Source organism: Gopherus evgoodei, chromosome 10 (assembly GCF_007399415.2).
Source record: "Gopherus evgoodei ecotype Sinaloan lineage chromosome 10, rGopEvg1_v1.p, whole genome shotgun sequence".
In the NCBI taxonomy this organism is placed as follows: Eukaryota; Metazoa; Chordata; order Testudines; family Testudinidae; genus Gopherus; species Gopherus evgoodei.
The window spans coordinates 45,798,468-45,941,972 of record NC_044331.1 but is presented as its reverse complement, the minus strand read 5'-3'; the positions used below and the strand labels follow the sequence as shown (position 1 = coordinate 45,941,972).

Below are 143,505 nucleotides of genomic sequence, written 5' to 3'. Positions count from 1 at the left end.
CCTGGTCCCCTACTTTGAAGGAACGCTCTCTGGTATGTTTATCATACCAGGCCTTTTGCTCTTTCTGAGCATTTTTTTGGTTTTCTCTAGCAAGGGCTAAAAAGTTTCGGAGGGTGTTTTGTAGGTTGTTTACAAAGTCCAGAATATTAGTTTCTGGAGAAGGCGTAAACCTCTCCCATTGCTGCTTCATCAACTGTAATGGCCCCTTAACCTCGTGGCCATACACAAATTCAAATGGTGAAAAGCCCAAACTGGGATGTGGTACAGCCAATAGGCAAAGAAAAGCTGCTGCAACACAAGGTCCCAGTCAATGGAGTTCTCATTTATGAATTTACATATCATGGCCCCCAAAGTTCCATTAAACATTTGTTTGATGGTGGTAAGGGGTGGCAACCAAGTGGTTCACCCCATGAGCTTTCCACGGGCTTTTCATGGTCCCTGCAAGGATGTAGAAGGGCCAACCTACCCTGGCAAAAATGTCTGTTAGTGCCTGGCACACACTTTTAGCTCTGGTGTTGCTTAGAGCTACTGCTTCTAGCCATCAGGTGGCAAAATCCATGAAAGTCAGTGTGTACTGCTTTCCTCTGGGTTTCTTTTTCAGGAAAGGACCCAGAATATCCACAGCTACTCGCTGAAATGGAACTTCAATTATGAGGAGTGGCTGGAGAGGGGCTTTCCTGATCTTTGGCACACCTCACAAGACCAGACATAGGTAGAAACGTCCTTGCCCGTTCCCTCCCAGTGGAATGACCTCCTCAAACGGTCTTTGGTCCTGTTCACCCCAGCATGGCCACTAGGATGATCGTGGGCTAAGCTTAAGAGCTTTACCTGCTATTTAGTTGGAACTACCCACTGTCTCTGAGGATGCCAGTCTTCCTTGTGCCCACCAGAAAGAGTTTCCTTGTATAAAAGTCCTCTTTCTACAACAAACCGGGATCAATTAGAAGAGCTGAGAGGCGGTGGGTTGCTCCATGCTGCCGTCCAAGCTCCCTGGAGGCTTTCATCTGCTTCCTGCTTGGCCTGGAACTGTTCCCTTGATGCTGGACACATCAGTTCCTCATTGGATTGTGGACTTGGGCTTGGAAGCAATGTAGGTGATGGGGCTATTTCTGTTGACTGTGAACCACTCTCCACTGGTGCATTATGTTGTATTTCAGGCTCCAGCTGAGCCTCTTGTCCAGGTTTAGCTGCTGCTGCCAGTGCAGGCTCAGTGGTGCCCTCTGGTGTTGGAGTTGTAGACGGGGTTACAAGCGCTGGATTCAGTGCTGGCAGTGGTTCTGGTGCTGGTTGCTCTGCCCATTCCGGTTTTGGGACTGGTTCTCATTGGGTCTCTGGGACTGGATTCACTACTGCTGTTGCAGTCATTGGCATGGGGACTGGTTCTACCACCTCAGTCTGGGTCTCTGGTAACACAGATGGGGCCCTTGTAGAAAGCTCAGGAACAGGGATAGGTGTGGAAGCTTGCTTAGCCTGGCTGCAGGTGACCATTCCCATCCTCTTGGCTAGCTTCACATGGTTGACCAAGTCTTCCCCCAGCAGCATGGGAATGGGATAATCATCATAGACTGCAAAAGTCCGCCTTCCTGACCAGCCCTTGTACTGGACAGGCAACTTGGCTGTAGAGAGGGTTGTAGAGAATCCGAGCGCCATCCTTTGCCTGGGCACATCTGCCTGTCCTGGAGGCCAAGAGTGGTAATTGTTTAAGAGCCACTGTGACAGCTCTAGTCGCTCTGAGGATTCCCCATGGCCAGAGGGTGGGGTGGAGAGGGGACAAGGATGGGGAGTTACAGGAGTAATCCCTGATTTTCATTCAGCACTAGCAACTGAAGACCTCCCCAGAACAAAGACAGTGAGGAACATAAGCCCAGATCCCCAAAGGTATTTGGGCTTCTAATTTACATTGATTTCAATGAGTGTCAGGAGCCTAACTACATCTGGGCTTTAAAAAGGAAAGGCAAGGTTTGCCCTTACACCTTAAGGGTTATTTGCCCATCCCCACACCCAGTTCTCCATCTCAAGCAGCTGCTCACATGGAACCTGCAACCTTCAGTCTCTCTTGATTTTTAGACCCAATTTATTCAAATCTGCCCCCAGCACTACTTCTCCAGGAGGGTTACACACAAGGAGCAGTGGGAACACATAAAATAGAGTTTCATGCTCCTCTCCCATACACTGGCTTTACACTAGGATTATCCCCTTGCCTTCAGTAGCGTTACTGCAGATTTATGCCAGGGTGAGAGGAGGATCAGATCCCAATTTGTTTCTTAGCTCTGGCTTCCCAAAGAAAGTATGAGGTGCTACATTTTAAGGGGACTTGAACTCAAAGCAGCTCAGCCAATTTGCCTTAAGCTTTCCAGATAACTCTATTGTGGCCTGAAAGAAGCATAACCATTTCCAGGCCAAAAGTAACTGGTATTTGTTTTTGTGGGTTGTTGTTTTTTTTTGGGGGGGGGGAGGGGGGGGCGGTGGAAAAAAAAGATAGAGTCTGATCCTGCTCCCACTGAACTCCACAGCAGATCTCCTCATGGGAGCAGGCCCTTACAGAAAAGAAAACAAAAAAAGAACTTATATTGGAAGCCTGCTTGCAACTATGGGATTGCAACTGTAGCTTCATAATTCCAGGGACTTTATTTCTAAATTCTGCAGCACCAACTATTGTTGGATCAAACCTTGGGGGCTAGAGCCCCCGCTGCCTCCATAGCCTGCAGCAGGCCTTCTGAGTTCTCAGCAACTCTTTGCATTTGGCCTGGCTACACCAAGTGTGAGGACTCTGACATGCAGTTCTGTAGCCACTGTCTTACGGTAGGTCAAGTCTGTCCGTGAAGCTGGGCCAGTGCATTTGGACAATGCCTCTTTCCATTGCTTTCGCAGGAGTTCTCAAGGATAGGCAGTAAGTACTTGAACTCCTTTAAGGATGTATCTGATCTAGGGATTATCAATGGGCCAATAGCAATGGTATCCACAGAACAAAGACTAACCCATCTGTACCTCCCACTACAGGTCGCAGCTTGGTGGCCTGTGCAACAGTCTGCCAAGTTCTCCAATCCCTGGCGGGTCAGAGACCCTCTTTCACGGTTATCCTGCTTGCAGTGTCAGCAGGGAGTGCACCAGTCTGCCTCAGTCAGTTACGTATTAATTCAGAAATAGGGTCTGTGAACCTCGTGAGTGTCTGTCTGTCTTTCTCCTCATTACAGCCGCAATTTGGCAGCCAGCCTCTAAAAAAAGACCTGTCAGTGGAGGAGAGTGTGCCAGGCTGTGCTAACGAGGAGAGTGTCCTGCTTCAGCACTGAGCAGCCATGTGCCTCTTGTGGTTTCTAATGGACCTGGCCAATGGATCAGCAAAGACCCAATGTGTGAACCCCACCTCACGTGAAGGTAGCTTTAATTGCCAAGGTCACTAGGAGGCTCCTAAATCCTAAGACCTCAGTAGGTCTCTTCCTTATATGAAGAGCCAATCACATGCTTTGAGTCTGACGGGCTGTTGTTTTGGATGAAGGAAAATAACAACTACAAGAAAGTACAAAAGCAAAGGTTCCATGAGCGAGCACAGCATATGTGTTCCTTTGTAGCAGGCTACAGCAACCATGACACCTAAATGGCAACTGTCTGTGGAGAAAGGCAATTTGTAGAAATATTTAAAGGTGCAACACAAGGAACATTAGAACAGCCATACTGGCTCAGAGCAATGATTCATCTAGCCCAGGATCATGTCTCCATCAGTAGCCAGTACCTGAGCTTCCGGGGGAGTATATCTAACAGAGCAAGTTTGGGGAGATCCACCTCGGTCTTCCCCTCCTGGCTGTCAGAGGTTTAGGATCACCCTGAGCATGGGTTTACATCCCTGACCATCTTCTCTGATAGTCAATGACCATATCTAGTTCTTTTTTTAACCCAGTTATACTTTTGGCCATCACAACATCCCATGGCAATGAGTTCCACGGGTTAATTGTGCATTGTGTGAAAAGGTACTTCCTCTTGTGTGTAATAAACCTGATGCCTATTCTTTTCATTGGGTGACCTCTGGTTTTTGTGTTGTGGGAAAGGGTAAATAACACTTCTCTATTCACTTGTCCATAGCATTCATGATTTTATAACCTTTATCCTATCACTCCACCCCCACAATAGTTTCTTTCCTAAGCTGAACAGCCCTAACCTTTCAGTCTCTCCTCATATGGCATAGTATGTTCCATACCTTGATCATCTTTGTTACCCTTCTCTGAACCTTTTCCAGTCCCACTGTATCCTTTCTGAGATGGGGCAACCAGAATAGGACACAGTATCCAAGGTGTGGCTGTACCATGAATTTATTTCAGTCTTATTTTCTAACCCTTTCCCAATGGGTCCTAACATTCTGTTACCCTTTTTTGACCATTGCTGAGCCCTGAGCTGAAGTATTCATACTGGCTCCAAGATCTCTTTCCTGGGTGGTAATGGCTAATTTAGACCCCATCATTAGAAATGTGTAGTTGGGATTATTTTTTTCCAATGTGCATTACTTTGCACTTAACAATGTTGCATTTCATCTGCCATTTTGTTATCCAGTTTTGTGAGACAAAGGAGTTAGCATTTCAAAGTTGCTTACACCACTGCCTTGAGAGTGAGGTGGGTAAGCAATTAGCATTATTGAGCCTGTCAGCGCTGTGTGAGCATTCACACAGCTATGACTAAATTCCCAAAGTCCACTCCCAACATGCATTCATAGGGCCAGTGTAAGAAAACCCAGGATGGCAGCCTCTTTGGTCTCTGCAGAGTCCCATTCAGCACTCTAGAGGGGATGCAGCCGGGCTATTACAGCATCTGGAGATTTTGAAAACATGAATGAACTTGATTTGACCTCCACCAAGAACCTGTGCACAGCTGAAGGCCATGCAGTATGTCACTGGGATGGTTATTTCCCCCCCACTCTCATATGAAGTCTAGAATTGTGACCTGTTCACTCAAGGCTGTGGATAGCTGGACATTGTTGGTTTACCCAGTACTCAAACTTCACTCATGCAGAGACCCTGATTTCTACATGTGTGCTGGAGGCTTCCTCATCCCATTCACCAAATCACACTGTGCCTCCTTCTGGATTAACTGTGGTAAATCATAGCCGAGAAAGCAGCAGGATGATTGACACCTTTTAGCCCACATCAGCCAATTAAGAAAAGGCTTTGCACTCCATAGGAGAGCCACAGCCACTCCTCATTGGGTGGGAGGAAGGTGACTGTGAATTGGGATACCATGATGAAGACACTAGGGGTGTTAAAGTCTAGATAATACAAGAGGGACTGTGTAGCACATCCCTTGTGTCTGGATATACTGATGCAGCAACTCTACCTCAGTTTCACCACTGTCCTTTCACCTACTCTTGCTATAGGAGTTACTTGGCCCTCCAGCCAGACAACTTGACAGAATCTAGCTCCTTACAGGGTCACAGAGTTCTTTACCGAAGTTCAAGAGAAACGAATAAACACTCAAACCTTCCCCTTGCTCAGCTGGCCACCACTTTGTTACAGGCATGCTTCCACTGCTCCAGGCTGTTCTCCTGCCTAACCACAGACTCCTGTGCCTCTTTCACCTCTGTCCCCTTCATCTGGCCACACCCTTCCAGCCCCCAGGGGCAGTCATGCTCCCTTAGACCTGGGTGGGGTTCACACCATCACAGAGTGCCATAGGGGTTGTGGTACACCCCAGGGGAAACAAACCAGCCCTATCTTATGCCTGTGTGTCTCTGGAACCCACTGCACAGTGTGCTACAGGCCCCCTCTGTGCCCACAGCACACAGAGCATGAGTCTATTAGAGCCCGGCCTTGGCACTTTCACTCATGCTTTTCGCTTTGGAGGACCCCAGTACAATCCCCAGGGTGTGAGCCAAGATGGCTGCACTCACCAGTTTGTGTATTACATCTCAGTGCTGCAGCGTAGGTGGTGTCCAATGGCACCATCTCCTCTGGCCCCCTAGCAGGTGCAAAGCACAGACAGCAGATCAGTACTAGTCAGAGCTGGGATTGCACCCCTAGCTGAGCCTTTTCTCTCACGACCCCATAATCTTGTGCAGCAGATGGTTGGTGGTGGAGCTTGTGGTGCTGACCTGATCTCATAAAGGGCATGGGTGGAACGCGGTGAACTATTCACCAGCCTGTGGGATAAACACAGGAGCAAGGTTACCACCGCAGTCTATGTTCAGCATGCCTTTTTTCAAAAGGGTCTGGGGGGTGATTAGGAAGTATGTGGAAGCTCTGTTTAGTAACCACAGATAAAGAGCTCTCTGATCTCCACTGGAATCTCTCTCCTTCCCCTCCCCCCCCCTTCACCATCTGTTCCTCATACCTTGCTAGCAATAACAGATCAGACTAGCACCATTACATTAATCCAAATTAAACCTGCTGGTTTCCAGGCTGCAAGATGGGTGGAGAATGGAATGGGAGGGCACAGAGTTAAATATGAGCAGTGTCTCCACTTTCTTCCCCTCCGTAATTAGGTCAATAGAAGAACCGGGTGACCTTTATTTCTTATTAATGGAGGGAGTCAAGCCTCCATTGATCTGAGCCGGAGAGCATAGCCCTGGTGCTTTCAGAACTAACGCTGCAAATGAGATGTTTGTTTTGAAGAAATGAGGCTGTTTGGGTAAACTCTCAGCCTCACCTGCCCCTCCAGAGTCTGCATCAGAAAGGGAAGAACACACACAAGTGAACTCTACCAGCTGAACTGCAGCCAAGATTTCTGGGGGCTTACCCTTCACTCCGTGCTCATGAATAGCATTAGCCTCTCCGCTGCTATCTCCATAGCAGCCATGAGAACCTGTGCTGGACTCTCCTGCTAAAAGGGGTGGCACTGAATGCAAGAGCTGAGCTGAGCTGAGCAGCTGCTGTGGGTGTCCCTGCACCAGCTGTGGCACATGCTGCTGACTACCTAATAAATAGCAGGGTCTTCTTTTCCTTGATAGCCCACCCACTTGTTCCTCCTGTATTGCCTCACCCAAAGAGACACACACCCTAGCCAAATGCTCCCCCCATGGCACAAGCATGTATGGTACCTGTTATTACAGGTGCACACTGCCAATGGTAGTTAGGGAATTGTACTAGTGGGAGTGTTGCATTTGGGTCTAACGGGTCGCATGTTCCTTTTCCCCATCAGTAGATAGAAGGAAGGGGTGCTCCAGACTCTCTGAGCTAATGCCACAACTCTCTCCCTCTACTTGTCTGGGTTTGGATCAGATCAGCTGGGCATGCAGTGGAGCACCTGAATCAGACAGAGAGCCAATGAAGAACTGTGTGACCCTGGCCTTTCCCTGCAGAAGGCCATCCCCTCTGGCTGTGTTTCTGGGCTCCTCTCTATAGCAGCATAGGTCTCTTTGGATCTGTTATTGCCCCTGCACCACCTACCTTCAGGCCTGCACCCCCCACCTCCAAGCCTTCACCCCATCCTTCCTTGTGAAAAGCAATACTGGGAGCAGAGAGGAACCTGCCTCTGAATTCCTCGACTGTGCAAACCTGGGCGGGTATCTCAGGAGAGCAGCTTTCTGACTCTGCCAGACCAGGATAGGCCCAGGAAGGGCAGATGTTCATTAGAAAGAAATAATGGTGAAAAATTATCCCAATAATGCTGAAAGATGGAGAAAAGTTGTTCTCTTGTGCCAAAGAGGGCAAGACAAGAGACAATGGGTTCAAACTACAGCATAGCAGATTTAGATTAAATCTCAAGAAAAACTTCCGAGCTGTAAGCACAGTAGGACAATGAAACAGATGCCTAAGGGGGTTGTGGAAGCTCCAACACTGGAGGTTTTCAAAAGGAGACTGGGTAGCCATCTGTCTTGGAAGTTTGTACACAACAAATCCTGCATCTTGGCAGGGATTAGACTAGATAATCTTTGTGGTCCCTTCTATCCCTATGGGTCTATAATATGTTTCCTCAAACAGTTTGTGTTTTGGCAAATGGGTGTTTTTCAATGAAAAAATGTTTCATCTAAAAATTCGCAACCAGCTCCTCTTATTTCTTCTGCACCTGCTATTAATGGCTGAAAGAAAGAACATTCAGCATTGTATATTTATAGATTACCTTTCCATCCCCTATTATGTCTCAGAGATCATGTCACCTGCCAGTGAGAGGCAGCCACCTCTGGGATGGGGGAAGGCAGCAGACTTTTGGCAGTGTGCAATAATGTTAAACAAGTGAGGAGGAAGACTATGTCCAATCAAAACGGCAGGGGGACGTCAGGGATACTGTATGGTGTTACCCAATGTTGAATTTGCTGTGACAGTGGGCCTAATGCCCATAGTTCTGGTGGAAAGTGTCAGGGGATCTTTAATGATGAATTCCTGAGACTGTATCTCAGCCAGCAGTCCAGGGATCATAGTCACATGAGCATTAATCCATAACAACTGAGAGCAGGATGTGCACAAACCCAACCCCGCCTTACACAGAGCTGGGTTATCAGTCTGAGAAGCTGGAAGAAAAGCACCCCCTGCTGAACCACTTCCTACATCCCACTAGGTTTTCTTCACTGGGCTTCCATCGTGGTACTGGCCGGGCCCACCCCCCTCTGCTTGCTTAGCTCATGAGAGCCAGTGGGATCGCTGGCTGGCTGAACATGAGGCATTGGTGAAGCCCAGATCAGAATGGCCAGTATTTGCTGGGGGTATCACACAATCCTGACCTCTGGAGACTCTTGGGAGCATCTCTATTTTCTTGCCCTGACTGAAAGAGTTAGCGTCCCTTCCTGGCTTATTTCCTAGTGAAGTCCCTGCCTGCAGCCATGCCATTAAAAGCAATGAAATCAGCTGCAGCTGGGCAAGTGCTCCACCTGCCAAAGAGCTCTGGGAGGCACAGAGGGGAGGGGAGGCCCCTTGAAGGGCAGGGCAGGATGAGGTTCCTGGTGCCCATGATAGCCAGGAAGTGGGGATAAGGATGAATGAGTTGGGGTAAAGCTGGTGGGTCCACGGCTACCATTCACTTCTCTGAAGAGAGGTGTGGGGAAGTGACTATACTGCCACTCCCTGCCCTGAGGCCGAGGATTCCTTCCCACTCATGCCCCCTGCAGCTCTCCCCAGCCTGCCGCACAGGCCCTGGTTCTACTGGAGCTTTTACCTTTCTGTCACTCAGGCGGCACTGGAGGCAAGACTGTGCCCGTGGGAACGGGCATCTCTCTGGGAAGGGGATAGCAGTCCCAGCAGCTGTGGGCTCTCTCTGTCCCCAGCCCAGTCTACCCACTAGTTTGAATCCAGGCCCTTATTCCAGAGCAGGGGTAGGCAAACTACGGCCCGCGGGCCAGATCTGGCCCCTCAGGCCTTTGTATCCAGCCCACGGGATTGCCCCCCATGGCGCCGCATGCCCTGCGCCACTTTCAGAAGCAGCCCCTGGCGGGGGGGTAGAGGGCTCCATGTGTTGCCCTTGCCTCCAGGCACCACCCCCCACAGTTCCCATTTGCCAGGAATGGAGAACCGCAGCCAATGGGAGCTTCAGGAGAGGTACCTGGAGGTACAGCAAGGGCAACACACGCAGAGCCTTCCGTCCCTCCTCCCCCAAGGGCCACAGCGCTTCCTAGAGTGGCACGGGGCTGGAGACAGGACAGGCATGCAGGGAGGTAAACAGCGCTGGGCCGGAAGCCCGAACCCCTCCTGCACCCCACCCCCCAACTCGCTGCCCTAAGCCCCCGGCTTGCACCTTGCACACACACCCCTGCCCTGAGCTCCCTGCTGCACCCTGAACCCCTGTGCACCCCAACCCCTGCCCTGAGCCCCCTCCTGCAGTCCGCACTCTTCCTCTGTCCCAATCCCTTGCCTTGAGCCCCTTTCTGCACAACCCACACCCCTCCTACACCCCACACTCCCTCCCGCACCCCCTGCCCTGCATACAACTTCCCCACCCAGATGTAGCCCATGGCCCAAAAAGTTTGCCCACCCTGGTCCAGAGGCTAATCAGCAACCAGACTGATTGTCAACCTCTCATGGCTGTGATGACAGCACACACCTGGCTAGCAGGCGCTAGGCCACATCTCACTTCATCCCAGACCTGGGGCCAGCCTGAACTGGTGCAATTACACCAAGATATCCTGTCCCTAGGGACTTGCAGGAAAGAGATGGGAACTGATCTGGGCTCATCTCCTGCCTTGACAAGACCTTTAAAAGAGAGGGAATGCTGTGGAAACCCCAAGGAAAGGTGTCCTGTTGGAGGCAAGTGCAAGCAGCATGGGTGCCAGCAAACCTCCCTTTTCCTGCCTCTCTGAGCCTGACAATTCATGCTAATTAGTAGCTCTGGGCTGTGGCTGTCTGACTTGGTAACCAATAAAGTCATGCCAAGGAAGTCTGTTCAAACCCGCTGCTTGGAACTGGACTAACCCCACCCCTTCCCATCACATCTGGACTACTAAACAGCTATCAGATACTAATAACTTTGGGTTGCTACCAGCCAGGGTGGACTTAAACCAGTGACCTACATGTACAAAGATCCTGGAGGCCCCCTTTATTCCATTCCCCAGTTTCCTGAGTCCCCCCCATTCTCCCTTTACCTCAGCCCCCCATCCATTGTGACCCCCTGCACTGCACTGCACCGCACCACTAGAATTATTCACAAAGCAACAGGAAGCAGAGCAGACACTCGCAGCCCCACACAGAAGCTGCCCATCTGTCTGCCTCACCCACTGAGCCAAGGGTAGGGAACAGCAGTGGGGCGTTCTGCTGGCTCGATTCCCTCATCCGTGGAATTGCACCTGGGTTGTAAATTATATTAATAGCACTTCAGACCCCTTTAAAAATGGAGGAGGTGCACCACAGCTTGAGTCAGGCCATATATCAAGCCCCACATCTGAAATAACCATCCATTCCCTCTTTAAGATAACTTTGATACCTGCAGGCTTTAACTTGCCTCACTTTCAGAAATATTTTTCTATTAAAATGCAGAGCCTGGCTTTGTGCCCAGGAAGGATGGCTAAAAATAATACTCTCCCAGCCACAGTATCGGCAGGTAATTGAGAATTGTCTCATCTCTCCAAAGGCTGTCCTACCACAGCCCCCACCCCCTTTCCTTTCCTTTCCTCACCCTCCCCACCTTGACATCCAAGTCAGAGTGCCAGTCTGAGTTCAAGGGTGAAGCACGTGCCTGACTCTGCAGTCTCCTGAGCTGGGATTTACAAGCCTCTGCCTCACAGCTGGAAGGGGTGTGAAAGGCTGGCTGTGTTAGACAGATTCTCCAATGGGGCACACACATAGGTCACACTGCCGTTATGTTTAGGTCAATAATGTCGGGACATGGTTTTGCTGCAGCAGCATGTCACACACAGCTTAGCACACTGTCACTGAGCATTATGTTACGTTGGTTACATAGGTTCTGCAGTAATGTCAGGGCAAGGGGTGCTGGTAGGACTCGGGTGGCCTCTTCGAAATCAGGGTGTTCTGCTCAGAATCTTACACTGCTCCCATCTCCATGGTATCTGAGCACCTCTAGAATAACCGAGTGGCTAGTCTGGGACTACTAGGACAGGTTGCCATTGCTAGGAAATCAGGCAGATTCTAAAAAATGGGTCAGTTCAAACCAAATTTGGAATTTTTGGTGAATTGAAAGACCATTTCTGGATCTGTTCCAGAGTAGGGATTTGAACCAGTATTGCTTCTGCCTCCAAGCTAAGTGCCCTAACCACTCAGCTAAGAAGATGGTTACTCACCTTTGTAACTGTTGTTCTTCGAGATGTATTGCTCATATCCATTCCAATTAGGTGTGCACGCGCTGCGTGCACGCTCGTCTAAAGATTTTTACCCTAGCAACACTTGGTGGGTTGGCTGGGTCGCCCCCTGGAGTGGCGCCGCTATAGCGCTGGATATATACCCTTGCCGGCTACTCCAACAGTGGGGAAGGAGGGCAGGTTTGGAATGGATATGAGCAACACAGCTCGAAGAACAACAGTTACAAAGGTGAGTAACTCTCTTTTCTTCTTCAAGTGCTTGCTCATATCGATTCCAATTAGGTGATTCCCAAGCCTTACCTAGGTGGTGGGGTCGGAGTGAGACATTCCAGAATGCAAAACTGCTGAGCCAAAGGCTGCATCATCTCTGGACTGCTGAACCAATGCGTAATGTGAGGCAAAGGTGTGAATCAATGACCAGATAGCAGCGTGACATATTTCCTGGATGGGGACATGGGCCAGGAAAGCAGCAGTTGAGGCTTGCGCCCGAGTAGAATGGGCAGTGAGATGGCCAGCCGGAATGTGAGCCAATTCATAGCATGTTCGGATGCAGGATGTCACCCAAGATGAAATTCTTTGGGAAGAGACCGGCATGCCTTTCATCTGGTCTGACACCGCTACAAAGAGCTGAGGTGAACGTCGGAAGGGTCTGGTCCTCTCGATATAAAAGGCGAGAGCCCTGCGGACATCCAAGGTATGCAGTTGTTGTTCCTGATGCGATGAGTGAGGCTTCGGGAAAAAGATTGGGAGAAAGATGTCTTGATTGACATGAAAGGCAGACACCACCTTAGGGAGGAAATAGGGGTGTGGTTGCAGCTGTACCTTGTCCTTGTGGAATACCGTATACAGGGGATCCGCTGTCAAAGCCCGAAGCTCCGATGCTCGTCTTGTCGAGATGATAGCGACAAGGAAGGCTGTCTTCCAGGAGAGGTACAGCAGCGAGCAGGTGGCCAGAGGCTCAAAAGGGGCACCTATAAGCTTGGCTAGCACCAGGTTTAGATCCCAGGTAGTGGTCGGGCTCTGACTTGAGGGTACAGCCGCTCCAATCCCTTAAGGAACCTGCAAACTATAGGGTGAGAAAAGATTGAACTGCCACTTTCCCCCGGGTGGAAGGTGGAAGTAGCTGCCAAATGCACCTTTATAGTAGAGACCGCCAGGCCCTGCTCTTTCAGGGACCATAGATAATCCAGGACAGTGGGAACAGATACCTGTCCGGGGACTAAGTTACTCTGAGCGCACCAATAGGACAAACGCTTCCACTTGGCGAGATATGTCATCCTCGTGGAAGGCTTCCTACTGCCCAAGAGCACCTGTTGTATTGAGACAGAGCAACGCAACTCAGACTGGCTCAACCACACAGCAGCCATGCCGTGAGATGAAGGGATTGCAGATCTGGATGGTGAAGCCTGCCAAAGTCCTGTGTTATGAGGTCTGGCCAGAGTGGCAGGGGGATCAGGTCTGTCACTGAGAGGTCAAACAACAGGGTGTACCAATGCTGCCTCGGCCATGCTAGAGCAACGAGGATCAGGTTGGCTCTGTCCCTGCAGAGCTTGAGTAGGACTCTGTGGACGAGCGGAAATGGTGGGAAGGCATAAAGTAGATGCCTCTTCCATGGGATCAGGAATGCGTCTGAGAGGGAGCCCAGGGAGCGTCCTTGGAAGGAGCAGAACATCTGGCATTTCCTGTTCTCTCGAGAGGCAAAGAGGTCTATGTGGGGAAAGCCCCACCTCCGGAAAACAGAATGGATAACATCCGGGCGTATCGACCACTCGTGAGACAGGAAGGACCTGCTGAGGTGATCTACCAGAGTGTTCTGGACACCTGGGAGAAAAGACGCTAACAAATCGATAGAGTGGGCTATGCAAAAGTCCCAGAGGCGAATGTCTTCTTGACAAAGGAGGGAGGAGTGGTGCCAGGGGTTGAGGACATATCGGCTCCGTCATAGCAATGAGCTCCCTTGCCGTAGAGAAGGTCTCCGGCGTAGAAGGGAGAACAAGCTCAACCACAGCCGGAGCCGGGGAGCTGTCTGGCACCGGACTCAACGGCCCTTGTGGGACTGGAATCGATGGTGCTGCGCCAGGTGGAGCTGCAATCTGCGGTGCCAGCTTCAACAGTGCCGCAGCAGATGACGGTGCTCGACGAACCATCTTAGACGAGTGCTCCTTCTGCGAGGCTGGAGTCGGAGCACTATGTCGTTTCCCAGTTGGGGAAAGGGAGCAGTGCCGAGGAGTCGGTGCCAGTAGAGGTCAGTGCCAGGACTCCTTCTCGGTACCAGAGTGATCCGGTGCCGAAGGGGTGCTCCTTACTGAGGCAGTCTGTTGGGCGCTCGGTACCTATGTTGCAGGACTAAGTGCCGACTCCATGAGGAGCTGCTTCAATCGAAAGTCCCGCTCCTTCTTCGTCCTTGGTTTAAATGACTTGCAAATGCGGCACTTGTCAACGAGGTGGGATTCCTCTAGGCACCTGAGGCAGGAGTCGTGGGGATCCCCTATTGGCATCGGCTTCTGGCACACCAAGCACGGTTTGAATCCCGGTGCCTTGGGCATGAGCCCGTACCGGGGTGGAGGAAAGGGGCTAATCCCTGATCCCACCTTCAACTATATACACTAACTATGAATAGAAGTACTAACACTAACACTAACTATAAACACAGTAAACAGCAAAGAACTATGAGTAGTTAGGGATGTGGAGATCAGCAAAGCCACACTCCACAGTTCCAACGACCATCACGGGTGGTAAGAAGGAACTGAAGGGCTGTTGGGTCGGCAGGGATATATATCTGGAGCTATAGCGGCGCCACTCCAGGGTGCGACCCAGCTGACCCACCGAGTGTTGGTAGGGTAAAAATCTTCTGACGAGCATGCACGCGGCACACGCACACCTAATTGGAATCGATATGAACTCGAAGAAGGTTATTTTGGGGGGAAAACACTGGGGTCACTAGTGGCAGCAGCTCCATCTCCTCCTCTGGCTGTTTCATGAATGGACAAAATTATTCTAGTAAATTCACCCATAGTTTCAATGGAAACTGCTTTTTTTGTTGTTGTTGAATAAACTATTTGCCCACAAAATTTTCCCCAGCTCTGCTCATGACACGTTAGATGTTTCAACCAGTAGGTGATTTTCTTTTCATTGCTGCACAGTGTTGGTCTGGTTCTTGTGCCCTCCACTGTTTGCAATATCTACAGCAAATGAGCTATTTTTCCCTTGGGAGATGTTCATGGATTGAGAAATGATGCGTTCATTAGGACTCGGATATTCAATAGAGCTGTCTAAACAGCAAAACTGTGCCAGGCTCTGACTCAAATTGAGAAAATATCCAACAGCCCCAGTCTATCAGCTCCACAAATCTCCACCAATTGGTAATGTGCAAGGACTTTGTTCCCTGCCCTCTGGATGACCATGAATTCTGTGAGCTGGAATTCCATGGTAGCACAATGGAGAAGCCTTTGTCAATTAAACACTGGCAAAGCCACAATATCTCCTTGCACTGGCTCTCCACGGTGAGGTGCTAGCAAGCCCAGTGGCTAGGGCCCAAGGCAGGGACCCGGGGACCTGGATTCTACTCCCAGCTTTGCCACTGACCTGGTGTGTGACCGGGGCCAGGTCATACCCCCAAAGCAGAGAATCACATTGTCACGTGATGAGTTTCCTCCAGTCTCAGAAAGGGGATGAATGCCCAACAGTGGGAGCAATCACTCTGGCAATCAGCATTTAGCAGAGCTGAGAGAGACTTTGGTTCCCAGGGAGAGGGCAGATCCTCATTGACTTGCAGAGAGGTCCTAGCTAAAACAGAAACAGAAGGAGGAGGTAGCAAGAATCTCCTAGAGTGCAGTGACTGGGAGAGAGGCTGGATGTGAATGGAGGAGAGAGAGAGCCCGGCCTGAGCTGCCTGTAATAAAATCTCTCTTAGGCATGAAAATACAACCTCCCTTCAGGAACTGGGTCTAGATGCTGCTGGTCTAGTTATTAAAATAAAAAGATGTTACCAGGCCAGGATCTCGTGCCTGCCTCGGCCACAGGGATTTTCTCTCCGTACCTGATGCTGGCTGATGGATGAGGCTGTCAAGGTATCAGGTGCAGCAGCACTGGCAAGGATGGAAGGCGAGCAAGAGACTTATCTGGGAATGGGTTGAGGTTGATCCTCCTCACTTATGAGTCCTTATCTGCAGACTCATAACATGTGCTAAGGAGCATGGTACTGGAGCTACAGGATCTGTGCACTGAGTCTGAAATGCTCCCTGGGCTCAACTCGGGTTCCACTGCCCTTGGGAAGCTGGAGCACAGGAGTGCTCGAGGCTTCCTGCAGAATCAATACACACAATTTCCTCTCCTCCCACGCATGAATCCATACCTCTCCATTCACTAACCTCTTACCAGCGTCAGCCTTGCCATAGGCTAGAGCTGAGCAAACTTCCAACCCAGAGCTCAGTCATTGCACCTTGATCCTGATCTGCAGCATGCCCTGCTGGGCCAGACCTGACTAATGACAAAACTTGATCAAAGCATCTTAGACCTGACTCAGAGTCTGCGGTTCTAGTCTAAAATCATCACCGGGGGCCTGCAGCACCCTCTTGTCATCCAGCACTGACATTTCCCGCATCTAGATCTGCAGCCCTCCTGTTCTTCTGGTCCTGGGCCCTGCACAGCTCTCTGAATGCCCCTCAGTCCAGATCTGCAGCCCCCTCCCACTCCCTTCCCTGCTATTCTTGTCCTGAACCCCTATCTGGCTCTGTCAATGCCTCTTGCATTGCTCCTGCTGGTCTAATCCTGGAGTCGCCTGAGCAATGCTTGCCAGTGCCCCTTGTCATAAAATGCTGTGTGCTGGCATCACTCTACAGATGATTTTCATTATTAGTAGCTTATATAAAATTAATAAGAATTCATCATGGTAGTCGGTTGGGGATATGGACAAATATCCATAGGATGCTATTGACCAAGGTCACTACATTGGTGGCCAAACTTTCCTATTTTAAGTCAGCTCCCAAAAGTGCTAGTAAGTCACTGTGACACACTGGACCTCAAAGTAACAACCTGTAACCCCCATATTCATCATTTGTATATTGTTGTGATATTTCCATACAAAGCATGCCTGGTAAGGTACCATATGAAAGGCCACCATCTGCTGAAACTCCTTGTTATATATATATATCTATATATATTGTTACTGTGGATGAAGTTATGAGATTTGCTGTGTGGCTGTTACTGAAATATGTTGTGAGTTTGGGAGATGCCCACGGCTAGCTCTCCAGTGACTAAAAGGGAGGTGACCTAGGGAGGTGTTAAATGATCATTGATCAGCAGGGGAATTGTAAAAAAGGGATTTACAATTTTGTAAGAGACAGTTGCACAAGCACCACACAATGAGGATTGCTCATCTCTGACTCAGTAAGGCCCACCCGAACATGCCTGGGTCAGTATCTTCCCTTGGACATGGACTGAGGATATAAAATAAAGAACAGGGACATCATGAGACCACCTCTCCCCTTCCCCACATACACTGAAGGCAACAAGAACGCTGGGAAGACAAAGACTTTGAACTGGGAAGATTAGTCCCAGGTTGAGAAGGAAATTCAGCCTGTGTACTAAGAATTATAACCTACCTGTAACATCCGGTAGGGTGAGAAAAGCTGTTTGATTCCGATCTTGCTTAGTCTGATAAAGTTCAGAATTTAGACTATGATTTTACTTTTATTTCTTTTGTAACCCACTTTGTCCTGTATGCTTGCACGTACAATCACTTAAAATCTATCTTTAATCAAATCAATTTATGTTAATATTTTATCTTAACCAAGTCAGCTTGTCTAAATTGCTTGGGGGAATCTGCTCAGATTACAAAGGCTGGTGCAGGTCCACTCTCCTTTGATGAAGTGGAGAACTAATTAATGCTCCTGCATTGCTCAAGACCTCAGATAGTACATGTCTAGGGTGCAAGGCTGGGGCTCAGGTGGATTTGCTGGTGTTTCCCATTTCTTGTTCATGAGCGTCTTGGAGAACATCAGTTCAACAGAGCTGGGTGTGTCTCTCCATGCTGGTGGCTGAGTGATGATAGTTCCCAGAGGGGGTTGCTGCTTGTCGCTAGCAAAGCATCATGAGAGACAACCCAGGCTGGAGAACTAAAGAGGCAGTTCCAGGCTGTACCCCGGAGATCTCACCACAGTCACATCTCTCCAACCCCCTGCACCATGGCCCAGAGATTCCTGTGTTAGAACACGTTCACATCGCACTTACTGAGCAGTGGCCTAGCAATGATACAACCTGCCCACAAACTCACATCTGACTCCTTTGGGTAGATAAATTATGGTCTAATCATAGAATATCAGGGTTGGAAGGGACCTCAGGAGGTCATCTAGTCCAGCTCCCTGATCAAAGCAGGACCAATTCCCAACTAAATCATCCCAGCCAGGGCTTTGTCAAGCCTGATCTTAAAAACTTCTAAGGAAGGAGATTCCACCACTTCTCTAGGTAACCCATTCCAGTGCTTCACCACTCTCTGAGTGAAGAAGTTTTTCCTAATATCCAACCTAAACCTCCCCCACTGAAATTTGAGACCATTATTCCTTGTTCTGTCAATAATACAAATACCTTTTCCTACTAATGATATTTGGGACCTCCTCCCATCCTGAAGTCAGATTAATAGAGTGCTATATTTACCCCTTTGATAAAGGTATCTAAAAGGGTGTCATCAGGAGGAAGAAAACTTGTTCACCTTAGCCTCTAAGGATAGAACAAGCAATGGGCTTAAACTGCAGCAAGGGAGGTTTAGGTTGGACATTAGGAAAAAGTTCCTAACTGTCAGGGTGGTTAAACACTGGAATAAATTGCCTAGGGTTGTTGTGGAATCTCCATCTCTGGAGACATTTAAGAGTAGGTTAGACAAATGTCTATCAGGGACGGTCTAGACAGTATTTGGTCCTGCCATGAGGGCAGGGGACTGGACTCGATGACCTATCGAGGTCCCTTCCAGTCCTAGTCTATGAATCTATATGGACAGATCAATAGAACGCATACAGGTGTATGGAGGGGGTGCGGTTTCTATTTCATTCTGCCCCATCCACCACAGTTAGATGCTGTCTCATGAACTCAACCCAGAAATTCCCAGGGGCTATCTAGGAGCTCCACAGAAGGAACCTCATTTATTGGAAGACCTCAAATATATCTTGTGTTACACACAGACTTACCTGCCATTGTCCGGCTGCTTATTGCTGTGATGGATTGTGCAAATACCAAGCCAGAGCGTAACAGGGATTAGAAGACAGTTAATACATGATAAAAAATAGGACTCACAGTTCATTCCCAGCAACATTCCACCCTCCTCCTCCTTCCACTATTCCTTGTCCGTCAGGAACAATTTGTGTCACACATTTTAAAAGGCAATAACTCCCACCTTTGGTAACCTCTGGATACAAGAAGCAGAGCTGGTTGGGGGAAAATGGGTTTTGTTTCCATGACAAATTTTCACTTTTTTCTTCAAAGTTTTCAGAAACCCCCAAAATTTCAGTTCAAACCAACATTTTCAATTTTCAGCAAATTCTTTCCATTTTCAGCCAATATTTTTCAGCTTTTGACTACCAACATGTGAAAAAAATTCTTTCAGTTTTTTGATAAAAGCCCCAATCATCAAAAATGGAAACTGTCATTTTGACCAAAAAAAGCCATTCTTAGGGAAAAAATGTTTTGAATGAACTATTTTAGTCAGCTCTCGTAAAAAGAGATGCTTACACCCACCAAGCAAATTCTGATCTCACTTACACTGCTGTTAATCTGGTGTAACCCTGTTGATTTCAGTGGCATCTCGCTACAGTGGTGTAGATCTGGAGCAACTCCATTGACCTAACTAGTGGGTGAACCTTGTAAACTCCAGAACTGGGGAAGCAGTGGAGATGGACTTTTTGCATGGATCTATGCCCCAGTGCTTTTAGCAAGTGCACCAAGGCTCCCATGCTGCTTCATGGCCATTGCATGTCAGATATCCTTAAACCATGCACTCTCCCCACCCCCCATGACCTCAGCACTTGAAAAGTTGGCTTCATGGCCAGAGTACAAACCCTTCAGTGACACATCCCAGCACTTTCCCATGGGCAAGACATCACTACAGGAGAATCCGAGAAAGCTTTTGCAGTCCGGGTACCCAGGGTCTGGTTAGCATTTGTGTGTGCTGCCCTTGAGTACTCCTTGTATGCTGGGACAATGACTGGGGAGAGTGGCTTGAGATTGAAAGCAGGATAGAAACAACCCCACATGGCTCCAGCCTTGAGTACTGACAGAGAACTGTGCAATGCAGTAATGCCTAAGACCTCTCTCTACACCCAGCTCCAGAAAGCAGGAAGTGCTTCTCTGACCTGGCTCCCTCCTTTGCAGGAGCCCCTGCCTCTAATATGGGAACCCCTCACAGCAGGTTTGAACTGAAGTGGTTTTACCCTTTCCAATACCCACCGGAACTGGAGAGCTGGAGTGCCCCCAACAGCTGGGACGGGGCAGCTGAAGATCCCTGACAGTGGATATGGGTTGAGGCTGCATCTAAAGGGCTGAGAAGTCTGCATGCCGTTCACATCTGCCAATGAGTCCTGCCACGGGATGAGGGCATCAGAGACTCCTCTTGGTCTGGCCAGAGACCTAGACCTGCACCCCTCTTCTTAACATAGGGCTGACAGAGGAGAACCAGGGTGGGGAAGTCCACAAGCTTTGACAGGGCCCTAGCAGGCAGATAGGTTCTCCTAGAACCCCCAGTAGATCATAGAAAAGTACATCTCCTCCAGCTACTGAGTCACAACTCAGGTCTTTCTACGGCTGATGATGTTCTCTCCTCATGCCAATGAGGACTGCTGGGCTTGTACACTAAACCATAGTACAAACTACACCAGGCCCCAGGAACTTTGTCAAAAAGAACCAAGCGTTTATTTTCCCCCAAAATTAAGTGTCAAGGCACAAAATACTCCAGATTCTGGAATTTAAATAATTAAAAAATACCAAACCAGACCTTGATTCTAGCCCAATGGTATCTCCCTGCCTGAGTGGGGCCAGAGATGAGTGCCGAGGATGTCGGAATGCAGCACAATGGGGCTTGAGTATGAGAAGCAGGGATGGAGGGTGAAGAAGGCAGCCAGGGATCAGAAACTGTGCATAAGGCAGGCTGGCCGGACAATGCTGGCACCTCCCTGACTTTGGTCTGCCCCTTTATGTTTCTGCTGGTGCTGTGAGCACAGCTTAAATGGCTTTGCTCCTTTTATGGGCCGGAACATTCTGTCTTGGGCCCCTTAACTCAAACATTTAGTGGCCTGCACAGGTCTTTGTTACACACAAAAGCTACATTAAAATGAAGCTATTTAGATTGCAAAGTCAAGCCATCAAAAGTTAGGAAATGCCAAAACTAAGGCTGCCCTGGCAATCTAAATTTGGTCCCTGGTGCGTATGCATTATGACACAGTCTTTAATTATACAGTCTCATATTGTCTTTCCCATTAAAGCACAGGGTGGACAGCATTCCCTTAATGAGCAGCTAGTCAATATTTTGTTCCGTGTGAGGCCCCACGCCCCACCTACTGCCCATATTCAAACTCTACTCTGAGACAGAGTTATTCATTTCCCCTGCACTCATCATTAGAATAGCGAAGTGAATCTCCCATCCCCAGCACCAGAGATGAGGAGGTATTATCCACATTTTACAGGTAGACAGCTGAGGCACAGAGAGATTAAGGTCAAAAGTATCTAATTTTGATGCCCAATACGAGGCACCTAGGGCCTGATAAGCATTATACAGCACTTTCTTTATTCAGTCAGAGCTCTCACTGACCAGCTGCAGCAGGGCAGGCTCAGCACTTCCCTTTTCCCCTACCACCACCAAGCTATTCCTGTCTCTGTCGCTTCCCCAGCCATGGCTCCTTGTTCCAGTCTCATTCTCCTGGCCTACCCAGTCACCTCTACTGCTCAGGTTTCTTATCCCAGCCCATATCCTTGCCCAGCCTGCACTAGTATCCCCTCACCCCCCTGCGCTCTCCAAATACCAAACTCTCCCCCAACCCCCAGTCTCACTCACATCCAGCCACAATTCTCCCCATCTTGCCCCAACTCCTCTCCCAGCTCCACATCTGAGCTCCCTCTGCTCCCCATCCCCATAGGCTCCCACTCCTAATCTCCCTCCTGGGGCTGCTCATTTAAATTCAGTCTCCCCTTCCCACCCTTCTTGCCCCAATCTCCCCTCTCTGTCTTCTTGCCCAGTCTCTTTGCCCAAGTAGTCCCAATTCTCCCACAGCCCAGCTCCTTTTCAGCTGTTGTCCTCCCCCTGCTCCCTTTGCCCTTCCCTCACTGGTCCCTAATCCCAGCCTTATTGTCCAGCCAGTACCAGTAATCCCCCCGCCCCCTGCCAACTGGCTCCCAGTCCTGTCCCATTTATCTCCCTGGTCCCCAGTCCCTCCCCCAGTTGCTAGTCCCAGCCTCCTAGGGTGACCAGACAGCAAATGTGAAAAATCGGGACGAGGTGGGAGGTAATAGGACCCTATATAAGAAAAAGACCCCAAAATCAGGGCTGTCCCTATAAAATCGGGACATCTGGTCACCCTACAGCCTCCTTGTCCAGCTGGTCCCAGCATCCCCAGGCTTGCTAGATTCCATGTCACCGATTTACTCCTTCCCATGGCCCGATCCAGCTTTTGTCCCCTCTGCACTCACATCAGACAGCTTCCTCTGCCAAAGTGCCTGGATCCTGAGAGCACAAGAGAGAGCCTCTCTGCCCTCAGCTCTAGTGCCCAGCCACACCTGGCCTACAGCAGCAATCACAGGGCAAGTCCAGCTTTGTCCCAGCAGCCCTAGTCTAGCAGCAGCATGCAGAGCTGCTCTTTGGGGATGGCACATGCACAATCTGGTCAGCATGCTCAGTGAGGATGGAATCAGAGATTTTAGCTGGCAAAACTGAAGTCTCTGGGCACATGCAAACTGCAATTTTAAAAAGAAACTTGACCAAATGTGGGCAGATTTTCACCAGGGTGGCAACAGGCACATCCCTGACACAGAGGCCATGCCCCCACCAAATTTCAAGTCCCCATTCCCAAGCATGGGGGCTAAAGCTGCTCAAAGAAAAGGGTGCCCAAATTGTTTTTAACATGGACTAAACAATGTACTTTCCCTTAGCCTCATTCTCAGAAACAGCCAAGCCATTCTGGCTGAAATTTGCCAAATGCATTCAGCCTGAGGCACATCTCTGGCATGGAAAATATCTACCCAAATGGTTAAAGCTTGGCAAAGTTATAAAGCAACTGAAAGCAGGGTCTTATATAGGGAGGTGTCAGCAAATTTTAATGATAGGAGGTGCTCCCCACTCCCACCACCTATACTAGCCCCTCAGCTCTTCAGCTGGGATACATGAGTGCATCCCCAGTGAAGTTAATCACACACACACACACACACACACACACCCATTGACACAGCTGAGAAGCCCAGTGATTCCAATGAACCATGGGTGGGACTGAGAAGGCATGTGGGCCTCCATGGCCCATTAGATTCTCACAGACTAGCTTCCTCTTGCCTCTAGCTTTCTGACAGGAAAAGCTTAGGGTCACAGGGAGGTTCCATGCTGCTCAGTCAGGTATTTTCCATTCACCTCAGAGTTGCTGACCTCAAACACAAACTTTAGAGGCATCAGCTCACGGGAAACCTTGGCTTCAAAATGGCCACCAGATGCCCAGGAACAGACTGGCCAGTGTGTGAGAGCTACAATCATGGGGGGAGGGGGAACTTCCTTTTAACTTCACAGTGCTCCTCGCAGGCAGCTGAGGTGGAGCCGTTGGCCTGACTAGCCCTGGAACCAGGCTGCAGGGGAGGCTTTCCGATGGACAGAGCAGGATATGGGGATAGCTTTGCTGCAGAAAATTGTGGATCATTCCTCCCAACCAGGGATGTAAAAAATGATGAGAGAATTCATCTCTGCCTCCACTCACACCCATCCCCTTCTCCAGCAGGGATGCAAGCAGCTTGGGAGTTAGTGGCTGAGGGTTACATCTGACCTGCAAGTTTCCCTCCTCACTCTTGGCCCAGGCAGGCACAACATCCAGTTACAGATACTTCCTGACTCCTGGGCAAGGGGGTGAGATCTATGAAGTTTCCTCTCCTCCTCCTGCCTCAACAAAATCTTCTGGGCCAAACCAACCCCTGGGATAACTCCACCAACCTCAATGGAATTAAGCCAGGGACAGATCTGGATCCAGGGGCTTATGGCAAAAGACACATGCTGGTGACAGTGGTACAACATTAAAGATAACAACAAGATGCCGTCTGGAGCTGTGCCTCCACTATAGCCAGGACCAGAACCAAGGACCACTTCCACTCAAGTCTATGAGCTCCATCCCCACAGAGCCTCTACAACAGCACTAGCCCATTCTCCATCTCTACAGTCACCTGGACCCACTGTCCATCTCCAAGGAGCTTCAAAGACCTTCTTGGGCCCATTGTCTACCTCCACAGGCCTGCTGCTTGGAGGCTGTTGAACCTTGTCCACGAAGGCATTTTGTGGGGAGGACAGTCCAATGATCAGCAGGCTCCCCTTGGTTGAGTGGAGGAAAGTGGTTGAGGTTGAGCCTCAGGCACCAGGTGCAGGAGAGGAAAGGCAGACAGGAGGGCACAAGGACACTCAGAGCCTCTGCCTTTAGGATCTTCTGAAAGACATAGACACCTGGTTCCATCCCCTCCCCTGCCCGCCCCCTTTAGAAGCTGAATTTAGGGTTTGGGAATAAGCTGGAGCCTGATCTGTGGTGAGAGTGGGGGAAGGATGGCTGGGAGTGGGGAGGAGGGACATCCATGAAGCCGTAGAGCTGGCTGTTGTGTTAGTTATATGCTATAAGGGCCAAGACACTAAGAGCTGGTGCTGTAATGGGACACTGATAACCAAACTCCCTTAACCATCGATAAAAAAAATTGGGGGGGGGGGGGTTGGGGGGGAGCTCATCACCCACCTCACCTGACCACACACTTGTTTGGCATAGGACAAGAGTCTCCACTGCATCCCTCCTGGCTGCTCAGATCCTGCTGGCTGCACCTTCTGTGCAGGGAGAGTTCAATCTCACAAGGGACCGAGCCTTCCAACCCATCCAGCAGAGCACTTTAGCACCTACTTAACTTTAAATGCAAGAGTAAACCCATTGATCTCTAAGTTAATCACCTTACAGGAAGGAGCCCTTCACATACTGGGTCCAGCTCTCCACTGCCCTGCATCTTGTGCAGTCATTTCCACCGGGGCAGCGTGAGTGCAAATGGTCACCATTGGGAGCACTATGCACCCACTTTGCACTGGTGGAAGTGAGCACCCAAGGTGCAGAACAATGGAGAATCAGGCCCCTTTGGGCTGCACGGGCCAGGAAGACAAGAACTCCTGGGAATAAAGTATATCCAGCCCTGTGAGGAAGCGAGCACTACATAGCGACACAATCGCATCTACCCTGTATATGTGTTGAGGGGGAGGGGGGAAGATGGTTACAGTGAAGCAAACAGAGCAAACAGGCTGAAACTGATGTTCTTCATGGCCAGGGTATGCAGCAATGGTGACACAGGGGATGGGATGTTCGGTGTCTCCTACAGGACATCTCCCAGAAGGCTACAATGGTCCGAGAGGACAGTCTGCTAGTCTGTGGCATGGGGCATCGTTTGTGTGTCTCCTCCACTTCCTGTCAGTCAATTTCTTGTTCGTTACCTGAAAGTGAAAGAAAAGAAGTGGTGAATAATCAATCCACTGACCTTATGCGGGGGGTGGGGTGGGGAGGGGGATATAAGGTGAGAGAAACAGAGACACTGAGAATGGCCCCCAGGCGGGTAAAAGGTCACAATCCACACTAGGGGCCTATTGGGTGAATGTTAGGTGATGAGTAGGACTAGTGGGAAATTATATGTTGAAAATTTTTTGATGCAAAATTGGGATTTCAACATAGTGAAAGTTTTCACATAAAGTGTCTATTTTCCATACAAAAGTTCAAAATTTTCATTTAAAAAAAATGAATGCCAGAAAACCAAAATATTTTAATTGTGAAATGCCATCATACTCTTTCATGGGAGTGGTAGTTTGGGTGCCTTGGTTCCCATTCTCTTCTATGGACCAGGCTCTCCAGCTGGACTTCATCTCCCATGATGCCCCGTGACTACGCTACTGCCATGATGGATCACCTCCCCTCCCCTCATCAGGTAGTTCAATCGGGGATTCCAACCTAGAGAGGAGAATGGGGACATGAGGTACCTGAACTACAATTCCCATGTGCCACTAGGTCAGCATTTTAGAATCCCAGTATTTCAGCTTTTGGACAAAACAATTCAGATATTGATTTTTTCCACCAAAAATAAACAAAAAAACCAGTCCTGCGCCAGCCACTAGCCCACACTCCTGCCCCCATCCCAGTTAAGAAAAATTGTCAAGAAAACCTCGACCCAACCAACACAGCAAAATGGTGCATGTTTAAAGTAAAAGATAAATAAATCCATCAATTCACCCATGTCAATAAATGATCATTCAAAGTTACAGCAGCTCAACCAGTGCCCTGGGGCTCATGCTTATGTCACTCATGCTCTGCCAAGATTGGCACCAGATGAATTTTTTGTGGAGAAAATGCTTTACGAGTCTCCATGAGGATACAGACAACTGACTTAGCATTCCCAGCCAGGAGCTGGGCCCTGCAGGCATGGGAAGGGACTGAGGTAGGTTTTAGTTACTGTAAGACGCATGCATTGAAGGGCATGGAACTGTTGCATTGAGCATGATATGGGGAGTGAAGTGGGATCTAGTGTAGTGGTATGCACCTTATCCCATCCATGGCCCCTCTTCCATAGCAGGTGCCCCTTAGGAGCTCCCTCCCATCCCTCTCTTCCATTGAGCAATCTGGAAAGGATCAGGTGGCTTCCTGCATTGTGACCCCCAGTGAGAAGATCCCAGAGTCTAGCAGATAGAGCAGGGGACTCACAAGAGATATTCCAGGCTCCTTCACTGCTGTGTTGGGAGACACTGTAACTTTACCCATCTGAAAAATGGAGATATTCACACTTTCCTTCCATGTGTGTAAGGAGACTCTCTCAATTCCCCTTTCCAATGCTCTCTGGACCCTCAGGAGAGAAGAGTTCAGGGAGCGCAGAGTATTGCTATCATACCTTGGCACACTGTGGATCCAGAGCTCATGCTGCAGGGCCATAAGCTTTTCCTCCAGCACTCTCATCAAGCCAGGTGATGTGCCAAGGGGCTTGTCTGACCAGCACGGTGCTTTTACTGCATCAAAATCCACACATCTCCTGCCACAGAGGCACCGTTGGGAGGCCAGCGCACAGAGCAGGGTTGTGCACTTCCTGTGAAATGCCAGGCATTTCCAAGTGCTTCATGGACAATTAGACGCTGGCACTGCAGTGACTGCACTGGCAAAGGCAGCAGCTACTGTGTGGCCAGTCCACTGTGAGGGCCTGTTTATGTTGCAGGCATGGACAGCACTCCTGAATGGGAACAACTCCACCTGGGAGCAAGTGCATAGGAGATGCAGCCTTTTGTAAAGAGGCTGTGGGTTCAAACCCCACGTGAGCTGGCAACTCCTACAAGCTGTTCTCCTGTGGCAGCTTTGCAGTGGCCTACATGAAACATGTTGGAGTCTCAGGACAGTTCTCAGTAACCTGGTTCCCACATCACAACTGGTGCCAGTGACTCCCCACTGGCAGCCTGGCTGGGGGCATCATGGAGGCCAAGTTCCTCTCTTCATGCTAGAGGTGAACCTGCCTGGGCAGGTGAGCATGGAGCAGCCTGCACCACTGCTGTCCAGCCTGGGCCTGCTGCTGCCTTCCGACTTTAGCCTGATCTCCCTCCTCACCACTGAATTCACTTACAAAGTGAAAATTCTTAATCTCAGAGTGGTCACAGGCCTGCTCCTGGGAGATGCTCAGCTCCTGGCACACCCCTCGATGTCAATGTGGGTTCCAGATGCTCAGCATCTCTCCGGATATAGCCCCACAGGCCTGAAATGTGGATAATCTGGAGGCTGTTGCACAGAGCTTCAGTTTTACATGGTCATTTTAGATTCCCTCCATCCTATAACCCCAGACCAGTATGCCCAGGGTGGGTCTTTGTACCCTCTCTAGAGGCGAGTCCTCATACACAGGCTGATGAGCCTTTTACTGCTGGCCCTGACAGCTCTGCTTCTTTCATTCAGACAGTAGCAGCACATGCTTTTTCAATCCAGCCACCCAGAGTCTGATCCCTGTGGACAGCCCCAGGAGGGTGGTGTTACGCTATGCTACACTACATTCTGCGGTCCCTGCCCACAACGTTCCCCTCCATACACTGGAATCTCATGCTTGGAAGCAGCAAATGCTTCCAGAGACACAAAACCAGGAAGCAGTGAAATGATGGCCCAATTTTGCTCACACTGGTGAATGAACTGAAGTCGCTGGGGCTGCACTGAGTGAGAGCAGAATCAGACCCGGTATTTACAACCTCTGATGAAGGCTGGGGTTTCTTAATACAGGAGAGAGACACAAACCTGAGAGCTCCACTCTGGAAGTAGACACATTGACATCCATGGGATTAATAGTGTGGGGACCTTTCTGGCATGACCGTAACACTCGAGGTCATCTCTGCTCTGAAGGGGCTTGCAGAAGCCTAGGGTGATCTTCCCCTAGGTCTCTGGCTAGCCCACAAGTTTCACGGTTTGCATGGGATGTAGGCCTCCTAGGCAGGCCCTTGCTTTGCTTGAGCTGATGAGGGGTGGTTGGCATGTATCAGCTGTCTTCCCATGCAGCTGGAGAGCAACCTCCATCACTGCTCTTGGCTAGCAGCAAATTCTGCCCAACTGTTATGCTAGTCTGCATCCGAGCAAAGCACCTTGCTCTAATGGGTGGCCGTTTGTTGGAATGATTTACAACCAGCAGCAGCTTAAAAATATGGCTTGGCACAAGGTGGCTTGTGCCCAGTGTCCTGGGCGAGCAGCTTGCTGGCCTAGCTCAGCCAGCAGGCTGGCACTAGCAGGCTGCCAGCTGTGACAGCAGCCCTGCAGCACCCAGACACTGCTCAGAAGGTAGGACAGACTTCTCTTCTTGTCATGGCTGTTAGTGGGTTTGTGACTGGGTTTCTTGGGGGATTTTCATCTCTTGCACTCATGATGGAATCCCCTAATTAGCTGTCTCTGTATGGCAAACAAGCACAGTCCCTAAACTAGCACAGACACATGTCCATGGACTAACAGGAGTCCAGCCCTTGTTAGCTGGGCACAGCAAATAACTGTGCATGGCACGTGCTCGTAGGCCCACCAGGCCTGAGGATGGGAAGGCTGGTGATCAGCTCCCACACCTTCGCGGTTAGAGCTGGTTTTTTGGACTGCAGCAACATTGCATTCTCCCATTGCTGCTGCAGGCTATGGAACTTAAAGGGATTTACAAACCCAGATGAATACAGCCCCATGGGAGGTGCTATCACTGTCTAATTACATATGGGCAAACCAAGGCACAACGCTGTTAAAAGACTTGTCCTTGTTCACCACTGTGATTGAGGCTGGAATAGACCCCAGGAGCCCAGATCCCTGGTGTGGGCCATAAGCACCTGGCCATCCTTCCTCTTCCCATACAACACTGGAACAACTCCAAGACATTTACAACAAAGTGACATTTTAATTTGGAGTGTAGTGCCATGGCTGGAACACTTCCCCCTGCGAATCCAGATGCAAGGAACTGAAGAGCACACCTGGGACACAGGGAAAACGAGAATACAGGTATGAACAGAGCTCCAGCCAGCCATGCAGAGGACCCCACCCCTCCTACAAGCTTCCCGCAGGCTAATCCTTATGATGCACCCAGTGATGGAGGGCACCAATCTCTATGCTTGTTGGAGACCACAGCTTCCCTTAAAGTCATATACACCTAAAAAAAATAATAATTACAATACCAAGTGCACTATATGGTGCACTGAGCCAGCGCTGCCTTTCACTTTAACCAACATTCTGCGATCCGATGTCTGCAGGCTGTGTTGATGGGTTTCCCTAAACATTGGTTTGTCCAGCAATATAATGGTTAAAAAGCCAGTCTCATTCAGCCATATTCCAGAGGAACTTCTCCTTATCACACACTAAGGCATAGAGACAGGGAAGCAGGGGCGGGTGGCATGGTTTGTCCGACAAAGCCAATGTTGCAAAAGGTCTGGGCTGCCAAAGAGTCAGTGCTGAGAGATTTCTCCCCTCATTCCCAGAGGCTGAGCCTGCCCACACAATAAGGGCTGGCCAGAGAGCCTGTGTGCGTGTTGTGAAAGAGAGTGTGTATTTTCAAAGCTCATTGTACAGCACTGAAAAATCCTCATCACCTGGAGAATCCTAGGAGATGCCATTATTCATACTACATTTCTGCTGAAAAAAGCAGCCAGAGAGGATGCAAAGGGACTCCTCAAAGCTGTAGGGTTAAGCAAACAATCTGGCTTGGAGATGAAAAGTGAAGAGGCAATGAAAACAAGCACAGACTGTTTAGGCTTGCAGGGAAAGATAAGGGCAGCAAGGGGGGTGAGGGAGAGAAAACAGAGTGAGATAATGCTCCAGCTAACGGTGTGAAGGGCAGTAAGAAAAGATGTTTATAAATCCATAAGGGCAAAATGCAGCACTAGAGAGAAAGCCGGGCCATTAATAATGGAGGAGGGGGGTGAAATTAACTGTGGCTTAACAATAGCTGAGACTGCTTTAGGAAAATCTGCCTTTAACACCAAAAGAAATAAATTTTGACAACTGAGAAGGAAATCTGCATGTGCAACCCAAGATAGCTGGACCCTAGGATAATAAAGCAACCAGCTAATTAATCAGGGGAAGACGGAAGGAGAAATTTCAAAGGCATAAATGGAAGTTAGGTGCCCAACTCCCACAGATTTTCACTGAGAGTTGGGCATCTGGCTGCCTTTTGGCCATCTCCTCCACAGTGCACCTGGGAAATGATTGCCTGTATCACAGAGAACTTGGGAAGCCCAGATATTCTCAGCAAAAAGGAATGAATGAATCATTCTGGCAATTACTGTCTCATTAGCCCAGCTTCTAGCACTAGTGAAATGATGGAAATTAAAAGAAAAAAAAGTCAATAAATAGTTAGAGCATAATGGATGCATGAGCAATGAAAACTGTGCTGGATGTTGGGAAAGAATAAATCTTGGCAAACCTGATTGCTCTTTTAGGGAGAATTACAAAATCAATGGCTCGGGGGAATGAGTATATATAAATATAATACACTTGGATTTTAGTAACGCAGTTAATATTGTATCTAGCAAAAAACTGATTGGCTTGGGATAAAATCATTGATGTGAATTGAAAAGTGGCCAAGAAACCACAAACAAAGGGTAGAATTAAACAGCAACTTATCTGTTCTGGGGGATGTGTTTATGGCCTCCCAATCTAATCTGGTCTAATTTAACACTTTCATTGCCCATCTGGCAGTGAGAGCCAACAAGGTGCTGGTGAAATACACAGCTGATACCAAACAGAGAGAAGTTGCAAACACCATGGAGATGAGCTAATCTAGAAATCAGAAGAGTGGGCAGAAAACAATCATCCAAATCCCAGATAAACAAAGCATTCAACAGATGGTTGTGGTCCTGCATTAGGCTTTGGGTTGTTGTTTTTAGATAACCTACAGCTCAGATCTCCAAGTGTCCCTGCTGGGCTAAACAGCCAGCTGGCTGTAATAGCAGGTCGGTTTCAGAGGTTTAAGGGTACAGAAGCCAGTGGGTCTGCCAGCCTGTGTAGTTGTTGCAAGAGACCCTGTATGCGAGTGCAAAAGGAGAGAGGAAATGCCCTTTACCTTCTTTGTTCTCTATGCTCTTCAGAGGCTGCAAAGCTGTTGGTGAGAAGAGAGAGAATTCTGTCACATTCGGACCTGGGACCACAGCATGCAGCAAACAGAGCATTTGAGCAGCAGAGTGTTCAGCCACACTGGGCCCAGATCCACCAACTCGTCAGGGCACCCTGGACACGCTCTTCCTCCCAGCCCTCCTCCAACCCACGTTCTTCCTCCCCAGTGATGCAGCCCTGCCCAGCCGGTTCTGCACTGCCCCTGGCTGCCCTGCCCAGGACTCACTGCTGCATCTGAGCTGCCTCTGATCAAGGAGCCAAGCAACCTGATTTAATTGTTTTGCAAACTCTGTCTTTGCCTGCTCCCCCCCACATCTCGATTTGTGATCCTGCCTGTTTGAATCCCAGGTCAGTGGGCAGAGCCCATGAGAACAACAAAAGCCCGCCCCCTCAGGTGAGAGAGGGGCCGGAGAGCCCAGACCTCAACTGAGTACAGATCAGCCAATCAAAACAAGAGACCCAGAGGGGGACACTGAGCAGAGGGCCTGACTGCCCTAGAGATCACATTCTCTACGTACCCAAAGAAGCGGCAGCCATGCAAGATTCCCCCAAGCTGCCCCTCTTTTATGAACCTGAGTCCAATTCTGGAGACACCAAGCCTAGGCATGAGTGGAGAGTTTGGAATCCCTGCTCTGCTCAGTCCTTGGCTTCTCTAATTTAGTTTGCTAACGAGGGGGCCTATCAGTGCCAATTATTAGTGGTAGGATTGTGATGGGGATGCCTACTGATTAGGAAATCGACAGAGACCCAGCCATATCTTTGAATGACAGTAAAATCCAATATCTCCCTTCCCCTCCACTCACCCCATAATTTGTAATGAGAGCAACGTCTCCTGAGTGCAGTTTCAGGAATGCCCTAGTAACTAGGCCATTAATAGATATGGTGCTCAAGATACAGAGCTGAGTTTGCTAAACACTGGCGGTGGTTGTAGCCTGCACATGGCTTCCTCTCGGCAGCTCTTGGCATCAGCTCTTAAAAGAAGTGAATTTCTTGATCAGGCAGGGACAGAGTGCTTCGTTCTGACTACGATCTCCCCACACACAAATCCCCCCTCCGGAAACTACTGCCACAACATGAAAAATGAGGACAAACGCCAGGCTGTTGCCACATCTTCAGCCTCCAAATTCTGGCACTGAGGCTCTGGAAATTAATTGATTTCATATCTATACTGTAAATTTCAGCAATCTCCTGCTGGTTTGGGGGGGGCGGTCAGGAGAAAGGACTTGGCTGGAGGAGGGGAGGCTGCGTGGTTTATCTCCCACCATTAATGAAGGTAGGGGAAAAAATTCCATTTAACAGTTCATAGCATTTATCAGCCTTCCACAGTAATTACGCTCACCAACTTCCACTACCAATCAAAGCCCCAGCCCTTAAATCTCACAGGCAGCTACAAACATCAAGAAGCCTGGGTTGGGAGCACACGCTCTCCCAAGGAGAGATTAGACGCAAGCCAATCTGTATACACCAAAGCTATTGTTGTGCTCAGAGCAGATAAAGGGAAACACCAGGCATATAATTAACTCATTTGATTACAGCAGAGTGCCACTATCACTTTTTATTAAAAGATAACACAGCTTATGTCGGCCCTGCAAAGCTGCCAGTCTGCTCACAGCTAGGGTGGGTTCACTGACAGCCAGCTGGCCTGCCTCAAAGAGTCGTGCAAGATGGCACAGGCCCCAATGTGAGACTGGCTGTGTTGGCATGCGTGTGATCATGCACACGACAATGCACTTCTGTGTGAGACTATGTGCATGTTCATTGCATCGGTGTGTGTGTTTGCAACAGTCCATGTGTACAACATGCACAACTGTATGAACATACTTGGCAATGTGTGTGCATGTGCAAGTGTATGTGTGTGCACGTATGCAATATGCATGGACAAGTATGTGCACATGCTCATGCATTACTGTGCACATGTGTGAGCATGTGCTTTTAAATGGATGCACGACTGTGTGCTTATGCTTGTGTATCCATGTGTGCACATGGAAGAGTGTGTGACACTATGCATGCACAGCTTGCATCATTCAATGTATATATGACTGTTTGCTTATGCAACATGTGTGCATATACCAGTATAGAAAGGCAGAACTGTGCATATGTGACATGTACATTCCAGTATGTGCTCATGATATGTTGTGTGCACACCCAGGCTGTGGGACATTGGCTCCATCTTCCAGGTCAGACATACTGTCTGACTCAGGGCTGGGCAGCTCCTTTTTTCCTTAATACTCTTGCGAGTTTCATGCAAGAACATACCAAGTCTCATCTGCACTAGAGAAACTACCTCCTGCTGACCACAGGGTCAGCACTGGGTGCAGTCGACCCAGCAAGGGTCACTGTTTAAGAGCAAGAACTGTGTGTGGCCCAGTCACAGTGCTGACCAGAGCTGTCAGGGTCCATTTTCAACTGTGTGTTCTAGTTGAAAACTGGATGCCTGGCAAACCTAGTTAAGACTGAGCAGGTGACAGTAAGAAACAAGCCAGGCAGCACAGAAACCAGTGGGAAGGTGCAGGGAAGAATCAGACCCACCCACCCATTCCAGCCCCTCCACAGGGTGCCCCCTGGTACTGATGCAGGAGGCTGGGGTGGGACCACAAGGACCTACCTTCCCAGCATGCACGTTGGTTTCTCCTTTAGCAATCTCAGCCCCAACATGAAATTCAGCACCCCAACCCCCACCCTCATCATCTACACAGAATGTGGGCTTTGAGCTCTCACCAACCTGTCTTGGGTTCTCCATCATCCTCACTCTGTTCCTCCATCCCTGCAAAACAAAAGCCACATGCGCATGAAGCCTCCGGAGATGCGCAGAGAAATCACCGAGCAAATGGGGAAGGGTTGGTTGGGGATGCGCTCAAACCAGCTCTACGGGTGGTCCCCTGTCCCATCCCACAGCCCTCTGGCTATTCCAGCCCTGCCGATGCCCTTAGGTCCCAAGCTGCAGCCCTATTATCCCAGCCCTTACCTGCCCCCACAGCTTTGCTGATGCTCCTCAATCGTGGCCCACAGCCCCTATTGCTATCCCAGCCCTGGACCCCCACTCATTATCTGAAGTGGGGAGGACTGAGCAGAGGAGAGCCCAATGCCAGTCCTCATGAGCCCATGCACCTGCAGTGGGAATGGGGGAGGGGAGCATTTATATGTGACAGTGATGGGCGTGCATTCTCTGACACAGAAGAGACATCCCCAGCAACTTGCTGGGGATAATGGCTCATTAGCAGCTAACATGAAAGTGGGGGGCTGTCTGCAGGTTGTGTCTGTCTGACAGAGCAGACACCAGCTGTGTGTACAGGACTCTCCTTGAGGAGCCTGCAGAGAAGGCAATTTTAGCCTCTGCCAGCTAGTCAGTCAGCCCCAGGCTGCAGACCCTTGTCCTGTCCTAGCTGTGATGCACTGTACCAGTCTACACAATGATTTGGTGCTATGGCTATTTCTCTCCCCACCCCAGTGCAGACTGGGCCCTTGGCTGAAGCAGCGACCGACATGTGCGACCCCCTCTCCTCGAAGTGCAGAGGAGACCCACCAATCAGTCTGACGTGACACAGATGCCTGGCTGACAAACAAAGGCTCTCCCGCCGCCATCTCCCCTATTTATAGCAGAGCTGCCATCTGGAGCTGCGCTCTTTGAGTGGCTTAACAAGGTTCAGCATCCCCAAGCAGAGATTTGGGGAGAGGACAGGTCTAGAGAGCTCCAAAGGGGCCTTAGACCCAGGAGAGTTCCAATCGCTGGCATCTGCTCTCCAAGGTATGCTCCTTCTGCTTCCATGCACACAACACACCGTGAGCACATACTGGAACACACGTCATGTATGCGCATTTCGGCCTGCAGATACTGGCACATGAACACATGTTGCATAAGCAAACAGTCATGTATGCACTGAATGATGCACACTGCGGCACGTGAATCCACTGATCCACAAGGTCAGCATGACTGCACTTCACGCCACCTTCATCCTCCTCACTCCAAGTCTACCGCAGCAGGACGTGCCAGTCACACTTGGCTGTGCAGTCTCCAGCCCTTAGTATTTGTCCTGTGGGGCACCGTAAGGGCAGGACTGCATCATGCCATTGCAACATGTGCACAGCCTGCTGTGACACTGCCTCTGCACAGGGTAATAGGCCACTGCTACGGACACGCTGTAAGCCTGTCTCCTAGCTGACTAACCCAAGGCCACAGAAGAGTCCTTATCAGAGACACTGAGCTAGAACCCAGGAGCTCCTGGCTCCCCAGCCTTGTGCTGATATTGCTACGCCACAACCAAGCTGTGACATCACCCTACTTTGATGCTGCCTGGCAGGGCTCTGCAAATTCTACACTCAAGACTGACCCACCACTTGTGACACCCCTCAGAGTGTCTATGGGATTGCACCCGCCCTCAACAGCACAAACCCTGGATGTGCACCCCAGCTGCTCTGCAGGAATCCATCCTGACAAGTCCCAGAGACCATCCTTCGCATTCCTTCCCTCCCCTGGGTCCTTTGCAGAGCATGCTGCTCCCCCTGCCCCACCCCAGCAGCCAGGCAGCTGAAATGGCACGCGGCATGCCGAGATGGCAACGTCATCATGGTCCCACATCAGCCCTGGAAGGCTCATGTAGCAAGCAAACAGGCCAGCAGACTCCACATCTATTCCTTGAACCATTAAAGGGGCACTACCAAAGCTAACAGGCCCCCAGGGGCAACCTACACTTATTGCATTTAGGAGCACTGGGATTGCCAGACTGGATGAGAACAGAGGTCCAATGTCCTGTCTGCGATAGTGGCCAGCTGCTCTGGAGGAAGGGGTAAGAACCCCACACAACAGCTGTGAAATAATCTCTACCAGGGAGAAACTGGCTGAAGTACCAGGCGAATTATCCTTTCCAAAATTTGCTAGCATTAACTAAGATAACTTTGCATATTTTTGTTATCCATGTAGATGTAACAGTTTCTAAGAAACAAGCTAAGATCTTGGCCTCGACAATTTCATGTGGCAGAGAGTTCCACAATCAAATGATACAGTCAAATGTGTGTGGAAAAAAGGATTTCATTTTATCACTTATAAATCTGCCCTTTTAATTTGGTGGAACAATGAAACATTTTTGCCATGTACCCTAGTGGCGGCATGTTCAAATCCCACCTAATCTGCCACAGAAGCTAAGAAAATGACTGGCCCTGTTGTGTAGGGTTATGGCAAAGGTCCTGGGTTTAAATCCCGGGGCAGCAGAAATGAAAAATAACTATGACCAGTGTTACCCAGAAGATTTTACTAGATGATCTTAATGATCCCTTCTGACCTAGAATCTATTAACAATGTCATTGGTTGTCCCCTTGTTCTTGTGTAGGAGATGATCCTTGTCTACCTTCTCTTGACCATTCATCATGATTTGCTTACTTCACTGGCAAAAATCGCTCTCATCAGTCGTGCAGAAGCAGCCCACCTACCAGGACAGCCAGCTGAATTCTATTCTGCTGTGCAACAACAGGCTCATGAAGCGAGTTCCTTCTGTCAAATCTTCTTCATCTCTGGCTCAGAGGTTGGACGAGAAGGAAAGAACCCAGCCAAACTTCCTATGCCCAGGTGGAGTTTGCAGTGGTGGCAGCTAGAAAAACCCACCGTTTTGTGACTTGGCAAATTGAACCCATTGGGAGAACCAGTGAAAGACAATAAGTACGGAATTAAAACTGGTTTTACAGCCACTCTAAATGTGCAACTGCACTTAAAGGAACAAAGATCCCCTTTTAATACAAATGCCCTTCAGAAATAAAGAGCAGAGAAAAGGACAAGGATGCAGAAAATACAGAGCAATGGGGAGAACAGTTTGTCAAACAGGGGCTGCAAGACATTGGGAGGGCTGTAATTAATTCTTTCAAAGCTGAACACACGCGGACAGGGATAAAGGAACAAGAGAGGCAGAGCACATAGCATCTGTGTCTCATGCTATTTCCTTGTGTCTATGCGCTTGACATTTCCATAGTGGCAAATGCTAGTGATGTCTTCTCAGATGAGAAGGGGAAGGGGTGCAGAAAGGAAACACCCATGTGTGCGAACTATCCTGAGAGTGTATCTGCACTTGGCCAACTGTCACTTTGCAAGTCGCATCTCCTCCGTCGGGGGTGGGGTGAGGAGTCACTCGGGAAGGGAAATGTCAGACCAGATTGGGAGTCAGGCTCTGAGCATCTGCCTCTTGGCTGGTGACACCTCATTGCTTCCAAAATGTCAGCTGCAAACCTCAACAATAAAGATCCCACCCACCCCCCGGCACATCATCTCGGTTTGCTCCCCAGGGAGAAGATGCATAATGTTTGCAGCAGGCGCATCCATTTCAAGGCACCCAAGGGGACAGACTGCTGCTGCTAACTTGGGTCCTTGCCCCATAGCTGGGGTTAGGCAGACACATGTGGACAACAGAGGACACCCTCCTCGGCATGGGATGCATCCAAACTCTGGGAATGCACATGGCTGGGGAGGGGAGACATACCTGGTGCATATATTATGACCCCAGAGCGTAGGAACACAGTTTGAGCTAACTGGAGCATCGTAATAAAAGGGATTAAATCCTGCAGTCCAATTTCTTTGGTCCCATTTTGTAGTAGCAGCATTGCAAGCTTTCACCCTGCCGCCCCCACAAAAATCGTACCACTAAATGAGTCTTGACTGAAAAACCAGCCATGTAACCCAGAAGCCTGCCTCTCAGTCATTTTGATTCAGCCTTCTGGTAGAGGTGGGAACACTAGTTTGCCCCTTTTCCAGCATCTTTCATCCAGGGATCTCAAAACTCTGGAATGAGTTATGCCTCCCAACTCTGATGGGAGGTGTGGACTTTTCACATTTCCCCATTTCACAGCTGGAAACACTTTCTACATGTAGCACTTTACAAAGGAGTATCATTATCTCCATTTTACAGATGGGGAAACTGAGGCCCAGTGAAGAGAAGTGACTGGCCCAAGATCACCCAACTAACCAGTAACAGAGGTACGAACAGAACACAGGTCTTCTCAGTTCTGTACTCCATCCACTAGGCCACACTGCCTCCCCTAAGGCTCACCTCAAGTAAGTACAGAGCCCAGCACCCAAGAGCCTGAACTCCCACTCTAAAGAACCTGGTGTGTCATTTACAGAATCCATCACTCCTGGTCCATTTAGAGCAGGGAATCAGTGCTGGAGCATGGGAAACTCACTCTTTGCAATCAGTGCAGGTGGGGGAAGACAGACACTTCAAAAGCAAACGGGACTGGAGTTGGGAGGCTGCTCCCCTCAGGCACAGCTGGGTCCCCCAGAGGGGGAGACTAGCCCCTCCTGTAGGGGGTAAGGAAAGCAGAGCACATGCCATAGGCTATTTCAAATGTGTTACGGGGTGCTGGTGGCACACAGGCGCTCAATCGGCTATTAGCACTCCATAGAGTCAGGTACAAGGCAGGCCAGCGCTATGGCAACCTTCCCACACCCAGCTCCGCCAGCTCACCCCAACCTTCAGCCACAGCTCAGTGGGCTGGCACAGCAGAGGGGCCAGGGCGGTGACACGCTTGCCCTAGGACTGGAACACAAACGCCCCTCAATCCTCTCAAGCATACAGGGCTTCTCACCATTCAGCAGAGCCTTTCACCCTGCCAGGCCAGGGCAGAGAGGGTGGGGTTCCAGGGCTCAGACAGAAAGTGCACTGTGTGAGTCTGAGCAGCCTGCACAAAACAGGCTCTCCCCACCCCCCACATTGCTCACAGTTAAGTTCACTAAGTTCACTCTAACTGAGGCTCTTGCCAGAAGCTGACTGCAAACCTCCTGCCAGCCCAGAGGGCAGTGAGAGCCCTTGGGGTACGTTCCTGGACAGAGCCTTGCTGAGATCGGGCAGCAGTGAAACACGCACACACATGCACACGTGGCTGTTGGTACCTCTCCATTGGCCATGTCACAGGTCTGGGGATAGTGGAGCTGGCTGTTTACAACCATCCATCAAGCAGAGTGGGAGAATTTTGCTTCTACCGCCTCTCACTTAGCAAAGCCCCCGCAGCTCTGCTCCAAGACACAAACACCCCTCAATCCTCTCAAGCATACAGGGCTTCTCACCATTCAGCAGAGCCTTTCACCCTACACTGACACAGGTAAAAGGCCTTTGAGTGGTAAAGTTTCCCCCAGGCACTTTATCACCGCCTACAGCTTCCTACAGCTGCCCCCAGCAGGGTGAACTCCCTGAAGCTGGGTTCATCCTTGGAGGTGCATGCCAGTGGTGGCAAAGCCATAGTTCAGGAGGTTTTCTCCACCCAATCAATAACATCTGAAATAACTGGCTCCTCCCAGGCCAGCAACATCTACACTACCCTCAGCAGGGAAGTCACAGCTAGGGAGATGGGCATCAGATCTGCCAGGTGCCCAGCATCTTCCTCCCCAAAGGATCCCAAAGTGCTTCACGCACGCTGGAGCAAAGGGAGTGGAAACTGTCCACATCTCCCCAGCGGAGGAGTCGCTGAGCCCATTGAATTCAGAGGGACTCAAGCCCATGCATAAGTGCGACCCTGAATCAGGCCCTCTGGGCTCGGAGCAGACAGACTGAGAATTCACACCCCTCCACCCGCCCACCCCCATCCACATGAGAGGGAGAGCCAGGCTTTCGGCTCCTTACCTGCATTCTCTTCCTCTTCTTTGCAGCTCTGGTGAATTTTCTTCCGGCACACGTAAGCCAAGGCGCCCAGCAGCCCCAAGATGCAGATAGCGAGTCCCACAGTCACCCAGAGAGCCACGGCAGGGAAGCTGAGGTGCTGCCCTTCAGAGAGAAAAACAGAAATGCCACCAGGATCAGTGCTGCTGCCACAGAGAGAGGGGGGAGTACGTCCCAGGGGGCTGCCAGAAGCTACGCCCTGGCTCCAGGTTCCCCTCCTATGGGAAGGGCGTTTGGTGGGACAGGAACACTGAGGGGCTCTTTGTCCTGTGCCTTGCCTGTTAGCAAGGTACTGGAGCACACACTGAACTGCAAGCTTGGGAGCACTGCCACTGGCTTCAACAGGACAAATCACATGCTTGGAGTTAGGCATGTACTGAGTCGATGCCAGCGCTCAGGGGGATCTCAGTGCCCCCCGGAGCTCAGGAGCTATCACAGTCCCCCTTGCTGCGGTGATAGGCAGCCCACAAAAAGGTGAAGGTGGCTCAGTAGGGATGACACAGCCCTAGGTCAGGGTTCATCTCCAAGTTCATGGGTGTGCAGAGCAGAGTGGGAAATCTCACCAGAACGGGTGGCCTTGCAGCACCTCCTGCGTCCAGGAAGCCAGCCCAGCTATGAACACCTCAGAAATAGAGCAAGGGGGACTTTGGGGTAAAGATGGGGGAGTCTGATTTTATCACCCATCCCTATCCTGCTCTGCCACGAGGGAACGAGGCTAGCTGATGCCCAGAGCACTAAGGAAAAAGGCAGTCAGTTCAGGGGGGGCAGGGGGTTAGGTTGGGTAGGGTAGGCTGACTCCTCTGCCAGCTACCTGCATTTCAGACTACCTCAGTCAAACACAATGACTGGTGAGAAACACTCTCCCACCGTGGGGTCACGGGTGCACACATTACATAGAATGGGGATGGCTGCCAGGCCTGCAGCGGACTCGTTCAGCTGAGAGATCTTGAACCAAGCCAACGGAGAGAATGAGTCACTCCCAGATATGTGTAGCAATTAAAAAAAAAAGTGCGTGAACTGCAGTTCTCAAAGAACCATTCAAAACCACCTGGTTTCTAAGTTCTCTCTGTCACCGCTTTGTGCAGCCTCTGTGCAATGTTTTATGCAAATTGCCTAATTTGAATAATCACAAATAATTTGCTTATAACCATAAACTTCAGCTCAAAAGGAAAATCTGTGTGGGTTTAATAACGTTGAAAAGCATTGGCTCAGCAGCCCTGGTGAATGGAGCCTCCCCCAGTTAGTTGCAGGGCAAGTGGGTTCTCTATGTGAGAGATAGGATGGCCCAGTGGTTAGGGAGATATGGAGATCTGGGTTCAAGCTGCTGCTCTCTCATCATCTTCCTGTGTGACCCTGAGCAAGTCACTCCCTCTGTGCCTCAGTTTCCCCATCTGTACAATGAGAACAACCCTGCCCTGCCTCCCAGGGATGCTAAAGATTGTGAGGTGTTCCAATAACATGGTAATGGGGGCTGCCAACTACCAGAGTCCCCATCCTGCCAGCTTAGCTCAACCCCATTTACCTGAGCAGTGGGTGTAGCCTGAACCAGTACTGAAAATGGCTTAATTGCAAGTACCGTAAAAACCAAAGCATGTAGAACTGAGATCAAAGCCAGGCTCAGTTGTTGGTGCTGACCAGGGATTGGTCCTGCCTATGCTTGCAGCTAAAGTCTCCACAGCAGCATTGGTCCAAGCCGCTAACAACAAGGAGGGGGAGTGGCTCCTGGTACAGCCAAGACCTAAATTATCCTAAGAGTGAGTGAAGATGAGAAGGCAGTGGCAGATGTGTGTCTGTATAAATTAGATAGAGGAAAGTTGTTTGCTATGACAGTACTTTAACCACAGTTCATGCTACTGGGTTAATATGTTTAACTCTCTCTCTTCAGGGTTCGTTAAATAGTATTTAGATAAACACACTCTAGCTCTCAGCATAGCAGAGCAAGAGAGACTGCAGAGCATCCTACGGGATATGCTGCATGTTCTGGTGAAGTTTGCTGGAGAAGATAGTGTAAGGATTGGTCCTGTTATTTAGAATATGCTACAAGTGCCTCACCATCAGCCATTATCTGCAAAGATGCTTCTCGCAGTTGCTGATTTCCTTACTCCATCCCATATGGCTGAAGTGGGCTTTAAGTAAGGCAGCATGGCCTAGTGGATAGAGTATCGACTAGGACTCAGGGGAGTTGGGTTCTAGTCCCAGTTCTTCCACTGGTCTGCTGCCTGAACTTAGGCGTCACCGCTCTATACCTCAGTTTCCTCATCTATAAAATGGAACCAATTCTCACCTCCCTCAAGACCTACAGGTGAAAAGGGCTTTGTGAGAGCTAGGTAATATTACAGGGTGCCTAGGCCTTGTGCCCATGGTGATGGGGCTTTAGAGTTAGATTAGCTAGTGGTAGATCAGGTGACTACTTGTCAAACAAGTCCAGCTGCAGCCTCACAGTCATCTCAACAGCATCTGTACAACTGTGTGGTGTTCTCAGGCCATTTGGATCCTTGGATATTCTAACTGCCACCTTCCACCATAGTTCTGGATGCAGCAGGCAAGGCAGAAAAGCAGCCAGTTGAGTTGCTCCATAAAACACTTCATTAACCTTTAAATAATTATACTAATACATTCAAATCAGATGCCGATCTGTCTCGTGTTAGGAGTCCAGAGAGTAGACTCAGGTGCTGCTTCATCCTTCCCCTGCAATCTAACTCCAGCAGTGCTAGAAGCAGGCACAGCACATTCCCACCACAGGTTCAGAGGTACTCACATGTCCTGACATGCACTTCAGTGGGCCACCCATGGGCTGAGGGTGGTGTCTGGCCATGGAAACTAACCTGGTGCATACTCATGGGTCAGGTACCGAGATCTACAGGGGGGAGGGAGGAATTGAGCTACAACTTCTGTTATGGTACAGCATATAGTGCAGCAATTCTACAGCCAGTGTAATATGCTGGCTAAGCGGACTGCTCCCTCTAGCAGCTGGTCCAAACAGAAGATAAAAAGGTGCCTGCTAGTGCCAACTAATGAAGTTTTTTTTTTAGCTCAGGTATCAGAGGCAGGGCTGGTGCAACCATTTAGGCGACCGCACTAGGATTGGGGGGGGGGCGCCATTTTCCTCGGCAGCAACTGTGACGGCTGGATCTTCGGCCGCCCCAGTCGCTGCTGGCATTTAGGTGGAGGGAGCTGGGGCCGGGGAGCACAGGGAGGGCTGCCTGCAGCAAGTAAGGGGGTGAGGGTGGCACGCAGGGGAACTCCCTGCCCCAGCTCACCCCTGCCCTGCCTCCTGCCCAAACACACCATGGCTGCTTCACTTCTCCCGCCTCTCAGGCTTGCGGCACCTAAGCTGATTGGCACCGCAAGCCTGGTAGGCGGGAGAAGTGAAACAGCCACGGCATGCTTGGGGAGGAGGCGGGACAGGGGTGAGCTGCTTCACGGCATTCTTGGGGTGCTCGTGTATGGAGCAGGGGTGAGCTCGGGTGGAGGGTGTGCCTCAGGGCAGGGGGGAGCTGCCGTGGGAGGGGGTAGGGTGGGAAGGCACAAGGTGAAAGTTTCACCTAGGGCATAAAACATCCTTGCACTGGCCCTGATCAGAGGCCTGTGCTTTTAGTGCCAAAGGTCCCAAAGCCTGCTGGCAGCCCATGATGTGGGGCTGTTACACAAAGTGGAAGTGTTCGGGCTACTCCTGAATAATAAACAGCTCACTGGGTTTGTTTTAAATAAAGGAAGATGCAGACCTGGGTGCCAATCCTTCAGAGGTAGCCAAGTAGTAAATAAATAGTCAGATTCTTTTCTTCATCCATTTTGTCTTCAAATTTCTTGATCATCGGGAGTAGCTTTGATCACAAGAGATCTGGATTTTGTTTGAGGAATGAGAATACAGGAGTACCAATGGTTACACGAGCTGGGATTAAAAACAACGAGGCCCCTCAATCCTCAGGGAAACAGCCAGCAGGGATCAGGAAGGGATTTCTTCCCATGGCTCTGCAGGGTCAAGAATCCAGGGTACAGGCTGAGCAGTCTGAGGGTGGAAATCTAGAAGCAGGTAGGCCGGACAGCAGCATCAATGGGATGTCTCTGCATAGTGCAGATAGAAGCTTGCTCCCCATTAGAGTGCCACCCACAACTTCATGAACCCAGAGATTTGCCATGGCCTGTCTTATTGCAGAAGAACTTTCATCTGGGAAGTTCGGTTCAAAGGAGACAAGCAGGTCAATTATACCAGCCTGCATGTATCTGGCACTGGCCGCTGCTGGAGAAAGGAGTATATATGACACATGAACATAGAATATTAGGGTTGGAAGGGACCTCAGGAGGTCATCTAGTCCAACCTCCTGCTCAAAGCAGGACCAATCCCCAGATTTTTACCCCAGTTCCCCAAATGGAACCCTCAAGGATTGAACTCAACTCACAACCCTCGGTTTAGCAGGCCAATGCTCAAACCACTGAGCTATCCCTCCCAGCAGCAAATCCTGCTGCTCCTGCTGCTGCCACTAAGAACCTGAAGCAAACCCAACACCTGCCTCCCCTACACACACATACACCACTCTCACCCAAGAAACAAAACTGGATCAAATGAGTTGTTTATATTTACATGCTAATTTGCCCAGCAATTAGTTCTGTGGTGCAAGCTCGCTCTGCTGGGAGGGAGGAGAAAGAAAAGTTGGATACAATGCCAGAGCAGCATGACAGGACACACATCAAAATGCACGAGACACAGAGCAAGGGCTGCCAGCCAGCTACAGAAAATGCTGGACAGTTCTGATTCCCAGAGTCCTGCCCTGGAGCCTGCTGAAGGAGAAGAGAATCCTGGACTTGGGCATTGGGTACAGGACGTGGGGGAGTAAACGACATATTTTGCCCACTTGACAAACACATGGAGGTGGCAGGAAAGCACTACGACTTCCAAGGGAAACTTCAAGTGGGCTGCACATGATGAACTGCAATGGATTCAACAGAGTCAGTTACACAGCCCACTGCTATGTGCTCTACTGAGAATGCACCAACCGAGCTCTCTCTCCAGGCACTGAATTCTGTTGTCCAGGGTCTGCGGAGAGAGAATCCAGGGTATAGGCTGAGCAGTCTGAGGGTGGAACTCTAGAAGCAGGCAGGCCAGACAGCAGCATCAATGGGATGTCTCTGCATAGTGCAGATAGAAGCTTGCTCCCCATTAGAGTGCCACCCACAACTTCATGAACCCAGAGATTTGCCATGGCCTGTCTTATTGCAGGAGAACTTTCATCTGGGAAGTTCAGTTCAAAGGAGACAAGCCTTGGGGCTCCTTCTAGCTCTGCAATGGTTGGCCGACAAGCTGCACACTTGCTTTAGAAGTTTGGCCTTGCTCAAGAGAAATGAATTTGCGAATCTTACTGGGGTATGAACAGCCATGTTCAAGCCCATATAGGAAATTGCAAAACTGGGGCAGTTATAGTCCTATCCACTCACACTCCTTCAGTGCTCTAAGAGAAAGTCCTGAAAGTCTGGAAAGATACATGTTCTTCACAGCCAGTGGTGCCCTTTCTTCTTATAAATATTCCATTCTGAGCCCAGCGTTGCCCTCGGCTGAGTGGTAGGAGGCAGGAGTTCAGGATCTTGCAGATCAGCTTCTCAGGAGAGGAGAAATCAGTGATGTAAATTCCAAGTCTAATTTTTTTATTTACCTGTACATCAGCCCCTCAGAATCTCAGCTCAGCACCCAGAGGGCCATGCTGCCTTGGGAATAAACTCTCAGAGTTCAAGGCACACAAAAATCTCTCCTGACGCTCACGCAACCCCCTCTTCACAAGACACTGGTTCTTCCCAGAATCTTGCCTCACCAAAATCTAGCTACAACACAGCATGTCTTCCTAAGGCAGACTATAAAAGTGCCACCTGGTGCTCCCTGCAATAAGCTTATCCACTTTGGACAGTCTATAGAGCAGGACCCTGGGGAGGACAAGTGATCTGTATCCTGCCTCCTTCTCTTCACAGGTCAGGATTCTGAGACCTTCGCCCAGCAGCCTCTGTCACCCAAGCCAAGAAGAGGTGGGCTGGGGCTATGTCATGGAGTCCCTGGGCGATGCTCTGGAACTGCTCCCCACAAAGCCAGTCAGGACTTTGGGGAGCCTCCTCTCCCTGAGATCAGACTGTCTTCAGGGCAAGAAGCTCACATGGCTTCACCTTTCCTGGGTCAGAACCTTGCAGCATTCAGCATATGCCCCTCTGTGCACTTCTCACAGCGAGTCTGCCCAGGTGAGGTCCTGGGGAAGCCAGAGGGTCCTGCACGCACGCACTCCCACTTCGCAGTCAACTGTGACTCTTAGCCAGCCAGTAAAACAGAGGTTTATTAGATGACAGGAACATGGTCTAAAACAGCTTGTAGGTACAGAGAATGGGACCCCTCAGCCGGATCCATTCTGGGGCCCAGTGAGCCAGATAACCCTGTCCGCCCTCACTTCCTCACTTCCCCAGCCAGCCCCGAACTGAAACCCCCTCCAGCTCCTCCTTCTCTGCTGGGTTTCTTTCCCGGGCCAGGAAGTCACCTGACCTCTTTGTTCTCCCACACTTTTAGCATCCCCTTGCAGAGAGGAAAGGCCCGGGCCATTAGTTGTCAGGAGACAGTGTGCTGGCCAGAAACTGAGGCACTCACACAGTATTCAGAGGAAACATTAAGAACAGTCCCACTTCGACAGCTATTGGAATGATATGTGGCCACCCACACTCAGATACCAGAGTGAAGCCAGACACCACAGATGTATGTTTGGCGCTGAGAGGAGGCAACAGCACTCCAGCTTGGGACTTATGGACTCAGTAAGCAGAAGGACCGTCTCAGCCAGTGCTCTTCAGTACATGTCCACCCTTCTCCAGCAGAGGGCATATGCCGGATCTCAGTCAGCGCTGCATCACTCCCACACCGAACCCGTGTAACTACACCGAAATCACAGCTTACCACAGCTGGACAAGATTCCATTAGCGCTCCGCAAGGAGTGTTGTCTAGTGCTCATGTGTCACTGCCCTCTCCACGCATTCCCCTGGGACATTCAGCAGAGGTCTGGGGCCCAGGGAATGCAGTTCCTTGGTGCCACCTGAGCCCACCACATCTATTCCTCTAGTGGCGGTGGCTAGCACTAGCCGTGTCTGTACAGAAGAAATCCTGGTCCTCCAGCCAGCATCTGCACAGCAGTGCTCAGCTTGCTGGAAGGAGCACCGTGAATCCAGCCAAAAGCTTTATCCTCCACCAGGGACCCTCCTTTACATCCCAGCAAGTGCTGTTCCAAGGATAATTAAGCACTAAATTAATGTTACCAGTAAGTGTACAAGGTTATAAAGATCTCCAAGGCATCTATAAAAGCAGAGCTAGCAAGGACAACTGGAAGCCCTTTACAATCCAGCTGCAAGCTAGCCACCTGCACCACCAAGACAGGCCCATAAAGTATTTTACTGAGAAGTCAAATTTCTCCTGCCAGCTCAACTTCCAGAAAACAGAGCCTGGGACCCACTTGGGTCCATCACATACAATGGGAGCGGCTCTGCCTGGGGCCAGCACTGTGCAGAGATTTCAAGCACCCCTTTTACCAATGGAGAAGATGGGGTAGTTCAATCATGGAGCAGGAACACAAAGGGCAGAAAATGACCCAGGACGAGTAGCCAACCCAGGATGCCTGGCTATTCCCAGACCAAATTCACTCCGTTCTCCTTGCTTTCCTCTTTAAAATGAAGCATGAACATCCCTGATCCCGCCAGAGTCTGACAATCTAGGCACTAATGAGAGGAGGAGGGGAGCTGACCACATACACAGAGCAGGGGAATGTGACTGATGTCCAGGAGAAGGGGAGCAAGGTTCCTCCAAGAAAACACGAGGAGAGTGGAAGAGCAAAGCCACATGAACGTTCCCCTCCGCACTCCCAGAGCCAGGGTTGAGCCCTGCTTCCTCTTCAGGGACAGTGGGGACAGCAGGGCAGCCAGCACCATCTGCACCCCAAAGCAGCCTGATGCATTGCTCTAGGCTGATGTACACCACACAAATTGCACTCCCAACCCCCAGTTTGCTCAGGAGTCGTGTCTCCCAGCAGCAGCCAGATGGGTGGACTGTGTGTTCTGAAGGGGAAAGGGGACTGGAAGTGGTGACAGCAGGACTGTAGGGCTAGGTGAATTTCAGCGAAAGGGCTAAGGGGCGCCGATCAAATCTCAGGGCGATAAAGGGCTGAGCCACAGCACAACCACTAGCTGGGCAAGAGAGACCCGGGTGGAGCAGAGAATCTGGTTGGACTGTTGCCTATCTCCCCTTCAGATGGGGTCCCTTGTTCCTGGGGAAGGTTAGTGCCACCCCATGGTCTGAGGGAAGGTGCGGCTGTTACAGCTCTGCCGACTAAGGAACCCCGCGTGCCCCAGATGGCTCTAACCCTCCCAGCACTGCTGATCTCCTTTGCCAGGCTTCCTTCGGCTAAGGGCTGTGGATGGTGACCACTCTCCTTAGGTCCCTCAGGCTCACAACATCACAGTCATGATCCATGCTCCATGTGCCCTGGGCCTGTACCCACCATGGTGCAGTACGAACAGCTGCTCTGCCATGGGCTGTCTTGCAGCCAGTCAGTCTCACCCAGCTAGGTGGAGGGGGTGGCCCATGTGTAACCCGCTCGCCCACTCACCATGGCACTCTTATCCCCTCTAGCTGGGGCTAGGCTCATACAGAGGTTACACCTGCTGCAGCCTAGGCTGACAGCTGGAATTTGGCTGAAGTAGTAGAAGGTCATGCTTTAAGACCCAGCATCCACATCCCAGGTGTGATCCCTACTGCAGACAACTTGTCCAGGGTACAGGCATTGCAAGTGGTGGCCTGTATAGGGAACTAGCCTGCAACTTTGGCATTATCAGCTGACAGTCTCCTTGAGCGAGCCCTGACTGTGCTCCCTTGGCAGCCCCAGCTGTGACAATTCTTATTTGTCATGCTCTGCTGGCTCGATACTGTCAGAGGGAAGTGGCTAAGTTGAACGATGCTCTTACAGCACAGAACTCCTGTACAATAAACAGTGTTTAACAAACTGGACCTGTTTATATTTATTATCTGTTTTCACAGCTCCCTCCTCCTCCTCGCTCTGTCATCAAGTGGAGGGAACAGCACTGAACAATCAGCCATCAACAATGCAGTGGTGCCACTGACAGCCTGGGGAAATCAAACTGTCAGCACATTAGATGAACGGAACTACGCAGGAACTTCACCAGGACATGAGTTACACTGAAAAACGGTAGGCTCCTGGTTGGAAGGATTTCTGTAACTACAGGTATATTCGTGGCCCAGAAATAGCAGAGATTTGCTTAAGGAAGTTACTTATTAGGATGTTAGCGGAACTTAACAGTAATTTTACAGCCCCAAGGCTCCCAGAGTGTTCTGTGGGGAACACACAGGGATCACTGCAGCCACCTCTAGGGTGGAACACCAACGTCTTAACAGCTCACAGCTGCACAACAGTATAAGAAAAAATGTGAAAAACACCTCACCCTATTGAAACATACCAAGGAGATTTAGGTTGGTGGAATGTAACTGCCTGAGTTGAGGTCTATGCAAGATGCTGGGGCTTCACTAAAAGGATCTTTAATAATCTCAAGCAGTCAGGACCTCTATTTCCATTTCAGCTGGGACTGCGTTGCTGACAGCATAGCACCCCCTGGTGTCATGCTGGGCACTAGCTCCATGCTGACTCAGAGAGAAGAGCGCCACCTACCAAACCATGCACATCACATCCCCTCCCTCCCAGTGGTCCTTTGGAGGTCTGTCATACAAGCAGCTGGCAAGGCTGCAGACAGAGTGGAGACTAGGAGCCAGATTCTGGTCCCATATGCTGCTCTAGCAGCGTATAGGGGCAAGGGAGAACTCCCAGCATAAGCAGCCCCACACTGCCCCGCTCCTCAGTCCCCAGTGCTTGTGGCATGCCACAGGTAGGAGGGAATACAGAGATTTGGGGCTGCTGAGCAGTGCAGAGGAGGCTGCCATAAGACCAACCTTTGGGCTGCTCCAGGTTACGGTGCAAGTTGCTTCTGTCCCTGTAGCAGCCCAGAGTGCAGGTGATGTGAAGCCACCTTTGCCCCCCTGCTCCTCCCAGGCTGCACCTTCCAAGTGGGGCATCTCCCACAGCCCACAGCCTGCCCCTCTATGGACAAAGGCATCCAGCTGGTGGAATGATTTGCCATGCACTCCTCTTGACTCGGCCCAAGATCCCCCTGCAGTGCGGCACATCAGAGAGACTTGCATCAGCCAGTGACGGCCAGATTCCTGCAGTACGGCATGGAGGCCAGGCAGAGGCCAAAGGAAAGGCAGGGAGACTGCTGCCTAGGCAAGCTCTGGGCCCCTTAACAGACTGGGCTGGAGTCTAGGGGGAAGATTTTGCTCAGTCCTCATTTTCCAGGACCACCTTCACCCTTCTCTAGGTTTTATCTGGGAAGCCAAAGCTCCAGCCTGAGGATCCAAGTTCTAGATGCCCAGGGCCTTTGGACAGTAGGCCCATTTCTGCCATAACACCCTGCCTGGCTCACCAGTGATGGTAACGGAGGCGTGAGTTTCTTGCTGCAGCACAGGGTTCCGCACCAGGCAGGAATAGGTGCTGTTGGGCTCCAGCACCACACGGAGGATGCTCTGCACATCAAAGAGCCCTTCCTCATTGGCCACCTGGGAGGTGGTGACGTTCTCTGTGATGTTGTTTCCCTGGCCATCCTGCCAGAGCACTGTAGCTGCAGGGTAGCCACGGAAGGTGTGGCAGGTCACCATCACCAGGTCCCCTGGCTTCAGGTTCTTGCTGGGCTCCAGGTTCAAGTTGGGCTTGGAATACAAAGCTGAAAAGGAAAGGAGAGCCGGTATGAGGCAATGGAAGTTAGCCAGCTGGCCAGAGGAGAGCGCTGATGAATAACGCAAGGTCACTTCCCCTTCCTTCCCCATGGCCTTCTCACCCCACAGTCATCACACCCTGGGACCCAGGCCACCATTCCCACCCCACCCCTTCCCTGCACCTCAGAAATACAGCAAAGGGTATACTGGGACAACTTTCCCTTAATGCTCTCTGCTGGGAGGCCATGGAGAAGATGACCTAGGGAGCTGGAGATGGGGGAGGGAGCTGCAGACGCCCCAGATAGCTTAACAGCCCACCAGGCAAAACGCTGAGCTGTGCAGAAACACCTCACAAAGTACAGCCCCTCTGCGCCCTCTCGCTGGACTTCAGTCGGGCTCATGGCATCTAACCCTCCACCCAATATACGTGACACCTCTTCACGCTAATGGGACCTGGGGGCTGAGAACATACCCCCTTTCCCCTCCCCATAGGGAGGTTTCCGTGGACACATCAGAGGCCAGGGCCAGCCAAAGGGGACTGGCAGGCTGGGGCCATCCCTTCGCATGCTCCACGCTGGGGGGAACCATGAGGACTAACTTCACTGGGCCAGCTGCAGGATTTTAATGCAGTTGTTCAACTGAGCCCCACAATGGATTCCTGGGGCTAGCAGCTGGCATTCCCCAGGGGAGGGAGGGCACACAGGTTAGCCAAGTAATTTAAATCATTCCCATCCCCACAGCATCTGAGAGGGGATCCCCGAGGCAGGAGACTACAGTGGGAGGGAGGGTAGAGATGGGCCCAAATTGCGAAAGTGGGGGGTGGCTGGGAGCCCCACATCTAACCCTTCCCAGAGCTGGGGAGGTTGAATTTGGGGTTCAAGCTCAGCCCTTATTGAGAGAGAGAGAGAGAGAGAGAGAGAGAATATCACAAAATCCAACTCAGGACCATGAACCCTCCCAGACCCCACCCACCCATGGCTGGGTCTGGGGTCAGGCAAGAGGGGAAAGAGACAGGAACTTTGGAGGAAAACAGAGAAAGGGATGGAGGGAGAGAGAGGGAGACTATGGGGAGCAGGACAGCAGGTGCTGTGGGAGGGAAGAAGGTGAGGGGATGAGACACTAGATTGTGGAGGGAACCTGGGGTAAGCCCCAGATGAGCATGGTTCTGCCAGGAACATGACGGGCCGGGCCCTGCCCAGGTGTCTCTCCACAGCCAGCCAGCCCCTCCTCCCATCTCTCACCGGCCACCTGCAGCGTCACCGCCGCGCTGCTGTAGCTATGGACCCGGACAAAGCAGGTGAAGCTTCCCTCATCAGAGATCTGCACCCGCCGCAGCAGCAGCGAGACATTGCCCCGGGGCAGCTCCTCATAGAATAGGGCCGTGCGGTTGACATAACCGCTGCCCTGGTCGGCCAGCTGGTCCTGCCCGCTGGCAAAGCTGTGCACCAACCGCTTGGTGTCCGTCAGCTGCCAGATGAGGCTGAGCTCGGTGAGGCTGAAGCTGGCATCAGGCGAGAAAGAGCAATGGAGGATGGCATTCCGACCAAAGAGGGCAATCACAGGGTCATCGGGGACCCGGATGTCCACTGAGCCTGGCAGGAGAGGAGAAAAAGGCACATGACAGTGAGACCTCTCTAAAAACACTGCTGTGGCACAACCCCTCCCAGCCCACAGCACCATGGAAACCAGGGCTAGAGGCAAAGGGCCCCTGGATAACGACAGGGTAACCTCAGCTCAGCTTTCCTTTCCCTTCCCCTAGACTGGGAGGGGGTCTCTGGGGACGTCAGGCTTTACTCCCCAGGGCCAAAGCGCTGAGGTGCCTTTTCATTTCCTTCTCTGCATGTGGAGTCAACAGGCATTCCCCACACCTGGGTTTTGCACGATAGAGCTGCACATACAGATACAACCATTATGGCCACCTCTGGGGAGAAACATGCCTGGCAACAGAACATAGCAAAGGAGCACTCTAAACCCAGCTGGCACTGCTAGGGATTTGAGGAAAGCAAACCACAGTTGGAATTTGGTCAGGACACTACGAGTTAACAATCCCTCTTCTTCTGATTCTTAATGATCACAGTGGTCAGGATGTGAGCTCTCACCCAACAGCACAACACCCCCTACTGCTGGCCAGTGCTGGCTCTCAGGGAAGAATGTCCCCTACTGATTCACCAGCACTCTGTCCTGCAGCAGCACTCTGTTTTGCTTGCAGGTCTCCCATCCCAGAAATGACCCAGCCAACCCTGCTTAGCTTGTGGTAGCTCACAGGAATACAGCTCACACCAGTGTGATTGCAGAGAAAGCCCCATTAAATCACAGCATCCATACCAAGTCCCTTTGGGTAAAGGCATGAAAGAGCTGAGCCAACACAGCCTGCTGCAGCAGGAGCCAGTCTCAGCAGGCATCACAGAATAGGCGCTATCCCCCACATCTGCAGCACTGCTGCCCTCAGCTGGCCACCACCACTAACTGAACCATCTTCCGATGGCAGAGGCCCACAGATGGCGCCACCTGAGGGGAATCGCAGGGTACGGAGCAGCTACCCAAGCCTAGAGAGGACCCTCTGCTCAGCTCAGCTCTATATTGGTGCAGGCTATTCATGGCTGTAACTTCTGCCTGGGCAATGTGTCTGTAAGTCAACCCAAAGCCCTCCTGCCAGCTCTGCAATATTGCTAGCAGCACGCCCTACAGCAAACAACTATCCTCTGCCAAAATCCTCTTCCTTCTAGGTCTCTCATCGCAAGAGTGCGCAACCATCCTGAAAGAGTAACTCAGCATCACTAACAAGGGCAGCGGTCTCCTTTTATACCCATGGCTCCTGCCTTGGCTGTAACGGGAAGGTGCTCGCAGGGAAAGAGTCTGCAGAGATTTTACCCTTGGCTGCTTCTTTGCTGTCAGAGGAATCTGGAGAGCAAGCTGATGTTAGCACACTATACCGGATGTTATACTGACAAAGATTCAAACCAATCGCTGAAGTGACAATAGAGGTATTGGCCCCAAAACATTACTACTGATATTCCACCAGTGCCCAGTGGCTCCAGCTGAGATCACGGCTCCATTGTGCTAGGCACTGTACAATCACATAGCGAGACAGTCCCTGCCCCAAAGGGCTTACACGCTAAAGAAACAAGAGACAAAGAGTGAGAGGGGAAACTGAGGCATGGAGCAGGGCTATGACTTGTCCATGATCATCCAGCAGGTCAATGGCAGAGCTGAGAGGACAGTCCATATCTCCCCAAGTGCCAGCACAGTCCTTAGGCACCAGCTATCTTTGGGCATTTAGGGGAACATTCTCAATTATTCATGTTCCCTCACTGAAGGGTGCATGAACGTGCATGTGTACACATGCACACATGCTCGCTCTGTGCTTTGCCCTAAAGCAGTAACCTGATTCTGGAGGAACACACATTGTTCTTTTCAACTCCATTACCACCATTCCAGAACCAACGTGATGTTTCCCATCTGTTCCCTGTGGATGTCTTTCCCCTTCCAAGATCTCATTCAAACAACAGACGATGACACAGCCCTGTGCGTGTGTTCCCACAGGAAGGAGTCCCTGGCCATAATGCCTCAGGATGAATCCAGTTTTGTACATTTCATTGCTCTGCCAGTTTCCCGTCTTGTGGAGTTTGAGTTAGATGCCCATCTACTTCAACCAACTCCACAGGTGCAACCATTCCTTGTCTCTGCAATTCTCCCAGCTGCCTTTCTCTGGCCCTCCTGCCCAGCACAGGGGCAGGGTGAGCCGGCACAAATAGCACTTGCCCACCGCACACAGCTCTGCTAGCACAGCTTTTACCAATATCCCCATTTCAAATATGGATTTACAGAAAACAGAGAGATGGGGAGAAAAGGGGATTCAGAAAATATCCATACGTGAATGAGGCCTGATCTACACTCCAGAGTTAGATCGACATAAGGCAGCTTACATCAACCCAACTTTGGAAGCATCTATCCTACAATGTCGCTCCACCGATGTAAGTCACTCGCTACGCCAACTTAATAACTCCACCTCCACGAGAGGAGTAGCATTTAGGTCAACAGTTAGGTCAATGCAGCATCAGTGTAGACACTGCGTTACTCACGTTGACTTTAGTGCCCTCCAACAGGTTCCCACAATGCCCCACACTGCCGCAATGCCCCACACTGGTCACTGTTTCGAACTCTGCTGCCCAGCTGCCAGGTATGCAGGAACATGCCCCTCCCCTTTTAAAGCTCCACACATTTTTGAAATTCCATTTCCTGTTTGGTCAGCATGGAGAGTTCACATAGCAACTGCCCAGCTGACCCTGCTGGCTCCATGCAGCAAACACGCTCCTGCCTGAGCTACATAGGAGCAGGGGGATCTCCTGGGTCTCTGGGGGGAAGAGGCTGTGCTGGCACAGCTCCAATCCAGCAGTAGAAATGGCAACATATAACAAGCAGATCGCCCGGTGGAAAAGGACTACAACAAGGACTACAACAAGGACCCAAAGCAAGGCTGTGTGAAAGCCAAGGAGCTGTGGCAGGCATACCAGAAGGCAAGGGAGGCAGTCACTCTGGTGCAGAGCTGCAGACATGCCGCTTCTACAAGAAGCGGCATGCCATCCTCAGCAGCGACTCCAAGCTCCCCTTGCATACTTCGGGGCGAGCTGGAGACACAGGCCCCGGCAATGCACAGTGAGGAGGAGATGTTGGATAAGGAAGATGAGGAGAAATATGGGGGACAGACAACCGGTGATCCAGTGGAGTGGCTAGCCAGGACTTTTTTCTGATGCCACAGCAGTCAAGCCAGTCCCTACTATCCAGCACCAGCGAGTGAGATGCAGGGAAAGGAACCTCTGGTAAGTATGCAGTTTGCTTTGATATTGCAGGGACACATCTGATCATTTACTGTTTTTTAATCAGGCAACAAGAGGTAGTGAAATAAACAGTAGAGGAAGAGTTACGGTCTGCTTCTAATTCCCCTGTACAGCTAGGCAAAGGGGGCCCTGCGGAATGGTTTGTTTATGCACACCAGGATGTCCCATGAAACCTCCACAGAGATCTCTAGGAAACTTTGCAATCTTCTGCCGAAGGTGCCTGGGAGGGTGCTGTCTCGTTTCTTCCACTGCAGCAGGACACTTTCCCATGCCACTCAGCCATTACTTCAGCAGGCGCCATTGCAGCACACAGGCTAGCAGCACATGGACCCAGCCTGCAGCCGGACGTGTGCAGGACCTGTTCCCTTTCAGCCTCCATTACCCTCAGGAGTGAGCTATCAGCTAAAATCACCACCACCTGGAAAACAGTACCAGGATTCAGTTCAATTGCCGTATCTGCATCTACTGATCCCTATGTGCTCCCCTACCCTTATTGTCCCAAATTAATCCCTCCACAAGGCAGTACTCCCCATGGCTGGGACTGCTGTCATGCTCTATGAATCCCAAAGGGAAGTGAGACTGTAGTGCTTGTAATGTGTGTGAATCAAGGTGAGCGAATACACTCACAATAGTACCTCTGTGCGCTGTGTCTTTTGCAGCTGGAAATGTGGCCTTGAGATCCCTCCATCCACACCAGCAGAGCGGCTCAGCCAGACAAGGAGCAGAAGAAAAAAGATGCAGGACAACATGTTCCAAGAGATCCTGCAAGCTCTGGTGCTGCAAATACCGAGCAGAGGACTTGGAGAATCTCCCTTGCAAAAAGAATGGAAAGGGAGAGTGTGGAGAGGAGAAAAGCACATCAAAAGGATAGAGACACGCAGCAGGACATGATAGTGCTTTTCAAGCGCCAGATGGACACGATGGAGACTCTTATAGACCTTCAGGTCCAAGTCACCCATGCTCACCTCCCACTGCAGTCTATCGATAACTGTATTCCAGAACCGTCCCCTCCCCCCCACCCACCACCATTGCATTCCACGTATTTTCCGGGGTTGCTGCACTACCCCTACAAATCAGCAGTCAGACATTCCACCTCTGCGCTCCACCCCGGCAGAACTTTTCTCCCTTTTGCTTCACAGATATTACGAAGTGCAGAGAAGGGAGCTATAACCAATCCTTGAGAAGAGAGCACCAGCAGCCTTTCAAATGGCCAGAGGCACATTCAATAGTCATGCTGCACCTGTAGTTGAAGCTTTTCTTGCTGCTGTCGAGGTGGCCGGCATACGGCTTCATGAGCCACAGGAGCAAGGGACAGACTGTGTTTCCCAGGATCACTACTGGCATTTCCACATCCCAAGTGGTAATCCGCCAGTTTGGAAAGAAAATCCCTGCTTGCATCTTTCGGAACAGGCCTGTGTTTTTACAGATGTGCGCATCATGCACCTTCCCTGACCAGCCCGCACGGATGTCAGTAAAACATCCAGTGATCCACTAGCACTTGCAATACCATAGACAAGTAACTTTTTCTGTTGACGTACTCCATGGCAAGACGGTTTGGTGCCAAGATAGCGATATGCATGACATCTATTGCCCCACCACAGTTCGGGAACCCCATTGATAATACAGATAATATTATGGGATGGAGAAAACTGCATCGTGGGACATTGACACCAGATTCCCAGTCACCCCCGAGTGACTCGTTTGCCCCCATGAGGCTTTGCAAACTCTTCCCAAAACACCTTGTGCCAAATGGTGGTGAGTTGCACAGTGGGATAGCCGTGGGCAGCAGATATACGCTGCGGTAGTCTGTGCCTCCCCAAACAGCCAAGCGTGGACCCACCCACACTCCGCCCCTAGGCTCCATCCTGCTTACCACTCTGTGGCTCCCCCAGCGCTCTGGGGCTGGGGGCACACCACCCACCCTCCTGGTGCTCCGGGGCTAGGGGCACAAGCCTGGGGCATGAGCTGGAGGCCACAGTGGGGGGCCTCTGGGCTCAGGCGGGGGGAAGAAGGGGAGGGGCCTCTGACAGAAGGGGCAGGGCTGGGGCTAGCCTCCCCCATTCAGTGGTTCACATGCCGCCCATGGGGATAGCTACCCATGGTGCACTGCTCTCTGCATCAATGCAAGCACTGTTAATGAAATGTGGTGTGGACAGGCAAAAGCAATTTAATTACTGTATATCAATGTAACTTAGGTCGACTTAATTTTGTAGTGTATACATGCCCTGGGAGAGAGATGTTAGAGGAAAAGAGAGAGAGAGCAAAATATTTTAAAAGGAGGAAAACTAATGGACTAATTCATGCAAGGGAAACACAGGCAAAGGAAGAGAGTGAGGAAAGACATCACAGAAGGAAGAGGCTCGGGAAAAGCAATACGCCATGAGTTTTATGCTGTAGGAAGTTCGCTTTAGATCCGGAACTTTTCATGCTAGGCGCTCAGTGTGCTTTAGATGTTTCAAGAAAAAACAAAATCTGAAAATTATCCCAGCTGGGGGGGGGGGAGGGGCGACGTCACTCTGGACTCCTACCATCCTGCAGCTGCCACAGGTGTCAGGCAATTAATAGGTACTGCATAGCAGCCACATCAATGCTTGCAATTTGGAATAAAGCCCAGTGGAAGATGTGTGTGACTCCTTCTCAGACACTAGATGGAGCCAGAGGTTTGACTTTATCAAACCTCCAGCCATGTCAGGGAATGACCCTACCTCATCTGCCTGTTTCTAGGGTGACCAGACAGCAAATGTGAACAACAGAGACAGTGGGTGGGGGTAACAGAAATCTATATAAGTAAAAGACCCAAAAAATCTGGACTGGCCCTATAAAATCAAGACATCTGGTCACCCTACCTGTCTCTCCCTCTCTGAACGCCATCTGTGCTAGCCTTTAAATCAAGTGTGGGAAAACGGGACCTGCTAGATCGGTGTTGTCATAACATATTTCCCAGATTTGGACCTTAGCGTCCAAAATATGGATGTCAGCATGAAAACCTCCAAGCTTAGTTACCAGCTTGGACCTGGTAAAGCTGCCACCACCCAAAAAATTAGAGTGTTTTGGGGCACTCTGGTCCCCCCAAAACCTTCCCTGGGGACCCCAAAGACCCAAATTCCTTGAGTCTTACAACAAAGGGGAATAAACCATTTCCCCCTCCTTCTCCCTTCCAGGTGTTCCCTCCCTGGATTCCTGGAGAGATACACAGAAGCAAGCTCCGTGAATCTAAACAGAGGGATTCCACCCTCCCTGTTTCCAGTCCTGTAAAACACAAGTACCGTTATAGCTAATCTCTCTTCCACGCCCCCCCTTCACCCAGAGGGAATGCAAAGCCAGGCTCGTAAATCTAACACACAGAGATTTTCCCCCTGACTTCTTCCTCCCACCAATTCCCTGGTGAGTTACAGACTTAATTCCCTGAAATTCTCACTAAAGAAAAACTCCAACAGGTCTTAAAAAGAAAGCTTTATAAAAGAAAGAAAAATACATAAAAATGGTCTCTCTGTATTAAGGTGACAAATACAGGGTCAATTGCTTAAAAGAAATATGAATAAACAGCCTTATCCACAAAGAATACAATTTAACACATTCCAGCAACTACACACATGTAAATACAAAAAAAAAACACTATAAACCTTATTGCCTTACTATTTTTGTACTTACAACTTGGAAACAGAAGATTAGAAAGCTGGAGATAGAAAAATCACTCTCATAGCCGAGAGGGTCAGACACAAGACAAAGAACAAAGAACTCCGACACAAACTTCCCTCCACCCAGATTTGAAAAAGTCTTGTTTCCTGATTAGTCCTCTGGTCAGGTGTTTCAGGTTACTCCTTTCCAGGTGAAAGAGATATTAACCCTTAGCTATCTGTTTATGACAGGTGTAGGCAAACTTTTTGGCCCAAGGGCCACATTTGGGTGGAAAATTTGTATGCAAAGCCATGAATGTAGGTCTTGGGCAGAGGGTTGGGGTGCAGGAGGGAGTGTGGGAGGGTGTCCTGCGTGCAGGAAGGGGCTCAGGGCAGGGGGCTGTGGTGCAGGAGGGGGTGCGGAGTGTGAGAGGGGGCTCAGGGCAGGGGGTAGGGGGATCAAGGCAGGAAGTTGGGGTGCGGGTTCCAGCCTGGTGCTGCATACCTCGAGCTGCTCCGGGATGGCAATGGTGCGCAGCAGGGCTAAGGCAGGCTCTCTGTCTGCTCTGACCCCACACCGTTTCCAGAAGGGGCCAGCACGTCTGGCAGTGGCTCCTGGGGGTGGGGTGGGGCAGGTGGCTCTGCCACATGCTGTCCTTGCCTGTGGGTCCCACCCCCAAAGCTCCCATTGGCCGTGGTTCCCTGTTCTTGACCAATGGGAGCTGTGGGGGGGGTCAGTGCTCACAGGCAAGGGCAGCACACGGAGCCCTCTGCCCCCCTCCCCTCCCAGGGGCCACAGGGATATGGTGCCAGCCGCTTCCAGGAGCGGTGCGGGGCCAGAACAGGCCGCATCCGGCCTGCGGGCTGTAGTTTGCCCTCCCCTGTGCTAGATGGTTCGGTACTGTCCAGTGCCCCCTGCTGTTCTGGTCCTCTCCTCCTCCCCCACCCTCTGATCTGCCATTGCAACCCATTCCCAACCCAGCCATCACCCCTGCTCCCGCACTGCTCCATTTGCACTATTTGACCAGGCCCGCAACTTCCCTCACTCAGCCCTGCCCTACTAAGGTTGCTGGGAACACCCATTGCAGAGGCACAAACCAGCATGGCTCCAAGCCCCCAAGCTGGACAAGAGTCACAACACTGGAGCCTCTTCCCTCAGTCCCACACTTCCATGGTGCATCACCAATTAGACAGCTCCTCCTGGACTTGGAGGTGGGACAAACAAAGCCATCTGAATTTAGCTGGTCTCCCTGCCACACAAGATCCATCTTTCGATCTCCTATGACATTGGCAGCAAGCGGGACTATATGACCGAATGGGGTTTCTCCGCCTCTGGATTTGATAGGGCTGCCCCACTGCTGCAGAATTCGCCTTTGCCGATGTTGCTGCACAGGGGTCATCCATGAGAAGGCTGCAGAAGCTCCTGTGAACTCAAGCACAGAGGCCACTAGTGCTACCAACAATACTAGGCCATGGCTCTGCTCCTGCCCTGCCAGCCTCCCATTGCAGTGGGTGCAGGGGGAAACCAAACAACCTCTTTCCCAATGGTGCAGCAAGAGCTGCTGGTGAGCATGCTTCCCCTACCGGTACCATGCCTGCCTCTGTCCTTTGCTGCCAGAACATATCCCGCCTGCCCAGCATGCCCCTCCCAAGAACCGCAGCCAGGTTTTATGACTCTAGAGAAGTCAAAACCTACCTGAGTTTACACCCAAAGTGGGAAACAAACACTATGTCATGTTGAGGTTTCAGCCAGGAATGGAAGCAACTGAAATGAGCCAGAAAGACCATTCTTCTGACAGCCCAGCTGAAACCTGCAGATCTGAGAAGTGTCTTGAGAACATCTGTTCTCAGAGACTCCAATGGAATCAATTGCAGGGCCAAAGACTCTGTTGTGGTTCATCAGTCCATCTGATGATGGCCAACTCCCCTGACCACACCCAGCACATGGGTGACAAGTAGTGTATTGCAGGAGCTGATCTGGCCCCTACTGCTGAAGTTCTCACCCCACATTTGCCTATCCCCACCATTCATTCTGCCCCCAGCCTCACCTCTGCTCCTCCTGGTGGTCTCCATCCCTCTCCCAGCCCTGGGAGGGCTATAGAATGGTCCTCTCTCCCCCTTCCAGGCTGGGAGAGAGGGGGGCAGCTCCAGAGGCTCTTCACCTGCCCTCTGCTCCTTCCCAGACTGGATGCTGCAGAGAAGGAGCGGGGGGAAGAGGGGCAGGGAGAGGAACCTTTCTGCCCCTGGTGCTCACAGGAGAGGAGGCAGCAAAGCCACACTGAGCTGCTGGGCTCTTTGCTCCTTCTTCCCCCCTTATGAGGGCTGGGAGCAGAGGGGAGAGACAGCCGGGCGGGAGGGTCTCACGTCATTGCCAGATGAGCTCCAGCCCCCTCTGGGATCCCAACCCTCACACTACACATCCCAGGAGTCGGTGCCACGGAGCAAGGGCCTGATCCTGTTCCTCACCAAGTCACAGCCCCCACTGACCCCAATGGGAATGGGACCTGGACCTACGGCAGCCTGTGGGGATTGTAACTCAGGCCAAAGGTCTCACTCGGGGCATTGGACCATCATAGTGTCCCACCTCCCATCCTGAAGAGTCCCGCACTGCCCAGCCCCACTCACCGGCTGGAGCAAGCACCAGGAGGCCCAGGATAAGCAATGGGCAAGGCATCTGTGCTGCAGGGCGAGATCCCAGAGCGTCAGTGGGGGGCAGCAGGGAGGGGAGAGCAAGGCCCCACGTGTCCTTAGCAAAGGGAATCTTCCCTCTTGGCAGGAACTGCCCTGAGTTGAAAAGAAAGACACAACAATCAGCATGAACTGCTGCGGACAGCAGGGACTCCAGGCTGGGCCCACCAGGGACAGAGCTGAAGGCAGGGCTGAGCTCAGCCCCACCGGCACAGAAGAGTCGGCACATCAGCTCAGCCAGAGACCCGCCTCGGCCTGTGTCCTGCCACTACTTACCTCCCTGAGGGCTTTACGCTGCTGCCCATCACCGTGGCATCTGAGCTCCTTCCATGTTCAACAGCAATAGCAAGGTCCCTAGTGCACGTAATGGACTTTCCGGCACTCTTCCTTCTTGGAGGGGTCAAACTTGGCTTGTCTCCTACATCGGCTCAGACAGGCCATTGGCCCATACAGCCCAGTTGCCCACTGTCTGGCCATTGGTTCTCCTAATCCAGTATTTCCTGCCTTGGCTGCACTAGCTCAGAGTGTGAGTGCATTCAGCTCAGGATCCCACCTCCTGCCATGCTCAGTACAACCACCCGAGATGGCTGTGTGGGTCAGGCACTGGCCTGGGATTCCAGAGAGCTGCACTCTACTGCCTGCTGCCACCGACTCCCAGCACAGCTCTGGCAAGGTCAGCTGGTCTCTCTGCTTTGGGAATAAACAGCCCTTGTCTTGTCTGGGGCAGGGGCAGTCTCTCCTGAGGCGTGTGTACGGCGCCCAGACAAAGGGCCCCAATCTCAACTGGGCCACTACATGCTACCAAAATGAAAATAATCCTGCCCCCAGCAACGGCCACCGTTACCAGTGATGAACACGCTGCCTCTCTCACCCACATGCTTCAAAGAGGCCAGGCTTGTCCGGCTTCGTTCCCGTTGGAACACGTGCAATGGGACAGACTCCAGCCAGCTTCGGAGCAGCCCAAGGACGAGAAGAGTCACAAGACCTCGGCTGGCACACAGGGACCCTCCATATGTGTTATACACCGCGGGGGGCTTTTACCATTACGTACTGCTCTCCTTCCCCCATTCTCTCTCCTCTCTTTCAGTCTCTGGGCACCACTTTTCACAGCCTACTCCCACAGAGCAAGGACCCATGGATGGAGTCAGAGGTCTCTCCTCCAGGAGGCAGGGCAGCCAATTCTCATGAGTCTCGTGCTGTCAGTGGCTTGCTCCAACTCCTGGAGTCAAACGAATACAGCAGAATCTCGAAACTACGAAACTAATAACTATGTACTAGAAACCATGAAAAAAATTAAGGGAAAGTTTAAAAAAAAAATCTTTTTTTTTTTTTTTTTGAGTCCATTTCTGGCAGTGACAAGCTGGAAAGCAAGACCCCTGAAGGCTCAGAGAGCCAGAAATAGGCTGTTATTGGTCAAAATTGGGATTTTTAAGGCATTCCAATTATTTTTAGGGGCCCCATCTCAAGATCTGTGAATATGTGGGGCTGGCAAGGCTGAGAAGGGCTAAGCAGGCTCAGAGCAAGGCCTGGCAGCCCTGCTCGGCTCCAGGGTGCAGGGGCTGAGATAGCATGGGAACGTGAGGCAGAACAGTGTAGGCAGTGAGAGCGATGGAGGCGGGGAGAGGCCAGGAGGGGAGCAAAAAGAATCATTGCCCATTAAAGGCTTTGGTAGGCCCATAACGCTTTCCCCTCCTCTTTGGGCCAGACCCTGGGTCGGGGGGCATAAGGCAAGGGCAGGGGAGGAAGTTCAGCCTCCCTCTCCCTGCCACAGGACCCATCCCTTTAAGTGCTGCCAGGGGAGCCCACAACGTCCCTGGCAGAGTTTGCATTAAAAGGAAGGCTCTCCTCCCCTCCCCCCCAAGGCAACCCCCAAGACCTTTGTCCCATTGACACCGCTGACAACTCTGGACTCTACAGCTGAAAGAGAACATGGCAAGCCCCAGATCGTGCACAGCCCTGGAGCCAGTGAGGCCCAGCAGTCCCCAGCCCTGCCCTGAAATTGAATAGCCCACTGAAACAACGTACACTGTGATAGCATCCTAGAGCTAGGGATCATGGCCTCACTGCGCTAGGTGCTGTACAGCATATATAAACTGGCTGGTGGCTACCCTGACTGGCTTACAGTCCAAGGGATGGCAAAGGGTACAGGCTGCAGCACAGATGCTAGGATCCACTTCTGCAGAGGGCACTGGTTGCTGCTCAGAGCCTCCCACACACCCTCAGTTAAATGATCCTGGGACGGTTTGAGAGGCCAGCCCAGAAATAATCATGTCACTAGCCCTCCCACAAATCCTTCATCCTGCCTGGCTTGAGCCCTAAGCTCGCCCTGCTGGGGAAGACCTGAGCACTTCATTTTCCCACCACCCTGCTCCTCTGGCCCTCATTTCCTGGGTTAGACAATGCCCTGACACTTTTAGCAACACAAGCAGCCTGTCCCACTGCCTGAGGCCGATGGCCTCTCCTCCAGTTATCCTTCACTGCCACCCTGCTGGATGCCTTGGTTTGCTTTAATTAGATCAATAGGGATTTTAGTGCCACGTGAGGACCAGAGGGAATAAATTACATATAACATAAAGCAAAGTATGCTAGGTAATTTGGAGAAATTCAAATAGAACAGTGGTCCCCAAACATTTTTGGCCGCACCTCCCCTTACCCGGTTGCCACGAGCCAGGGCTGGGGCCAGAGCTGCAGCTGGGACCATGGCTGTTAGTGGGGCCAGGAGCCAGTGGCTGAAGTCGGGGCCAGAGCTGTCGCTGGGACTGGGCCGGAGCAGAGACGGGGAGAGAGCAGGGCTGGGAGGCACTCTCTCCCCACTCCCCATGAGGGCTGGCCTAGGCCCCATTGTGCCCCCCCCTCACAAATCTTCCTCTTCACCCCCCTACGGGGGCACACCCCATAGTCTGGGGACCATAGTAGTAGAACCTCAAGAGTTACAAACACCAGAGTTATGAACTGACCAGTCGGCCACACACCTCATTTGGAACAAGAAGTAAGCAATCAGGCAGCAGCAGGGACACACGCACAAAAGTAAATACAGTACAGTACTGTGTTAAATAGAAACTACAAAAAAAATAAAGAGAAAGTTTAAAAAAAGTTTAACAAAGTAAGAATGCCGTTTCTGTGCTTGTTTCAATTAAATTAAGCTGGTTAAAAGCAGCATTTTTCTTCTGCATAGTAAAGTTTCAAAGCTTATTTCTGGGGGAATTCTGTGCCACTGCACAATGCAGCATTTTGCAGAAATTAACGTTGTGCACGCAGAATTTCCGTTCCCCCACAGAAACAGGATGCAGTGCTGCTGGCTGCCACTAGGGGATGCTGGACCTGGCATAGCCCAGCTCACACATAGAAGACACTGCTGGGGGGAGAGGAAGAGAGCAAGAGGGTTCCTGGTAGCCGCAATTCCCAGCATGCCCTGAGGGAAGGAGAGGACAGCACACAGGAAACTCCATACAAGCCTGGGATCAAGCATCAGGCTGTCTCCCCCTCTGGATCCCTGTGCTTTGGGAGGAAAGGGGGGGCCCTGTGGCTGGGCTCTGGGGAGAAAGGGGATTTGGGAGTATTGACTGGGGGGCACCATGGCTGGGCTGGGAGGGGGGGGGGTGCAAAAGGGGCAGAGAAACAGGAACTGGGTAGTAATAGGGGTTTCTTGAACTCTCTACTCCTGGGGAAAATTTTGTGTGCCTCTGTATTGTTACAGACATAGTTGCTGATGAGTATTTTGAAATAAATTACCAAAATAATTGAAACTGGCGTCATTTTGTAGTGTTATTTTGACAAAATTTGCAGAATTCTGCAAATTTTTAAGATATTGTGCACAGAATTTTCATTTTTTGGCACAGAATGCCCTCAGAAGTAAAAGCTGTACTAAGTCAATGCTCAATTGTAAACATCTGAATGTTTTATTCAGAGATAGAAACATTCCAGAGTTACAATCAATCTCCATTTCCGAGGTGTTCGTAACTCTGAGGTTCTACTGTATTGTCCTTGCTGAGACCTCAGCTCTCCTCCTAGGAAGTCGGCAATGCCCATGGGAAGGGGAGAACCTCTCTCAGGTGCTCAGGAGGTGCTCAGGAAACCCCCGCCTTCCAGGGGCTTTGTAGTTTGTTTTGGTTGGTTTTAGTCCTGCTGTGGAAGTGTGAGATGGAGGAGATAGGCTGGAGATCCAGAGGCAAAGGCAGAGCATGTGCCAGTGCACTTTGCCCTGCAACAGCCCTGCTATTGTAGTCCAGAAACACCCCCCCTCATGCTCCCCACAAACACATCCTCTTGCTCTGTCAATGCACCAGACCTGCAGCATCCCATTATTTCAGTCCTAGAGCCCTCACCCAGCCCTATTAATGCACCTCAACCCTGGTCTGCAGTCCCCCGAGACACTGCAGTCCTGGACCCCCACACAGCCATGTCAGTGCACCCACCCTTGAACCCCTGCCATGGAGGCACTTCAGAGGAGGCTGAGAGCACACTGCTCTGCAGCTGCTCTGGGGACAATCGTTGGCAGACAGAGATAGCTTTGGAGATGCTGCCGTTTACATCGGCGAGAGGGATGATGGCTCCCAGCCACCTTAAGCATCCAGGGGCCCATAAAAAGGTGCCACATAGCTACCTGTTCCCTGTGCACTCCCTCTTGCCCCCCAGCTACAGCCAAGCACAGCTCTGAAGCAGGGCCCGTGGACTTGGGAGTCAAGTGTCAGTAGGTTCGCATGGCACTTAGGAGAGGCTGTAGCAGCATCACAGAATCATAGATTAGGGTTGTAAGAGACCTCAGGAGGTCATCTAGTCCAACCCCTCTGCTCAACGCAGGACCAACCCCAACTAAATCATCCCAGCCAGGGCTTTGTCAAGCTGGGCCTGAAAAACCTCTAAGGAAGGAGATTCTACCACCTCCCTAGGTAACCCATTCCAGTGCTTCACCATCCTCCTAGTGAAATAGTTGTTCCTAATATCCAAACTAGACCTCCCCCACTGCAACTTGAATCACTGTTCCTTGTTCTGTCATCTGCCACCACTGAGAATAGCCGAGCTCCATGCTCTTTGGAACCACCCTTCAGGTAGTTGAAGGCTGCTATCAAATCCCCCCTCGCTCTTCTATTCTGCAGACAAAATAAGCCCAGTTCCCTCAACCTCTCCTCATAAGTCATGTGCCCCAGTCCACTAATCATTTTCACTGCCCTCCGCTGGACTCTTTCCAATTTGTCCACATCTTTTCTGTAGTGGGGGGACCAAAACTGGACGCAATACTCCAGATGTGGCCTCACCAGTGCTGAATAGAGGGGAATAATTACTTCCCTCGATCTGCTGGCAATGCTCCTACTAATGCAACTCAATATGCCGATAGCCGCTTGGCAACAAGGGCACACTGCTTACTCATATCCATCCACTGTAATCCCCAGGTCCTTTTCTGCGGAACTGCTGCTTAGCCAGTCAGTCCCCACCCTGTAGCAATGCATGGGATTCTTCCGTACTAAGTTCTGCACTTGTCCTTGTTGAACCTCATCAGTTTTCTTTTGGCCCAATCCTCCAATTGGTCTAGGTCACTCTGGACCCTGTCCCTACCTACCAGAGTATCTACCTCTCCCCCCAGCTTAGTGTTATCCACGAACTTGCTAAGGGTGCAATCCATCCCATCATCCAGATCATTAATGAAGATGTTGAACAAAACTGGACCCAGGACTGACTTCTGGGGCACTCCGCTTGATACCAGCTACCAACTAGACATCAAGCCGTTGATCACTACCCGTTGAGCCTGACGATCTAGCCGGCTTTCTATCCACCTTATAGTCCATTCGTCCAATCCATACATTTTTAGCTTGCTGGCAAAAATACCGTGGGAGACCATATCAAAAGCTTTGCTAAAGTCAAAGTATATCACATCCTCCACTTTCCCCATATCCAGTTATCTCATCATAGAAGGCAATCTGGTTAGTTGGGCATGACTTGCCCTTGGTGAATCCATGTTGACAGTTCCTGATCACCTTCCTCTCCTCCAAGTGCTTCAGAATGGATTCCTTGAGGACCTGCTCCATGATTTTTCCAGGGATTGAGGTGAGACTGGCCAGCACACATAGGCAGAGCCCCCAGCACAGGTCGCCCCTACAGCTTGCAAACATTTGCAGACTCCTAGCTAGTTTTGGGAACCTAAAACCTCCAAATCCATGAGATTCGACCCAGTAGCGTAGCTAGGGGGGATAACATTCCCCAAAAGTGGTGCCTTTTTAATTTTTACATTCACATGGGGATGACGTTGCGGGCTGAGACCTTGTGTTCTGGAGGCGCCTCCTTGCTCGTGGCAGTCAGCTCGCACAGCGAGTACGCCTGTCCCTTTAAACCAGGCAAGAGGGGGCATTCTCATGGTGCCTAGCGGTGGGTGGCTTGGATTTTAAATCCTAGCGGCGAGAGTGAGGCGAGGTCAGCGTAGGGCCAGAGCCGCACAGGGAGCAGGGCAGGATAACGAGCGTGGTGGCCGGGAAGGGGGTAAAGTCGCCGGGTACGGCGGAGCCCGGGAAGGTGGCCGGGGCCGGGGCCCTCACCTGCAGCAGCGTGGGAAGCAGAGCAACGCGGCCCCAGCCTGCTCTGCTTCCCTTGCCCGGGCCCCAGCCGTGTCACTGGGAAGGGGGATTGGGGAAAGGTCCCTCCCCGCCACATCCACCAGCAGCGGCAGGAAGCGGAGCATCCCAGCCCCAGCCCACTCCACTCTGCCAGCTCCCAGCCACGTTGCTCCACTTCCCGCCGCCGGTGAGTGCAGTGAGGTTGGGGAAAGGATACCCCCCTGCACTCACCAATAGCGGGAAGTGGAGCGACGTGGCCCCAGCCCATTCTGCTGCCCCTGCCCCTGCCCCAGTCATGTTGCTTGGGTCGGGGGAGGCCTGGGGAAAGGTCCCCCCTCCCTTCCCCTGCACTTACTGGCGGTGGGAAGCAGAGTGCTGTGGCTGAGAGCTGGCAGAGTGGAGTGGGCTGGGGCCGGGCTGCTCCGCTTCTGCCGCTGTCAGTGAGTGCGGGGGGGAAATCCCTTCCCCCAAGCCCCCTCCCCTGAGTGACACAGCTGGGGCTGGGACGAGGGAAGCGGAGAAGGCTGCTCCCCATCTTCCGCTAATCTCCTGGGCCACTCTGGGCCTACGGGCCCCCAAAAGTGCCCCCCACAGCTCCTGCCTCCCAGACCCTCCAGGTCTTCAGCAACGGGACCTTCAGTGCCGTCGAAAAAACAGGGAGCAAATGAAGGGCCTGCTGCCGAAGACCCAGAGTGTTGCTGGGTGAGTTAAAGCGCTGTAGCAGGTGACGCTTTTTTTTTTTTTTGCTCCCCCCACCCCCGTTCCCTCCACCTGGCTATGCCACTGATTTGACTCACCTCCCCTGCCCTTCCCTTTCCTCTCCTCTGACCCCTGCTGCATGCTGTCAGCTTGGCCTCTCAGAAGACTGCTCTGTTCATTGACTGTGCCAATGCTGTCCTCGTAAGACATTCAGCAAACAAGGAAACCCCAGACTCCCTCTCTCTTTTGTGGCTCCCACACTGCTGTGATCTGGGAGACTGCTCAGGCTCCGTGCCTTGTGGCCAGAGGTCAGAGATCCTGTCCCAATCTCATGCTGGCACACGATGCTTCGGGGGGGATCCTGACCCTGCAGGAGACTAACTGCAAACTTCGCCTGTAACGCAGTTCCAGAGGAAAAGCCAAAAACTTCTCACAGCAGCATGGTGATCTTATTGCGTCCTAACACTGTTGGCTGTGAGATCTGACTCCACCCTGGCAGCAGCTGTTTCTGGGTCACAGCTTGGCTAAGCAGTAATGCTCCAAATGCACTCTCAGCTCTCCAGTTCCTGAAAGCAGTGGGAGTAGCTGTCTCCATTTCACGGTTCCCACACCGGTGCCAATTCCAGAGGTTACGTGTCCTTCCTCAGGAACATGTCATCAACAGGGTGCAGGACTTCTCTGCCAACCACCAAGCAAGCCCTGGAGCCTGCACCTTTCATTCCCAATGAACTTAGGGAGGGAGAAGCTAGGAGGTAGCTCTGCTCAGTGAATGGTCAGGAAAGAGGACAGGCTCAGGGAAGCAAGACACTGGCAGGGGGATTCTTGAGTGCACAACGGATTCCCCTGGGGGTTTAGTCTGGGTTCGGGGTGCTATGATGAGAGTGGGAAATTCCAGAGCCAACCGTGGACAGTGTTTCTGCTCTGATCACTTGCTCCCAGCTCAGGGAGCTCAAGGGGGTATCTACACTCAGCTGGAGAATAGGCTTTTCAACCCCGCAGTGCTGGCAAATGGTGCCTATTCCAGGCACCGTTTTGCTCCCCTTTTCTCTCTCTTATCTGCTACCCTTCACTAGGAAGTGGGGGAGAGGGAAGTCCTCAATTACAGGGGCTTTTGATTCCTGCACTCAGCTGCTGAGGAAGAGGAAAGTGAAGTCATTATGGAGAAATTTGAATAAGCCACCCCACCATGTATATCAAGCCTCCTTGGCCCTGTACTTCCCAGACAATCCCAGACCACTGTGCTCTGAGCAGGCTGCTCCTTCAGTCACCTCCCAAGTCCAGCCCTGCCCCTAACCCTCCCCAGTCCAATCCCAGCAAGCCTGGCCCCACTCATCACCCACTCAGCTGTGCACCGGGGAGGTCAGGGACCCTCTTTGGAGACTGTCGTAGGGTGAACACACTGCAGGGCTGCTGAGCCATCACTGCGTGAGGCCCTCCCTCTTAGGCCTGCCTCTGTCCTGACTAATTTGGGGGCCCCTGGGGCAGCCCTTGGATGCCCAAATCACCCTTTCATCCCCAAACTCACCTCACTGGAGCCCAGGAATTGCTCAGAGCCAGGGGCTTCTCTGACCCAGAACAATCTGGAGATCTCCATCCAGATGAGCACCCAGCTGCATATGGAGGTGCAGCTGACCATGTGCCCCTCCACACCTGGGCTTTGGGGAACATGGGCACAAGCTCCAGGGCGACCCATGGAACTGTAGGAGTCCAGTGCCTGTGGACAATTCCTATGCTGGGCTTGACTTGAACAGCACTACTCCAGGGATGAATGTTGTCCCATGCGCTGGCGTGGGATTACAGATCACCAGCATTTTGGCACACTGGGGGATCTGAGGAGGAAACAGCACTGGAAGATTAACACATCCGCCCCCTTCTCCCTCCCCTATCCCCAAAATGCTGCACTTCTGCAATCAAGTGGAACCAAACAGTCCAACCATCCTGTCAGATTACAGTAGGGAAGGGGCTAATTCCACTGGCCCCTGGCAGGAGAGGAAAAACAAAACTGCAGACACAGCCCATCTTGCTACACAAGCAAAATATGCTTGCTTCAGCCAGTAAGAAGTCTGGCCTTCCTTCCCTGGTAATGACATCCTCCCCAAGCTGCAATGGCTCTCTTCATTAATGGGGTATTTCCTTCATTGCCTCCACATCCTGTCCCCTGAGGGCTACCGCAGAATGGGGGAAGAGCTTTGCAGCACCTGCTTCCTCTGCCGGAATTTCCTCCCATCCCCATGGCCTCCAGAGCCCACTGGTCTGGTAGCTGGGCAAGATAAATCAGCAAGGCAAAGTGGAATACAAGAAAGAACCTTGGAAACAGCTCAGTGACAATCTGCTCTGTGTGCCGCAGCAGTTGAAAGACAAGACGTTAGGATGCATAAAGAATGGAATGGAGAATAATGCTGAAAACGCAATGCCCTGATCTAATCAATGGTGTGGCCTCATCTGGGTAACACTGGTCACCCCATCTCCAAAAGGACATTGCTGAATTGGAACATGTTCAGCAAAGGGAACCAAGAATGATGAAAGGCCTGGAAAAAAATCTCCTATGAAGATAGACTGAAAAGACTGGGATTGTTTACCTCAGAAAGTAGACAGACAAGAGGGGACCCGATAGAAGTATGAAAAATAATGAATGGAAATTGGTCACTTCTGTTCTCCCTGTCTTGGAACACAAGAACAAGGAGGCATTCAATGTAACTGAAAAGTGAGAAATTCAAAAGCAAGCAAAAGAAATAATTACACATGTGAAACAGTAAGCTGTGGGACTCACTGCCACAGGAAGCTGCTGAGGTCAATTTTTTAACCTTAAATTCTTGGACACAAATGTCTACCAAGAAGATCCAGAGTTGTCATAATTATGAGGATGTTTTTGGAAGAGATATTAAGCCTCATACTTGAGAGTTTAAGCCAATCTCTGACTATCAGAGAGCAGAATAAAACCTACTGTGGAGACGGATTTGCAGGGTTCTTATATCTTCCTCTGAAGCATCTGGTGCTGGCCACCGCCACAGACACGCCACTTGACTACATGGACTTCAGTTCTTCTGACTCAGTCTGGCAAACCCTATGCTCAGGCCACGCGATCCCCTGCCAGTAACCTCTTAGGCTCCAGCAGTATCACGGAATTAGTGTTATCAATGGGTCTGTCGTTAACACAGTTGTGTTCATATGCCTCGGTCTCTTTCGTTGATGGGCACTGGGGTTCAGGTCATGAGTGACAGCAGTTTGGCAGGTCTTAGCTTGGTAGATGATGGTCTGAGCTAGGCTCTGCATAGGGGAGGCAAAGGGGTGAGAAAGGTCAAGCCTGAAGCCTGGAGAGAGGGCTGTGGAGAGGTGCCTAATCCAGGAATAGCAGAAGGCACTGCAGGCAACGCCTGAGGGGCACTGGCTAAGTGGGGGCGGGGGTGGGCAGGAAGATGATAACTGAAATAGCAGGGGGCACTGCAGGCCAAGACTTGGGGGCACTGGCAGAGCTGGGGCGGGGGGGCAGCTGGTAGAGGTTTTTCACACATCATAAAACACAGGAGCTCAAACAGTTTGCTCCCTTCTGTATTACCTCTACCCTACTTCCCCAGGATGTAGCATTCCCTGGGGCACTGAGCTGCTCACTGCTCTTTCCCAAATAGAGGGTTGCCTGGATCCAGTGGTGGACTAATGCACGGGCCCATGGGCCCTATGCCCAGGGCAATTTGGTCCCCACAGGAGCACCAAAACCTGTGTAGAAGTGAGGGGCCACCGGCCCTGGAACTTTAGCCCCACCCCCAGCTCCTCCTCTGCCCTCCGCAGCCCCGCCCCATGGCCAGACTGGAAGCCAGAACTGGGTTGTGGTAAGAGCCACCCAGGGAGCCCAGGCCACTGTGGAGAGCCCTGGACCCTCCACCTGCCTTGTCCCTGCCCCCCTCAGGGTGCGCCACCGAGGGCAGATGGAGGGTCTGGGGCTCCCCACAGTGGCCTGGGATACCTGGGCAGCTCTTACCATGGCCCAGCTCCAGCTTCTGGCCTGGCCAGGGGGTGGGACCCCAGAGGGAAAAGGAGAAGCATGGGGTAGGGCCCCATAGTAAATGAGGGCTAAGGCTCACCTCAGCCCCACACCGGGAAGAGGCTGGTGCCGCTAGCAGGTGCTGCACTTCATGATTCTGGTGCCCCGGAGCCCCTGCGGTGTGGGAGGCCCAATTGTTCTTTGTGTCCAGGGTCCCAGTAAATCTTAATCCACCTCTGCCTGGATTTACTTATTTCTTCACTGAAGAGTTTTAGTTCCAGGTACAGATGTAACTCACACACCTTCTGGGTGTGGTGTTCTGTCCCATCTAGTGGCACTGAGACCACTTAGGGTTCGTCTGCACTACGGGATTATTCCGATTTTACATAAACCGGTTTTATAAAACAGATTGTATAAAGTCGAGTGCATGCGGCCACACTAAGCACATTAATTCGACGGTGTGCATCCATGGTCCGAGGCTAGCGTCGATTTCTGGAGCGTTGCACTGTGGGTAGCTATCCCCTAGCTATCCCATAGTTCCCGCAGTCTCTCCCGCCCCTTGGAATTATGGGTTGAGAGCCCAGTGCCTGATGGGGCAAAAATCATTGTCGTGGGTGGTTCTGGGTACAGCCTCACCCCTCCTTCGTGAAAGCAGCAGACAAGCATTTCGCGCCTTTTTTCCTGGGTGAACTGTGCAAACGCCATAGCACAGCAAGCATGGACCCTGCTCAGATCAATACGCAATAGTGGACGTTGTAAACACCTCATGCATTCTCATGCAGTCTGTGCTGAACCGGGGCCTGCAAAGCCAGGTGAGGAGGAGGCGGTGGCTACGGCAGAGCGGCGACGAGAGTGATGAGGACATGGACATAGAATTATCTCAAACCGTACGCTCCTGCGCTTTGGAGATCCTGCTGGTAATGGGGCAGGTTCTAGCCATTGAAAGCCGATTTTGGGCCTGGGAAACAAGCACAGACTGGTGGGACCGCATAGTTTTGCGGGTGTGGGACAATTCCCAGTGGCTGCGAAACTTTCGCATGTGTAAGGGCACTTTCATGGAACTTTGTGACTTGCTTTCCCCTGCCCTGAAACGCCATAATACCAAGATAAGAGCAGCCCTCACAGTGGAAAAGCAAGTGGCAATAGCCTTCTGGAAGCTTGCAACGCCAGACAGCTACCAGTCAGTTGGGAATCAATTTGGAGTGGGAAAATCTACTGTGGGGGCTGCTGTGATGCAAGTAGCAAAGCAATCATTAAGCTGCTGCAACGAAAGGTTGTGACTCTGGGAAACGTGCAGGTCATAATGGATGACTTTGCTGCAATGGGATTCCCTAACTGTGGGGGGGCGATAGATGGAACCCATATCCCTATCTTGGCACCGGAGCACCAGGGCACCCGCTACATAAACTGCAAGGGGTACTTTTCAATGGTGCTGCAAGCACTGGTGGATCAGAAGGGACGTTTCACCAACATTCACGTGGGATGGCCAGGAAGGGTTCATGACGCTCGTGTCTTCAGAAGCACTGCTCTGTTTAAACTGCTGCAGCAAGGGAATTACTTCCCAGACCAGAAAATAACAGTTGGGGATGTTGAAATGCCTATAGTTATCCTGGGGGACCCAGCCTACCCCTTGATGCCATGGCTCATGAAGCCATATACAGGCAGCCTGGACAGTGGTCAGGAGCTGTTCAACTACAGGCTGAGCAAGTACAGGATGGTGGTAGAATGTGCATTTGGCCGTTTAAAGGCGCAGTGGCGCACATTACTGACTCGCTCAGACTTCAGCCAAACCAATGTCCCCTTTGTTATTGCTGCTTGCTGTGTGCTCCACAATCTCTGAGAGAGTAAGGGGGAGACCTTCATGGCGGGGTGGGAGGCTGAGGCAAATCACCTGGCCGCTGATTACGCGCAGACAGACACCAGGGCGATTAGAAGAGCACACCAGGAAGCGGTGCGCATCAGAGAAGCTTTGAAAATGAGTTTCATCATGGGCCAGGGTACGGTGTGACTGCTGTGTTTGTTTCCCCTTCATGAATGCCGCCGCCCCCTTTATTGACTCCTTCCCTGGAAGCAACCCACCCTTCCCCTTCGATTACAGCTTGCTTAAGGAAATAAAGTCTCTATCATTTAAAAATCATGTATTAATTATTAAAAAGTAATTATAAAAAGAGGCAGAGAACTGACAAGGTATCCCGGGTGTGGTTTGGGAGGAGCATAGGAGGGAGGGAACAGGCCATTAAATACGTTTCAATGTAATGACAGCCTTTTGTTTGGACTGTCCACTGGGGTGGAGTGGGCGGGTGCATGAAGCCTTCCCCCATGCATTCTAACACGTCTGGGTGAGGAAGATATGGAACATGGTGAGTGGTGAGGGTGGTTATACAGGGGCTGCAGCAGCACTCTGTGACCCCGCTGCTCTTCCTGAAGATCCACCAGACATCAGAGGATATCAGTTTGATCACGCAGCAGCTCCAGTGTTGCATCCCGCCACCGCGGGTCTTCCTGCCGCCACTTCTCATCTTGAGCATCTCTCCTATCCTCACATTCGTCCCTCCTGTCCTCACGTTCACTGGCATCTTTCCTGTACTTTGCTACCACATCCTTCCAGTCATTCAGATGAGCTCTTTCATTGCGAGTTACTTCCATGATTTCCGAGAACATTTCGTCTTGCGTCTTCTTTTTCCTCCGCCTTATCTGAGGGAGCCTTCGGGATGGAGTAGGGAGGCTTGAAAAATGTGCAGCTGCATGAGGGAGGGAAAAAAAGGGAGAGAAGTATTTAAAAAGATACATTTTACAGAACAATGGTTAAACTCTTTCACAGTGAACAACACTATTCACCTTACATAGCACATGTGATTTCACTACAAGGTCGCATTTTGCATCTTAATATTGAGTGCCTGCGGCTCTGGTGTTACAGATCTCACAGACGCAGGTCCAGGCATCACAATTCAGCTTGCATGTGGACATGGTAAGACATTGTCTTTCGGCTTCTCCAGCCTTCACATACACAGTGCCCTGATGCTTCTTCCTGTTAACATGCAGCAGCAGAAGCCAACCCCCACCTCCAATTCTCTAGGATGATTGCTTTACCCCTCCCCCCCACGCTTGGCTGGTATCATGGAAGATCACTGCTAATCACCTCCCTTCCCCCTCCCGCCACCACGTGGCTGGTATCTATTGGGTGTCTGGGAAGTGGGCGGGCAAAGCCCGCCCACTGCTAAAGGATCCCCCCCCAGCCTAAGGGGAGGACCCACAGGACCACAGAACCCACTGAGTTCGGGGGACAACTAATAGAAGTAGCTGGGACGATTCCTGCTAGCCAAACACAAAAAAGCGTAGCGCTATCCTTCCTCCCCTCCCCCCACTTAGCTACGTGCAAGGAAGGATTTCTTTTAAGCAATAGCCCAGTAGGAAAATGGCCATCTCTGTCCCCTTAATTAAATTCCTGACTTTCAACCAGGTTACCATGAACGATATCACTCTGCTGAGGATAACAGAGCGAGATAAAGAATGGATGTTTCGTGAATGCCAGCAATCACCAGGACCATACGCAGCTATGCTTTGTCATGCAATGATACCAGATTACTTGCTACATGCATGGCGTGGTAAAGCGTCCTACCATGGTGGACGGAACAAGGCTGCCTTGCCCAGAAACCTTCTGCAAAGGCTTTTGGAGTACCTCCAGGAGCGCTTCATGGAGATGTCCCTGGAGGATTTCTGCTCCATTCCCAGACATGTTAACAAACTTTTCCAGTAACTTTACTGGCCGCGAATGCATCCCAAGCCCCCACGGCAAATCAATCATTAAAAAACGCTTGCTTTTAAACCATGTTTTATATTTACAAAGGTACACTCACCAGAGGTCGCTTCCATGGCTTCACTGTCTGGGCTAGTGGCTTGGGAGGGTAATTCTGTCTGAGTCACAAAAAGCGCCTGGCTGTTGGGGCTAACGGAGTGCTGTGTGCTCGCTGCAAGGTCATCCTCCTCTTCCTCCTCTTCCCCCTCCGCAGAATCCTCAGCCATAGTTGAGATTACAACCCCCACCTCGGAATCCACAGACAGGGGTGGGGTAGTGGTGGCGCAGCCCCCTAAAATTGCATGCAGCTCAGCGTAGAAGCGGCATGTTTTCAGCCCTGACCCGGACCTTCCGTTTGCTGCTTTGGTTTTCTGGTAGGCTTGTCTGAGCTTCTTAACTTTCACTCTGCACTGCACTGAGTCCCTGGTGTGACCTTTGGCCATCATGGCCTTGGAAATTTTTTCAAATATTTTTTCATTTCATCTTTTGGAACGGAGTTCTGTTAGCATTGAATCCTCTCCCCATATAGCGATCAGATCCAGTACCTCCCGTGCGGTCCATGCTGGAGCTCTTTTTCGATTCTCAGGAGACTGCATTGCAATCTGTGCTGATGAGCTCTGTGTGGTCACCTGTGCTGATCACAGCTCCACGCTGGCCAAACAGGAAATGAAATTCAAAAGTTCGCGGGGCTTTTCCTGTCTACCTGGTCAGTGCATCCGAGTTCAGACTGCTGTCCAGAGTGGTCACAGTGGTGCGCTGTGGGATATCGCCCGGAGGCCAATACCATCGATTTGCGGCCACACTAACCCTAATCCGATATGGTAATACCAATTTTAGCGCTACTCCTCTCGTCGGGGAGGAGTACAGAAACCGATGTAAAGAGCCCTTTATATCGATATAAAGGGCCTCGTAGTGTGGACGGGTACAGCGTTAAATTGGTTTAACGCTGCTAAAATCGGTTTAAACACATAGTGTAGACCAGGCCTTAGAGAGAGATTAAATGAGTCGGCTCTACAGGCCTAGCTAACAGGGAGACTTTCAGCTCATGATGTGGAGAGGCTCATGCACTAAGTTCCAGAGGTCCCCGGTTCGATCCCGCCCGCCAACAACCAGAATCTGTCGGTGTTACACAGGCTTCTTTTAAGGGCCCAATTCTCCTCCCACCAAACCCAATAGCTAAATTACCACTGACTCCAACGGAGCAGGATCAGGAGCTGCGTATGCATTTCAGCTTAGTTTGATTTCCCAAGGAATCAGAGCCAGCGCAGGCTGGGAGACAACAAACAAACAGATAGAAATGAGCAGCCGCTCGGTTCCTGTCAAAAGCAGCCATTCACCTTTCATACCAGCACCTCCCCACCACATCAACAGCCTCTTTATTCAGCAAGGCCCAGGCATTTCCATGGGTTGGCTGGGACAGCATAAAGACAGCAGCACCCAACAGAGCTTCCAGGCAGCACTTCTAATGGAAATGAACAGCAAACCCAGGCAATGAATAACACAGGGTTTCCTCCAGCCTCTCCCGGGAGAGGCCTGGCCACACCCAGACAATGGGAATTGTTAGTTTTATCTGTATTACACTAGAACCTAGCGGACCAGACAAGCCTCTAGCAGGGATCGTGGCCTTACTGGGCAGGGCATTGTACGGACACAGAGAAAGAGACAGTCTTTGCCCTGAAGAGGTTACAGTCTAAATAGACACGACAAATAGCAGTAGACAAGCCTGTCATAAGCAACCACTGTAAAGTATTCTCCAGAGGTTTACAACACAATCTAGTTCAGTGGTTGTCAACCCGTAGCCCAATCTAGGATGACCAGACAGCAAATGTAAAAAATGGGGATGGGGGTGGGGGGTAATAGGCGCCTATAAGAAAAAGACCCAAAAATCGGGACTATCCCTATAAAAATCGGGACATCTGGTCACCCTAGCCCAATCAGAACACAGATGCGGCCCATGTGACATGCTCAGGGCCATACAGGTAGTATATATGTTGTGTGGATGTGGCCCACACAGAGAGCAGCCCACAATGGTAAAAAGGTTGAGAACTAAGTTCCCTGTAAGCTGTGCTACCGTGCAGCAGCCATCTTAGTGCCACGCATGTGCTCAGGGAACCCATCCAGGGACCTGCTGTGGCTGGGGAAGGGCAGCCCCTTCCAGCCCAGCCCCCAACCTGCCATGGCAGGGGCGGCCCTCCCCCAGCCTGAACCTAGCCATGGCCGAGGCATCCCTCCCCCAGCCCAGCCCCAGCCCCAGCCCAGACCTGCGGGAGGAGGGGAACTTATCCAGAGGCTCCAACCCCAGAGCTGCCGTGCAGGGAAGAGGCACCTCTCCCCCTAGCCCAGGTGCTGCTGCAGGCAGAGAGCTGGGAGGAGTCCTCTCTCCCCACCATAGCCCTGCAGCACCCTCCAGCACCCCAAATCTCTCACCCACACCCCCAGGTGGAGCCCTCACACTCCTGCATCCCAACCTTCTGCCCCACTTTGAACCCCTCGGCCCCACCCCCACCACATGAATTTTTTTTGTGCACCGATATAAAGTGATGTGTCGCACAACACCTCCATATTGATGCACATAACACAATTCATTCCGCATGTGGTATCAATTACCATGTGGTATCAGGGAAAAATTAGAGGGAACACTGGTTGAGAACCACTGATCCAGTTCAACGCAGTGTCAATAACCCCCTATCAGGGACCTACCAATCCTTTGCCAGGCTGTCACTAAGACTCTCTGGTGCCTAAAAAGCACAGCGATCAGCAGGCACCCCATTAGAGAGCTAGCAATCGCCAGACCAGTATCCCATCTCTGAAGTACCTGGTGCCAGCTTAGTGTGAAAAACTGCTATCTGATGTAATTTGCTACCAGCAGTAGTTACTGATATCAAACTGCTACCTGACCTAATCTGCTATGGTACAGGGTAGTGAATTGTAACCAGTAGCAGCTACTGATACCTAAGGTTATCCTTATTTGTCCCCCAGTGAGTCAATTTCCACCACTTGCTCACCCCCTTCTCTGATTTGTCCCCTTTGTCCCTTTTTAACCCCTGTAAAAAGCAGTCTGCAGAATCTGATGCCAAGGAAGGGCACGGTGAAGGGCAGTGGCTTCAGCAGATGTTACTGAGCATGCTCAGTACATCCTAAGTAGTAAACGAAGTCAGACAACAGTTTTTCACACTACACCCAGCAACTGATACTTCAGAGGAAAGGGAACCAACCCCAGAGAAGATAGTTATGGGATAACTTGCCCCTAAAAGAAGATTCTTCTTACCCCATGGCCATGAACCATGAGAGTTTAGATTCCCTCCATTCAGCATAACTGTGCATGTTCTTACGCACTGACCCAGCGATGGAGAAGGCCATCTTGGGCCTCCTCTCTTCAGGGTTGAATAGGCCAGTGTGGCCCAGGCACAGGCTAAGGCAGCCCTCACAGTTGCTCTAAATTGTGCCTCTGCTTCATAAACCCATTGGAGCATGCCGGGATGGACAATCCCTGGGAGACAGGTCTGCCCTGGCCAGACCCCTACAGTCCCAACATACCCCTCCTTTCCTAGCCCACCCCCCACCCAGAATACCTTGTGGGTATGCCCTGCTGAGGGGGCTTGGCTCTTTGTTTCCAAGCTGCTGTGGTGGAGGTGTGGGTGCCCCAGACTGTGTGGCCTGGTGCCTGCTCCATAGGTTTGGATAGTTCCTTTCTCCTTGGAGCGAGGTGGTTTAAGACTAGTTTCACAGAGCTCAGCTGCTCTCATGATGGGGGTGTGCATGCTTTTTATTTTATTCCCCTCCGAGTCCCAGTGTCCAGACCACACTTGTCAGCACCAGGCATGCTGGGAGGCTGTGGTGGGAAAGCAACTGGAACAGAATACTCAGTAAGCAGCACGACGTGAATTACTACTAGAGATGGGACCAAACCTGAACTCCAACTTCAAAAGTTCCCAGACTTTAGATTTGCACTCGAGTGTGAATTTGCTGGCTTTGGGATGGTTCTGATACTAATTTAGCTGTCACCAACATCCATTATTCTATAGACAGCCCAACTTTTGAGAAGGAAATCTATCAGGACAATGGGCCAGCACACAAGAGAAATACCAAAGCAAGAAGCAATTAGGCCCAAGTTTCTAAAAGGTATTTAAGCACCTCTCCCTGAAATCAACCTCACCTCAAATCAGCCCAGGAGGCCAGTCTCCACTGCTCACTGGTGACATTTTCAAACAAACAAACACATTCCTGCTTTCTGCCACCCTGCCCCACACACTTGCAAGTTGCTCCCTGTAAACATCTGCAAAGCTACCTCATTATCTGTCAAAGTCCCTCCTCAGACCTGTGGCCTACAAAACTGCTCAACAAAAGTTAGGCTGTCAGTGTGCAGAGACCACCCACCATGCTGACCAATACTGGTCATGCTGATCAATACTGGCTCCTTGTTTTCATCTACTCCCCTGTGTCTATACCCAGCTGTTGTCTCTAACCCTTGGGGCAGGGTGAGAGAGTCATTTTGTTCTGTTTGTGAAGCACCTTGCACAATGGGTCTTGGTCCATGTCAAGGGCTCCCAGACACTAAAGTAATAAAAATAACCAACAACAATAAACATGGTTAATAATCTGGCTCACAGGCTCCAGCCTGCAAAGGGAACTATAAATATGGATTCTTACTCCTACAGGATTCATAGCTGTAGGTCTCTTTGCAGGATCAGGGCTTTGGAGATCAAGAGAATGAGCAACTTACAGATACCATACACAGCCAAATGCAGGGAGAGACAGACAGAGCAACAAGATCTTACTCTGGATGATCAATTCACCCTTAGTTTCACCTAACGGGGGCCACGCCAGGATTGTTACAAGGCAGGAGAATATTCACTATGTCCAAAATCACCACTATCCTAGAGAGAGGCCCAGTCTAGGCTGGAGCCAGGAACTCCTGAGTTCTCATCTCTCTGACACTGTGTCCAAGGCCTTGGGCAGCTCCCTTTGTGTCTCTGCCCAAATCATTATCCATAGAGCATGGATGATAAGACTGCATTCACCCACCTCCCAGGAGTGGGGACTGTAACATGCTTTGCAGATGGAGAGCACCAAGCATGGCATCTAACACCATGTGCTGTGCAAGGGCACCCTCTTGCTCCCCATTCCTCACTGTCCAGTTATGGCTCCATACCTTCATCCCTATTTTTGGCAGTCCTGGAATTTGACTGTTTAAAAACTACGTATTTATATTTAATTCCATGGAAGTTTCTCTCTTCTAGTCTTTTCCCATCTCTCCTTCCTCCCTGCCCCAAAGGTTGTTTATTTCCCCTACCAACCGCCAGTTTAATTACTTGGTCTTATGCACACAACTAGCCTGCACATGTTCCCTCAGCCTCACTCCTACCCTTGCTGCCTGGCCTTTACACAAAGCAGTCTGCCACTTATGACATCCAGGCACCCAAAGGGCAGGCGTGCAGCCCTCTGCAAACAAAGCCAGGTATGCACAGCCTGCAGGCACAGAGAAAGTCAGACAGGCTGGGCTGTAGCAGCCCATTAGTCATCACAGCACCTGGAACTGGCAGCTGATGACACCCTGCGTGCCAGCTCCATTTAGAGCAGGGGTTGGCAACCTTTCAGAAGTGGTGTGCCAAGTCTTCATTTATTCACTCTAATGTAAGGTTTCGTGTGCCAGTAATACATTTTAACGTTTTTAGTAGGTCTCTTTTTATAGGTCTAATATATAACTAAACTATTGTTGTATGTAAAGTAAATAAGGTTTTTTAAATGTTTAAGAAGCTTCATTTAAAATTAAATTAAAATGCAGAGCCCGCCCCGCACTGAAAATCAGCTCGTGTGCCACCTTTGGCACATGCACCATAGGTTGCCTACCCCGATCTAGAATGTCCAGCTTTAATCCAACGAATGGCAGAGAATCCACCCTGAAAGACAAACACACAGCTTTTGCTCACCCAAGTAGGAGGATGTCCAAACTTTGCCCAACCAGAGACCTCTCTGGCCTCAGATCAAGTGGCCTATTAATGCTGCAGCCCCTTAACCCAAATGGTGAGCCAATACTGGGGGCCTTCCTGGGTTCTTTCCATCATAAGGAGAAACTGAGGATGGAGACTGGTATTTCTGTAGTGCAGTACTGCTTGATTTATCCAGAATGCGCACAAAGTCCTGTTTCCCTGAAACTGGAGGCAATCTCTTTGCTCAGTTTTCAAGCCTGTTTTCCAGTCAGTCCTGTGCCCCAAGGGGCTCTGCCTCTGTCTCTCTCGGGGCCATGCTCACGACAGCTGCCCTCAGTGTCTGCTGGCTTTTCTCTGTGCTGTCTGCTTGCTCTTCCCAGGCTCCGAAACACACACACACACACACAAACACACACACCTGCAACCAATGCCCCAGCTTCCGTGTTTGTAATTAGAGAATAAGCCCCTCTTTCTCACTGAGTTCATTCTTGCTAAGGCCTAGTGCCCAGGTGATGGCTGTGACACACTGAATTTCCAGCAATATCCTGAATGAACTTTATTGAATTAGGTTAAACCTGATTGAATTAGATGTAATACCTTGGGGTCCATTATATGAAAAATGCAATTGTGCATGTATGTAATTTCTCTAGGAGAGGGACTCGAGGCTTGTCTTCACATACAGCGCTGCAGCTGCAATGCTGTAGCGCTTTAGTGATGCTACTAAGCCAACAGGAGAGCTTCTGCTATCAGCGTAGTTACTCCACCTCCCCAAGAGGCGGTAGCTATGTAGATGGGAGAACCTCTCCTCTTAAACAGCTCTGTCTACACCAGAGGTTAGGTCAGTATAACTATGTGTCACTCTGGAGTGGGGACTTTCCATACCCAAGAGACATAGTTATACTGAAACAGGTCTGTAGTGCAGACCTGGCCTAAGGCAACCTCCAGAAGGTATTAGGAACTTCCTGATACGTGTGAAGTGGATTTCCTAGGAAGTACCAGGGGACAAGGGGAATGCAAATGATTCACTTGGAATCAACCCTTTTGGAAGCTATGCCCTGGGGACCAAATCCCATGATCTAATATTTACCTGCTCCTGGAAATTCAAGAACAGAGACTCCTGAACTATAAGGTTGGAAGAGTTCAACTGCTAACAATCTGCTATTACTGCTAGTTCTGAACGGAGGCTGTTATGAACTTGTGACCATAGAAGAGACCCCTTGTGGGGCTCTGAAGGACTGCTCTTGCTAGCACCCAGGTTGGAGTTGTGGTGATCTCCAGTATTAGCATGTGTGCAGGTTCTTTCATTGTTTTTCTCCATAGTGTTTTTACCAAGACAATAGAACAGGCGCACATAAAAAGAGCTGGGTGATATTTATAACCGGGGGCAGTCACACTGTTAACCATCTCTGAAGAGAAGCAGCCAGGTGTCATTGGGCAGCCTGTCTGTGCTGGGAATAACACAGCAGCCTGGAAATACCCTGCTTAGAATGGATTGAGACGCGGGTCTCCACCCAAGAAAAGCAAGAGCTGGAGAGCTGGGAGCGGGTGCTGGGCCACTGAGAGGAGATACCAGTGCAGCTGCCATGACCTGGGACAGTGGCTCCTGATTATTTCTAGCAATCTCACTCCATAAAGGAGTTATTCACTCTTTCCATTTAGCTGGAATGATGGCAGCTACAAGCCCATCAGCTTTAACTGTCTCTGTGACTGATCCATAGAGCAAAGACACACTCGATGGCGGCCATTAACACCTTCCAGTATAGTAGCACCTAGAGGCTGCCCCCATCTACGATGAGGGTCTCATTGTGCTAGGTGCTGTACATGCAATGGCAACCACCTTAGCCAACACACAGAGCTAAAACACCCAAATCCCCACTCGCAAGGTGCAGATGCTTAACGCCCACTGGCCAGTAGTTTACAGCCACACCCAGTGAGATACAGTTGCCACCCCAAAGACCTTACAGTCTAAACAGATAGGACAAAAAGGCTGGGAGAGGAAACCAAGGCACAGACAGGGGAAGGGACTTGCTGCTTTACAAACTCAATTCCCCAGCAATGGCCTCAAAAACATGACAAGCTCACCACAGTGCCACAGCAGGACTCTTCCCTGGAGAGCACAGCACCGAACGATTGCACAGCAGAGATTCCAAACCTTTTTCTGTTGGCACTTCAGCTCCCGCCCATAACTCTTCAAAGACCCCCCACAGCAATGCCTCAGGATCAGCCCAAATACTGCAGTTACCCTCAATCTGTCACTGTCATTCTGGGGACCAGACTGCTGACCACCACATTTTTTATTTTTTAAAGCTCGCATGGACTTGCAGAAACGGAACAGAAAAGCCATACTGCTACGCAGCAATCCACTAGCATATTTCACCCATAGTTCTCAAAGCACTTTACGAGGTGTGATTATCCCCATTTTACCAGTGGGGAAACTGAGGCACAGAACATGGAAGTTCTTGCCCATAGTCACCCACTGGCAGATCTAGAAACAGAACCAGTCTCTCCTGACTCCCTGACCACATTTCCTCACAAGCAACAGCTGCCCAGTCCTCTGTCAATCATCTGTTACCCTTACAGAGCAACTCTGTTTGTTGGGAAAAGAGCAGAGATGAAACAGACCCACTTCTCCTTCCCAGGCTCCTCTATTCTCTTTGAAGCACATGGTTTCTGTCCCGGAAACAAGTGGCTGGGCTGGGCTGGTTATAACCACTGTCGTCTCTCTTGATGAGCACAGCTTTTTCTAAATCTGGAGAGAAAGAAGCCAACCTCCCCACCACATCCCCAAAACTCCAAGGAGGCAGGAAACGAGTGAGTCATGGTGGGAAGGGCAGCGGGGCGCAGACACATCACACTCAGATGTTCAACTTCCCACAGCTCTCCTTCAGCTAGAGTGACTCATGACTGGGGACTTTTACACTCCAAATCATTTCTTTTAACAAAGGATTTTCACAGAGACAAGGGCTGGATGTGTGGGAAGTAGAGTAAGCCTGCAAGTCTAGCTAGCAGGATTCTCAAATACGCTAGTGGCTAGAGCACTGAATTAGGACCGGGAAGACCAGCATTCTAGTCCACTAAGTGGCCTTGGGCAAGTCATTTCCATGCTCTGTGCCTCAGTTTCCCCCTCTATCCCTTTGGGGCAGAGCAGAATGAGAGATATGGGGAACCAGCCACTCTGTGAAGTATACTTCCCAACTCCCATTAGGGCAGTTAACAAGGAGTTAATGCTGAAGTAGCTTTAGATCCCACTAGGCCCATCTGAATCTGCTACCACACCAAGGGGACATGCTCGGTGCAATGCAGCTCCTCCATGCTGCCAGGAGAGGCAGAGCAGCCATCCATGTGGACTGAGCCTCCGTCCTTTGAACTGGGGTTTCCTCCAGGCAGACCTCCAAGAAAAAACGATTACCCATCTTTTGTAACTGTTGCTCTTCCAGATATGTTTCTCATGTCCATTCCATTCTATGTGTGTGCGTGGCCAGAGATATTTGTCTTAGCAGTATTCATAGGGCCGGCTGCGACGCCCTCCCACGTGCAGCACTCACACCACAGTATATGAGGTACTGCCAGCCCATGTCCTCTCAGTTCCTTCTTGCTGACGAACTCCAACAAAGGGGCAGGAGGGCGGGTAATGGAATGGACATGAGCAACACATCTCGGAGAATAACCATTATGAAAGGTTGGTAACCGTTTTTTCCTTCGAGTGCTTGCCTCCATTCTAGGTGACTTGCAAGCAGTATCAATGGAGGTGGGCTTGGAATTCACCGTTACACAGCTTGCAGCGCAGCTCTGCCAAAGCCAGTGCCGTATCGCACCTGCTGGGTCAGTGCGTAGTGCAATTCAAACGTATGGACGGACGACCTGGCAGCCCAACAGATCTCTTGGATCAGCACCTGCACCAGGAAGACCGCTGAAGATGCCTGTGCTCTAGTGAAATGAAGTTTTGATTGCTGGCAGGGGCACTTTTGCCAGCTCATAGCAGTGGCAGATGCATACCATGATCCAAGACAAAATTCTCTGTACTGACACCGAGCAGCCCTTCATCTCGTCCACGACAGCAACAAACAATTGCGTTGACTTATGGAATGGATGATGTAGAAGGCCAGCACCCATCTCATGTCCAGCACATGCAACCTGCGCTCCTCATCTGATGCATGAGGCTTTGGACAGAGGACCAGTAAGTAAAATCTCTGGAGCCTCGGAGAATGCAGGGGTGGGGGGGGGTCTCCCTTGGTAGGGTTGAGAAGGAGATAGGTGGTGTAGATATTGCTCTTCTCATGTGATCCCTCCCCCATGGCTCTCTTGGCTCTATTACTGTTAATCTAAAGTGGTTAATTTTAAATGAAGCTTCTCTCCCCTGACATGAATCTCCCTATGGCACTGAAATTAAATGTAAGGAAAAGGGAAAAGATAACAGCTTGGCTCTTGGTGTTAAATAGCTGTCTTCAAGCCTCAGACTGCTGAATGAGCTTTAAGGTATGAAAGGCTGTGCCTCCCTAAACAGCCTGGCCCTGCCCCCATCCGACCCCCATCCACTTCCTGCCCCAACTGCCCCCTCCCAGAATCCCAACCCATCCTGCTCCTTGTCCCCTGACTTCCCCCCTGTGACCCCCCCACCAACCCCCTCCGTTCCCAGTCCCCTGACTGCTCCAACCCCTATCCAACCCCTCACCGAGTCCTGACAGACCCCCAAATGCCTATGATTCAACTTCAACTTCCCCGTCCCCTGACCACACCCCCAGAACCTCTGCCCCCTCCTTGTCCTCTGACTGTCCCCAGGACTCCCTGCCCCTTATCCAACCACCCTGGTCCCTTGTTGAGCTGTGTGGAGAAGGAAATCCTATTTTGCAGAGTATTTCAACAGGGAGGATGGAGCCCTGGATTCTGAGCCAGTCTGGCAGGTGGGTTGTTAGGAGCCAAGCAGGTGACCTGGCAGAAAACCAGGCAGGTTTAACTGAAACCAAACCAACTCCACAAAACACTTGTATTTCAACAAATACTAAACTTTAAAGAAACACTTAACCGGAATATTTCTGCCCAGCTCTAGGTCCTAGGACTGGGTGGGTTGCTGTGTTTAAACTCCAAATGCTTGGTCCAATCTGCTCCATTCCACAAGCAAAGTATTTGATCTTGAGAAGTATTTTATGAGCCCCAGGGTTGAGTCATCTCTGGCAGTGATGCTTTATCACATGCAGAGAGAGAGAGTAAACGTCTGTAGTGGCAGGGGAAAACACCTCAGCTTTGTTCTGGATTTGGAATATTAACAGAGAGTCCCCAGAAAGAAAGCATGGTTTTGTGGTTAAGGAGCTGGTTTGGAGTATACGCAGTGTGCGCTCAATTCTGGCTGTCACAGACTTTCTGTCTTGCCTGAGGCAAGTCATTTTACAGCCCAGGCCTCAGTTCCCCATCTCTAAAACGGAAATAAATCTTTCTTTGTTGGTCTTGTCCATTCAGGTAAGAAGTGTTGTGGGGCTGGGTGTCTGACCAGTGCCTAGCATCATGGGGCCCTAATCTTACCTGAGGTCTCTAGGTTCTATTGTAACATTAATAATCCCCCAAGAATGCACTCCTGCGCACCAGCTGGTCCTGGATCTCAAGAGATGAAAAGGAAAGTCCAGCAACCTCCATGGCTATCTAGTCCCTATATCTTTTCATACCAAATTTCAAGGCAGAGAAATTCTATTAACACCCTCATTAAAACCCTGATTGTGATGGAAACACTGACTGGGCATTAGCTACATTAGTGCAAACCTCAACAGTGTAACTATAGTACAGAGGTAAAAGGACTCTTCAGTCCCCGGGACTCCCTGCCCCTTATCCAACCACACTCCCACCCAGCCCCGGCCGCTTACCCCCTCTCCCAGAGCCTCAGCGAACGCGTCCAGGAGCGTCCCTGGACAGCGCTGCAGCCGTGTGCCTCCAGCGGGGCCTGAGCTCTTCCCCGCTCAGAGCCATGTGGTAAGGGGGCGGGGCTGTGAGCTCCAGCGGGACCAGAGCTCCTGCCACTTGGCTTGGAGCTCGCAGCCCTGCCCCCTTACCACACGGCTCTGAGCGGGGAGGAGCTCAGGCCCCGCCAGAGGCACATGGCTGCAGCACTGTCCAGGAACGCTCCTGGACGCGTGCGCTGAGGTGCCGGGGGGATGGCGGGGGCAGGGGGAGCCTCAGTCCTTCTTGTGGGGACCCCTGCGGGGCCCAGAGTAAATTGTCCCACTTGTGCCCCCTCTCCCCCCACGCAACCCTGCTCCAGGCTGGCGTAGGGATGTGGGGGGTGAGGGCTCAGTCTGGGGGGGTGGGCTCTGGGGTGGGGCCAGGGATGAGGGATTTGGGATGAAGGATGGGGCTCCGGGCTGGGGCAAAGGGTTGGGGTGCAGGGTCCTGGTGGTGCTTACCACGGCTCTGAGGAAGCAGCTGCCAGATCCCTGCAGCCCTAGGTGCATAGGCAGCCAGGTGGCTCTGTGTGGTGTGCATTGCCTTTGTGCACACAGGCACCACCCCCCTCAGCAGTTTCCAGCCAATGGGAGCTGTGGAAATAGCAGTCGGGGCAGGGGCAGCACGCAAGGCCTCCCAGTCCTTGGCTGTCCCAGCATCTAGGGGCTACAGGGACCTGGTGGCCACTTCCGGGAACTGCGCGGAGCTAGGGCAGATGGTGAGCATGCCTTAGCGCCAGGCCCCCACTACGCTGCTGACTAGACTTTTAACGGTCTGGTCAGCAGTGCCAGGGTCCTCTTTCAACCTGGCATGCCAGTCGAAAACCAGATGCCTGGCAACCCTATATCTGAATCTGGCCCTGAACAAGTATATAAATAGACAAAGTCACTTCATCAAACATATGTAAACAATTTAAAATCTTGATTACCACACTTTCACAGAGCGTGTGCTGTTTAGTAAACTAAATACAAACCACAGAAAACATAAATCATTAGTTTCCATGCCCTATTTACTAGTGAACTCCATTTTTAGAGAGATACAGAATTTCTACCTCCATTTCAGAAGAGTACTTTACTCCCTAGAAAGCATATGGGATATGAAAAGAACCTATCCCCTTTGCATAGATGCTCAAAGCACCCAAAGGAATCAAACCTAACGCCTTCAGCACAAGAACCACTTGAGCAAAAAGAATAACTGTTAACCACGCTTAAGTAGCAGGGCATTATAGTTGCTACTAGAGAGTTATGCTCACACATGCTAAGTCAGTGCACAGCACGCCTGTTAAACAAGCTTGCCCCAAGTGTGTGAGGTCTGCGGATGCGGATATCCACGATTGTAAAGTGGATATCCACAGATTTGCAGGGCTCTAGCTACATGCTCTTGCTCTCTCAACCTGCTCTTCCTAGGGAAGTGTGGCTTGTCCAACTGATGCTCTTACCAGCACAGGAAAAGCAAATTAATAATGGGTTTCCTTTACTGAATGATTTGTATTGTACATGGATAGAACACAAAGAAATCCATGGGGCGCCTCTGGACACTGAAGTCCTACAGTTAGCTTCAGAGCAGAGCAAGGTTCTCCCAGCACAAACATGAAGAGACCAAACCTAGGCTGAAAGGGGAATTCAGCCTCTCCACTGAGATCATGAACAAGGGGGGCACTTAGTGTCAGCTGTGGTGCTCTGTGATGAGGACACTTGTCCATTAGGAAGTACACTGAAGTCACCAGCTCAGGCATAATTCACTTTTTAGTTAAAGTTCGGGTATTAATACCCATCATTTGCATGAGACAAATCCAAAGGTTCAAAAATCATGAATCAGGGCCCCAACAATCCTAAAACTGGTTTAAAAATCAGGTGATTAAAAAAACTGGGGTTCTTTGCCTCTGGGTTTTGACCTTTAAGATGCACTCGGGTCTAATTTTCCAGCTTCTCTGCAACCATAAGGGCTAGAAACTTTCATTTAAAAATAAGAAGATGGGATTCTCTCATAATCTCTTATCTCCAGAAGCTGGGCCTGTAAGTAAAACATCCAATATTGCAAGGATTGGCAACACTGCATCTGTACCCTGCATATTGAACTGAATATTCTGCCCTGGCCAACTCCTAAATGGAAATGATACAACAAGAAAACAACCTAACCCAGGGTTTCTCAAACTGGGGGTCCGGACCCCTCGGGGGTCTCAAGCTTATTACATGGGAGGTAGCAAGCTGTCAGCCTCCACCCCAAACCCCGCTTTGCCTCCAGCATTTATAATGGTGTTAAAGTATTTTTAATTTATCAGGGGAGTCGCACTCAGAGGTTTGCTGTGTGAAAGGGGTCACCAATACAAAAGTTTGAGAACCACTGACCTAACCAATCTGCCCTTATCCACATGTTTAAAATTATGCACCAAGGTTTCAAAATGTCTGAAGGAAGATTTTCCTTTTGCCTTCACCCCATCTCCTTTAAAGTATTTCTCTCAGAGGAGAGGTGAGGATTTGTGCTAGCCCCAATATTTTCTCTCTTGCAATCCAAAAACCCCTACACTGGAACAGATTCTTTCATCCATTTCTAGTTCCAACCCTGCCCCTCCACCAGCAGAAAGAGAAAAACCAGCAAGGAATAGTCTGTTTCCAAACTGCAGTAGGCCAGGCTGGCCCTTTAAGGGATCAGTCTCTGCCTGATTTTAGCCTAGAATGGGGGTCAGCACAGCAGGGAATGCTGGGAGTGGTGGGGCTATAGAAGAGGTGTCAAACTTGTTCTTTGGGGAGGGAAGAAAATTATCCTTTCACTTAAGAGTCTAGGGGCCAGGAATAACAAGTTCACTAGCAATAGGCTACTTCTCCCAGTGCAGAATGTGCCTCTTGAAATGCAGTATTTATTTAGCTAAAGGTAGACATTTATAAGAGAAACATTTATGAAGCCACCCCTCATCTGCCCTTTAACTCCCCCTCTGCATCCCTGGGGACCCCCGCACAACTTTGGGATTTGTCCTTTCCCAACACTGGAAATCTCACCATCTAAGGTACATAAACAGCCCCATGACCACATAACCTCACAATACCCCCTGAGGTAGGGCAGTGCTATTGTCCCCATTGTACAGATGGGGATCGGAGAGAATAAATGGACTAGCCCAGGGTCACACAGGTTGTCTGTGGTAGAGCAGGGAATTAGATCCACGTCTCCCAAGTTCTAGGCTAGTGTCCTACCCACTGGGTAATCCTTCGTCACTGGCATTTCATCACTTCCCCACTTAGGCATTCCCCCACTGTGGGGAATTGTCCGCTTCTCTCTCTCTCTCTCTTTCTTCCCCTACTTCCCCCTCCCCAATACATCCCATTTGGGGATCTTTGGAGGTGAGGGAGAGAACAGTTCAAGGTTCCCGTCAGCCTGGGGCCTGGAGGCGAGCAGGAGTATAGCCCTATGGGCTCAGCAGAGAGGTGGGGAGGAGAGACTGGAAACTATTCTCTACTGGGCTGTGGCTAGGGTGACCAAACAGCAAGTGTGAAAAATTGGGACAGGGCATGGGAGGTAATAGGAGCCTATATTAAAAAAAGCCTCAAATATTGGGACTGTCCCTATAAAATCAGGACATCTGGTCACCCTAGCTGTAGCTGCACCACAGTCTGGACCAGCAGCAGCCGCTCAGATACCCACGGCTCAGCAGGAGGGGACGGGCTCTGGCTCCTGGGCCCACCCAGGCTCCTCTTCCCCTCCCACTCCCACCCCGGCCCTTCTCTCCATCTGGGTCTTTGAAGCTGGGCCAAAAGTAGCACCCTGATCAACGCCCATGATCTCAGAGCCCAGGGATGAGGCAAGGCCTGGTATGGTTTTCCCCACCAACGGAACACCAGAAGGAGCAGCAGCAGCAATGACATGATCTCAAGTATCCTGGGCCTGACTGAATCAGAGGCAGTTCCCTGTGGGGAAAGAGCCTAGGATGGCGGGAGGGAGGAGCGGGGAGGGACTCAGCGGAGGATTATTGGGGAATCCCAGACACTGGCTTTGTAGGATGGCACCCTGGGAAGCATGATCTCCAAAGCCATGCATAAAGAAACTTTCCGGTACACCTGACATGGACAGAGCCATTGGGGAGAGGGCTGCATGCACTGGTACTCACTCTGTGTGTCCATAAGTGTGTACACTCATAAGAACAGCCATACTGAGTCAGACCAAAGGTCCATCTAGCCCAGTATCTTGTCTTCCAACAGTGGCCAGTGCAAGGTCCCCCAGAGGGAAGAAACAGTTAATCAAGTGATCCATCCCATCGCTCATTCCCAACTTTTGGCAAACAGAGGCTAGGGACACCATTCCTGCCCATCCTGGCGCCACTGACGGACCTAAAAAAAGGAGAGAGGGGTCCCTTTTTGTATTGTGTTCATTCATGTGATGGGGCACCTGCCCCACACTGGGCTCTCAGGGGTTAATAGAGACCTGAGGCTGCATAGGAGGCAGCCAATCACCAAAGGGCTTATAGGAGTAGCCAAACAGGGCCAGACAGGCCCATATAAGAAGAGCTGCAGTACACTTCCAGTTATGCCCTGGAGCTTGAGGAAGGAGATGGACTGGCTGCCTTGCAGGTGGAAGGCAGCATGCACCCTGGACATACCAATGCTGCAGGCAGAGACCCAAGGAACTAAAGGCAGCTCCTGATGGGCTGTAGGGATCTATCTGGCTGAGGCCCTGAGGCAAGGGCAAAGAGGGTGCTAGGGCTGTGGGAAAGTAGCCCAGGGAGATCTATAGGATGGCCAGCAGGAGGGGTTGCAGTGGGGAGCTGGAGAACATGGGGTATTTGGTTGCCCCTGAAGGAAGGGGACTGGGTGAGGAACTCAGAGACTGTTTGACTGCTGCCCTTGATACGAGGGGAATTAGAAAGACTATTTGAGAGACAGTAAACGTGGAGAGACAATGGAGCTGCAATATGCAGAAGCATATTTTGCTGAGGGTTTATATACCCTCCCAGATTGGATAACTGAATCGGTGCCCCCTATGAAAAGGGGCTGACAAGCACCCAGGGCAACTTCAGGCCCTGCTGTTGCAGGTACTTAAGACCCAACAGAGATAGCGGGAGGTGCAGGAGTACCTGCAGGTCTCTGTGGCACAGCTAGCTGAGCAGCAGCTCTACATACTTAAGCTAGTGTGAGAGGGGGTCCATAGATGCTGAGTGAATGTTGTGTCTCTGGACAAGGACACTGGAAGAGAGTTCCCCTACTAGGCTGGGGGACAGAAGCCTCTCCCTGAGACTGAAGAAGCAAGTGCCCAAGAGAGTCCCACCTGTGAGAACAGGGAGGGGATGGGCATGTTGCCCCTGTGGACAACAGGGGCACGTGAGAAGGGAGTGCCCTCTTAGTTGCAGGGCCGAAGCTAGCCCAGGGGAAAGGGCTAAGCAAAGGAAGAACAATGGGAGGAACATGGCCCAGGGAAGACAAAGGACTTGCTTCTGGTGCCATGAAGAGGGCCATAGCAAATAGCATTGCTCCCTTAGGAGATGGTGGGATAGAAGAGGACTGCTCAGGAATCTGGCTAGGCCAGGGGCTGCCACAAGGAATGTGGCAGTGATGACCATGGACCAGGCAGGGGGCTATCTCCCATGCTCAGCAGGGGATGGTAGAGAGATGGTGGATCTGATGAGTGGGATGGAGAGGACCCAGACAGACAAGGGAATCCATACTGTAGCAGGACAAGCTGTGGTAGGGGCTCAGACCCTGGGAAAAGGGATACCGGGAGAGCCTGCAGAGCAAGGGCCAGGGTTATGGGAAAAACTGAAAGCTACCAAGCTGGCCTTGCAAATAGTGCAAGATAATGCAAAAGCACAGAGAAGGAAAACTGGGGACAGCATGGAGCAGAATAGCCAGTTCCTCATGGTAGAGAAACTGAGGCAGGAGAGGGCTGTCTTGTGGGCACAATTGCGGGGGAAGCAGAGAAGATAATACCCCCCCCAGCAGTTGGTTTTAAGGGGGAGGGTGTATGATGGGGCGTCTGCCCTACACTGGGCTCTCGGGGGTTAATAGAGCCCTAGGGAGGCTGTGTAGGAAGCAGTCAATCACAGAAGGGCTTATAGGAGCAGCCAGTCAGGGCTGGACAGGCCCATATAAGAAGTGCTGCAGTACAGAACAGTTTGTCACCCCCTGAAGCTTGAGGAGGAAGGTAGAATGGCTGCCTTGCAGGTGGAGGGGAACGAGCACCCTGGACATAGCAATGCTGCAGGCAGAGACCCAGGGAGCTAAACATAGCTCCTGGTGGGCTCCATGGATCTGCAGGCTGAGGTCCTGAGGCAAGGGCAAAGAGTGCTAGGGCTGTGGGGAACTGGCCCAGGGAGATCTACAGAGGAGTCAGTGGAGATGCAGCCAGTGGTGGCCACCTACAGGGTCCCCAGACCAAGAGTAGTGGGTGGGCCTGGGTCCACCCACCACTGAGGAAATGGCTGGACTGAGGGACTGTGACACTGTTCCCTGGAAGGTGGGAGCATGGAGTGTGGCACAGCCAAAAGGCTGTGTCAGGAAGAGGATGCTGTGATCTTGGGAGTGACGTGGGTCTGTGGAGCAGAAGTGATGGTGGTGAGATCACCACAAGAGAACACACCAGCATACAGAGCTAATCCCCAGGAAAGCCAACAGGAGTGAGTCAAACCCGGTTGCAATACAGCACCTAGCACAAGGGGGCCCTAATCTATGACTGCAGGTCCTAGGTATTACCACAATAAATAAGCATTTGTATTTGAGTTTGAAAATCTGGGAAGGGGTGTGCAGGGACCCAGCCCCAGCTCTGCACCCCAACTCTACCACCAGCTACTGTGACCTGGTTGTGATACCCTCACTCCTAGGCTCTGGCAACCCCTTCAGCTACTGGTGAGGTTCCACAGCTGTTGGTGATCAAGAGGGAATGCATGGGGGGCCCAGCTAGGCTGGACCATGGGTAACACCATGGCAGGAATAGCATTGGGGCATGGGATAGACAGTGGTGGTTGCCCATGAAATAGACCCCAGGCACTCTCCCCTGCCCTGCCAGCCCTCTCAGAGGACAAAATATGCTAGAGAGGCCAGATTCGTCTATGACTGAACCAACCATAATAAAGTAACATAACTAGGGCTATTTATATTCCTTTAGCTCTGCCCATCTCCAGCCCAAAGGCTGCATTTCAGCAGGGCTGCAAAATCCACCTCTGGCATGCAAGGAACCAGCCAACCTGTGCACAGCACACTGAGAGGACAGACTGGACACCAGAGCGTAACTTCCTAGGAAAAGGGTTCTGTGATTGCTAGGACCAAGCTGCATCCAGCCTCTGCCTGGAGGCCTAAGGGAAAAACAACAAGCCCATGCACAGGGCCCAACCATAGTAGGGCTAAAAATGCAGGCTCCACCCCCTTCTCTCAGCCCCATGGCTGCCAGCTGCCTGGAAGAAGGTGGGATGAGAGTCAGACCACAAGGCTCACCCCACTCTCTCTGAGGACAGTAGGGCGGTCACACTGGTGTGACTCCCGATAGCCTCCAGTCTTACTGGAGAATGGCCCATGAAGCTGTCACGGAGTGTGGGGGAGTCCGGCCCTGCACCCCTCTTCCTGGGACCCACAGTGACTCTTAGCCAGCCAGTAAAACAGAAGGTTTATTGGACAACAGGAACACCGGTTACCGCAGAGCTTGCAGGCACAGTCAGGACCCCTCCCTCGAGTCCTTCTGGGCTTTCAGGGTGCTTGGATCCTAGCTAGGATACCCTGAATTCCACCCACACAGCCCCAAGCCCAAACTCAAACTGCTTCCCTCCTGCCACTCCCTTCCTTTGTTCCCCTTCCCAGGCAAAGGTGTTGACCTTTCCCCTCTCTTACCTAGCTCAGGTTACAGGCCCTGGCATCGTCCATCCCCTAAAGTCCTCCCCTGCTCTCCCATCCCCCCACACAGACAGTCCCTACTGCATCACATCTCTCCCCCCTTCGAGACTGAACTGAGCGGGGTCACTCTGCCCAGTGACCTGGGGAAGTTCAGGGCCCCCTCACCGGGACAACGCATCCGCTGTCAGGTTGGCACTTCCCTTCACATGGACCACGTCCATGTCATAGTCCTGCAGGAGCAGGCTCCATCTCAGGAGCTTGGCGTTGGCTCCTTTCATCTGGTGCAGCCAGGTCAGGGGAGAGTGATCGGTGTACACGGTGAAGTGTCGCCCAAAGAGATATGGCTCTAGTTTCTTAAGGGCCCACACCATGGCCAGGCATTCCTTCTCGATGGCCGCGTAGCTTTGTTCCCAGGGTAGCAGCTTCTTACTCAGGTACACGATGGGGTGTCTCTCTCCCTTTTCATCCTCCTGCATTAACACTGCCCCCAGTCCCGTGTCTGAGGCATCAGTGAACACCATAAAGGGTTTGTCAAAATCTGGGTTTGCCAGAACTGGGCCACTAACCAGAGCCTCCTTCAGCGCCCGGAAAGCCTCCTGGCACTGCTCAGTCCAGATCACCTTGTCTGGCTTCCCCTTTTTGCACAGTTCAGTGATGGGGCCAGCTATGGCACTAAAGTGGGGCACGAACCTTCGATAGTACCCCACCATCCCAATAAAGGCCTGGACCTGCTTTTTGGTTTGGGGAGCAGGCCAGTCTCTGATCACCTCCACCTTGGCTGGTTCCGGCTTCAGGCAGCCGCTCCCCACCCGATGGCCCAGGTAAGATACTTCAGCCATCCCCACCTTGCACTTCTCAGCCTTTACTGTTAACCCAGCCTTTCGGAGTCGGTCTAGGACTTGTTTAACCTGGGACATGTGGTCCTCCCAGGTCTGGCTGAAGACGCAGATGTCGTCAATATACACCACGGCAAAACTCTCCATCCCCCTCAGTAGCTGATCCACCAGGCGCTGGAAGGTGGCCGGCGCTCCCTTGAGGCCGAAGGGCAGGGTCAGAAACTCATAGAGCCCCAGAGGGGTGATAAGGGCCGATTTCAGCCTGGCATCTGCGTCCAGCGGCACTTGCCAGTAGCCTTTGGTAAGATCCATAGTGGTGAGGTACCGAGCACCTCCCAGCTTGTCTAGGAGCTCGTCAGGCCTGGGCATAGGGTAGGCATCAGATACGGTGATGGCATTGAGCTTTCGATAGTCCACACAGAACCGGATTGACCCATCCTTCTTGGGGACTAGCACCACTGGCGAGGCCCAAGGGCTGGAAGACGGCTGAATCACCCCCAAAGCCAGCATGTCCCTGACCTCTCAAGATCCTGGGCAGTTTTACCAGTGACCCGAAAAGGGGAGCATCTTATAGGGGCATGTGACCCGGTCTCCACCCGGTGGACAGTCAAATTAGTGCGTCCAGGCTGGTTGGAAAACAACTGTCGGTACAGATGCAGCACCCCTCTGATCTCAGCGTGCTGGCCCGGGGTCAGTTGCTTAGAGAGGGGAATCGCCTCCAGGGGGGAACCAGCTTTTGTCTCAGGGAATAGATCCACTAAGGGGTCATCTCCCTGCCCGTCCCAATGTCCACACACGGCCAACACCACATTCCCCCTGTCATAGTATGGTTTCATCATGTTCACATGGTACACCCGACGGTGATGTGCCCAGTTTGACAGCTCCACCACATAGTTTACCTCATTCAGTTGCTTGATAACCTTGAAGGGCCCTTCCCAGGCGGCCTGGAGTTTGTTTCTCCTCACGGGGATAAGAACCATCACCTGATCCCCGGTGGCGAAGGCACGGGCTCGTGCTGTGCGGTCATACCAGACCTTCTGCCTCCTCTGGGCTCGGGCCAGATTCTCCCTGGCCAGGCCCATGAGCTCGGCCAGTCTTTCCCGGAAGGTCAGGACATACTCCACCACTGACTCTCCCTCGGGAGCGGCCTTCCCCTCCCATTCGTCCCTCATCAGGTCTAGGGGCCCCCTCACCCGCCTTCCATACAACAGTTCGAAAGGTGAAAACCCGGTAGATTCCTGGGGTACCTCCCTGTACGCAAACAGCAGGTGAGGTAAGTACTTGTCCCAATCTTGCGGATGCTGGTTCATAAATGTTTTTAGCATCATTTTCAGCGTCCCGTTGAACCTTTCTACCAGCCCGTTGGACTGGGGGTGATACGCTGAGGCCCAGTTGTGCTGGACCCCACATTTCTGCCATAAGGACCGGAGCAGGGCCGACATGAAGTTGGACCCCTGGTCCGTTAAGACCTCCTTGGGGAACCCCACCCGGCTGAAAATTGTCAGCAGCGCATCTGCCACTGTGTCCGCTTCGATAGAGGACAAGGCCACCGCCTCGGGGTAGCGAGTGGCAAAATCCACCATCACCAGGATGTATTTCTTCCCTGACCGGGTCATCTTGCTGAGGGGTCCCACTATGTCCATGGCCACCTTCTGGAAAGGTTCTTCTATGATGGGTAAAGGCCTCAAAGCCGCTTTCCCCTTGTCCCGGGCCTTCCCCACCCTCTGGCAGGGGTCACAGGATTGGCAGTACTGTCGGACATAGGTAAAGACCCCAGGCCAGTAAAAGTTCTGTAGCAGCCTCTGCCTGGTGCGCCGGATTCCCTGGTGCCCTGCGAGAGGGATGTCATGGGCCAGGTACAACAGCTTGTGACGGAACTTCTGGGGAACCACCAGCTGCCTCCTGATCCCCCATGATTCTACTTCCCCTGGGGGAGCCCATTCTCGGTACAGGAACCCCTTCTCCCACAGGAACCTCTCCTTGCAACCTCTCCTCATGGTCTGTACCGCACTAAGGTCAGCCCGGTCCCTGTGCTTCCGCAAGGAGGGATCTTTCTGCAACTCAGCCTGGAACTCAGCAGCTGGGACAGGAATGGGGACCAGCTCTCTCTTGCGGGCTGGGTCTGAGGCCGCAGCCTCTCTGCACCGTGCCGCTGGGCGTTCCCCGCTCCCTGAGTTAGGGTCCTGCACCTCAGGTCGAGTACCTTCCCCGTTGTCAGGGAGCAGTGCCATTTGCCGACTCTGACTACGAGTCACGACCAGGGCACTCTGGGTGTTACTAGGCCAGTCCTCAAGGTCCCCTCCCATTAACACGTCAGCGGGCAAATATTGGTGTACCCCCACATCCTTGGGGCCCTCCTTGGCCCCCCATTTCAGGTGTACCCTTGCCACAGGTACCTTGAATGGGGTCCTGCCCACGCCCATCAGGGTCAGGTAGGTGTCGGGCACCATCCGATCTGAGGCCACCACCTCGGGCCGGGCCAGCGTCACCTCTGCGCCCGTGTCCCAGTACCCAGTGACCTTCCTCCCATCCACTTCCAGGGAAACAATGCACTCTTTCCGGAGGGGCAGCCCCGCGCCCATCCGGTAAACCAAAAACCCGGAACCTGGAGCATCTACAGGTGGTATGTTGCCAACCCCCCTTTCCTGGGAATGTAGCCCCTCCTCCGATTGGGTTTTTACCCAGTCCACCCTCTGCGGGTTGGGTCTGCTTGGTCTGTCCCTGAGCTTGGGGCACTGGGCCCGTATGTGACCTCGTTGGCCACAGCAATAGCAGCCCATATCTCGTGGGTCCCCTCGAGTGGGTCGGAGGGACCTGCCGCTGGATGTTCCCCTTTTGGGGGGGTTCTCCATAGGCCCCCTTTGGGAGGTCCCATGATGACTCTCTCTCTGCGTTGAGGCAGGCCTGCTCCTTCGAGACTCCTCCCTGCCATCCCCTGCCCGACTGTCCACAAATTGGTCGGCCAGCTGGCCTGCATGCTGCGGGTTCTCCGGCTTCTGGTCCATCAACCACAGCCTCAGGTCGGACGGGCACTGCTTGTACAGGTGCTCCAGTATGAATAGGTCAAGCAGGTCCTCTTTAGTTTGAGCCCCAGCTGTCCACTTGCGGGCATACCCCTGCGCCCGGTTGACCAGTTGTAGGTATGTGACCTCACGGGTTTTACGCTGGCTCCGGAACTTTTTCCAGTACATCTCAGGAGTCAGCCCAAACTCGCGGAGCAGGGCCTGTTTGAACAGTTCGTAGTCCCCTGCCTCCGCCCCTTTCAGTCGGCTGTACACCTCCACGGCTGTGGAGTCCAGTAAGGGGGAGAGAACTGCGATCCTGTCTGCAGGGTCAACCCTGTGCAGCTCGCAGGCATTCTCAAAGGCCGTCAGGAAGGTATCTATGTCCTCCCCCTCCTTACGCCGGGGCAGCAAGTGCTTATCAAAGCTCTTTGTAGGCTTGGGTCCCCCCTCACTCACCGCAGCCGGAGCCGAACTGCTCCTCAGCCAGGCCAGCTCCAGCTTATGTTTACGCTGTTTCTCCTTCTCCTCCCACTCACGCTGGCGCTGGTTCTCCTCATGTTTACGCTGGTTCTCCTCATGTTCACGCTGGTTCGCCTTCTCCTCCAGCTCTCGCCTCTTTAACTCGAGCTCTTCCCGTCTCAGCTCCCTTTCATATTCCAGCCGCCTCCGCTCCACGGATGCCGAGCGTTGCCGGGAGGATCCCCTGCTGGGGGGTGAGCTTCGCCGTGAGGCTCCCCTGCTGGCCGGGGGTGTCACGGTGCCCTCGGTATACACTGGGCTCCTCCCCGCCCTTCCCCTACGCCTAGGAAGGGGGGGTCTCGGGAAGCCCTCGTCTGCCGGCTGACCACTCCCAGCGGGGACAGACACTGGTGCCTGCGCTGCATCTGCCCGGCTGCTTCCCTCAGAGACAGAGCTCCGTTCATTCGTGCGGTTTCCCTGCTCCAGCTGGGCAATCAGCTGGTCCTTGGTGCGTCTCCCCGGGCGCAACCCCCTCTGCTTGCACAGCTCCACCAGGTCGCACTTGCGCCGCTTGGCATACATCTTCCTGCTGGCCACTCACAGGCCGGGGTGCTCGCCGCTCCCCACGGTTTCCAGGGGGACCCCTAGTGCACCAGCCCTTCGTGAGGTCACCACCTCTCTGCCAGGGTCGAGCTGCAGACTCCTTCGCCCCTGGGACCGCTCGCTGCAATCCCCCGGGGGACCCTGTTACTGCAAAGTCCTTCTCACTGGGCACACACTCCCAGGGGTTAGTCACCCCTTCGTTTTACTGCTCCCCAGTCACTTACTGCAGGAAGCGCCGTCCACGGGGTGCAGTATATCCCGCCGCTGCCACCAGTTGTCACGGAGTGTGGGGGAGTCCGGCCCTGTACCCCTCTTCCTGGGACCCACAGTGACTCTTAGCCAGCCAGTAAAACAGAAGGTTTATTGGACAACAGGAACACCAGTTACCGCAGAGCTTGCAGGCACAGTCAGGACCCCTCCCTCGAGCCCTTTTGGGCTTTCAGGGTGCTTGGATCCTAGCTAGGATACCCTGAATTCCACCCACACAGCCCCAAGCCCAAACTCAAACTGCTTCCCTCCTGCCACTCCCTTCCTTTGTTCCCCTTCCCAGGCAAAGGTGTTGACCTTTCCCCTCCCTTACCTAGCTCAGGTTACAGGCCCTGGCATCGTCCATCCCCTAAAGTCCTCCCCTGCTCTCCCACTCCCCACACAGACAGTCACTACTGCATCACAGAAGCATGCTTAGCTCAGCCACACCTGGCAAGTAGGGCCTTGGAGTTTTATGATTTCTCCTGAAATTTCCCCACACAGGTGACTCCCATTTACCTGCCTTGGAAGGGCTAAGCTGATCACATGTGTCCAGATAGCACTAACCTATCACACCTGATGCTCAGACCCCTACATTACCCCACCAGGCCCTGGACATTGTTTTTCCTGCCCCTGACCCCTGGAAGAGACTCTCTCTCCATTATTTCAGGTGCCATAGAGTGACTGGTGCTTAATAAGCTGATGAAGAGGCAATCATTCTATGGTGTAATCATCCATTCTGTACATCCCAGATCTGAATGAAGCATCTGTTTCAAACTCATGGGGGGGGGGGGGGCGGGAAATCAGTGTCATCTGGCCGCCTCTGGCCAAAACTACAGGCAAGGATTGATTTCTGTGTGTCAAAACCTGGCATGTAAATAATGCCCCCATTGATCTCGTTAGTGGAGTGGGGGAGGAGAGCAGAGGGACATGCCAGCCTGCATATGCTGAATGGACCTTGGAGTATGCTCTCTCTGGCCAATCAGCTCTGAAAACAGACAAACCACCTAGGCAATTAAATAAACCCAAGCACTTTGTTACTGAAGGGTCTGCACACTACGGAGCTGGTACCTCCCCTTAGTTAAGTGCCAGGACATTGCTGTGGGCTACCAGAACTCCCAATCAATGAAGCACAGTCTACAAGTTTCCAGACAACCATGCTGAGTGTCTGGCTTCCTCTTGTATCCATCTTTGCTTCTCCCCCCTCCCAGCTGGCTCTCTCTTAGATCCAGCTTTGCTCTCTCCGCCCTCAGGCCCCAACCCAGATTTTCCTGTCTTCCTGCCATGGCACAAGAAGACAGGATGCTGAAAGATTCTCATTTCTTCTTCCTGGAGCAAAGACAAACAGCCAGCACCAATTCCAGCCCAGTGAGAGATGAGCGCTGGAGGTTTAGTGCCTAAACTTTATCATTTTTAAACAGCCCTAGAAAACTATTCTAAAATTCTCTGATGCCATCTCTACTTTTCCCATCATGCCTCAGAACTGGGGGGTGAGGGGAGAGGAAGGTCATTTAAAGGGATACTGTCCACTCTAACTGTCGAATTATCAGAAACTGGATTTTTTTAAGATCCCCCTTTAAATAGTATTGATTTTAAAATATCCCTATTCCTTTAAAGCTGTTAGAGGGGTTCGTGTTGTCTTGCTCATGTTCAGAAGGGTCTTTTGGGTGGAATAAAGACCAATACCAATAAATATGCTCAGGCCCACCCTTGCCCTTCCACTCTGCACACTCCTGCCAGTTGCCTCTTTGGTTTCTGTTTCAGCTCCATTGCTGACCACCCTGTTGCAGGGCCTAGTACACAGGAGGGACTGTCTACTGCTTAGGGTGCTAGCTAGAGACTCAGGAGAGATGGGTTTAATTCCCTGCTGTGCTGAAGAGGGAGGACTTGGTCAAGTGACTTAGGGACCAATGGCGAGAGACCATGGGGATGATGGTACTTGTGAAAACAAGTGAATTCTATGATGATGGGGGCCATATAAGTACTTACACATTTGCTCACCCAGAAGATAGGGTTTAAATGAGCAATCACTGAAGGAAATTCTAAGGCCTGTGTCATGTAGGCCACACTAGATAACAGTGATTCATCCTGGCCTTACAAATCTATTCAGATGTGAAGGGGTGAGTTTCCTGCAGACCAGGGCCTGGGACAGAGCATGCCATAAGCGAGTGCCTTGCTGAAGAGTACGGATTAGGAATGATGTCCTCATGCTAAGCCATGAGATGAGAAGTGCACCTGATTGCAACAAAACAATGAAACTGGCAAGAGCAATTGTTGTCAAATGCACAAAATGAACTGGAAAAGAAATAGAGTTGTTGCCCCCTCTTGTCTCTTTCACCAATAGGAATCAAAGTGTCATCTATAACAACAGCAAATATTTTCAGGAGGAAATATAACTTTCAAGTTGACAACGTCACTTTTAATTGAACTTTTTTGGAACATCGTGTTTGGTTTAAATTCTGGGCAAAGGTTCACATCCTGTTATGCCCATTTCCCCAAACACTGGAGCCAGCTGGCATACTTATGGACACCAATTGCCCAGTAGGAACTGCACACAGGGATTTGTTTCACAGGGAGCTCCCTAATGGAACTAGGTCTGGGATCAAGTGCCCAGCCTGTGCCTGCAACAATGCCACTAAACCCATGCTGTGTGCCTGCAGTTTTGTGAGCACCGCCTCCCAGCCTGACACCAAAGCCCTGCAATCAGTATTTCCCTGCAGTACTGCCACATGCACCATGCTACTGAAGCAGCTACTTCCAGGAACCATAAGAGGGTCGGGGGAGAGAACATGCTGCCCACAGTGGTGGATAGCATAATATCCTAACCAGGAGCACGAGAATCCAATCCCTTCCCAGCAGCGCAGAGTCTCCCAAGCAAGTCTGTTTCCTGTCTAGATAGGGAGTGTAAAGGGTGGCCCTCCCTTTCCCCGGGACACCCTAAGCAGAGAATCTTATACTGATGCCTTGGATCCCTCCTCGTCCCTTCAGTCACTCAGGAATCTCGCTCTGGCCAGCAACCCGCCTCCTCTAGGCACATGACAGGAACAGCAGCTAGCCAGCTTCTCCCCGCACTGAACTCCCCAGTACTCCCTCCTGCCAGCGGACCACGCCAAGCAGCCTCCAGTTCCACGCTGGCCCTTTGCTCCCTGTCAAAATGTTTCTAATCCAGCAGGAAACTCCTAGGGATGTCTCGGTCCCGCAGCCAGGCGGAGCTCCTGGGGGTTCTAGGGCTGAAGTTAGTAAGTGATTTTTATGAGACACATACTGCAGCGCCTCTCTCGTAGACAGGCATAGATAAATATGTGGCAAGAGGGACACACACTATAAAGGGGTGCGTGGCTCGGGTGGGGTTAGTAAAAGCACCCAGGGGAGTTAGGTGCACACCGCCTAACTCCCCTGGTGCTGTGGCTAAACCCACCCTGCCCGCAGGCATAGGGCACCCCACTCCTTGCAAACTCGCATGGGAACTGCAAGCGGCGACAGCTGAACATCCCCCCGGCCGGGCCCAGTTTCTCTCCCTCCAGCAGCTGCAGGCTGCTCCCCCTTCCCCGCCCTCTTATTCAAACAATGGCGCCGCGAGCACTCACCCTGCCAGGGTCGGCGGCAGCAACTCGCAGAGGAACCGGCGGGTTCTTACCCCGCCTGCTAGGGGCGGCGGCCAGGGCCCCGAGCCGGCCAGACCAGGCAGGCCTTGCAGTGAACTCCGCGGGCGAACAGGGCAAACGCGGAGGCTGGCGCGACGCCAGCAAGGAGCAGCAGGGGCCGCCTGCTTGGGCCGGGAGTGATCTCATCCCGGCCCCCAGGCTGCAGGGGAGCTACCCGATTGGCTAGGCCGGCTGCCCCCGGGAGGGGCCCGGATCCGGGCGGGGCTGGGGGCCGGGGCGAGCAGAAGACGGCGGCCGCCCTTGAAGGGGACAGCGGCTGCGGCAGTGAGAGCGGAGGCTGCAGGCGGGTCTCAGGTTCTTGGGGGGAAAGTGGGGTGAGTGAGGAGCAGCCGGTGGACATGCCAACTCAGCTTACTCTACTTCCAAGAGACGGTGCCTGTGTTATAGCGAAACCTTCATCCTCCTACGCCAGCATCCCCTCCATTGGGTTCCCAGGGGCATCAGAGGGGAGACCTGTGTAAGTGGGGGAATGATCCTGCTATTGTGGGGAACTTTCGTGGCTTATACACTATTCCGGTGAAAGGGGCTAGCGAAAGGATCTGAGTCATCAGTCCCTTTACCCAGAGGCTTCCCTGCCCTTGAGGGCTCTCTTTCCACACTCCAGTGTGGCAGAGTCCTCTTAACCCCAACAAGGCTGGGCCCAGGATTCCTGGAGGCTTGACCCCCAATCTTGGCATAGTCACTTAGGGCAGGGGATAGAGTGTCCCCACTCCAAGGTATTCCCTCCACTCTGGACGCTTCCCTGACACACTGATCATTATATACAGTTTAAAGCAAATACAATTTATTAAATAGCAACTAATTACAAAAAGTAAGGGGGGGATGGGAAAGGTTAAAGGAATAGCCATCACCCCACTCTGGGCGCAGGGAACCATAAACAGCCATCCCTGAAATATCAGGGCAGTTCGCAGTCTGTTCCTCACATATCCCAGGCCCTGGCTGTGCTGCAGGGATGCCACAGGTTGGCCACTTGCTGCACAGGTGGTAGGGCTCTTCTTCCCAGCGTCAGCCTCCCTGTCCCCATCAGGGTTACAGTCCCCCTCCAAGTCTGGCCTGCAAGGCATCTTGCCTGGGGGCATCTCCCTGCACTGGACCTGCTGCCCAGAGTTCTCCTTCGCTCTCCTCAGATGCTCATCGCACCTGGTTCCAGACTGTTCCAGCCCCAGCACTACTGCTGCCCTGCCTCCGGACCTCTGAGCTGCTTCTCTGGGTCTGGTTGCTGTAGCTCTCCTCCCAACGCAGATCTGCTCCCTGGGCTGCTTCTCTGGTTCTCTCTGGCTGACACAGCCCTACTCCCCAGCTTAACTCAGGCCCCTGCTCTCCCCTTAGCTCGGCCTCACTCTGTTCCAGGCAATTCCAGCTCACAAGGAGGACGGGACCTCCCTGGCCTCCTGACTCCCTCATTAGCTTGCCCACCCTGTCAATCAGGCTGACCTGGAGCATTGACGTCTCCCCATTCTCCCTGGGGTTGTCAGGCTTAGGGCCCTGCTTTCCCTTCTGGCAAGGGGAAAGTGTCTGCTGGTGGGGTGAGGAGCAGCTGGTGGACATGCCAAATGCCCCAGCTTGGGAGAGACAGTGTCTGTGTTACAGCAGAACCTTCATCCTCCTACTCCAACCTCCCCTCCATTACATTCCAATAGGCATCAGAGAGGAGACCTGGTTTCCTTCGCCTATGCTCCCAGCTGGACTCGGGGCAGGGGATACCAGGGTAGAGGAAAAGTGCTTAGTAGGGTGGGGATGGCCAGGGAGCCCAGTTCCATTCTCACCAGTGACTCTCTTAGGGTTTGGCTACACTTGCAGGTGTGCAGCACTGGGAGTTAAAGCTGTCTTCGTACAGCTGTGTAGGGAAAGCACTGCAGTGTGGCCACGCTGATAGCTACCAGTGCTGCAGTGTGGCCTCATTTGCAGCGGTGTTGAGAGTGGTGCAGTATGGGCAGCCATCCCACAGAGCACCTCCTCCCATTCTGGCGCTGTGAGTTGTGGGAAGGGGGCGGAGGTTGGTGGGTCATTCTGCTTCCTGTCCCAACGCCCCGTGATGCATCGCATCACATCCCAGCAATCCCTGTTTTTCCGTCCACGTTTGGCGCTATCTTGACTCTCTCAATGGTTTCTGTGCAGAGTGATTTCTGTGGGAAATGGAGCCCAAACTGCTGAGGAATATGCTGAGTCTCGCCAGCACATCACGTTTGACAGTTGAGCTATTCCTTAGGATCCAAAGTGATGAGGAGTCCGACGATGATAGCGAGTCGCGTAACGCGTACGACACAAAATTGCTTGTGGCATTCACGGAAATGCTCAGCACCATGAAATGCTGCTTTTGGGCTCGGGAAACAAGCACTGAGTGGTGGGATCACATCGTCATGGAAGTCTGGGATGACAAGCAGTGGCTGCAGAACTTTTGGATGAGAAAAGCCACTTTCATGAGACTGTGTGAGGAGCTTGCCCGCACCCTGCGGCGCAAGGACATGAGATTAAGAGCTGCCCTGCCAGTGGAGAAGCGGGTGGCTATTGCAGTCTGGAAGCTGGCAACTCCAGACAGCTACCGATCGGTCGCAAACCAGTTTGGAGTGGGAAAGTCGACCGTTGGAATCGTGTTGATGCAAGTTTGCCGGGCCATTAATTGCATCCTGCTAAGAAGAACCGTGACTCTGGGGAACGTGCAGGACATTGTGCATGGCTTTGCACAAATGGGTTTCCCTAACTGTGGAGGGGCAATAGATGGGACGCATATTCCTATTCTGGCACCACCCCACCTAGCATCCGAGTATGTTAATCAGAAGGGGTATTTCTCTATGGTTCTCCAGGTGCTTGTGGATCACCGTGGGCGTGTCATTGACATTAACACAGGCTGGTCCGGAAAGGTGCATGATGCATGCATCTTTTGGAACACTGGCCTCTTCAGGAAGCTGCAGGCTGGGACTTTTTTCCCAGACCAGAAGATCACAGTAGGGGACGTCGAAATGCCCATTGTGATTCTTGGAGATCCCGCTTACCCACTAATGCTGTGGCTCATGAAACCATATACAGGGAACCTTGACAGGAGCAAGGACCGGTTCAACTACAGGCTGAGCCGGTGCCGAATGACTGTGGAGTGTGCTTTTGGCCGTTTAATGGGGCGCTGGTGATCTCTGTATGGGAAGCTAGACTTGGGGGAAAGCAGCATCCCTGCAGTTATATCCGCGTGCTGTACCCTCCATAATATTTGTGAAGGGAAGGGTGAAAGAATCAGTCAGGCATGGACCTCCGAGGTTCAATGGCTGGAGGCTGAATTTGCACAGCCAGAGAGCAGGGCTACTAGAGACGCCCAGCACAGGGCTGCAAGAATCAGGGTTGCCTTGAGGGAGGAATTTGAGGCTGAAAACCAACAGTAATGTTTGGTGCCTTGCACGGGAGTGAAGTGCAGTGGTTACAATGTTGTTAGGAATCTGTGTTTCCCAAGCTGATTTGCAGTGCCTGTTTCTTTCCTGGGCTAAGGTATCTTTGACTTTCTGCAATAATAAAGACTGTTTTCAAAGCCAAGAATTCATTTATTGAAAAGAAAATTACTTTATTGACAGACACACAACTTTTTGGGAACCTAAAAGGGCAGGGGGGTGGGGTGGTGAACTGTACAGTCACAGGTTTGATTATGTCCTGTCTGGAGTGCTGTGCAATGACTGCTGCACTTCAGGATGCCTATACTGCATGGTGATGGGGGTTGAGTGCAGAGGGTAAGGGTCGTAGTTCTCAGGGCTGATTGGTGAACATACAGGTGTTGGGGGCAGCTGGTGGTGGTAAGAACCTGGATGCTGGGGAAGGGGGTTTTGAGCTGACATTGGGGCACAAGGGAAAGAGCTTTGGGATGGGTGGGGGCGGGCGCAGTAGTGCTCTGCCTGCATGGTTATGAGTGCCTGGATAGAGTCTGCTTGGCACGCCAGGATGCTTATCAGCTGCTTTATGCTTTTCTTCCTGTCCGCTGCATTTTTCTGGCGGATCCTGCTTTCCCTTTCCCTCCAGTCCTGCACTTTTTGATTCTCTGTGACAGAGTGCTGCATAACCGCTTGCAGCATGTCTTCTTTGCTTTTTTGCAGCTTCTTCCAGAGGTTTTGTAGTCTTTGAGACGTTGATAACACGGGCAGCTGAGATCTCAAGGTTGCTTCTGTAAAGGCAAAAAATGCAACACTTAACAGAGGCAGCATTGTTTATACCAGACAGTTATTCAACACAGTTAAGGAGTGTAACAATCTTCACAATAGCATGATTTTCCCATCCCAAAGAGAGTGCACATAACCCACGGGAGCCCTGAAATTGTGAGTAAGGGGGACTGATTGCTTCAGGGCTCTACTGTCCTCAGGGTTTCTGTGCATTGGGGAAAGCAAACAGCTGCAGGGGGCACCTACACTGAACACTATCCCAACATTTTCCACAGCAGTTGATCCTGGAAGATATCTCGCTGCTGCGGGTCACGTGGGAAGGGAGAATGATTGGTTCAGGGCTGTACTGGGGTTTCTGTGCATTGGGGAAAGCAAACAGCTGCAGGGGACACCTACACTGAACACTATCCCAACATTTTCCACAGCAGTTGATCCTGGAAGATATCTTGCTGCTGCGGGTCACCTGGGAAGCGCGGGAGGGTCTTCTACAGCAATGTGGATTCCATGCTGGCCCCTATGCAGCTTGCCTGTGTGCAGCAATGGTCCCCCCACCCCTCGCGGCACAGTGGCGCGGACGCGTTAGCCTGACTGGGACAAGGACCACCATGGCTTTCCCAATAAACTTGCACAAGCGCATTGCCCACGCTCTGGCTGAAACTTTTGAATAGATTACCAAGGCCGATTACCGCGACGTGATAGACCATGTCAATGCGCTATTCCGCATCTAGGCATGCATGCATGCAGCCCTAATCCTCCCTCTTCTGCCGAAAAATTTCCATCATGAAAATAAAAGCCGCTTACCGGGAACCTGCTCCTTTGTTTGTCCTCCACCAAGTACCTGCTGCTGTGACTGGCTACCTTCCTCCTGGCTTGAGAAGAGCTCCTGGCTGCATGTCTCCAGGGACTCTGGGGTGTCTCCCCCCACCCCAGTACCCTCACTCTCGCTTTCCTCTTCCTCCTCCTCCTCCTCCTCCCCCAGCTCTGAAGTGTCCATCGTGGTCCTCAGAGTGGTGGTGGGGTCACCCCCAAGTATTGCATCCAGCTCTTTGTAAAAATGGCAGATCGTGGGGGCAGCGCCGAAGTGGCGGTTTCCCTCGCAGGCTTTGCAATAGACACTCCGCAGCGCCTTCACTTTAACCCTGCACTGCAGCATGTCCTGGTCATGGCCCCTTTCCAGCATGGCCCTTGATATCTGCCCATAGGTATCATTATTCCTATGGCTGGAGTGCAGCTGGGACTGCACGGCTTCCTCCCCCCAAACACTGATGAGGTCCAGCAACTCACCATTGCTCCACGCTGGGGCTCGTTTGGCACGTGGAGGCATGGTCACCTGGAAAGATTCACTGATTGCACTCCACACCTGGCTGAGCATACAGGAAAGGGATTTTTAAAATTGCTGGGGCATTTAAAGGGTGGGTCACCTGAGGCCAGGGCAGTAGAGTTCAAACTGATGAGCAGAGTGGCTGAACAGGCATTCTGGGATACCTCCGAATACCTCTGGAGGCCAATAACAGCGCTTTTGGTGGCCACACTGAAGGAGCAGTGCTGCATCAGCAGCGCTACAGTCGTTATTCCCCAGGCCGAGGTGGAGTAGCCAGGAAGATACAGCACTGTATGTGCCTTGCAAGTGTGGACAGTGAGTGAGTTGCAGCGCTGTAAAGCCACTACCACTGCTGCAACTCTGCAGTGTAGCCAAGTCCTTAGTGACCTCAGTTAATTTGGTTCACTGCTCTTTGCCTCATCTGGAAGATGTGGCAAAGGAGTCTCCCCTGCATGTGGAGGCTGTCAGGGTTAATGGATTAATGGCTGAGAAGTGCTTTGAGACTGTTGTGGCAGCTGATCCAGAAATGTAAAATGTTCTTATCGGGGTTATAGAGGGTTATATAATGCGGGGGAGGGGAGTCTGACAAATCAGGAACCCCAAACTATAGGGCTGTGTGCAGCCACAGGGTTACGTGCTGTCTTAGACTCAGACATAGCCCTGCATACAAAGGAAGGACATCAGGCTCTTGGGAAGCACACTCCTAGAAAAGACCATCTCGGTTCACCTGCACTGAATAACAATGTGGCACTCACTTCATTGTGGGATCGCACTACACTAGCACTAAATGCTGCCAAGCTGTGAGACTTTGGGAGCAATCCAACCTGATCATAGCTAAGAAAGGAATTTGCGCTGATTCTGGGCAGGGAGAGAGACCCATACCCCAAGGGAGAAGTGACATTGTGCAACAACATTGGAGAACAGCAAAAAAACACAACATGATGCAAGAGGCACCGGAGTGAGGTGCCCTGGATCCTCATCCGCCCACCTCAGCACTATTTGTAGAGCAGATGGCTTGGATCAGCAGATGGAGATCCCTGCAGCAGGTGTAATGATGCTGCCTTTGGTGAGACACAACTGACAGTATCAATTCAGGACAAATTGCTTAGAGCAGGGCAGTCACGGCTGAAAGCTGGGTGTTCTTTATTAATAAGGCACACTAAACCAGCCAAACTAGTCATACAAACAATTCCCTTAGACACTCCAGTTTCCCAGTATTACCACCAGTGCCACTTGTTATGGGAATGAATGGTTAAGAAAACCAATGCCCCAGTAAAAGAAAAAAGGTTCTCCCAATCCCAAAGGACCAAGCCCCAGACCCAGGTCAATATATAGCAATGAGGAGTCCTTGTGGCACCTTAGAGACTAACAAATTTATTTGGGCATAAGCGTTCATGGGCTAAAAACCACTTCATCAGATGTATGGAGTGAAAAATACAGTAAGTAAGTCAGTCCCATCTTTTCATGTGCTGTAATATATATACTGCTTACTGCATTTTTCACTCCATGCATCTGATGAAGTGGGTTTTAGCCCACAAAAGCTTATGCTCAAATAAATGTTAGTTTCTAAAGTGCCACAAGGACTCCTCGATGTTTTTGCTGAGGCCTGGTCTACATTACTGGGTTAGGTCGAATTTAGCCGTGTTAGGTCAATTTAAAAATGAATGCATCCACAGAACCAACCCCGTTCCGTCAACCTAAAGGGCTCTTAAAATTGACTTCTGTACCCCTCCTTGGTGAGGGGAGTAGCACTAAAATTGACTGTGCTGGGTCAAATTTGGAGACACAAATCTACAGTATTGGCCTCCGGAGCTATCCCAGAGTGCTCCATTGTGTCCGCTCTGGACAGCACTTTGAACTCCGATGCACTAGCCACGTACAGAGGAAAAGCCCCTGGAACTTTTGAATTTAATTTCCTGTTTGGTCAGTGTGGCAAACTCAGCAGCACAAGTGATCATGCAGTCCCCAGAGCACAGAATGTTTCTACTCTCCCCCGTCACCTCTGTCCCTGAGGTTATCACAGATTAGAAGGCGAAAAAAACACACTCGCGATGACATGTTTGCCGAGCTCATGCAGTCCTACCACACTGATAGGGCACAGCTTAATGCATGGAGGCATTCAGTGGCAGAGGCCAGGAAAGAATTAAGTGATTGTGAAGAGCAGAGGTGGACGCAATGCTGAGGTTAATGGAAGAGCAAACGGGCATGATGAAGCATCTGTTGGAGCTTCAGGAAAGCCAACAAGAGCACAGACCCCTGCTGCAACCACTGTATAACCACCTAACCTCCTCCCCATGTTCCATAGCCTCCTCACCCAGACACCCAAGAACGTGGAGGAGGAGGCTCCGGGCACCCAGCCACTTCACTGCAAATAACCCAAGCAACAGAAGGCTGTCATTCAAACACTTTGATTTTTAGTGTGGCTACAATAAGCAATGTGGCCTTGTCCTTCCCTCCTTCCCCACCCCACCCCGGCCACCTTGTCCGTTATCTCATTCTTTTTTTTTTTAATTAATAAAGAAAGAATGCATGGCTTCAAAACAATAATTACTTTATTTTGAAGGGGGGAGGGTGGTTGGCTTAGAGGAAATTAAAATCAACAAGGAAGGCAGGTTTGCATCAAGGAGAAACACACACAACTGTCACACTGAAGACTAGCCAGTCATGAAACTGGTTTTCAAAGCCTCTCTGATGCACGGTGCCAGGGCCGGCTTTAGGCCGATTCCCCCAATTCCCCTGAATTGGGCCCCGCGCCTAAGAGGGCCCTGCACCCACTGCTGAGCTGGAGCCGGTTCCCAAGCTCTGGCAGCTGTCCACCTCGCCCCCGGCCCCAGCTCACCTCCCCCTCCTTCCCTGAATGCTCTGCCCCGCATCGCCTCCCCTTTCCCTGCTTCCCAGGAATCAGATGTTTGTGTGGGAAGCCTGGAAACAAGCAGGTGCAGGTAAGCTGGGGCGGGGGGCCAGGAGAAGGGCTCCAGGGAGGCGCGGCGTGGCCCAGTGCAGCTCCAGCCCGGCCCCGGCCCCGGCCCGGCCCCGGCCCCAGCTGAGCAGCTCCCTCAGGCCCCAGCCGAGCTCCCCCCTCTGGCCTGGCCCCAGCCAAGCGCCCTGACTCTGGCTGAGCATCTCCAGCCCCACAGCACGGCTCCAGCCCTGCCCCGGCCCCAACTCTGGCCGGGCAGCGTGGCTCTGGCTCCGGGTGGCACAGCTCCAGCCCCAGCCAGGCTCTGGCAGGGGTAAGCGGCATGGTAAGAGACCAGGGCCCAGGGGGGTAGTGGGGGACAGAGGAGTTGGATAAGGCAGGGGCAGGGAGTCCTGGGGACAGGGAGAGGGGAAGGGTGGATCAGGCAGAGGTTCTGGGGGGCAGTCAGGGGATGGGGAATGGGGGTTGGGTAGGTGTGGGAGTTCCGAGGGTCTGTCAGGGTGGTGGTGGATGGGGTTGGGGCAGTCAGGGAACAGGGAGCAGGGCGAGTTGGTTAGGGGGTGGGGTCCTGGGGGGCAGTTAGGGTCGGGGGTCTTGGGAAGGAGTGATCAGGGGACAAGGAGCCAGGGGGGGTTGATGGGTTGCGGTTTCTGAGGGCAGTCGGGGCAAGACATGGGTGGGGGTCGGATGGCGGGGGGATGTACTTACCGGGCAGTTCCCTACCAGGTCTTCGGTGGCGGGTTCTTCAGTGCCATGGAAGACCTGGAGCAAAGACCCGGAGCATTCACTGGGTGAGTCATCCCTGCCAGGGGCCCCTGTCGAATCAGGCCTCGGGTTTCCTAAAGCCGGCCCTGCACAGCGTGCCTTGCTGTGCTCTTCTAATCACCCTGGTGTCTGGAGTGAAATGATTGTCTGCCGTTGCTTTCATAGAGCGAATGATGATATGTACCCAAAACCACCTGCGACAATGTTTTTGCCCTATCAGGCATTGGGAGCTTAACCCAGAATTCCAATGCTGGAACTGTGGAATATCTACCCACAGTGCACCGCTCCGTACGTCGATGCTAGCCACGGTAGTAAGGACGCACTCCACCGACTTAATGTGCTTAGTGTGGACATATACAGTCGACTGTATAAAATCTATTTCTAAAAATTGATTTCTAAAAATCAACTTCTATAAAATCAACCTAATTTCATAGTATAGACATACCCTGATACAGACCAACATGGCTACCACTCTGAAACCGGTCTCCAGCTACAGGAACAAGGGATGCTGTTAAAATGGAAGCCTTATTTAATGCTTTACATTTCAAACGTTTTTCCTTCTTTTTCTGTATCTTTACTAAAAGGTTAGAAAAACATTCAATGGCGTTTGCCATGGTATTGAGTAGGCTGAGGTCTTTGTGTGCCAAACACTGAACCATGTTTAACGCTGTTTAATGTTGGACAATTAAAGGCTCCTGTTTACACCTTTAACTCTGTCACATTATGAGTGTAATATAATATCTCATTGAAAGGTGACACAGGACCAGAAAGAGTTACTTAACTCACAGGCTGACATGACCCATGGCAGAACTTTAAAGACTTCTTAGGAAGATATGTAAATGAATAGAGCTTTGAAATGCAAGCCTGCATCATTAGAGATAGAAGGGTAGCTGTTTGTTCAGTTCTTGTGACGCAAGCAAACCAGTCTTGTCAATTACTGTGGCTTTGATTCAAAAATAAAAAAAAAAGCACTATTAATATTTAGAAAGATACTTGAGTGAAATAGTATTATTGTCTATATGTCTCTTTGAAGGTTGTGGTAACCTGTATCTGAACTGTTTAATAGATAAATTACCCTACTAATGGGTGCTAATTACTATGATGTTTGGAAGAAGGAAAGTTAGGCCTATCATTTTCTCAGGCCAAAAGGCTGCTGGAAATGTATAAAAACCCTGAGACACAATCCTTCTTCATCTCAAATCTGCCTTGGGTTTCAAGAAGGGGAAACCCTAAGCCATAAGAATTGAGATCCCCAGTCACTGCCTGGAGTCACCCTAACTATGGACATTGAACTATATATAGTCTATGGACTATTTCTAAAAGAACTTTTGGCAACTACAAACTCACTATCTCTGCTATGTATTTGGACCTCAAGAAATTGAACTCAAATCTGTATGTATATTGATCTTTCAACCAACTCCCTCTTTTCTTTTCTTTTTTAATACATTTTAGTTTAGTTAATAAGAATTGGCTATAAGCATGTATTTTGGGTAAGATCTAAGATATCATTTGACCTGGATCTGGGGCTTGGTCCTTTGGGATCAGGAGAACCTTTTTTCTTTTACTGGGGTATCGGTTTTCATAACTAGCCATCCCTTGTCACAGAGTGTAGGGGAGTCATAGCCCTGTACCCCCAGCTTCCTGCGATTCACCATGACTCCTAGCCAGCCAGTAAAGCAGAAGGTTTATTTAGATGACAGGAACACAGTCCAAGACAGGTCTTGCAGGCACAGACATCAGGATCCTCCCCAATTAGGTCCATCTTGGGGTCCCAGGGGCACCACCGCTCCATTAGGGAATCAGAGCCCCATCTGCGCTTCCCTGCATTCCCCAGCCACCTCCTGAAACTCTCTCCCGCCCAGCGTCTCCTCTCCCAGCCTTTGTTCAGCTTCCTGGGCAGAGATGTCACCTGGCCTCTAACCCCTTCCTGGGTTCTCATGTTACATGCTCAGGTATTTTTCCTCAAGGCCAGTCTCCCATCTCCCAATGCAGATCGTCCTCCCAGGCCAATCATCCCCACTCAGCATTCAAAGGCCACATTAAGAACAGCCCCAGTTCGTCACATCCCCATAAGGAGCAGCGCTGGTGGTGATACTGGGAAACTGGAGTGTCTAAGAAATTGGTTGTATGACTTATGGTTAGTCAGTGGGGTAAAACAAAAGTCCTCTCTGGCTGGTTTGGCGTGCCTTAATAATACAGAACATCCAGCTTTGGGCTGTGACTGTCCTGCTCTAAGCAATTTGTCCTGAATTGACACTCTCAGTTGTGTCCTACCAAGGGCAGCTTCTTTACAAACTCTCTTGGCCCTGTTAGTCCATCTAAATTAGTGGGGCTTCAAAACCATGTATATCTGGTAGGGGTACAATGAGGTGTGGGGGCCATTGTGGTACAGTGGATAGGTACAGGATTGGGGCTCTAGGGTCCTGAGTGTTAAACTTTGGTTTGCCGGTGTTTGATTGCATGGCTTTGAGCAAGTTACTTTTCCTTGACTCCTTTATCTGTCCTGGCTAGTTAGATGGTAAGCTCCTGGAGACAGTTCCTGCGCTTTACTGTGTCATTGCAATGCCCAGCACATTGGGATCCTGATCTCAGGTGCTTTGGAGCATTTAGCAACCCCTGCAGAGCACAGTTTGATCCTTAATCCTCTACAACCAGGTGTTTGTGTAAGCAGAGTCAGGATGAGCCCTTCCCTGACATCTAGTGGTGAATCGTGGTGAGTTGTGGAAAAGTACTTCAGAGGCTGGTCTTGTTTCCATAGGCACACCCACCGCACCTAGCATGAGCCAACAGCCACGCAAATGGTTACTTTGGCTGCTGTGGGATCCCCAGTTTCTCTGTTATTGGGGCAGCAAGAATAAAGTGTTGTTACCCTGATTATGTGAATCAAGGCCATGGAACTGTTTTATGACAGAGGGACTCACCATCAACTAAGTAGCACTTAGAGGGACATGGGTTCCAAAACCCAGCAAATGGAGAGAGGTTGGGGTTTGTACTTGTACTTGATGGTATGGGTGCCTTTTGAACACCAATTGCACTACCGTTTCTCTTCACTGTTGAATAGTAGAGCTAATTTTGATTCTATTAAGAGTCTAATTACAGGCTGTTGTGCTGAATTCATTTTGGGCCAATGGTGCACCAGCACTGGGGCTCTCCTACTACAAGCTGAAATCACTAAAGAGCTGAGATCACTGAGTGCTGTGTTAACTAGTGGGGGAGCCTGAAGATATATTGCTAAGTGGCTGGCAGAGTGAAGTAGTTCATGGGACAGTTGGAGTGGCACACAGGATGGTGAGCAGAGCAGAGCTGAGCAGTTTGCAGGATGGTTGGAGTGGCCCACAGGATGGCAAGTGGAGTGAAGTAGGGCAGAGCAGAGCAGTTCGTGGGATGGCTGGAGCGGCTCATGGGGAGGCTGGTGGAGTGGAGTGGCTCGTGGTGAAGGCTGCAGCAGAACCCCCTGGAGAGGTGGGGCATTCGGCCTCAGACCATGTAAGGTGCCACTTAACACCCTGCGTGCCCCTTTCTCTCCCCCCCACATTTCCACCCAAGCTGGGGGGTGTAAAACTCTGCAGATAAACTTTTGAACTCTGGGGCTGCACTGACCAGGGACAGAGACTTTTTGGGTTGTTTGACTTTTGGGGTGATCTTTTGGGGTGTTGGACTTAAGACCCTGAGGGAAAAAGGATACTGCCAAACTTACTTAGGGGTGGGTCTTTTGCTCATGGTTTGTGTTATGAATTCTGTTTGTGGTGTTTCCCCAACATGATGCTGCATTGTTTCCCTCCTTTATTAAAAGGATTTTGCTACACTCAGACTCCGTGCTTGCGAGAGGGGAAGTATTGCCTCTTAGTGGCACCCCGTGGGGCGGTATGTAAATGTCCCAGGTCACTGAGTGGGGGCTCGAGCCAGTTTTGCATTGCGTTATTGAAACGGAACCCCTGGATACTGAACCCGGCCCTTGTTGCTGCCAACTCAGATGGGCAGAAGGGTTACATTTGTATTTACCAAATGCAAACCAAAAATCCCCCCCACCTTTGTGACCTGTCAGGCTTTATCATCCTCCAGCCCTACTTCCCTGGGAACACACCAACTGCAGCAAATACTCAGCCCTGGATGGATCTTAGCTCAAGACTGTGACATTCCAATTTTTAAAACATTACTGAGGCTAGTGGGATTGGCTTGCTGCGAGGAGGGGAAGGATTGAGAACTGCCCCTCCCCTGCACACACACACACAATGTTGTTCCTTTCAGCTGTGGCCAAGAACAATCTGCCTTTGTGCATACAGCCAGGACCACAACCCTCCACTCCCATGGACATATAATAGGGTGGGGACTGGGGACAAAGAGAGATGCTATCTAACAGGGAAGGGAAGAGGAGAAGGAAACAGGAGAAAGGACCGCTGGTAAGAGAAGAGTAAGTGGGGTGTGCTGGTGGAGTTGGGGGCATTATGTTATGAGGGGACTCTGTGCATGTGATGTATTTCTGCCAGGAAGCCCTGCTCAGATGATGGCTATGTGATGTATTTTCTTAGAGGAGCTCATTTTCAGGTGCATGCAAGTGTGCCTCAGATGTGTTTCCCCACAGGAAATGTCTTCTTGTTTTTAACCTGTTTTCCAGCCTGGCTGATAGACTCTATGGACACATCAGTGTCGCCAGCTCTTGTGAACTGATAGTGAGTTTCATGGTGTTTTGTATTTTGTTCCTGAAGCCCCAGCTCCAGGAGTCAGGTGACTAAGTGAAAATCTAGGCTTTCTGTTTTTTAAAAAAGGATGTTTCTAGCCCGCATGATTTGGAAGAAAAGATGAAATCAAAGAACTCAAAAAGAATCTGACTTTTTTTATTTTTATAATCGCAGGATTATAAAATAATCTCAGGATTATCTGAGGGGGGCTCACTCAGGATTTTTGAGTCCTTGGGCTTGGCAGTACCGGCTGCTTGGCTTGCCCCAGGTCATAGCTCATATGAATGAGGGGAAGAATAATCCTCCTGCAAAAGTCTAGGACTAAGGCTTAGTCTGCACAAGACAGTTTTTGCCAGAATAGCTGTGTTGGCTAGAAGTGTGAAAAAGTCACACACATCCCAGCAGATGTAGTATGCCGTGCCAGCAAATCCCCTGCTGTAGGTGCAACTGTACTGACAAAAGAGTGCCATTGTCAGAATAGCTAAGGTCGTTTGGGAAGCGGCGTAGCTATGCTGGCAGATTTCCTTTTGTCAGTGTATGTTGTGTCTCTACTAGAAGGCTTTGCTGGCATAGCTATACTGGGAAAGACTCTGTAGTGTAGGCAAGTCCTAAATCAGGAGACCTCGGTTCTATTTGATGCTGGGCAAGTCAGCAGTGCAACTGAGGTTTTGGGTGCTCAACTTGAGATACCTGCAGCCTGATTTTCAGAGGTGCTGAACACTTGCCACTGAGTTCAACTGGAGGGAAAAGCACTTGCGAAAGTCAGACACAAGCTGTCTCATGTTGAGCACCCAAAAATTGGGGCACTCAGTCACTTTTGGCAGTAAACTCTGTGCCTCAGTCTCCTCCAAGGAAAAGCCTGGTCCTGAGACGTGCAGAATACTCATACGCCCTGTTGATTTCAGAGAGAGCAAGCACTCGGCACCTTACCGGATCAGAACTTTCAAGTGATTAAAAGTGGCAGAATTTGATTGCAATCAGTAAATGTCTGTCACTGTCAGTTTCTACCTTAATGCAAAAAACAATTGATATCCTGAGCCATCAAAAGACCTGAAGAGATTAAGTTAAAAGCATTATTTTTACTGCAGTAGCACCTAGGAGCTGCAGTCACGGACCAGAACCCCATTATGCTGGGTGCTATACAAACACAGAGCAAATAAAAGTCCCTAACCGCAAAGAGCTTACATGCAACATAGAGCACTTGTAGGCAACTGGTGCTGGTTGGTTGGTTGTTTTGGGGGGAGGGATTGGCTGTTTGTTCCATCTGGCAATCAGTTCTCTAAATGTCAGACAGCATGGTTTTCATATAGGATTTCACTTCAGAGTCTGCCACAGATCCTGATGACTGTCCTCGTTAGACTCTAAGGAAGTAACAATCAGTATCTGAGCATTGATGACTTTTTTCCCACTACACGCAAATGTAAAACTGTAATGTAATGTAAAATAAATGACTGAAAATGAAGGCAGATTGAGGAATTGAAATTCAATTAAAACTTTAAATTAGATCCTTCCAAGTCTGCTTGGAATTAATAATAAAGGGGTTTCAGGGAAGGAATTTAGATACTGTATGTTCTTTGTCCAAATGATTATTTCTGGCTAATTTTCCCTTCTCAAAAAATGAACCATCTAAGGTATGTGCATAAAAAATGTGCTTAATAATGAAGCCATTGCCCCCTCCACCAAAAGAGAGAGAGGGGGGGAAAAGCAGCAACCTGCAATTTTAATTTTGCACTCATCCAATATTTGATCAAGGAGCCAAGTGAAAGGTGGAAGGGAAGTTTTCATTATCTTGGCAAGACCTTACTATTCTGACAGGGCTTCAGAAATGACATGGAGATAGTAAGCATATAGCAAAGAGAGTGGGCTGAGGATCAGCTTTTTGCTTCTCAACTCTCCCCATGTTTATCTGGGAGGAACTAATGTTTGTTCTTTTTTTCCATTCAACAGCTGGTTAGAACTATAGGCTTAGATCATTGGCAACAAATGTGTGGACGTTTAGCATTTCACACTGTGGCAACTTGGGATTTCAGGGCAACAGCAGAGACAGAAACTCAGGCTCCAAAAGACACAGACATCTACCAAATAGGCTAAAGGAGAATCTCTGCTAGTTCCCATCCATATAGGGTTTACCACATATAGCTAAGTAGTTCTGATCTCATCCAGTAGAGAGTAGTAGTGTGGATGGGCTAAACTCCAACTCAGATAATGGCCGATTTCTATCTCCCTAAATCCTTCTGTAGTTTTATCAGGATAAATTATTCTTCTCTCTTCCTTCAAAGGATTGTATGTTTGTTTTTTCTGGCACACAATGGCTCCTGTGCTCCACCCCAGAGGTGACTGCATTCCATTGATGAGTGAGTGAACACTGACTCTCTGTAAAGAACTTCATGATCCTTTGAGATGAAAAAATGATCTCTAAATGGAAAGTTATAGCCCCAGATCCTCAGCTGTGGCCAAGGAGCTCACAGACAGTAGAAGTATACAGCTCGATAGTATTCATTACCATGTATTTTTTGGACAGGTTTCCACACCCTATTTAGGGCTTATGTCTTGCCCTCCATTCCTGTTTCCATTTGTGTTCAGGTTTGGTGCCATCGGCCATTTTGAATTTATTATTATTATTTTTTATATCTGAATAGGGGGATTGTTGCATGCTAGTGCGTTGATACGTTTGGTTGAGTGTTTAGAGAAAAAGGTTGTAAGAACAGAGTGAGAAAGCTTAAAGATTACAAAAAGAAAGCTTTGTTTAGGTTTAGAAGAAAAAGGAAAAGAGAGATTATTAAACAGGAGAAAGATTGGTTAGGTTTAGTAAGGAGAGATGATTTTAAAAGACTAGTTTGGCATGTTATTAAAGAATAAAAAAATTTAAAATAGATGTAAAAGTTTTATTAAGTATAAAGTTAGGTTAAAAAAGAGAACATAGCAGAAAAAAGGGAATTTTATAAAGTGAAGACTGTTTAGTAAGCACATAGTAAAAAAGATGAAAGTAGGTTAATAGAAAAGCATTTAAAATAATAATTATAAAGTTAGATTAAGAAAAGAGTATTTAAAAAGGGTTAAATAAAAGAAAAATATAAAGATAGATTAAAAGAGAGAACATGGCAGAAAAAGGGAAAAGAAAGGGCAAAGATAGGCAGCACGTGGTTGAGTCGGAGAGAGAGCTTACCCTTGCGACTGTTCCAAGGCTCACAACCCCTCAGGCTAGTAGCACATCTCAGGTTTAGTCTTGCAGTTAGGGAAAACAAAGTATCTTATTTGTTATACCAAGAAGAAACCTAATCTAACATGGAATGAGAGGCATTAAAGAAACAGTTTTATACACAGAAGCCACACTGCTTATCCTGTCTGTGTCAATGCATCCTGAGGCTCTGAATCATTTACAAACATATAAACACATTGGGCTGTGACCTGCTGTCAGGGTTCCTCTCCCACCCTATTCTGAACTTTGGGGTACAGATGTGGGGACCCACATGAAAGACCTCCCTAAGCTTATATTCTACCAATTTAGGTTAACAACTTCCCCAAGGCACAAATTCCTTTCCTTGTCCTTGGACGGTATTGCTGCCACCACCAAATGATTTACACAAAAATTCAGGGGAGGGTCACTTGGAATCCATATCCCCCCAAAATACCCCCCCAAACCCCTTCACCTGCTTTCCTGGGTAGGTTTGAGAATAATATACCAATGAATTGCCTTAGCAATGTGAGTACAGACCAGATCCTTTATCTTTAGGACACTAAAATCAATCAGGTTTCATAAAAGAAGAACTTTATTTATAAAGAAAAAAGTAAAAGAATCATACCTGCAAAATCAGGATGGAAGGTAACTTTACAGGGTAATAAAAAGATTTAAAACACAGAGGACTCCCCTCTGGGCTCAGCTTCACAGTTACAAAAACAGGAATAAAACTACCTTTGTAACATAGGAAAATTCACAAGCCAAAACAAAAGAGAATCTAACGCATTTCCTTGCCTTACTTACAATTTCTGTAATTTTAGATGGATCATTCCAGGTATGTTTTCAGGAGATGTTGTACCTGCTTGGTCTCTCCCTTCATCCAGGGAGGGAACAAACAAAAAGAGAGCCACAAACAAATTCTTTCCCCCCAATCCCCACCGCTAGATTTGAAAGTATCTTCTTTCCTCATTGCTCCTTCTGGTCAGGTGTCAACTCAGTGATTTGAACTACTTAATCCTTTACAGCTAAAGTGATTCACTACAGCTGCCACCTTGCCTGATGTTGCCTCCGAGCACCAGCCCTTTGCTGCTGGGTAACTGGGATGGGTTTAGGACCCTGCCTTTCACTGAGGAATCTCTTCCCCACAAAGCACTCCTATGCTGGAGCTTCTGGGGCTCGGGATGACAAGCTGAGCTATCTTCCAGTTCCCTCCTCAGAGACAACCCTTCTTCAGGTAGCCCTCTCTCTGCAGGCAAGTATAGCCAGACCCTCTCTCTGACCCCCTGTAACAGCTTTCTCTGTCACCATTCCCAGATCTCCCTCCTGGAGATCCACTCTGTCTCCAACTGTTACTTTGACCAACTCCTGTTGGCTCCACCCCTTTGGTGATGTCACCAGCCTCAGCAGTTCCGTCACAGGCTGGCTTTACACCAGTGTGGAACAAAGCAGCTGCAGCCCAGGGGCTGGGCTATTTTTAATAAGCAGTAGGGGATCTCTGCACTCACTGACTGCCCCAAGGCCATTCCCAGAACCTGACTTAGGACAAGAAAAATAATATGTGGAGGGTGAGAAAAAGGGGGGTGCAAAGTGGGCAAACAAAGCTAGGAACACTGGGTCTGTGGAGAGCAAAGGAATGAGGAAAGACACGAAGCAGATTCCTCAGGCTGCTTCAAACAGCAGACTGAGAATCAAGCCCTTGCCAGGAGTGGATCCATGCCAGCCACATGCCCACAAGGCAGGGTTGTTGCTGACTTGAAGCTCCATAGCCTTTTTGATAGACTGTGTCTAAGAGACCATAAATCCTGCACGCTCATGAGGCGCAGAGATGGGACATGCACTGGAGATGGATCTGATCTGGGGCGTGAGTCACTGTGATGTTCCCCTGGTGTTATCTGGACCAGTGATCTGCTAGGTCACTCCAGTCCCCAACTCTGGGAGCCAGCCTCACACTGCTCTGCTGTGAGAACCACCACTCCTGGGCTGTTCATGCACAGCCTCTGGCATGTAAACGGCTCCTTGGATTGTGCAGCCGAATGACACTAGCCAATATATCTGAACCCAGACACAACCCTAGGAACTTCTGTCTTGTGGTATACAGTTATGCCTGCTGGACACTGCAAGTTTATATGAGTTTGTCAAGTTAACAAAGAAATTGATACGTAACAGGCTTGTTCTCCCAAGGGTAGTTTTTGACACGCTTCAAACCAAATGCACTGCTTCGGTAGAATAAACAAACAGATTAATCTACAAAAGATAGATTTTAAGTGATTATAAGTCAAAGCACAAGTCAGATTTGGTCAAATGAAATAAAAGCAAAATGCATTCTAAGCTGATCTTAACACTTTCATGCAGCTGCAAACTTAGATGCTCCTCACCACAGGCTGGCTGGTTGCCCTCCAGCCAGACTTTCCCCTTTGATCAGCACTTCAGTCGCTTGGTGGCGATGTCTATAGATGGAGGTGGAAGCGAGAGAGGCAGGTGAGCTTTACCTCATCATAGTTTCCAACTGACCAAGGGAAGGGAGGTGACTCACTCAAGAGTCCAACAGATTCTTTGTTGCTGCCTAGGCCAGCATCCTTTGTTCCTGTGAGGCTGGGCTGGGTTTGTCCCATACATGCTCTGATCAGGTGTGAACTCCCCCTCTGTTCCTGGAGAGTTTTACTTGGACTTATTTTATGCTACTAGGACACATTTTCAGCCTCATAACTATAACATGAAATTACAATCTATAACATCACTATAACAACAATGCTCAGTGCATCATGAACCTTCCGAAGACACCCGACATGACAAACTTTGCATTGTATACTACACAATCATGTTATAAGGATGAACATGGGGTGCAGGGTGTTCCCCCTAGGTACAAAGGGACACACCCCGCCCCCTTAGTTTATTGCAAGAGGGTTAGTCACTGACTATCTCAAAGGCAGTTTGTGTTATAGTTCTCTTGTCATCTAGCCATTAAGGCTAAGAGGCAATGTGCCTCAGTTTCCCCCTCACCCAGCAAACCAGGTTTGTTATGGTTTCTCCACTGTGGTGAGCTTTAAGTCTGTTTATAGGTATTAATTGAAAAGTAGCATTATCATAAGGTTTGACATCTGTGTCAAAATTCTTATCCCCAAAACTTAATGTTAAGATCAAATTTTTTTTATCACAGATGGGTGTTTACAAGTATCTTTATGATACCATGTCCTCTGTTCAGCTAGTGTAGTTTGAGATTAGTTTGTTCATTACCCAGGGTGTCCTTTGACTCGCTCCCATGTAATCAGTCACTGGATTTTCTTTCCCTCCCGTGTTCCCCTCTGTGTGGGCTCTTAATTTAATCATGCTTCTGGAATTTTAGTATCTCAGGGTCTGGCAAGATAGGTGTTCAGGGGGATCCTGCACATTGGCTGGCCCTTTGGGGAGTGGTCTCCCAACCCCAGGACTGTACATATGCAGAAAATCCAGCTCCCCTTTTGGGGTTACCTGGTGTTCCCCCTCCCAGCTCTGAGTCCTTCCTTGCCCCCTTTTCCTAGAGGACTATGATCTGTGCTCTGTGGGCTAGGTGTGTGTAGTGAGGCAGTGTGACTCTCCTCCGGCCCAGAGGAGGAAGAGCCCAGCCGGAGGCCAGAGTGGGCAGGGCTAAGGAGCTCTGAGCCCGCCCCTCAAAGGGTCAGATGCCGACCCAGAACTATAAAGGTCAGCCCTCAGAGCTCAGTGAGGCCCCAGCAGCCGGAGAGAGCAGATGTCCCAGAGGGAGCTCGAGACTGGGAACCTCCTCCGGCCCAGGCTGGCTGCCCAGACTGGCCTGAGCTCCCCCATGCCCGCTACCTGGAGGAGTCCCTGGAGCTGTCCTGGCCCAACTATCCAGAGGAGTTGCCAGACCTACCATCCAGCCCTGGCCGTGACGAGCCCATGCTCATGGACCCTGCAGAGGCTGATGTTAGGACCCAGGTAGGTCCTGAGGGGGAGTTCGGAAGTAGCCCGGAGGCAGCTGACCCCAGTCTGGCTGCAGCCTTACCGGAACCTATGTCAGTGTGTTGCGGCCAGGATCCCCACTGACTGAGCAGCGGATGGTTAGCCGCTGCTAGGGCTCCAGGCTGGGATGCAGTGGAGTGGGAGGGCCTGCGTCCCCCCTGCCACCCCTTCCGGGGTGGCAGACTCCCCCTCTCTCTGGCCTGAGAAGGCTGAAGCCGGTTATTGTTGCTCAGCCCTGTCCAAGGGCCTGAGCTTCCTGACTCAGAGTTCGCTGCCCCACCCTGACCTAGGGCCGAGCCTTAAATTGTTACTGTTGCTCAGCCTGAGCCCCTTGCCCCACAGGGCAGGCGATTGCCGCAAGGACTGCCGGGCTAGTTTCTCAGACCCACTGGTGCGTAGTGGGCTGGCGTGGCTCCCCTCATCCTCTATGAGAGGTCGAACCCTGGCCGCACTCCTGTACAGTGTGTTTACCCTTTGATTAGATGCACCTTTCCCCAGCAGCTTTCCCATAACTGCTTTCTGTGTCTCACCAGTGTGGGGGGGGACAACCTCCATGCCCCTCATCATCTGAGTCATCTGTATTCTGGCAGACTACCACCTGGCAACTTCCTGGTCTCAATTCCTCTGTTATCACAGGCATTGGAATTGCATCTTGATTTAAAGAGACACAGTTACTTTCCAAAAAACAATCAGAAATAGCATCCTGAAAATTTGGGACCTGGATTTGGATACTCTCTGCCACCCCTTTCTCTGTCCCTGAGAAGTCAACTGTGTGACTGCTCCCCTCCAGGAGGTCAGTTATGCAGTTACTTCTCAAAACCTGGGTCATAGGCTGAGTGCACAGATGCTGACCCTGCCCATCCTCTTAGTGTCCTGGGCATCCTGCTCTAAGAGACAAGACATTCCTGTATCATAGACTATCAAGGTTGGATGGGACCTCAGGAGGTCATCTAGTCCAATCCCCTGCTCAAAGCAGGACTAATCTCCAGACAGATTTTTGCCCCAGATCGCTAAATGGCCCCCTTAAGGATTGAACTCACAACCATGGGTTTAGCAGGCTAATGCTCAAACCACTGAGCTAGCCCTCCTCCAACTATACCATCTCTAGTTTCCTCCTCTGGGCCCCCTCCTAAGACACATTTCTCTGTGCTCCCTAGGAAGGGTTCTATTCATAGATTCATAGACTCTAGGACTGGAAGGGACCTCAAGAGGTCATCGAGTCCAGTCCCCTGCCCTCATGGCAAGACCAAATACTGTCTAGACCATCCCTGATAGACATTTATCTAACCTGCTCTTAAATATCTCCAGAGATGGAGATTCCACAACTTCCCTAGGCAATTTATTCCAGTGTTTAACTACCCTGACAGTTAGGAATTTTTTCCTAATGTCCAACCTAAACCTGCCTTGCTGCAGTTTAAGCTAATTTCTTCTTGCTCTATCCTTAGAGGCTAAGGTGAACAAGTTTTCTCCCACCTCCTGATGACACCCTTTTAGATACCTGAAAACTGCTATCGTGTCCCCTCTCAGTCTTCTCTTTTCCAAACTAAACAAACCCAATTTCTTCAGCCTTCCTTCATACGTCATTTTCTTTAGACCTTTAATCATTCCTGTTGCTCTTCTCTGGGCTCTCTCCAATTTCTGCACATCTTACTTGAAATGCAGTGCCCAGAACTGGACCAGTTGAGGCCTAACCAGCACAGAGTAGAGTGGAAGAATGACTTCTCGTCTCTTGCTCATAACACACCTGTTAATACACCCAAGAATCACGTTTGCTTTTTTTGCAACAGAATCACACTGTTGACTCATATATAGCTTGTGGTCCACTAGAACCCCTAGATCCCTTTCTGCCATGCTCCTTCCTAGACAGTCTCTTCCCATTCTGTATGTGTGAAACTGATTGTTCCTTCCTTGGTGGAGCACTTTGCATTTGTCTTTATTGAACTTCATCCTGTTTACCTCAGATCATTTCTCCAATTTGTCCAGATCATTTTGAATTTTGACCCTGTCCTCCAAAGCAGTTGAAATTCCTCCCAGTTTGGTATCATCTGCAAACTTAATAAGCGTACTTTCTATGCCAATATCTAAGTCATTGATGAAGATATTGAACAGAGCTTGTCCGAAAACAGACTCCTGCTGAACCCCACTTGTTATACCTTTCCAGCAGGATTGGGAACCATTAATAACTACTCTCTGAGTATGATTATCCAGCCAGTTATGCACTCACCTTATAGTAGCTCCATCTAAATTCTATTTGCCTAGTTTATCAATAAGAATACCATGCGAGACCGTATCAAATGCCTTACTAAAGTCTAGGTATACCACATCCACCGCTTCTCCCTTATCCACAAGACTCGTTATCCTATCAAAGAAATCTATCAGATTGGTTTGACATGATTTGTTCTTTACAAATCCATGCTGGCTATTCCCTGTCACCTTACCACCTTCCAAGTGTTTGCCGATGATTCCCTTAATTACTTGCTCCATTATCTTCCCTGGCACAGAAGTTAAACTAACTGGTCGTTAGTTTCCTGGGTTGTTTTTATTTCCATTTTGATAGATGGACACTATATTTGCCCTTTTCCAGTCTTCTGGAATCTCCCCTATCTCCCATGATTTTCCAAAGATAATAGCTAGAAGCTCAGATACCTACTCTATTAGCTCCTTGAGTATTCTAGGATGCATTTCATTAGGTCCTGGTGACTTGCAGGCATCTAACTTCTCTAAGATTTTTAACTTATTTTTTTATTTTATCGTCGAAACCTACCCCCTTCCCATTAGCATTCACTATGTTAGACATTCCTTCAGACTTCTCGGTGAAGACCAAAACAAAGAAGTCATTAAGCATCTCTGCCATTTCCAAGTTTCCCGTTACTGTTTCTCCCTTCTCACTGAGCAGTGGACCTACCCTGTCCTTGGTCTTCCTCTAGCTTCTAATGTATTGATAAAAAGTCGTCTTGTTTCCCTTTATTTCCATAGCTAGTTTGAGCTCATTTTGTGCCTTTGCCTTTCTAATCTTGCCCCTGCATTCCTGGTTATTTGCCTATATTCATCCTTTGTAATTTGTTCTAATTTCCATTTTTTTATGACTCCTTTTTATTTTTTAGATCATGCAAGATCTTGTGGTTAAGCCAAGGTGGTCTTTTGCCACATTTTCTATCTTTCCTACCCAGCAGAATAGCTTGCTTTTGGGCCCTTAATAGTGTCCCTTTCAAAAACTGCCAACTTTCCTCAGTTGTTTTTCCCCTCAGTCTTGATTCCCATGGGACCTTACCAATCAGCTTTCTGGGCTTACCAAAATCCACCTTCCTGAAATTCATTGTCTCTATTTTGCTGTACTCCCTTCTACCCTTCCTTAGAATTGTGAACTCTATGATCTCATGATCACTTTCACCCAAGCTGCCTTCCACTTTCAAATTCTCAACGAGTTCCTCCCTATTTGTTAAAATCAAATCTAGAACAGCTTTCCCCCTCGCCCCCAGTAGCTTTTTCAACCTTCTGAAATAAAGTTGTCTGCAATGCAGTCCAAGAACTTATTGGATAGTCTGTGCCCCACTGTGTCATTTTCCCAACATATATCTGGATAGTTGGAGTCTCCCATCACCACCAAATATTGGGCTTTGGATGATTGTTAGTTTATTTTAAAAAAAAGCCTCGTCCACCTCTTCCACCTGGTTAGGTGGCCTGTGGTAGATTCCTAGCACGACATCACCCTTGTTTTTTACCTCTTTTAGCCTAACCCAGAGATTCTCAACACTTCCATCTCCTATGTCCATCTCCATCTCAGTCCAAGTGTGCACATTTTTAATGTATAAGGCAACACCTCCTTCCTTACCCCCCGTCTATCCTTCCTGAGCAAGCTGTACCCATCCATACCAACATTCCAATCATGTGTATTATGCCACCAAGTTTCTGTGATGCCAACAATGTCATAGTTGTATTTATTTATTAGCACTTCCAGTTCTTTCTGCTTATTACCCATACTTCTCGCATTTGTATATAGACACCTAAGATACTGATTTGATCTTGCCTTCCAGTTTTGCCCTGACCCTCCTTTCTCTCTGCCATTATAGCCCACGCTCCCTCCTATTTCTGATCCATCTCCTAGGTCTCCATATTCTTCACTTATCTGTGGACTATGCGCACCTGTCCCTTTCGAACCTAGTTTAAAGCCCTCCTCACTAGATTAGCCAGTCTGTGTCCAAATAGGGTCTTTCCCCTCCTTAAAAGGTGAACTCCATCTCTGCCTAGCAGTCCTTCCTGGAATAGCATCCTGTGGTTAAGGAAGCCAAAGCCCTCCTGGTGACACTATCTTCACAGCCAGGCATTCACTTCCATGATGCACCTGTCTCTGCCCAGGTCCCTACCTTTGACAGGAAGGATGGAAGAGAATACCACCTGTGCTCCAAACTCCCTCACCCATACTCTCAGAGCTCTGTGGTCACTCTTGAACCGCTCAGTGTCACACCTAGCAGTATCATTTGTGCCCACATGGATGAGTAGTATGGGGTAGTAGTCAGAGGGCTGGATAATCCTCGACAATGCCTCTGTAATATCTCAGATAAGGGCCCCTGGCAGACAGCATACCTCCTGAGATGAATTGTCAAGGCGACAGATGGGCACTTCTGTCCCCCTCAGAAGAGAGTCTCCGACCACCACTACCCTAAGTTTCCTATTCGCATTGGTGGCAGGCAGCAGACCTCCGAGCTTTAGGGGTACGAGGTTTCTCCTTCTCTGCTGTAGGGGGTGATTCCTTCTTTTCCTGATTCATCTGCAAAACTCGTCCAGCTAACAACTGGGACAGTTTCCTTAATCACTGACAACACCCCTTCTGCCCCTGCACCTGAGGGCATGTTGCCTCCTGCTGGAAAGGAGCTAATCTCAGCCCCTCCCATACTTGGAAGCACCCTGCTTCCCTGTGTTAGTCACAGGAATCCTGGCCCACCTCCCTGGTTTCTGAGATTCTCTGCCCTTTCTCTGGGCTCTCCTCTGGGACATATTGCTCTGTGCTCCCTAGAGCCAGCTTTATCTCTGGTTCAGCTGCAACCTACTGGCAGCTAACAACCTGGAGAGTTCTCTCCCTGGCAGGCATTACACCCCCATCCCTTCCTGATGTGGTGTTGCCTCCAGCTACAGTGCAGGAGTTGGTCTCAACCACCCTCCCACCTGGAAGCATGTGGCTTCCCCCAGCTGCAGAAGAATCAAAGAGACTCTCTCTCCCATTCTATCAGCAGTTTCTGAGACTTTACCCTTTCCCTCAGGGGTCTCAGCATAGAGCTTCCACTTGCGGCAGGCAAATACTTTAAACCCGAACTACATGGAAAATATCATTACCAAGAAGAAGGTCAACTAGGAGGTGTTCTATTATCCCCACAGTCAAAACACTTTCCAAACCTTCCCGCACCACATGGATTTTAGCTAGTGGTACAAGGAATCTGCTTTCGCCCATCCCCACAATCTCTGCCATTTGGCCAGGTAACATTCTGGCCTTTGGGACCACAGTCCACTTAACCAGAGAGATCTGGGTCTCTGTATGCCTCTGCCTCAAGCATTCCCTGCCATTAATTTGGACAACCTTAACATGCTCCATATCTGGTTCTGCAGAGGCTACTATCAGAAAAACAATATGGTGGGTTTCAATTGCTTGGGGGGGTTTCTGTGTTGAGGACAGCAGACCTAACATGAGTTACTGGTTGCTTGCTTCCTCCTAGCACAGGGCATTTATTCCTCAGGTGATCAGTGGAATTACACTGATAGCACCACTTAGGCTTTTCTGCTTTTACAGGAGATTTGGGATGAGGGTTAGAGGAATGTTTTTGGTTAAGAGAATGTTTAGGCTTCCAATCCCCTTCTCTCTTCCCAGGGGCAAAATGGATCCTCCCTTCCCACCAGTTTTAAACCCCTCTTTCTGGGGCTTGCCCTCAATAGACGCCTGAGTCTGTTCAAAGGCATTAGCTAAAATAGCCATCTCACCCACAATCTTTACATTTTTATCCCATAGACACTGTTTTACATCAGCCTTACTTATGCTCAAGAAATGCTCTTAAGCAACAAGATCAAGCATTCCTTCAAAACTTGCCACCTCTTTACCCCTCACCCATTTTCCCAACAAATCTTTCATTTTGTTTACATATTCCCCATTACTCATTCCAATATCCATTTTAAAATTCCTAAATTTAATTCTATATGTTTCGAGGGTAATCTGAAAACTTTGCAAAGCAGTATTTTTAAATTTACAGTAGTCTAAAGCATCTTCAATAGGCATTCCGTTGAATACGTTTCAAGCTTTGCCAATTAATTTCGCAGTCAGGGTAGGAACTCTCTTATCAGGGATTTCATGTATTACACACAGCCTTTTGAAGGTAGTCAGATATTCAGCAATATCATCCTCCTCACTATATGAAAGACATAAGTGTTCCCATTTGTGGATTTTTGGAGCGATGAGAGTCGTTGGAGTCGGGGGGATTCTGGTTCTGCTTCTCTAGCAGGTCCAGTTGGTGTTTTTGCGCTCGCGCTCTCTCTCTCTTTTTCTTCCATGGCCCTTCTGTGTGCAGCCACTTCTTTGGCTGCCTCTGCCTCCAGTTTCCCTGGTCGCAATTGCTTCTTTGAGCCTCATTTCTACCTGCCACATTTGAAACTCGCGGTCCTTTGCCTTCTCTGCCGCTTTAGTTTTGTAGCTGCCTCACTGGTAGTCATTTTTCTGCTTTCCTGTCTTATTTCCCTCAGTTGAAATAAACTAACAGAAAATAACAAAACTGTGACCTCCACCTGAGTGCTCTTAGCCAATGCACTTGAAACTCACTGAAAATCACAACTATCAGTGCTTAAATGTGAACTCCACATGGACTAACTAGCCGCAAATACACCCTGCTCACTGCACCACTGTGACATTCCCCTGGTGTTATCCAGACCAGTGATCTGCTAGGTCACTCCAATCCCCGACTCTGGGAGTCAGCCTCACCCTGCTCTGCTGTGAGAACCCCTAATCCCAGGCTGTTCATGCACAGCCTCTAGCATGTAAGCTGCTCCTTAGATTGTGCAACCAAATGACATTAGCCAATATCTCTGATCCCAGACACAACCCTAGGAACCTCTTTCTCGCGGTGTCTAGTTATGCCCACTGGATGCTCAGTGCATCAAGAGCCTTCCGAAGACACTCGACATGGCAAACTTTTGCTTTGAATATCACACAGTCATATTTTAAGGCTGAACATGGGGGTGGAGGGTCTTCCCTCAAGGTACAGAGCATCACAGTCACTCACCACAGTCTGAGTCCAGACACTTGACTCAATTTCTGTGATGAGCTCTGTTGCTATCATGAAAACAGACACAGCAAAGGGAAAGCTGCTTTGTTAAAATAAGTGGTTTCCACTTGGGCCCTGGTGGCTATTTGTCTTTATCCAAAAACCAGCATGTATTTGTTACTATGAGAATCTCTGCTCAGGAGTGTCTCAAAATGGCAATGGCAGGAGGTACCATAGGCCCAGATTGAGATGTGCTGGCAGAAATATGTAGGGAGGTCAGATTTGGAATAGCAGGGGCTGCAGTTCAGGACTGAGCAGAGGTGAAAATAAGCCAGTCTGGTCTGGTATGGCGTACTGGCAAGAGCCAGTACACCGTGCCGGACTGCACCGGCTTCCGTGGCGGGGATTTAAAGGGCCCAGTGCTCTGGCCACTGCGGGGACCCTCAAGCCCTTTAAATCCCCGATGCAGTTCCGGCAGCTGGGCTGGGACTGGGATTTAAAGGGCTTGTGGCTCCCCGCAGCCGTGGGAGCTCTGGGCCTTTCGAATCCCTGCCCCAGCCCGGCTGCCGGAGCTATGGGGGGGGGGATTTAAAGGGCTTGGGACTCCACGGCGGCTGGAGCCCCAGGCTCTTTAAGTCACCCCGGAACCCTGGGGGCTCCCAGTCACCTCTGCAGCTGGGAGCCCTGGAGTGAATTAAAGGCCTTGGGGCTCCCAGCCACAGCCTGTGCCCCAGGGCCTTTAAATCTTGAGAGGCTCCGCCTCTTCCAGGTGAGGCCACACACCCCCTCAGGACATTGGCTGTATCAGTAAGTCCTGTAAGTTACTTTCACCCTGGATATTAGGAACCACTATTTCACTAGGGGGGTGGTGAAGCACTGGAATGGGTTACCTAGGGAGGTGGTAGAATCTTCTTCCTTAGAGGTTTTTAAGAGCTGGCTTGACAGAGCCCTGGCTGGGATGATTTAGTTGGGGATTGGCCCTGCTTTGAGCAGGGAACTGGAATGGATGACCTCTTGAGATCTCTTCCAACGCTAATATTCTATGAACTCCACCACTGCAGCCAGGACATTCAGCCAGTTTGACATCCCACCCATCCTCAGCACTCCCTAGCAGCTCTAGCCCTGTGGGGGGGCAATGCTCTGCCACTGAGGACAGTGAGACACTGAAGCAGTTTCTTTTATATGCTGGCTGCTGTTGTGGCTAGCCTGTTCTTGAAGCTACTAACTACCCCTCCCAGCTGTAAGGAACACTGGAAAATTGCTGTTGTAGTTGCCATTCTATCCCTCCGACCCGCCCAGACTTAGGGCAAAGGCTTAAGAATCACTTCCGCCACTGGGGAAGCCATGGTTGTGGCTGCTCATTGGCCCCTCTGCCTCTTGTTGGGACTCAGAGGAGCTGCCTCTTGGGGATTGTATTGGGGAGCTTTGATATGATCTCGCTCTCTCTGCAATGGAGTTTGTATGGCACCTGGGAACTGGGCCAAGGATCCCTTGTTCAATGGCTCTGAATCAGTTTATTTTCAGTGCAGTGTTCTCTAGGAAGCTGGGAGTGTCAGTGAGAGCTCTCCCTTCGGTAGGACGAATTGGGGCAACCGCTGCAGGCCCCATGCTTTGGGTGTCCGGTGCTGTGATCAAATTGGGACTGTCCCAATATTTAGCCCTTTGTCCCACGTCCTGACTGATGTATGATCGGGACACCAATTGTCCCGATATTCAGATGAGGAGACGGGCGGGGAGGCGAGGTGGGAGGGTAAACGGGGTGAGGAGGCGAATGAGGAGGCAAGCAGCAGGCAGGCGGGTGGCCAGCGAGGAGGAGAGTGGGAGGTGGGGTGAGGAGGTGAGTGGTGGCCAGGTGGGCGGATGTGCCGGAGAGATGGTGAGGAGACTAGCGGGGAAGGGAGCAGCGGGCAGGTGGTGGATGGTGAGGAGGAGAGCGGCGGGTGGGCAGGCACACCAAGTGGATGGTGAGGAGACTAGCAGAGAGGCTGATTTGTGCCACGCCCCGCACCTTCCCTAGGATGTCTCAGATTTTAATGAATCTCTTTTATGAAACTGTTACACCTTGAATATACTAGATTAAACTGAATGTAGTTTCCCACTCAGGAAATCCCCATACTTTGTCTGTTTGTTCCTAGCCTATTTTCTCTTGCCTTTGCCTTTCCTGTAAGATGCATGCATGTTGCGCCAATGTACCCTGAAGGGCCCACATGCACTCCTGCATTTCTATTTTGTTTTCACTCTGGAGGATCTTTTCTCTTGTCTCAACCACAATGGACTGAAACTCCATTGGACTTCTGTAACAGCATGTGAGTTGGTCTCATGTTCTTTAGAGTTAGGATCTGTCTAGATTAGAATAACAGATTCATAGATGTTCAGGCCAGAAGGGACCAACTTGTCTGTCTTCTTGCATCAGGATTAAGCAAAGAAGTTGAGATGAGGTCATAGTTAGCACCTCCACTAACCACAACCTTTTCCCTAGTGAAGAGGCAGGTTAATGCCTTGAATTAGTTGCTCAAGATTAACCCTAATGGAATCTGATAATAAATGTCCTTCCCCTTATGTGTAGCCATATGTGAAGGTGTCTTCCCTGAAATACACACACTCTCACTAGCCACCCATCATTGCAAAGGATCTGCACTTCAGCTGCAATGGGAGTGTGTTGTTTGACCGCAGCCCATTGGTGGGTAATCTCTGTAATGAACTTCTGGCTGCGCTGTCCCCTCTGCTCTCTTCAGAATGACCCTGGCCTTATTGTATTAATTTCACTTCATTTTAATTAATGGCATTTAGTCCAATGTATTGGCACTTCTGCCTGGCTGGCGCAGCACTGCTGCAACCTGAGGGGAGGCAGTGATGTTACTGCAGTCAATGAAAAGCCATGATACTGCCATTTCCATTGACATTCTCATCACTAGCTTTCCTTCTACTCTAGTCCCATGCAAGACAGCTCTGAGCGCTTCTGCAGAGATACAGACACAGGCTGCCTTTCAAGTGTGCACTGTACCTGGCTTGGCATCAGCCAGGATGACAATCAGGATCCCAGTAGTCCCCTCCACCATAGCCTACCCAGTAGGCTGTGGATGGGGGCAGTTCACTTTTGTGGCATTATTCCTTCTGCATCTCAAAAACTGCAAATGCCCCTGGGATTGAGCACTGGGTATGGGAAGGAGGTGAGCTGGGGACAAGGGCTGGTCTGTGAATCAACCTGCCCCCCGCCCCATGCAGCTGTTGAACTGCACTTTAGGAGGGTTCTGGTGGAGCAATTGGCTGGAGGACCCCAGCTGCCAGGGAGCATTGGGCTGAGAGGCAGCACTGGGGCAGACAGCAAGTACAGATGCTCAGGGTCTCGCTGCAGACACCACTGCCCTCCATTGATCCCTCAGGATTCCATGGGTGGGGTGAAACCCTGCTTGTTACAGGGAGGAAATCAGATTCCAAACTCTGAGGGCATTGAGTCAGAAAAACTTCAAGGGAGACCTTGGGGAACAGCCAAATTCCTACACAAGCAACTCCCGCATGGGGAATAAGCTGATTCCCTGGGGCTAGACTGAATGGGGCTGAGATGGGACAGATGGGCCAGCAATGATGGGACAGGGGCTGCTGATGTATGTGTGATCCTAGTCTGTGCATGTATCCCCTGTGCTATTTCTCTCTTCCTAAGCTCCTTCCTCACACTCAGTCTTATCACACTTTCCCGTGGCAACACATGGCCCCTCTCCCCATCGCCCTGCAGATCTTCCTTCAAAACTTACAAAGGGACCTGTCTCTACTGCTCCCTGACTTTTGGGCTACATTGAGCACTGAGCTAATCTATTAGTGTCATCTACTGTTTATTTCTGACAGCCCCATCCAGGAATCCACCTCCAGTTAATTAATTAGCTAAAATGTTTTCCTTTTCCCTCCCTCCCATGTCTTCTTTGGAGCCCCTCAACTATGACCCTTCATCTTGTTAGAAGGAATAATTCCTGTGCAAAGCCTGGCCACCCCTCCAAGACTATCTGTGCAACACACACAGCCATTGGGATTAATGCCATCCATATCTGCTTGCAAAGCTGGGAATTAAAACTGGGAGAGCTAGTTTCACCACATTTTTTTGAAAGAAACAATTTCTTCAGGAAATGTTTTCTCATGAAAAATTTCCAATTTGTTTCTAAAAGTTTTATTTTGTTTCACTGGGGAAAACAACCCAGTTTCTTTCACATTGTTTGTCCCCCCACCCCACCTTTTCCAGTGGAAAAAGAGCAAAAAAGTGAGAGACCACAGAAGGATGATGTTTCCTAGCAAAACAAATTTAAAAATTTGAATTTTTTCATTGATAACACTGGTCTACAATTTTTGAGAAGTCATCTGCTTCAGAGATAAAATGTGATATTTATTATGTATTTTGATGTGCTGAATTCAAATATGACAATTAAAACAACTGATTGGCTGCTGTTTCTAAGATATTTCAGCTTTTACATTTTATGTCTATGTATATTGTGTAGATAGTAAAGTTTTAATCATAAATTGCAAACCTAGGTCTTTTCATGTGTTTATGGTTGCTTTACATGATAATATTTCACCTGTCCTGTTTATGTAACACTTTAAAAATCAGAAAAAGGATTATATAAATAAAATGTATTATGAAACAAAAGGCAAAAAACTATTCTGTACATAGTTTAGTCCTATTCAGTGTCTACTCGGCGCTTCTTGGCTTGTCTCTTGTATTCATTAAATGGAGCATCTCTTGTCACTGTCCAGCAATAGTCTGCAAGCATTGATGGGCTCCATTTGCCCTGATAGCCTGCCAGGAGATTCCACTGCTGTAGTCTGGAGCCCAACAGCTTTGCCTTACTCTTAGGTAGTTCCAAATCCCTGACAAAGTCATTCAGTTTACCTTGTGTTATGAGGTGTGGTTCAGAGGAGGAGGATGGGAGAAAATGTGGGTCCTGTGACATTGATGGTTCAGGACCAGAAGTTTCATCCTCTTCCTCTTCCTCATCTGACTCAAGGGAGAAGGATTCTGGTGCATCAGGAACCAGGAGTCCTTCTCCGTGGGGTACTGGGCGTATAGCTGATGGAATGTTTGGATAATGCACAGTCCACTTTTTCTTCTTTGACACTCCTTTCCCAACTGGAGGCACCATGCAGAAGTAACAATTGCTGGTATGATCTGTTGGCTCTCTCCAAATCATTGGCACTGCAAAAGGGATAGATTTCCTTTTCCTGTTCAACCACTGGCGAAGATTTGTTGCACAAGTGTTGCAGCATATGTGTGGGGCCCACCTCTTGTCCTGATCTCCAATTTTGCAGCCGAAATAAAGGGGATAGGCTTTCTTAACCATAGTGGTTTATACTGCGCTTTTGTGATGCAAAAGTCACTTCACCACAAACAGCAGAAGTTATCTGCACTGTTCACACAAGTACGAGGCATCTCTGCTCACTTTGGCTAAACAGAAATGTGTCCCTTTGCAAAATCAAACACTGACAAATAAGAGAGCAGGACACTGTATGATTTCTATAGCTGATATAGGGCAATTTGTTCAGCAGAGTGATGTAAGCTTCGTTATGATTGCATCATCCATGACTTCTAGGAATAACATGATGCAATTCATATCATGTATGACGCAATACCAGCTTCAGATTGCATCATTCATTGTTTTGCCTAAAAAGCAAGTACTGTCCAAACCCAGTTATAGATTTATTCATAGATCCAGTCAAAGATGTATTTTAGTCATTTCTGGTTTAAATTGAGATCCCTTCCCTTTATAACTCACACATCCTCCGCCATTCCCAAGTCAAGGGTCGTATATACTGACTCAATAGAATATCTTGAAAACTAGAGCCAATCAACAATTTTAACATCATTTTCGTTCTCAGTGACCCAGAATTAGTAAAGTTGGACTACATTTATTTCAGAAGCATTTTGGCTGTAGAGCAGTGTAATTTAAACAGTTGAACCAAAATGAAATTTTCCACAATAATGTTTGTTTTGGTTGAAAAACCTTTTTTCCAAGGGAAAAAAAAGTATCAATTACAATATTTTGATCAGTTTTGCCAGGAGCATTTACAGATCGGGGGGGGAGGGGGGGTGTTGGCTGTAAATAGCCAAATCCCCATTAAATCTCAGAGTCAAGATGTGTATAAGAAAAACTTCCTGCAAAATACAAAAACATATCTATACTTTCCTTTCCTCTCTAGTTCCACTGGATCGTCTCTCTTTTTTTCAGAGTCTGCATTGTCTCAGACTACTTTTTCTATGACTTTTCAACTTCTTACTCTATTTTTTCTCCTTCATTCCTCAAGAAATTTTTTTTTCTAATTTAGTCTCTTCTCCCTGTAGTGGTCCCTCGCTCTCCCACTTGGAGGGAGGCCACTTGTTCTGGTTGCCTTCGAGCTTGTCTGGCGAAGGCATGAAGGTGCAGAACAGTCTAGGGCCCTTGTCTCCACCCGAGGTGGAGCAAGCCCCCCAGGTCCTCTAGTTCCCAGCCCTACAATAGGGTTGGGCACCAGACTGTCAAAGCCAGGCTTTAGCTTGGGCTTGTGGGAGGCTCAAGCTACCAGCAAGTAAACAGTCTTAAGGCTGGCTTTAGCCTGGGTGGAGCTCAGGCAGCCAGCAAAGCAACAGTCTACAGGTGGGCTGGGGCCCGGGCTTGAGGAGGCTCAGGCTCATAGGCACCAACTCCATGGGTGCTCCAGGCCTGGAGCACCCATGGGGAAAAATTAGTGGGTGCTCCACATCCACCGACAGCCAACCTCCCCACTTCTCACATCCTTCTCTGCCCCTTCCTTCCAGCTGCCTAACAGCTGTTTGGTGGCACTTAGAACTTCCCAGGAGAGAGGAGGAGGAGTGGGGATGTGGCACGCTCAAGGGAGAAGGCGGAGAAGAGGCAGGGCAGGTGCAGAGACTTGGGGGAAACGGGGTGGAATGGGAGCGGGGTGAGGGCAGTGCAGGGGCAGAGCAAGGGGGGTCAAACACCCACCAGGAATGGGGAAGTCGGCGCCTATGGTTAGGGTGCCAGCAAGCAAACAGTCTTAAGGCTGGCTTTTGCCTTTACAGAGCTCAGGCAGACAGCAAAGCAACAGTCTATAAGGGAGCTAGTAAGGGAGGATAATTCTTCAGAGCAGGAGCATCCCTGCACAGTGCAGGGAGTCGGCCACCCTGGGGTGGGGTGGCAGGGGGGATGCAGGCCCACCGTACTCCACTGCGTCCTAGCCCAGGGCCCTGACAGCTCTGGGGACGTTCCATCTCTGACCCCCAGAGTGTACGCCCAGGTGGCCGCTGCCCCTTCACATGCCACCACGCCATCTGCCCCAACCACTGCCTCCAGTACCATCCCTGGCAGCCACGGTCCCTTCCCCTCGCTGACCAGGATGCACGGCATCTGCTGCTTCCTGGTGCCTACCTCACCCCATGTTGAAACTTACGTGCGGGCATTGGCGCAGGTGGTGGGGCCCACAGCTGTTGTGGCGGCCTTCAAAATATATGGGAAGGTTGTGTTCTTCCTGGCGTCGGAGGCCTCCACTCAGGAGGTGGTGGAGAGGGGCCTGGTGGGGGGGACATGTTCGTCCTCCTAGAACACCTGGAGGATCTGACATATGGGTGGTGCTGACCTCTGTCCCGTCCTTCCTCCCCAACACTGCCCTGTTGCCTGACCTTTCCACCTTGGGGAAGCCCATCTCCATTCTCATCCCTCTCCCACTGGGCTGTAAGGACCCCACCCTCCGTCATGTTTTATTCTTCTGCTGGCAGGTGCAACTCCAACTGCTGCCAGCAGCATGTGATGGGTTGGCACTCAAGGGGTCCTTTCTGATGCCCTACCAGGGGCCCACTACTGGGTCCACCATTCAGGGGGGAGGCCCGGTGCTTCCTCTGCCAGGTGACAGGGCACATCCAGAGGAAATGCCCCCTGGCCCAGCCCAGAGAGACCCCCACGACCTGGCCCTACCAATGCCAGTGACCCTGGTGGCCTGGCTACAGCTGCTGCCGCTCTTCTGCCTGTCGTTGCCTCCACTTGGGCCCCAGGGGCAGTCCTCTCACCATGCCCAGATGAGGAGGTAGGCCCCATCTCAGTCAGCTTGGTGGGGCCCACAGAGGAGAGGGTGGCGAGAATATTGCCAGCCATGGGAGAGGGTCCATCCCAGGGGGAGGTTTCCCTTCCCCGCCCTGTCCCGCCCTTGCTGCCCCATGACCTGGAACCATCACCCTCGCCCTGTCCTGCCGACTGGCCCTCCACCTCCACCTTGGAGGTCTGGGTGCTTATCCAGGGGAAGTGGAGCACCTGAAAGTCGTGGGCTCGATCCCTCCCATCCGATGAGGTAGGAGAGGAGGCTCCCCGAAAGATGCTGCAGGGGGGCTGATGCCGCTAAATCTTCCACCACGCCCCCAGAAGGAGCCCGGCAGGAGGCGCCGACCGAACATGCCATGGCAGCGGATGGAGGAGATACCACCTCCCTTGCCAAGTCCCCCCCAGTGAGGTGTCTTCAGGAGTTCCCCATGTCCCTTTGCCATCTGTGCCCCTTGCTGCCGCCAATGCTAGTGTTATTGTTGTGCCGCTTACTGGCAGGGAGGACCCTGGGTCCGTGGGGACCGATTTTATCTCCATCTTTGAGGAGATCGAGGCCCTGGGTCTGACCCCAATTCCCCAGTGGGCCTCGATCTCTCCTCCCTCCTCCAGGTTACCACCCCAGCTCTGGTCCTTGGGGCACCACTGGCCCTATCCGTCTGCAGATGGCACTCCATCCAAGGCCACCGAGCCCCTTGGGGTGACAGCTAATGCCAAGTGGCCAGGCCCCAAGCTTCTGGGTGCACTCTCCACCACCCAGAGCAGCTAGCCTCCCCTCCAGAGGGAGACTCCACTGAAGACTCCACCATGCCTGATGCCGTGGCTGCGGGTGATGCATTTATTGCAATGCCCATGCCCAGTGCTGGTGAAGGCCCCCGCTTCCGCCCTCATTTCCTTGGCCCCAAACCCCGGTCGAGAGGTGCCCCAAAACCCCTTTGAGAGGACCATAAACCGCCTCTGCTTCCACTCCCTGCCTCTGATACTGCTCCTGGCCCTTCACCTGCACTAGTCTCTGCTCCTGCCCCAATCCCTGTCCTTGATCCCACACCCGACCCCACTCCTGCTCCCAATGCATCAACTGCCCCTCTCCCCTCCACTTCCCATGCTGCTGCTGCCGCTGAGATTGTCTCATTTCTGCTGCCCATGGACAACCCTCAGGGGGCAGTTTTCGTGTCTCCCCTCTCAACTCTGTAGGGGCTGAATTATTCCCTCTGCTGCCCCCTCTCATGCCAGGGATGGGGACAGGCCACACGGCACCACTGCTTCAGATGCCACGCTGGGGGTCAGCCCCTTGATTGCCTGTCTCCATGGGCTGTGAGCTCCTTCCAGGGGCCCAGCAAGAGGACGGTAGCGAGTCTGTTACCCCGTCACCCTCTGCGTTGAGGGATGAACTGTGCCGTTTCCTAGCAGACACCTGTGGCTCGAAGGACAAGGTGCAGCTCGCTCTCCAGTACTGGGGGGACTTCCATCGTGTCCAACTTCCAACTGGCAGAGGGCACTGGGAGACACAGAGGTGCAGGGACCCTGTGGGTTCACCAAAAGAATGTCATGTAAGTTCTCTAATGAAACCCCAGGTCACACTGGTCATCATCACCATTGTGAGATGCAGGTATGGGAAATATGCAAGAAGCACTGAAAATTAGGTTCTGTAAGCCATGTAGATAAAACAGGCCTCTCAAAGGTAGTGGGTCTTGAGACAAAGTCCTGCAGATGGGAGGGGTGGGCAATG

At 50.8% G+C, this 143,505-nt stretch overlaps 1 protein-coding gene across 6 annotated transcripts; it reads right to left on the bottom strand.

Moving 5' to 3' along the window:
• Positions 1-22,148: 22,148 nt before the first annotated feature.
• On the bottom strand, positions 22,149-105,630 carry CD276 (CD276 molecule). Of its 6 annotated transcripts, none has more exons than XM_030577333.1 (8): positions 69,381-71,930; positions 61,976-62,134; positions 52,137-52,487; positions 50,607-50,903; positions 40,074-40,214; positions 34,199-34,240; positions 31,427-31,462; positions 22,149-25,337 (listed from the first exon to the last, which is right to left on the bottom strand). In XM_030577333.1, exons 1-8 carry the CDS (start codon positions 69,490-69,492, stop codon positions 25,315-25,317), a joined length of 1,161 nt encoding a protein of 386 aa, XP_030433193.1. In that variant the 5' UTR covers positions 69,493-71,930; the 3' UTR covers positions 22,149-25,314. The 6 variants fall into 6 exon arrangements, 5 of the variants coding, with proteins under 5 accessions (XP_030433193.1, XP_030433195.1, XP_030433192.1 ...); XM_030577335.1 differs by lacking the exons at positions 22,149-25,337; positions 69,381-71,930 and adding exons at positions 29,257-29,342; positions 105,457-105,630; XM_030577332.1 differs by lacking the exon at positions 22,149-25,337 and adding an exon at positions 29,257-29,342 and having other exon boundaries at positions 69,381-71,935.
• Positions 105,631-143,505: the final 37,875 nt, after the last annotated feature.

Excerpts from the sequence above, each read along its gene's own strand:
- CD276 (XM_030577332.1), bottom strand. The coding sequence starts at position 69,492 with ATGTCTTACGAGGACAGCATTGGCACAGTCAATGAACAGAGCAGTCTT. Across the intron at positions 40,215-50,606 it reads CGCCTCCGTTACCATCACTG|GGCAGCACCTCAGCTTCCCT; the intron begins GTGAGCCAGGCA and ends TTCTCTCTGAAG. Across the intron at positions 31,463-34,198 it reads TGATGGAGAACCCAAGACAG|CTTTGCAGCCTCTGAAGAGC; the intron begins GTTGGTGAGAGC and ends TCTCACCAACAG.